The sequence below is a fragment of the Chenopodium album genome, chromosome 10 (assembly GCF_948465745.1).
Source record: "Chenopodium album chromosome 10, dcCheAlbu1.1, whole genome shotgun sequence".
Classification (NCBI taxonomy): domain Eukaryota; kingdom Viridiplantae; phylum Streptophyta; class Magnoliopsida; order Caryophyllales; family Amaranthaceae; genus Chenopodium; species Chenopodium album.
The window spans coordinates 14,948,077-15,092,255 of NC_137843.1; the positions used below are offsets into that span (position 1 = coordinate 14,948,077).

Consider the following 144,179-nt stretch of genomic DNA (forward strand, 5'->3'; position numbering starts at 1 on the left):
TAAAATGAAAATGAAAAGATTTTGTAGGATGATAACTAAAATAAAAATTTTAAAAAAATAAAATAAAATCCATTACCTAACCAAAGGAAGAATTTTTTTTGGGAAAAATAATTTTAATAATCCTAACTTTAGTCAGTTTTCTTTAAATAATCCCAAGTTTTTATTATTCTAGAAAAATCTCAACTTTGGGTTGCAAGTTCTTCAAACAGTCCTAATTAGGGGTGAACAAAAAATCAGGGTACCCTAAACCGAAACCGGAACCTAGTAGGAATCGCAGGTTCCATAACCAAAACCTGTAAAGGAGGTTCTAATTCCAGGTAGCAAAATGGAGAACTTAGTGCAACAGGTTCCAGTTCAAGTTCTCAAATGTTTGGAACTGGAACTTGTATGGTACCATGTAACATTATGAAAGTATCACTTAAGTTCAAATTATACACCAATTCTAAACTTTTTTTAAAAAAAATTATAAATATCAAAATTACGCTTATAAATATGTGTATTAAATTTGCTCAACAATTGCTAATAGTTTGTTTTATTTGCAAGTTATAAACATTGTAAATTAGTGACCATCTAGTTTTTTATTAAAAAATTATGCAAAAAGCTATTAAGTATATTACCAGACAGGGTACCCTGAATCGGACGAAATCTACAGGTTTTGGTTCCGGTTCCAGTTCTCAATTTCCGAAAACCTGTTCAACAGGTTCCGATTCTGATCGGTTCCAGTTCCCAATTTGAGGAACCTGTTCCATTTCGGTTCCAGGAATTTTAACAGGATACCCTGTTATGCTCACCCCTAGTCCTAATGACGATTTATTTTTAATATTTTGGGCATAATTTTAATTTTTAAGACCAATCACAGGTTTGATACATGTTCAGGTAACTTCGTATATATAGTTATTGATCATTTGTTGACCGGTTGAGACTACTAGAAGAAACCACACCCCAAAATTGGGATTATTATAGAATGATCAAAAGTTGGGATTATTTTTAAAAAAATCGGTTAAAATTGACATGCACTATTAAAACCCAATAAAATAATTCATTAATAAAAATTCATAACCTACCTTTACTCCACAAAATTAATTCGTAGAAGTACTTAACAAATTGAATAAAATTTAGGTATCATTCATCAATTGTACGATTATTTGGATGGGACACTTGTCGCATATTATTAATGATGATTTCATATAATTTCATTTTAATTTAGTTAAGTTTAATTAATTTTGATAAGTATATATTAGTTCTTCAAAAAAAAAAGTTCATATCAGTTATGTTCAGCTCATCTTCATGCAGCTCTGTTTGACATAGTTATTAGGTAATACTAGTATCTAATGGTGACAAGATATTAAGGTAGTGCGGAGTAGTAGAGTAGTAGCCTACTTATTTTTCCTTTTTTTTTCCAAGATATTGTTTTTTTTTTTCTTTTTGACCAAATTAATAATTTATGGATTCATAATATATATTTGTATTTAAAAGTATTTACTTTGACAAATAAAAGATAGGTACAACCATAATTTTTTTAACCTAGGCATTAGGCATATAAGAAAAGTTAAATTAAAGTGGGGACATTATCAGTACTCGATAAAAATGTAATTCGTATTATAATATATAAGTTAAAAAACAGAATGATTTTTTTTTAAATAATAAGAAAAAATTAACCATTTATTTTTCAAAAAATAAAATAAAATAATAATAACCAACCATACCCTTCCTTAGTTCCACATCCTTATTAAAATTCCATACTATTGAGTTAAGTCAACCAATTCATTTGATAAATTCCAAAAAAAGTATCCCATATCCCGTATATTTATATTCTGTTACATTCTTTTAACTCATACTACCATCACCTAAAAATCATTTGACCTATAAAAGACTAATAATAAAAAAAAAAAAAAATCATATTAGCACATAGAAATGCAAGAAACAGGTACAAATAAAATATACAAGGAAAAATGGAAACTAATAATCTCATCTTTGCCATTTATACTCAAAACAATCCCACCTTTGAATAATCTTGAAACAATCTCACCTTTAACCCCCATCTTCTCAAAACAAACTTTTTTACCTAATACCTGTTGTACATGTTAAATTATTATTTTTTTTTTAATAATTTTATAGTTATTTTAGAATACAACACCAGAAAAAATAGAAAATTTTGATTATAATACCACAAATTTTCAAAGTTTTATTCTAACACCACTTAAAAAATTAATATTTTGGTTGCATCACAAGATAACAGAATCTGTGACGAAAAATATGGGTGGGGCCCACAAATTAGTTTACCCTCCAAATTTCATCCTCTTCAATTCGATTATCTCTCCTTCCATTCATTGCCCAACTACGTACTCCTCCTTCATTGAATTCTCTCTTTTATTATTCAACAACCAAAATTAGGATCTTTTATGTAGCCCAACTCATAGAGAGTACTGTCAAGAATCAAACCCTTAAGTTCAATTGCGTGGTTAAGAAATTGAATTGCAAAGGGAGGTGTCAGAGTAGGAGTGAAACAACTCAACTGGAAGTCGTCAGCCATTTTCATCAACAAAAAAGCTTGGATCTTTCGTGGATTCTGACAGAAACAACATCAAGATTCCAAAAGAGGTTCTTTTTGAACCCTTTAAAGTAGTTTTCAGCAAGTGTCAAAGTTAATTATGCCATTTTCATGAGGATTGCAGGGTATTTTTGGAAAAAAAGTTGGAACCCTAAAAAAAGTAAAATTGGGTGTGATTGAGAATTACTTTGTGTACTGTGCGAACTTGTAATTAAAGTAGTATGTGATTAATTTATGTACCAATTAGTGTAATTGGTTAACTGTTTACTTTAATTCATTTAGTTTGCTGACCTGTTGACTACTGTGTACATATTATGGGTAAAACATGCTTGCTTTTGTTGATAAAACTATTGCCTTTAACTGTGTAATTGTATTAAGATATGTTGCTTCTGTTGACTTGCATTGCATCTGTTTATTGGATAGATAAATGGCCAACAACTAAGATGGATTAATTGATATAGTACGTATTGAGAGCTAGGGGTGCTTTTGTTCCCCAAAAGTATCCAAAACAAAACGTTTGCTTTGCTAGTGTGGTGGGTTATGTTATTAAAGGAGGGATGTGGTAATGGACAAGTTAGATGTGCATTATTTGAGGGAAGCTGTTGTGCATGGGTTTGTGTATTATAATGTTCATGTCCCTCCAAACTACAGACTTTGGTATAAACAAAGAGGGAGTACCTTTAACACAGGGAGGAGGGAATTAGTAAAGAAGAGGAAGTGAAGGAGCGGTTAGAGACAGTGAATGGGGAAGGGTATGTGGAAATCTTTGTGACTGCAGATGATCGAGACATTAAGGCCCATACATGAGGCCCAATCCACTCCAAAAAGAGGCTGAGGGAAAGGGGAAGAAAAGTACAGGATAGACTTTACCAGTTAGGAAGAGCCTAAGACTTAACAAAACTGATCCTGAGGTGAGTCAAAGGGAAGATTCTCCTAAACCTAGATCTAGACAGAATGAGAGTAAGGGGATAGGAAAGAGTGAAGGGGTTTCTACTAAGAATGAGGGGGTTTCTTGTAGGGGGAAGTTGTTAGATAAGGGGAAAGGTAAAGCTAAGCTAGAAAGGGTTTCTGGAAGTGGGAAGGTGTTGGATAAGGGGAAGGGGAAAAAGAAATATGTAGTTTAGGGATTGGTTTTTTAGGATAATAGTGAGGGTAGTGAATCTGGGAGTGAGGAGGGATATTCTTGTACTGACAGGAGTGACATTTACATAACTTGAGAGCTTGGTGAGGAGGAGTATGATAGTAGGGATGAAAGGTGGTTTATACAGAATTCCGAAGAGATTTTGGAGAAGGTAACAAGAAGTCTTGGGAAGCAGTTTTATGTACATGATTAGGGAGTTATAAAGGATCCTAGGGCAATATTGTATGAGAACTTAGATGTGAGTGAGGTTCAACTGCAGGAAGAACTTGAAGGAGAATCAGATGAACTAAAGAGCTTAGATGGTTCATCAGATGAAGAGGACAACAATCTTTGGTTTAATGATAAAACTGACTTCACTAAGCTTATTCTTCTTGTTAATAGACTTAAGTTCAGCAATGTTTTAGTGTTGAGGAGAGCCTTTAGAGTGCATGCCATAGAGAATAGGTATGAATACTACTTTTTACACAATGATAGTAGTAGGATTACTGTTCAGTGTAGGAATATATATGGCTATAAGTTTGACACAAAGACAAGTAGGATGCCTTTGTGTATATGCAAGGGTGGAGTGAAGTGCAACTTCAAGATTCATGCTAGGAAGTTAGTTAGACAGCAGACTTGGCAAATTAAAAGCATGAGGTTAAAGCATAGATGCGTGAGAAGAAGGGAGAACAAGAAGGTCACTGCAAAGTTAATTGTAGAGAGGTACCTTGAGGAGTTTAGAAGTAACCCAACATGGAAGATTAAGCAGATCAAGGATAGGGAGCTGCAAGACCTGGGGGTTTAAGTGACTTACTTTAGGGTTTGGATGGCTAGATGTAGAACTAAGTTGATTATATTTGGATCAGCAAGAGAGCAGTATGCAAGGGTCTGGGATTATGGCAAGGCTGTAATGAAATACAACCCAGGGTCTAGTTGTAATGTGGTTGTAGATGGGATTGAGCAGCCTTAGCCTCCCTTGTTTTTGAGAAAGCATGTGTGTTTGAGGCCTTTGAAAGATGGTTTCTTGAAGGGTTGTAGGCCTATCATTGGAGTGGATGGCTTCCACTTGAAAGGAGCTTACCCAGGGCAGATTTAGTTGTAGTGTCCAAAGATGGGAACAATAGCATTTACCATTTACCCTATTACTTGGGAAACTTGTGAGGTTGAAAACAAGGAGACATGGGTTTGGTTCTTAGAATCATTGATGGAGAGCCTTAGGAGTGCAGATGGGTTAGGTTTCACCTTCATGTCAGACAGGCAGAAGGAAAAAAATTTCTTGTTTTTTTCTATTCTTTATTGTGTCTTGTTCTTTATTTTGTGAAGTATGATAAATGTATTTGGATGCTGTTAAATAGGGACTGGTTGAAGCTCTAGCTCAAGTTATGCTAAATGTAGAAACAAGGTTCTGTGTTAGGCATATTTGGGCAAATTTCAAGCTGAAATTCACTGGATTAGTTTTCAAGGAGCTTTTTTGGAGTGTTGCAAGAGCAACAACACATGTAAGTCTGTAGCTTAGATTATTTTGAATAAATTAAACTATGAAGTTGAACTGGGTTCAGTGAGCTTAGATTGTTTTCAACTAGAACACTGTTCTTGTTTTGTGTGTAGCTTAGATTGTTATGAACAAATTTAAGAGCTTGATTAGAACACTGTTCTTGTTGTGATTGTAGCTTGAGTATGAAATACCAACGCAGCCGATTAAGGTGCTTGATGAGAAGGCTTATGATTACTTGAACAATATCCCCACTCAACACTGGTGCAGACATGCATTTAGTGACAACTGCAGATCCAACATGTTACTAAACAACATGTGAGAGACTTTCAATCCAGTTATTAGAGACGCAAGAAACAAACCTATCCTCACCCAAATGAAATGGATGAGGAGGTACATGATGAGGAGAAACAATGAGAAGTAGAAGGACTTCAAGGAAATCACAAGCAACTTGACTCCATATGTTCATAAGTTGTTTCAAAGGATGAGCTATGTTTCTAAGAATTGCTTTGTTCAAGCTGCTAGGGATGACACTTATGAAGTGCAACTGAAGGATGACAAGGTACTAGTTAACTTGGGAAATGGGACTTGTTCCTACAATCAATGGCAGTTGATATTATATGAGTGTAGACACCCAAATGTGTCTCCCCAAAACCAAACCCAGTGATGAATACATTTCACGTCATTTGATTATCGAGCGAAGTGAAAGTGTGAAAAGTCTAGTGATGTGGATGTTTTTATTAAAATATCTCTCTTTCTGTTTTTGAAAATATTCCTTTTTATGCTCTGTTTATGAAAATAGCCAGTCCAATTTAGTTTGGTCCATGATAAGGGTCCAATAATAGTGTAATTGGATCGGGTTCGAAAAGAGATTTCCAACGATATATTATAAGTGCAATTCCGATGAATAATGAGGAAGTTATGGATTAAATTAAATTTGGCCCGAAATGAATTTTATAGGCGGCCCAATGATCTAGAGGAGGGCCTATTAATTATTATTCCTAAAGTTATTAGGATTGATTTTAATCTTCTAGAATATTTAGAAGGTTCTTTTTAATTTTAATAGCATTAGGATTAATAATTATATTTTAAAAGAGTTTTATTTGGAATAAAATAAGTGTTTTATGATAAATTTGATCTTAAAACTGTTTAACGCGGATTCTAATTACTTAATTATATTAGGAAAAGGATTCCGCGTACAAAAGCGTTTTATCTTTTAATTAGCGCCAAACGATAGAGTCTGTCGCCTGGCACTAATCCTGTCGCCTGGCGACAGATGCCAGTTTTATTCCGAATGGGACTTGATTTGTTTTCGGACTATTTTTCTATAAATAGGGGTCATATCTCCCCGTTTTCCATCATCAAGGATCAACAATCAACAATCGGCCATCATCTCTCTCTATTCTCTCTCTAAAGCTAGAAGCTTTCTCCCTCTCTATTCTTTTTCTAAACCTTCCCTCTTACAAAATTCCTCATACATTAGTTCTAGACACACCTGGCCAAGTTCGAAGTTGCCTTCGCCCTAGACGTGAAAGGTTGATAATTTCTGAGGGTTTGGTCCCAAATCCCTATTTCAATTATTTGATTTAATTGTTTGATTTATTATTTTCCTTGAAGTTACTAACGTGTGTATTTTGTTATTAGAAAGAGGTACGAGGCATCGAAGTAAGTACTTTAATTGTTCTTTTGATATAGAAATCATGCTTAAATTATTTTGTTGATTCCTAGTATCTTGTTAGGATGTTATATTGCTTCCTGGTATCATGTTTAGGGTAATAACTAAAATTTCTAATATCATGTATATTATTATGATGCTTCCTATTTCTTTCCTAATATCATGTTAGTATCATGTTAGGGCTAAAGATTTGATCTTTATTGTTTAGTGACATGCTAGGGTTTGTTATTAATCTTGTTAGTATCATGCCTAGGATCTTGCTAATATTATTATGCTATGAGATTGAGAATATTATTATTATGATGATGATTGTTATTATGTTGCTTGATATTATATTTATTATTATCGTTATTTCTTGATCACGCCTTTTATGCATGTTTAAAGGGAATTTGTACTTGTAATCACGCTTAATAAGATAATTAATAATCTTTTTTAGGTTAATATGATTATAATTTAAGTGATCACCAATAATAGCTTTGTTTGTGCATTAATATTCAACCAACATAGATTAAACAGGTTTAGGGTTAACCTAATGATTGTATGTTAGTCAGAAAGCGCACATGAATACGAGAAGAATAAAGTAGAGGCCTATTTTTAGGGCAAGTTCAATCTCTTTTAGGTTGGATTTGTACCTTCATCCCCGAACTTCCGGTCATGGTTCCAGACCTATTGGAGTTAACGATCTCCTGGATCGTTAAGGGGTGTAACCTTCACCCTGTGAATGGTTTACAAGTTCCTAAAACTTGTTGGCGACTCTTTTACTCTAGCTTCCTTCCCTTTGGACGCCACCATGCTTAAGTGTATGATCACAGTTGGGCTCAAGTGTGGGATGATTGAAATATTCCCTACAATGAGCCTGCAATTCAACCAATGCCAGGACCAAAGCACTGGGATAAAGTTTACATGAGAGAGCCTCAGCCACCAGCCTTCAGGAAGGCCCAAATTGAAGAAAAGAAAACTGGAGCCTGGTGTGGGAACTTCTACAGTGGGGGCAACAAGGAGGAAAGAAAAGGAAAAATCAATGCAGGAATTGTGGTGGATATGGCCACTATGCCAAGACTTGCAAGCTCCGAACTGCACCTGAACCAACTGAGCAAAGATCTGCAGGGAAAACAACATTGGGAATAAGACTTTTCCCAAGAGAAACAAGGATGTGAACTACTCAACAAGAGGAAAGGTTCAAATAGTCAATAAGCCCAACCAAGGTCCAACTAACATAGCACCCCTTTTCCAGTCAACCCGAACCCAAAAACAGAGAGCCAATGCAATAGACTAGAGTGTAGACAAGGATAGCTAAGCTGCAGACTTTCAAACACGCAAATTTAACTCAATGAACTATCTGTTGTTTCCTTTTTCTGAACTAGACTTTTAGGTTGTTATTTTGAACATTAGCATGCAGTACACTAGAGTTAACACTTAGAGGTTGTTTTTTAAACTCATACTTTTGGTGTTAGGCATTGTAAGCTTATTTTGATCAATTCATACTTTGGTGTTAGGCTTTAAAAGCCTATTTTATTACGCAATGCAAGTAATTTTCTCATTTGGTTTCAATGCAATTTCGGATTACTAAGTAGTTGCTTTAATCCTTCCATCCAAAATATTTGTATACAATTGTAGGGAATATTTCAAGCATCCCACACTTGAGCCCCACTGTGATCATACACTTAAGCATGGTGGCGTCCAAAGGGAAGGAAGCTAGAGCAAAAGAGTCTCCAACAAGTTTTAGGAACTTGTAAACCGTTCACAGGGTGAAGGCTACACCCCTTAATGATCTAGGAGATCCAATAGGTCTGGAACCATGACTGGAAGTTGGGGGATGAAGGTACAAATCCAACCTAAAAGAGATTGAACTTGCCCTAAAAATAGGCTTCTACTTCATTCTTCTCGTATTCATGTGCGCTTTCTGACTAACATGCAATCAATAGGTTAACCCTAAACCTGTTTATCTATGTTGGTTGAATTTAATGCACAAACAAAACTATTATCGGCAATCACTTAAATTATAACCATATTAGCCTAAACAAGATTATTAATTATCTTATTAAGCATGATTACAAGTACAAATTCCCTTTAAACCTGTAAGAGAGGGCGTGATCAAGCAATAACAATAAAAATATATATCAAGCAACATAAAAATCATCATAATTGTAATCATAATCATAATAACAATCATAATTAAAAATAATCATGTTAAAGCATAATATTATTAGCAAGATCCTAGGCATGATACTAACAAGATTAATAACAAATCCTACCATGTCACTAAACATTAAAAATCAAAGCTTTAGCCCTAACATGACACTAACATGATATTAGAAAAGAAATAGGAAGCATCATAATAATTATACATGATATTAGAAATCTTAGTTATTACCCTAAACATGATACTAGGAATCATAAAGACATCCTAACATGACACTAGGAATCAAAATAACAATCTAAGCATGATTTCTTTATCAAAAGAATAATTAAAGTAATTAAAGTACTTACTTGGATGCCTCATATCTCTTTCTAATAACAAAATACACGCGTTAGTAACTTCAAGGAAAATAATAAATCAAACAATTAAATAATTGAAATAGAGATTTGGGACCAAACCCTCAGAAATATCAAACCTTTCACGTCTAGGGTGAAGGCAACTTCGAACTTGGCTAGGTGTGTCTAGAGCTAATGTATGTGGAATTTTGTAAAAGGGAAGGGTTAGAAAAGAATAGAGAGAGAAAGCTTCTAGCTTTTAGAGAGAGAAAGAGAGATGATTGATGATTGTTGATGATGATTGTAGATGATTTTAAAACAAGGAGATACGACCCCTATTTATAAGAAAAATAGCACGGGATCAGAGAAAATCATATTCGGAATAAAACTCCTCCTGTCGCAAACGACAGGAGTCAGCGCCAAACGACGAGCATCGTCGCCAGGCGACGAAGGTCAATGCCAGGCAACGAAGATCAGCGCCTGGCGACGACGCCGTCGTCTCGCGCTGATCCAAAAGTCAACGTGCTTTTCCACGCGTAATTACCTTCAACACCGGTTGCAGGTAATTAAGCGTCCGAGCAGTTTTCGAAATCAGTTTTTATTCTAAATAAAACATCCCTTTTTTTTTAAAATAATAGTTAATAAGCCCTCCTCTAGATCATCAGGCCACCTTTGAAAATCACTGGGCCTAATCTAATTTAATCCATAACTTCCTCATAAGTCATCGGAATTGGGCCTATAATATATCATTGGAAAGCTCTTCTCGAGCCCAATCCAACTACACTATTATTTAACCTTTATCATGGACCAAACCAAATTGGACTGGCTACTTTTCATAAAATAGGAGCAAGAAAAGAAATATTTTTGAAAACAGAAAGAGAAATATTTTAATAAAAACATCCTCATCATTAGAATTTCCACACTTTCACTTCGTTCGATAATCAAATGAGGCGAAAGGTATTCATCACTGGGTTTGGTTTTGGGGAGACACATTTGGGTGTCTACAACAATACATTGCAAAAGTGGTTCAATGCCACTTATAAACCATTACATATGCATTACTAGTACTGTTCATGCCTTAGGACAAATTACATTTTAAGCATTACAAACCCCCAAATAACTACCATCACTAACATGACTAAACTAATCCCAAAATTAACACACAGAACAAAGTGCTCTGATCTTTCATTTCTTCCATGTATCTCTTTGTTCATCTTCTTCCTATCCGAGTTTAAATCCTTGCATTTCCTCTTCAGGCTATCCACTTCATTAAAGAAACACCTCATCTGTCCACCAAGATCATCAACTTCTCTTTTGTAGTCAGTAATTTCTCCCTTCAACAGCTTCTTGTCCAACAACAAATTGTTGATCACCTCTGTTTGCCAGGCTGTCCCATCAGGTTCATCAACCCATTCAAATGCTTTGCAACCCCTACTCTCAGTTACAGGATCATAGAACTTGCATGTTCTAAACTTCCGACCTGGGTTCTCCCTTGTCCAACTGGTGAGCTTCGCAAAGGGTACACCACACTTGCACTTCTTCTCTCTTGAAGTGGAGGAACTTATGAAAGACATCTCCTGCATTAATATGCCATCCACAATAAGCAAAACCATTCCTACTATGAAAAACCAAACAAAGGAACCAAGGAAATTAAACAATCAGCCCTAAAAATCAAAACCCCAATTCAATTTTGCGATGAACCCTAAGATCATTTTTTCGTAAATATGAGGGACAAATAACACACATACTTCATGAAATATGTACGAATTATATGATTACTTACACCTGCGAACTGAATTATGCACTTAATTCAACAACATAGACTGATTTTCATATCATTTAAGAAAGATAAATTAGGGTTTTCTGTAGTGGTATTGACGCAATTACCTGATTTCAAATCTTCCTCCCACAAACAAAGATGCTTAAATCAAACAATTTGGGCAATTTGATTGTTGAATTCGCAAAAGTTGAACCCTAATTTTGTGTAAACAAATCAACAGTTGAATGAGTTTGAAGGATATCGCAACTATATAAAAGACTGAAAAAAATAGTCGTTGCAATGGGCCCAACTAACAGTTCCTCTAACGTCGGAACCATTTAGGTGGTGAAACCAAAATTTTAATTTTTTAAGTGGTGTTATAATAAAACTTTGAAAATTTGTGGTGTTATAATCAAAATTTTGTGTTTTTTCTGGTGTTATCTTCTAAAGTTTCCTAATTTTATTATTTATACTCTCTCTTCCAACTCACCATCTTCTTCTTTGAATAACCCACCATAACCACCACCTACCCTCCATGACCACCACTTGATCACCACCACATTGCAACCCCAAATTCCTAACCCATCTTGCCCCCACTGAACCGAACTGAACCTACATGATGGCTTCTTCCCAAAAACCCCACCCACCGGACGGTCTGACGCCCTCACCCCAAAATCCTACCCACTCTGAACTAGCGGAGACCCACCACCACCATTAAACAAAACCATGCTGAAAACTCTCACTCACAAAGGCATGCACATTAACCACCTCCACTCTCATCCCTTTGCACTAGATTCCCACGTCGCCGAACCAAAACCCCACCCCCACCAGACCCCGAAAACCGGCGCATCGGACCAAAAACTCCACCCTAGTTCGAAACCCACCACACTGGAGTGAATCCCACCCTATTTTCGAAACACTTATTACGCACTGAACCAAACCGAAGTCCACTTCCACCGATTCTATTGTGGGAAAGGGAATGGGAGCTGCTGTCGATTGGGAAGGCGGGGTTGGGGGAAATGGTCTAGCAGATTGTCTAGGTTGGGGAACAAGAAGGAATTTTTTTTTTATTTTTTGGTTTGATTAAAATATTTTTAATTCTGTTTTTTAAATTATTAAAAAGGACTAATTAAAATGAGACACATGGCAAATTACCCATTTCAACTAGATACTGATTTGACAAACCGGTTAAAGGATTGTTTTGAGCAGATGGGGTGTAAAGGTGGGATTTTTTTGAGATTATTCAAAGGTGGGGTTTTTTTGAGCAGAAATGGCATAGGTGGGATTATTAGTTTCCATTTTTCCAAAATACATAGAGCAAACACAATTAACATGTTCGAGTAAACAACAATTTATTGTATCTTATGTTGACCATACCGTAAAACTCTTGGTTATCAATCGAGGAAGAGATAGCATTCTTCTTTTGACAACACCACTTTCGAAAAAAGGAGTTTAGAAGAGTACTCTCCTTTCATGATCCAACCGTTAATTGACATTTAATTTGAATATTTAAAAATGGAAAAATAATAATAATAATATTCTTTTTTTTTATATAAAGATAAGATACAGGTGAGGAGTTTAGGAACGTCTTCTCGCAAGACCGATACCTAAACTATCTTGTAAAAGAAAAAAAAAAGAAAATTTGCTATCTAAAAAGGGATCAATATCTTGGTGTGTCGAACTAGAATAACCCGTAGCAGCAACATAGTCTGCTGCCGTGTTACCTTCTCAAAAAATATGCTAGGACTTGATACTTGAAAAAGAGGCCAAATGTTGTTGATGTCTTCCATAAGGAGAGAAAGCTTCCACGGACAGGCGAAGTTTCCCTGTAAAATATTAAGAACTGTTAGATTATCTCCTTTAATATATATAGGAGAAATGTTATATTCTTTTGCTAGAAGTAGACCATTCCATTAAAGCAATAACTTCTGCCATAAAAGCAGAACAGTTGCCTAAATTGTACACACAACTAGCTATATGATCCCCATTTGCATTACGTAAAACAATTCTAGTTGTAGTAGCCCCTCGAATAGCAGAACCGTAAAAGTTTAGTTTACAGTAGCCTACAGGAGTAGGAGACCACTTCTAGGCGTCATTTCAAATGCGCCTACATTAAGCATGTGTGAATATGCTTGGCACTCATAGGAAGTGGGAATTGACATATACGATTAGAGACAAGAAAAGTAGGGAGCCGTCAACAAGCTTTAAAGGAACTTGTAAACCGTTCACAGATCATTTAAGGCAACCACGATTAAGGGACAACGAAAGGCAACAACGATTGACCCGTGAAGGTTACACCCCATTCATAATCCATGATATTACTAACTCCACATGATTCGGAACCACGAAAGGAGAATCGGGGATGATGGTACGAAGTGAGTCATGGAGTCACATTCGCCCGTATTGGCCTCTACTCGATTCTTATTGTGAAAAGTGATTCCTGCGATCTCAAAGGCATACAAACAAAGATTCAATTTGCTCTAAATTATTATTAAGCTAAATTGGTTGAATATTAATGCAACATATAATTCTAAAATATTGTGATTACTACTTCGATTAAATAACAAGCTTAAAAAGGAACTTAAACCGGTTGTCCAAATTATCTTATTAGTCGTGATTTCCAATTACATATTCCCTTTAACATGAAATATGGTGATCATAAAAACAATAGAATAAAAATTAATATCGGAAGCAATTTAACCATAATATCGTTAGTCAAATCAAATAATAATAAACCTAATAATGATACTTGCAATATTAAAATAAAATAAGTAATTAAATTAATTAATTACTCACATTTCGCGCGCTCCTTTAAATTGCTACATCATAAATAAATTGTTAGTAAGTTCAATAAAAATATAAATCAAATTAAAACAATTAAATTAAAAAGTAGAGTTGATTTGGTCCAAAACCTCAATTAATTCTACCTTTCATGCCTTAGTTAAAGGACATAACCTCTGGTCAAGTATGGACTCCTTGGAGTGCTTAGGGGAAGTATTGTGAGAGAATAGGGAGGCTAGTATTTAGGATAAAGAGGGAGAAGAGAATGATTTTGGTGTAGGGAGAAAGAGAATGATTTTTGGTGCCCCGAAACAGGAGAAATCAGGTTCGTATTTATAGAAAAATGTGTAGGGTGAAGCACGGAACCCTAGAAGTAAAGTGCCACAAAGAAAAAACCCTAGAAAAACACCGTTTCACGGTACAAAATACCGTGACATGGTGCACAGTGCCATGACACGTCAGCAAACCCCGTGGTGTGGCATTTATGCTGTGACGCTGCAAATCCAGTGTTTATGCGTTTTTAAAACTTTGATAACTTTTGATCCATAAATCGGAATAAAGAAATAATATATAATTGGAAATATTATCAAGTCTAATTTCCAACCCAATTAGAATCAGGTCAAAATCTTTTGTAGATTTTAAGATACGGCCGTTTTAGTGAAAGGATGTTGGTTTTTGGCCAAGTTTAGTGTTTTGCTCATATCTTCTTCGTTTTAAACCGGAATTGGGCTTATGATATGTCATTGGAAAGCTTATTGAAAGTCCTATCCAACAAAATAATATTTGGATCAAAATTATAGGGCCATGAAATTAGTTTAGCACGGTTTTGTGATGTAGACACGAAAAGAAGAAAATAAGTTATGGTTTGGAGAAATGGGTTAAGAATTGGGTTGGTTTATGAAATGTATTAAATTGAACATGGATTTAAGAACTCCAAAGATTAAATACTCAACCCGACAAATACTGGCGGTGAAAGGTTGTTCATCATCGGGTTTGGTTTTGGGGAGACATTTTTAGGTGTCTACACTACTAAACAAATAGAGGATGATGCGAAGTATTAGGAGAAGAAGTAGGAGGAGGGTTGTACATATCATTCCATTCCTGATAAATATAAAAGGCACTTATATAAATACTATTAATATTTGGAGTTACATTTTTAAAAATAACAGCATTATGACATTTCCAAATACTCCAAAAAAGCAGAACAAATTTGGAGATGCATTGAGGAGAAGAGACATGGAGTAATAAAAAAAAAGGTCTGGAACAGAAGAGGCAACGGGACCTCCGCCAACCCAACATTTGACCGAATTAGAATCCCAAAGAGAAGTAATTAAGGGGCAGTTAATAAACAGATGAAACTGTGACTTCAGAATCTTGATTACACAAAGGACAAGTACTAGGGATAGGAATGTGACGTGCTATTAGGGTTTTCCTAGTATGGAGACTATAATGTAAGATTTGCCATAAGAAAATTTTTACTTTAGAAGGGATATCTAGATTCCAAATCTAACAAAACGGAAGAAGGGTAATTAACAGCAATATGGGCTAACCAAGTGGCTGACTTTACAGTAAATTGGCTAGACTTAGAGAGACCCCAGCAAGGGGCGTTGACGGGAGGGGAATACCCCTAATTTTGTGAACTAAACCAGGTGGAAGAACATAAAGTAATAGGGGAGTATTCTAGTAATTATCTTAAAGGATGAACATATCTACAGTAATATCAAGGTTAGCTATAGTATTAGGGTCAAGATCTAATAACCCAATAATATTAGTACAAGCACACCAAATATCAACCACAAACAAGATAGAAGAATCATTGCCTACTTTCCAACAAAGACCTCTAATGAGAAGAGGGCGAATATGGAGAATTTGCTTCCAGATCCAGGAGTCCATATGACGGGATTGATAATGTAAAAAGTGAGAATGACTAAGATATTTAGTTGTAACAGACTTAACCCATAAATTATGAGGGTCTGTCAAAATTTTCCAACCTAGTTTAGCAAGAAATGATGAGTTTTACGAAGGCCTAAACCCCCTTGTGCCTTTGGATGACAAATAGTATCCCGGGCTACCATAGATAGACCATGCTTTGCTGGAGATTGACGCAAAAAAAATCACGATTAATTTTATCCAGAGCAGAAGTTATAGATACCGGTAAGCGGGCGGTGGTCATGGCATAAAAAGGAATATATTCCATGTGACTTTGAATAAGAACCACTTTACCAGCTTTTGAGACAAAGTTTGTTGACCAGGAGTTTAATTTAGCATCAGCTTTAGAAATTAGATGGTGGAAATTATCTTTGGAAAACTGAGAAGAGTTGAAAAAAACTCCTAGATAACGGCCAAGAAAGGACTTGGGTGTCATATTAAAGAAACTAGCCATATGAATCTTCCGGGAGTTAGGAACTAATTTAGAGAAAACAATAGAAGATTTATGATAATTAATAAGTTGACCAAAGAGTTTAGAAAAATCTGCTAATGTATCACGAAGGGTAGAACAAGCTATAGTAGTTGCTTTACAAAAAAGTAAACTATTATCTGCAAACAAAATACAGGGAATAATAGGAGCCGATGGTGCAATTTTAACACCAAGACCTAAAGAATGAGTTTTACTTTGAAGGAGGAGATTTTTAGCCAAAACCTCCATATAGATCACAAAAAAGGCGGGTGAAAGAGGATCACCCTGTCTTAATCCCCGACTTGGTTTAATCAACTGGGTAGTAGAATTATTAACCACAGGAGAGTAGAAAATGGTTGTAATACAAGCTTTAATCCAACTAATCCATTGGGTATTAAAACCGAAGGCATGTAATGTGGCCCAAAAGAAATCTCATTCAATACGATCATATATAAGTTTTTTCCATATCTAACTTAAGAGCTAACCAACCCTTTTTGCTTTTAGATTTAGTGAAGAGATTAAGGATTTCATGAACTGATTAAATATTATCTTGAATAACACGATCTGGTGCAAAATCATTTTGGTGGGGACCAATAATGTTCTTTAAAAAGGGTTTAAACGATTAACTAAAATTTTAGAAATAACTTTATAAATAGTGGTACAGAGACTTATTGGACGATATTGATTAGCTTTAGTAGGAAAAGCTACTTTCAAGATTAAAGTGATAATCGTACGATTTAATTCTCTTAGGAGAATACCATTATAAGAAAAAAGCCTTTAATAGCCTTACAAATATCTGTACCTATGATTTTCCAGTAATGTTGTAAAAACTTAGGACATACCCATCTGAGCCCGGAGCTTTATAAGGCGACATATAGAAAAAAGCTAAACAGATTTCATCATCTGTAAAAGGTTGCGTAAGTTCCTGATTATCCACATGGGAAATAACAGGACTAATCCAAAGGAGGGAGATAACTCTTTCTGAGGGATGATCTGATTTAAAACGTTTAGTAAATTCTGAATAAAAAAGGAAGTAATAGAAATTCTTTACTATGTTTTTTCAATTTATTATGGTTGGTCCGATTTAAAATAAGTTATGCTGATTTGTTTACTTTGTATAAAACCTTTCAAACTATTTTGTTAGAGTTGTTTTTAAACTCTTTAGATGGTTTTGTAAAAAATTACCATTAAAATCGTAAATTTGGGTGACAACGCACTTTAATTGAAATAAAATATTTTGAAAATTACCACAAAACAAAAAAATTTGTGCAAAAGCACTTGAAGTCTATATTCAATTTAACAATCTACTGGTATAGAAAACTCTCCTCCTTCTCTCTAGAAATCATAGAGGTTATCTTTCCACCGCCTCAAACTTTCGCTTGCCGGAGAAGGGTGGCTCCACCCTTCGTGGTTGCTCTCTGCTTTTCTCTTTTCTTTGTCTTTTATTCTGTTTTTGGTTAGTTTTGGTAAGGGTTAGCCTTGTTTTTGCAAGAGTAGGTCAGTTTATTTCTTGTTTTGGGTTAGAGTTGGAGTTGCTGGGTTTGACGCCTTTGCAATTTTATCCCAATCGAAGCATCAATCGCCTATCGGCACTGGCGATTTCGGTTTCCTCACAGGAGAACCATCACAACCTCGTTGCCGACATCAAAATCGCGTTATGGACCCTATTGTCAAAGATGGGCGTTTCATTTATTCGTAATGTTTCGGACCTTGTAGGCTTGTTGTTCGCGGCTGTGACAAGGTTGTGGCTACTAGGTGTTTTAAGTAGTTCAGGCGTTTTAGAGGTTGTTAGGTTGTTTGAAGGGGTAACTCCGTTCAAGCCCTCTGGATACTGCTCCGCTATCAGTTTCCTGTTCTTAGTGTGTGGTTTGAGCTCCGTGAGCGGGCTGTTTTCTAGGAGGTTCAGGTTGTGGCTCTGTTGGTATATTTCGGTATCATCATTCCACTTTACCATCCTATTGTTATGCTTTAATTTGTTTTGGATGGGTTGGTGGTTTTTGTGTTGTTTGCTTTGGTATTGTTATGAGTTGGGAGCATGTTATGCTAATACTGTTTGTTGGGGTTTTTATATGCTCTTATCACAACCTTTTTGGGTTGTAATTGCCGTGAATTGGTTGTTTATTATATGCGGAGATATTGAGGGTCTATTTAGTGGTGAAGTCCAAGTTTGGGATTGGGGTTTAGGTTGTAGGATCCAAATTTATGTCTTAGGAATTTGGTTCGTTAGTTGGTGTGTGCCACCGGTGAATTGTGGTGCTAGGTACATTGATTTAGGAATGGTGGAAGAGATTATTTGAGATCCGATTTAGGATTCTCAAGGCAGTTCTCAATTTGTGTTGTCTGCTTTAAATGTGGGATTTCTTTCTTCAGTTATGAGTCCCATGGTGGTGAGTGTTAGGTTGGGATTGAAGTAAACCCTCCTACCTTGTGTTTGATGATGATGGCTAGTCTAGCCATGATCATTATAAATCAAATCTTGATGGAGGCTCCTCTTCTGGATCAGTTGAGGGAAGCAAGTTCCTCCTTGCAGGTCCGACATTCTCTTAATAATAGATGTCCGGTAGTGAGTTTCTAGGGAAAGTAGCTGGTCAAGGATCCCAGTATGTTCGTTGTTGGTCAGGACCTTGGGATAACCTTAATGGAGAGTGTGGATTTTCGTCACATTTCGTGTCTTGGCACTTGAATAGGGAAGAGGTAGTTTTTTGCTCACATCGACTTCCATCGACGCTATGTATCGTTCTCTTTGCTAGGCCCCTATGCAACTCCCATTTTCAGCTTCCTCGCCTTCTTCGCTCTGGTTTGAGTATGTTATGGCGGCGGCAAGATCATGACTTCCAGGTAAGTCTTAACGGGGTTTGTCTTGTAGGTTTCCGTCCAAATATTTGCGGCGGCAGTGCTCTCCTTTGCATAGTTTATATTACCAAAGCATGTAATAGACTTGTAGTATGTGCCTTGTATTTTAGTTCCTTTATTCTAGCCTAGGTTGTAATTTGCTCTTTTGTTTATATAGTTCTCATTGTCAAAAAAAAAATAATAATAATAATAATCTACTGGTATATTCTATTCATTTGAATACTTTTTAATTTAGCATCCTTTATTGTCATTTTTTTTCTCCTTTTGCTTCCTCTAATAAGCTTTGATACGACGAAGACTAGAAATGTACAGTATTTTTTTTTTTTGGTGATTAGAGAGCCACAAGAGCAAGTGTGAGAATCCATCCCAGGATTTCCTAGAACCGGGAGGAAAGCTCTAACCACTTGAGCTATCCCTCACTCTCAATGTACATTATTTTTTTATGGACAGTTTCAACTCCCTTGTAGAAAAGTTCAACTCCCTTCACTTATATAAAATAGAGATAAACACAAATGGTCAAAATTTATTCACACAATTTTGTAGGGTGATGCGAGATTGATGCAAATGTCAAAATATACTAGTTTTGCTATTTTTCATGTTTTAATTTTTATTCCAAAAATGTGATCCTAGTTTTTTGATGTTATTAAATATTTGTGGATGTCTATATACTCCTGTACTCTCTTAAACATTCTAGATCTAGGGTTTACTATTCTCAAAACAAACCCTAACATTATTGTATCTGTATATAATCTCCTACTCTATGCAATAAACATACACAGATTAATTCTCTCTCAATCTCTCATATTTCTCCCTATTTTATAACACGTTATCAGCACCATTAAGTGAAGAAATAAGATAATCAATTGTCATCGAGGTTAGAAATCAATCATCACTGAGGTCGGTACTTAATAAAATCTTGTTAATTAGTATGAAATTAATCACAAAACATCACAATCGTCTTTGTAGAACGTTGTGTTTATTAGTACCGTGTGACTAAACTATATTTTTTTTTTTTTGAAAGAAGTCCCAAAGGACATTAAACTTCATTAAATAAAGCCATACGACATCTACAATTGACAATTAACGATAATGAAAACAGATTTAACAAAATCAAACAAGAATTAATCAGGGAAGGGTTAAGACTCCAAATACATAGATATAACACTTCGGCACATTCTCGATTCGTTGTCTCATACAACTTTTTGAGTGGATCCGTCGCCGCTTCATAGTTTTGTGAGGAAGTTCTTGTGTTGAATTCGTAACCCGAATCCGAGCCATAATCAGTTGAAGCCCCGCACAACTAGAGACCCTATTAAGCGCAAATAAAACAACCTTATCTTTCGAAGGAGTTCGAAAAACCTTGTCTTTCGAAGGAGATCGAAAAAACCTTGTCTTTCGAAGGAGATCGAAAAAACCTTGTCTTTCGAAAGAGATAAACCCTTTCTTTCAAAGGAGACATTATTATAATCTAAAAAACAAAGAAAACGTAAAAGAAATAAAGATTGGGGCTTTCCATTGGTGAAATCCGATGGAAGCCCCTTCAAAGTTAACAATGAAGGCTAAAGTTTAGAAGAGAGAACAGAGAGCGGAGGCTAGGGTTTTTTTGCTACAATGATGCTTTCATTGTCACTTATTACTACGTGACTAAACTATATTTTAGATACGAGTATTTTTTGTTATTTCCTATAATAATGCAGAGTAAATATAGGTGGTATAACCATGTACTTTAAGTCTTTAATTTGTTTGTTGAGATGCCAATTCGCTGCGGACAAACCATGACTGATGCATAATCTATTGTTTTATTGAATTGGTCAAATGGCTTGTTGTACATATAAGTTTATGATTATTATGCTTGAATATTTCTACTGTATTAATTGATGCTTTTTCTCAACGTATTGAGATTCATTAATTATATGTGACTTTAGTATTTAATTATTCTCATATATTTTGATTTAACCTCTATTAAGGAAATTAGTATACCATTGTTAATGATCAATGGTTATCATTGATACTCTTTTATAATAAATCACTATATAAGCTTTATTAGATGATGGTTGATATTATTGTACAAGGGTTTAATGACTATGTTTTTTTTTACTTGGAATACGTAATTTGATGACTTTATACATAATAAAGTTAGCCTCTTGTTTATTAGAGATAAGAATTGATAAAGTTAATTGTATATTTAGTTTGTTATGCAAATTTTTTTATAGAATTATATTGTTAAGATTAAGTAAAGGCTTCTTTTTATGTGAGGCAATACTCCTAAACCTTAGTTTAACCCAAAGCCCAAAATAATGACTAGGAAATCAATTCAAATTTGCATCCTTAATATTGACCAACTATCTATTTTTAATTTTTTACTATGTATTGATTGATGATAAATAGAAAGCTAATTGCTTAGGGCTCGTTTGACATTGTTGTGGCTTTCTGTTTTTTGGTTTTGTAAGTTTCAAAATCATATGATATATGTTGTATAATGAATGAAAAATTAGAAAAACTAATTGAAATCCGAATAATTTAGAAAACTGACAACAAAAAAGTGAAAACTGTTATGAAATATCTAAATGTGGATGACTATTATCCCATGTACAATCTAGAACATTCTAGAGTTGGGTATTTGATCTTATCTGATGTAGGAATCATAGATAATAAAACATGTATATATATCCCATACTAGATTGAATAATATACAGAACGTAAAAATATTTCTCTCATCTCTCTATATTTCTCTTCCATATTTAACACGTTATCAGCACCATCTCTAACCGATTGAGTAGACGAAAAAAAAAATTAATAAAAAGGGAAATCAGTCATCAAGGTTAGTGTTATTATTTTAATGAATTATTTATCATGAATTTCACCAATAAATCGTTACTACCGTTTTTGTATGATGTTGAGTTTTTGTTGGCACTGCATAATACTATGATTGAACTATTTAGATATGTGTGTTATTCTATTAATGCAAAGTAAATATATGGGTTTGCTTGTTGATGTGCTATTTGCCGATCGATGCAAACTTTATTAAATTTGTTGAATCGATAAATAACCTTATTTCGTATAATCCCCTTATATGTTGAATGTAATTGGTATTTCTTACATCTTAGAGGTATCAATTCTCATTGACTTCAGGATTATTATGTCTGACTATATCTACCGTATTATCAATGCTTGTTACTTTTATATAATAGATCATATTTTTAATATTATATGCTTTAATGGATTATTTTTGATGCATATAATAACAGTTCACTGTAAATTGCCAAATTCTTCTTAGTCACATGTTGCATATCCTTTAATTCTGTAGAATAATTAAACCATTATTTGCAGTTGTTTCTAATTCCATCATTATAGGCTGTAAGTATATACTGTGACCTATGCGGACACATGAGGAAGATTTACAGCACTTACTCAGATTTTGCATGCCTGCGCAGGATGCATGGAGGGGTGGTATTTTACATATCCACTCACATGCTAATGCAGACCAATCCTTCGGCGATTGAATTATGTACTATATCCGGCTGTTCCTAAACCAGGATGGTTATGATGGTCACAGGACGACCTTCTTTATCGCAACCCTATGGGGGTTGTGGATCGCACGTAATAATCGAAATTTCACCACGTCGGTTGTTGTCGGTCTGTCAACACCGGCAATTATCTCGGAAGGTCTCCGATAGCAGGGGCTACTTGCCGCCAAGAAGAGAGATGATCTTCGCGCAATGCACCCACCTAAGATGGTTAGTAATATCCCATCGAGGTTCTTGCGCTCTGTGTTACGAGTTCCGGAGTATGGGGATTCACTGGTTCCAACGGTTATTCTGGTTGATGGTTCATGGAATAAACATGCTAATAGAGCATGGGTTGGTGTCCAGAATTTAGGGAATACGGGGAACAAGGGTGGCTCGGAGGGGCTTCCTTTGGCCTTTCCCATTCAGCTCTGCATGCGGAGATGAATGCCTGTCTGGCGGGGCTACAATGGGCGGTCACACGGTCAATTCGTGCGGTTACTATTTATACAGACTCTACTACAGTGGTTCAGTGCCTTTGGGATGCGCAAGTGCTGGATATTTCGGCAGCAGTGGAGAGAGCACACTTTCTTGCTACTACGGCAAACTGTAGTTTGTCCTCCTTTAATTTTGTTTTGTAGGTTGTTCTGTTTAAACTTTTGCGGATTAAGCTTATGTCAAAAAATAAATAAATAAATAATTAAATAAATAAATAAATTATAGTTTGAAACACTTATATGATTGCTTAAAATTTATTATGCCTTGTCTACTATGTATGCGGCTATCACTAGTAGAAAAAAGCATTTGGCCACCGGTTCAAAACCCCCTTATGCCACCGGTTTTGAACCGGTGGTCAGTTGGGGGGTGGCAATAAGCTTTTAAAAAAGCCACCGGTTCAAAACCGGTGGCAAAAACAAGTATTGCCACCGGTTAACCGGTGGCAATAATCTGTCCCGCTTTTTTTTTTTGGTATTAATGAGTATTGCCACCGGTTAACCGGTGGCAATAATGCCCTAAAAAAACAAAAAAAAAAAAAAAAAAAAAAATTTTGCTTTTTTTTCACTTAAAATGTACAGAACACATATATACATACATAATATACATAAAACACATATATATTCATCAATAACTAGTAATTATACACTTTATAAGACTGAAAAAGCTAAATTTATAATTACAAATAAATTAATGATACAAAAATTCCAATTTACAAGAACTAAATTTATCAAATTACACAAACCAAATGTTTAAAGCATCAGCTTAGTCTTCAAAGGATTAGTTCTCTAGAGCATTAGTCTCTGTAAATTCCATTAGATCAGAAAAACTAGATTCTCTGGAGCATTACAAGCAGCATTTCCTGATAAATAAAAGATGTCATGAGTATGGGATTAGGCTAATTGGCCTAATTTCTAAAACTAATTTTGTTTTAAAAAAAAAACAAAAAACAAAAACAAAAAAACCACCGTAAGGTCCCTAACCGACGACCCACCCACAACCGATGACCCACCCACAACCCACCAGAACCCACGACCCACCCACAACCCACAACCCACCAGAACCCACAACCCACCAGAACCCACCAGAACCTACAACCCACAACCCACGACCCACCCACAACCGACGACAACCCACGACCTGGCACACGACCTCTGACCGAACCCACAACCAAACCAAAACCTTACCCGACGCCAAACCCACCAGACAGCAACCCAAAATCAATTTGAAAATAACCCCAAATTAATTTCGAAAATCAATTAACCCCAAAATCAATTCGAAGCAACCCAAAATCAATTCGAAAATAACCCCAAATTAATTTCGAAAATCAATTAACCCCAAAATCAATTCGAAAAAACCCAAAATCAATTCGAAAAAAAAACCAAAATCAATTACCCCATAATCAATTACCCCATAATCAATTCGAAAAACCCCAAAATCAATTCGAAAAAACCCAAAAAAATTCGAAAATCAATTAACCCAGAAACCCTAACCTCGAATAATTAAACCCAACAACATGCACTAACCTCGGACTTGGTGGCGGCGGTGGTTAGTGGCGGTGGCCAGGAACTACGCGCAGAAGACAGAAGAGAGAAGGAGAAGAAAGGGGAAAGGAGAGGAGTGAGAAGAAAGGGGAAAGGAGAGCAGTGAGAAGAAAGGGGAAAGGAGAAGAGTGAGATCGAGTTCGGACTACAGAGGAGGAGAGAGGGGAAAGAGGAAGAGAGGGGAAAGAAGAGGAGTACAGATCGAGAGGAGGAGAGAGAAGAGGAGAGAGAGGCGCCTAAGAGAGAAAAGCTGAGGGTATACTTAGGGTTAGGGTATTTAAAGGAGAGAGCTAAGGAACAAAATGGGCCGGTTTTTTTTTTTTAAGAATGCCACCGGTTTTGAACCGGTGGGATTTATGTTTTTCCCACCGGTTCAGTTTGAACCGGTGGCAATAATCTCCCCTCAAAATCCCGCCCATTTTCCCCCCATTTTTCCCCACCGGTTTTTAAAAACCGGTGGCCTTGAGGCGGTGCCTATCTTCTTTTTTCACCTAGTGTATGTATTGAAATATCTATATATTATGCATAATTGTATCATATAACAAACTAATGATTGTAACGATTAAAATTTATTAGCTAGGTAATACTTCACGTAACGTCACTTTGTCGCGATCAATGAATTTTGGTTTGTGATATAGCAAACTAATTATTTAGGGTTTGTTTGGCATCATTTTTGGTTTTTGGTTTTCAGTTTCCTGTTTTTCTGAAAACCAAAAACAGGAAACAAGAAAAAGATGTTTTTACTTTTTTGTTGTCAGTTTTTAAAATTATCATGATTTTAATAAGTTTAAATAATTTTTTATTCATTATGAGACATAATTCATATACTTTTAAAAACAAAAAACCAAAAAATAGAAAACCACGGTAATGTCAAACGAACCCTTAGTTCTTCTAGTATTAAATGGTTTTTTTTAGTTATAAGTTTAATAATCCATAATTGTATCTTTAAGGGTATGCGATTAAGCGGTTTCTCCATTTTATACGGAGTACTAATCCACATTTTTCTTGTTTCTTGTTTTTGGTTTTTGGTTTTCATAAAAATAGAAAACTGAAAACAAAAAACAATACCAAACAAACTTCCTTGGTTTGTTGTATAGCTGCGTATAGATACATATAGCTTATATTTATCTCTAATATCTAGCACTGACTTTATAAATTATCTTTAGAGTTTGTTATTTTTCCTTAGGTTTTGTTATACTCTTGTGAGCCTATTTAAGGCCACATACTTATTAATAGAATAATTCGTTCTTCTCTACTCTTATACTTTGTTCATCTACAATTTTCATTGCTAATAATCTTTATTGGTTTTATTGAGGAATGAAATTACATGATACCTAATACTAGTCATATGCGTATCTGTATGATTGTATTAATGACTATAAATCTATGATATTTGCAAATCGATGAAATTGGGGAAAACTTGTAATTTTGAGAATAACTAATGGCTACATCAAGATTAATTATGTTTTATTTATGTATGTATGCATATGAAGTTCTAAAGCAATTTTGGCCGACCTTAACATCACATATATATCAAACGGTCTTGGAATACATTGCATTGGGTTATTTTTAATATTGCAAAATACAACTATGTTAGTATATATACGAAAATTCATGTAGGGTAGTCATTAAAATCAAGATTGTTGTATATATCATGAATTTACTCGCCCAGTGTAAGATCAATCCCTTATACCTTGCAGAAAATCTTGCGTGGACCTGGTTCACAATAATATTATTGTGAACCTAAGGTTTATCCACACGTAACTGGCATTATATTGAAGATAGTGACCCTTAATTTTAATATAGTAACCTTATTTTTAACATAGTGACCTTTTTTAAAACTTGTGTGACCATTAATATTATTATGAACTTAAAGTACGAAATTATGTTGAATAGTGACCTAATTTTAATATAGTGATTTTTATTATTCATATTGACCATTATATTTAAAATATCATTAAAAAAAATAACCTCTTATAGCTTTTAATGTCCCACTAACTTTTATTTCAACATAATAACCTTTATTTTAATATAGTGACTTTTTTTTTTATTAATAAAACAATCATATTGTCTCTAATGTTAGTGGTCCACAATAAATTATTGTGAACCAGGTTCATTTAAGAATTTGTATATACCTTGTGCCCATTCACTTGTTTGTTATATATTGTGCATTTGTGAACTAGGATCAATTTAGTCTGTGGCAATATTATATAAGAAGTTGACAATGCATGACTCAGTTTTGTAGTCCAGTGACCTTATTAATTAATTAATGCATGCCTTCAATTTGGCCCTTCTAATTTTGCTTATATGACTCGCATTAAACTAAAACAAACAGACCAAAAAAATGTCAATCATTATGTTTAATTGTGTATTACTAATCTTGTTATGAGTTTTTATTTTTGCAAGCCTTCCTTGTACATGTAACTAACCTTATTCTTTGTTGAATAAGTAACAACTTTTTCAAGATGTCGTAATGGTTTATGATAGAAAAAGAGTATGCTAACTTCACTTATATCTATTTGATAGATCTTTTGTTTTGTATTGTTTATATGTTTGGTTTTATCTTTGATGATCAATATCTAAGTGCTCATATAGTCCTTTGTGAAGGTTCTTCACATTAGTTCGATATTATATGAGATATTAAACTATAGAGTTACATAATTAGACCTAAATGCATAAGAAAAGCTATCACACAAATTATGTTTATCTTTTATCACACCCCAGTAATTGTAACAGGGAAAGGAAAAGAGCATGTGAGGCATGTGATTGGCTTGTATAAACTATCACAAAGTAATAAAAATATAAGTTAAAATTTAAATAGGTTAAAATTGTTGAATCAAACCTAAATATACTCATTCAATTCCCTGAAGTGAATGTGAGATTGGTTGGTGGTAGTGATAAAATTATCTAAGCATGTTATTGTCAAAGGGGAACACTTTTTCTTGATACATGACATTGCCAAATGAATTTATGCCTTACAAGATACAAGAGATTTTAAAGGTTGTTGGATTAATTCCATATGCAAGGATAAGGGGGAGAGGAGAAAGTATTTACTTCATTTTTTATGTAATCCTTGCACGTGAATAATAAGATACATTGATTGTAAGTTAGACACATCTATACATTAGCTTTAGTATCAATGATTTATTTGATAATGGGGGCCACATACTTATTAAATATTTACAATGACACCATCCTGAAAATGAAAATGAATAAATGTGATTGACTATATACCAAATGTAAATGCTCAAATGAATATTAATATTCTAGAAGGACAACATCAGTTGCTAATAACCTAAAGCACGCCTGAAGCGTGGTAGCCTAATAGATTCCAAAGAAAAGAATCTTAAAACAGGAAAGGAGTCATTATTAACAATAACAAATTTGAAGAAGTGATACATTCTGATAGATCATTAGAAGAGATTATGTTTAGTAAAGCTGATATGTACCATGATAATATAAAATACTGCAGAAGAGTGTAAAATGTCCAAAAAGTTTAACATGTATCAAGATTAGAATCTAAACTCCAGCAAAGTATGAGTAAATTGTTGGATAAAATATTAGTTGATTGTCTTGCCAATTGTATAAAGAAACACATGTTGGTGTTCAAATATCACTTCAAATTTATGGTCATGCATAAAGTTTAATAAAGTGATCACTAGTGTTAGCAAACTGACTAGAGTTCAAATTTAGAGAAGTGATTGGATGTGATCATTAAATTAGGTCATCCGGGTTTAATAATTACCTGTTATGGAAATCTGAAGTTTCATTTGATAATGTGCTGAAGCTCTCTTAATGTTAGATATATGAAATGAATTGAATGGAAAGACATAACATTGAGATTGAGCTATATTTGGATTATGATTCATAATAATTTGTATTGATGAAAATTTCAAGAGTTAATAGGTTTTGATTTCTTATATAAAAGAGTAATGGGTGACCAGAAGTTCACCAAAATAACTTATATATTATTGTCAACTATTAGGTGAGTAGAAGCTCACCAAATACACTATTTAAGTCTTTAAAGATCCAAAAGACCACCACCTAGTAGAATTACAAGCAAGTGATTTATGCTTGTATAACAATTCTTTTGATTTGGGCTATTATATGTCAGCACATAAGAAGTTGGAAAAATGTACAACTGCACAACACATGTCTCCCCATTGACATTATTATTCAATAAGAGAACATATTATGAAAAGGGTAATAATATACACGTGCAATGTAAAGTTAATAAAGAAATGATCTTCATTGAAATTGTTCTCCAAAAGAAGTAGAACTTGTTTAATACAAATCTTCTGAGAAATAAATTTTGATTGTGATCCTCCTAATGAAATAAATTTTATTAATGCAAATTTGTCTACTAAGTTGGTATAGAATTAGAAGCCACTATAAATGAGAGATATATTTTACCAACTTAGGGGGAGAAGAATGAAATAGCAAAAGTTGGAAAAAAAATTTAAAAAAATATATAATAATTATTATGATCCCTATAATGGTAGTTTGAAAATTTATATGCCAACTTTTGTCTATATATTATCAAGATATGTTGTACATTTATGATTTGATTTGTATTCAGTTATGACTCATGTTGCATAGAGTTGAACACTACTAAAATTCGGCCAATTTGCGACCGTTTTTCTACGACGGTCATGAAAACGGTCGCAAAATATGAAATTTGCGACCGTTTTTAAAGCGGTCGCAGATTTGCGACCGTTTTTGGGTTATAAAACGGTCGCAAAGGTATTTAAATAATTATCAAAAATAAAATACATGTCAAAAATAATTCAAAATAAAATAAATGTTGTTGCGACCCTTAGTAGCGGTCGCAAAATGCTAGAATTGAGACCGTTTGAGATTCGGTCGCAAAATTACGACCGCCAATACGGTCGCAAAAGATTTTTTTTTTTTAAAAAAAAAGGTAGTATAAAACCGAAGACACCCTAACCCTAACAAGTAACAGCCGCTCCTCTCATTTTCATTTCTCTCTCTTCTCACGCCTCTATCCTCTTTCCCTCTCTCTCTTTCCTCTTCTTCTTTCCCCGACCTATTTCCCCTTCTCTTTCCTCTTCTCCCCGATATCTTTCCTTTATTCTCTTCTGCTCCTCCCTCCGTCTAGGCAATAAAGAATCCTTATTCAACGAGCAACAAACGAATTATGGTGTTAATGGTCAAATTCGACCATAAAAATTCCAGATCTGGAGTTTTGGTGGTCGAATTCGACCATATGAACCATTAGAGGAAAAAATATTGATAAAGGTGGGTTTAATTTATGTTTTTTTCGACTTATGAGGGTTTTATTTCGGTTTTGTTGGATTTTTTGTTCGAATTTGTTGGTTTAATTGTTGTGGGTTTATTTTTTTTGGGTATAATTATTGGGTTGAATTTTTGGGCGATTTTTTTTGTTTGATTTTTGTTAATATTACTAAGTACGTTTGATTTTCGTTTCGAATTTTGGGTTGATTATTGTTAATTTTATTTCGGTTTTATTTTTTTGTTGATTTTGGTTTGATAATTGTTTTATTTTCGATTTGTGGTTTATTACTTTTATTAATTCGAATTACCATGTTTTATTCATTCGAATTTTGTCTCTTTTTTTTCGTTTGAATTTTTGTTTGGATTTTTTGGTTTTTTTTTTTTGGGTTTGATTTTATCTGTGTTTTGGGTTGATTTTTGCTGGTTTGTTTGGTTTTTGTTATTTTTGGGTTTCATTTTCGTTAATTTCAATTTGGTTAATTTAGTTTGATTTTTATGTTTGAATTTTTCGTTACTTTATATATGTGGTGGCTGGGATTGTTGTGGTGGGTGGTTGGGGTTTTCGTGGTGGCTGGTTGGGATTTTCGAGGTGATTGGGTGGTGTTTTCGAGGTGTGCAGTGTGGTGGGTAAAGGTGGTTGGCTGGGAAGGGGCAATGGGTGGAGTTGGCTTGGGTGTGAGAAGCGGAGGGGGGCGTGGTTGTGAAGTGCAGGGATGGGGCGAATTTTCTTTTTTTTGTTTTTTTTTAACTTTTAGCGACGCCAAAAGCGGTCACTAATTTCCAAAATTGCGACCGCTTCTTTTACCGGGCGCAATTGTTTATATTTACGACCGTTTCCGTTGCGGTCATTGAAATTAATAAAAACGGTCGCAATAAATCTGTGACCGTCAAACAGTCGTAATAATTTTTTTTTGCGACCAAGTAAATAACGACCACCCCTTTATGACCGTTGACGGTCGCAATTATAAATTGTGACCGTTTTTGCTATTTTCTGCGACCGTTAGAGGCGGTCGCAAAAACCTTAATTTTTAGTAGTGTGAAGATACATTTTGGTCATATTAATTATGTGTATTGGGATAAAATCTTGTCAATTATACTTGAATCATTACACCTGAAGTGTAGGTTGTATGATCGGTTCCAAAATAAAGATATGTATGTCTAACAGATATGATATATGGCAAGATAGTGCAATTAACACTAATAGAGTAATAGTGTAATAATATATAAATACCATAGTGCATGAAATACCCTAAACGCTATAGATATCTAAATTATTACAATAGATGGCCTATGATGTAAGAAAGTTATGATGGTACCAATAAGAAATGTATTCAGATATCATAGTAAAATAGCATGTGAAATGTACGTTAAAGGAATTTTGTGATACCGGTACACAATGGAACCAATAGATAATATGCATATGCATAATAGAGTGGACTAGTGAATAAGGGATCTAAAATTTGATGTCGACATAATGATAATGATAATAAGTTTATCATAAACCAGAAGTCTAAGGAAATATGGATTTTTAAATCCACACTGTACAGTGTCTTGCATTATTTAGAGCCTTATGTATGTTCATATACATGTGTGAGCCATAGGTTAATGGATTATTCATTGCATATGTTGGAAGTTGTTAGATGTATTACTCATTATAATTTTTGTTTAATATGTTATCATGTTTTCTATATCTCAAATTACATGCATTAGTTTCTATATAATATTTGTGGTATGTGTAAATGTTCATTATATATATAGTAAGATATATTTACAACTTTGATGGAAAATTAAAAAGACATATTTATATTCCAATGGGCTTATAATTATGATGAAATTATATATGACGTTGATCTAATATTATTTATGAATCATGTAAGAAAAGTTCCCGAAAAAGTTATATGCAACGTACTTATACCCTACAAATTTAATATTTTGAATATTGTAATTATTATCAAACTTTTAGTCTATGTGACTACATCATTGACATCTCAATCTGAAGATTGAGCATATGAAAGTAAGTGAAAATTATTATTTGTATTTGCAAGAGAACTATCATGTCAGTTATGAATATTCTAAAGAATATCAACGGAATACTTATACGTGAGACTGTTTTATTATGGTCTAGAAGAACCATGATCAATGTCGTATATAATTACACGTGTTATATTAATTCATACAAGATTGAAGAGCAACATTAATAATATCATGTGTTGCTATTAAGGAATGTTTCATCAAATAATGATCATCAATTTCTATTATTCACGACTTCCAGAAGAAGGCGCAACCACATAAGTTTAACTTTTAAAGTATTTTTATTCAAATAGAGGTTTGGAATGATATAGAAATAAATCCATACATGGTGAAATGAAGACACTTTATATGTTCACGTGAAGACTTGAAGATGCAAATTCAAATTAGGAGGGTTGAAGAGTAAGGAATGATATTCTACTACATATGAGAAGACACTTAGCCATATTGGATTCATTGCAGCACTAGATAATCTCAAGTTATGTATTCATCAGGAGGAGAAGATAGACGTTGTACTCTTTTTCCCTTAGCCATGGTTTTGTCCCACATTGGGTTTTCCTGATAAGGTTTTTAATGAGGCAGCATCCCGAGCGAGTTACAAAAAATGTTTTACTCTTTTATCTTCATTAGGTTTTTATCTCACAGGGTTTTTCCTAGTAAGGTTTTAATGAGACACCGTTTTAGATAATAGACATCCAAGGGGGAGTGTTACGAAATATTTGTGGATATCTATATACTCTTGTACTCTTCGAAACATTCTAGGTCTAGGGTTTATTATTCTCAAAACAAACCCTAGCATTGTATTTGTATACCCTACTCTATGCAATAAACATACACAGATTAATTCTCTCTCAATCTCTCATGTTTCTCCCGATTTTATAACAATTGATAAATTATCTGTTTTTTTTTGGTCAATTTTCCTATTAAGACTTGATTGGACGAGTTATTTAAATTGCTACATACTCGTACATTATCAATATTTGTTTTTAAGGGACATTATGGGAACTACAACAATAATAACAGTAGCTGTTGTCAAAAAAAAAATAAAAAAATAAAAAAAAAATAATAATAACAGTACTTTAGGGCTAGGCTTCTCCATTTGGCACCCATTATCAATAATTCGGTGCATTTTTTTTACAAATCTTAAGGGTATACGATGCATTTGAAAGTTTTTAGGAACACACGGTGCATTTGAAAGTTTTAAAGAGCACACAGTGCATTTGAAAGTTTTTAAGATCACAAGGTGTAGCCACATTAGTATAAGAGTAATTTTCATTTATATGTATGAGTAACCTCATTTTTACATAAGAGTAACCCCATATTGTCCATAAAAGTAACCCAAATTCATTATACGAGTAAAATCAAGTAATTTAGAAATAAGTAACCCTATTTGTTTATTCGAATAACCCCTATTCTTTTGTTTTAAAAATGAAAGATTAATCTACTTATTTAAAAAAGTAACTCCTTTTTCTCATTTAAGTAACTAGTTAAAGTCCTGTGCAATGCACGGATTTTATAAAATTATTTAACAAACTATAACATTACTTTAACAATTATATATAAGCAAAGAATTACAATTATAAACTTAAAAAAAAATATTAGCATGAGATTAGTATAGAAGTAAGGCTTCCCAAATTATAATATTAACATAAGATTATTATAGAAATATTTAGCATGAGAATATTGTAGAAATCTTGGAGAATATTACAAAATTTCTTAAAATAAAATATATACATATAAGAATATTTCATTAGGTGAATATTATAGGCTATAGATAATTTTCATAAAGAATTGACAAAAAAAAAAAAAAAAAAAGGAAAGAAAAAATGGAGGGAAAATTTTTAACCAGTGAATGACATGTGTCATTACTTGTTCACTTTTAGTATTAAGTTATTGATTGATTGCCTTAAACCATCTCCATTGGTGAGACTCGACTTTGAGTATTGAAATACAAAATCAGTTGTTTTTTTACCTTCAAGATAAAACCCAACCCACTTCTCAATTTAGCAACTTATGTGAAATCTAATTTTCCAATGGTGAAACTCTCTAAAATATACTAATCTCACTTTTAATTTATGGCTCACCAAATTCATATTGTAAGTTTTTTAAAAAAAAAAAATTTAAAAAATCTTAAATAAATATCAAAATATATTATAATATTGATAAATGCTCACACTTTTTGTCTAATAAGACTCAAAGTTGAGTATTTAAACTTATTAACTTTCTTTTAGAGTTGTTAAGTTTAGATACTAACTTATTAGTATCCTTTGCAAAAAATTACGTGATTCAACCGTAAAAAAAAAAAAAAATAATAATAATAATAATAATAATAATAATAATTAAAAAAAAAAACTAAAACGCGTGAAGTGACAAAGCAAACCACTGAGTCACTGAATTTTCTTGGACTCCATTACATGAATTCGCAATTTTTTTCTTGGACTCCATTGAAATACAGAGAGATTAAAGAAAAGAGGAGAGAGAGTAGCACGAAGAAGAAGAAAGAGAAAGGGTGTGAGCTGGTAAATGATATTTGATATTTTGAGTGGGGTGTGAGGTGTCAGGAAGGAAGGTGGGGGTAAGGGAAGTGGGTATAGGACAATAGGACATGTGTCTTTTGACCTTTTGACTTTACTACTACTAACTGACTAGTTGTACTATTTTTTACTATCAAACCAATACGGAGTAGTATTTAAAGTTAAAAAAATAATTTTACTATAAGAAAATGAAAAAAATTTAATATCTAAAATTCATGAGTAATTATATTACTATTTCCGTTTCATATTTTTTGGAACTTTGGGGTATTATTTGTGAGATATAAAATATTCAAAAGTTATAAAAAAAAATATGAAAAAGTGGTAGTAATAAATATATAAAATTAATTTGGTCATCAATCATCATATCCGCAATAACCGCATCAATTCCGTTACATAACACCGTAATCATTATTGAGATCGAAATCGAAACTATGTCCAAAACCTGGATCAATAATTAGGGTGACTCACAGACTCGGAAATCTTGAATTCGCCACTACATATAAGAATATATAAATTAAAATCATATTTGTTTTAAAGCTATCCAAAAATAAATAAAATTTATTTAAAATGGCTAAAAGTTACAGTTCAATTGTATACAATAATTTGATGAACAGGAATAATAATAATAATAATAATAATAATAATAAATAATAATAATAATTGTTTTTTTGGTTAAGAATACATAGTTTGGTTATTATATCAACAATAAAGCCTATAAACGCTCGCTGATCATCAAAATAAAAATATTTAAAAATATAAAGAAACAGTACTCCGTATTTCGCTTTTTAAAAAAAAATAAAATAAAATAATTAATTTTAAAAAAAAAATAAAATAAAACAGTAATAACCAAACATCCTATTCTTCTGTACCTGAGGTTTAAAATTCCAACAAAATAGTATGATGATTTAGCTAAGTCAAAAGATTCAGTAAATAAGTTCCTAAAATCACTAAAAATATCCCGTGTATTTATTGTTTTAAGTTGACACTCCCATCACCTAAAAATCATTCTACTCATAAAACACTAAATCAAAAAATGGAAAACACCAAGAGTGAGGACCTTAGCGGTTGGCTTCCAATTACGGCGAATCGTAAAGGGAATTGGTGGTTCGCTGCCATTCATAATGTCACTGGTATGGTTGGTGCTGGTATTCTCGGTTTACCCTATGGTTTGTCTCAACTCGGATGGTATGTTTTATGTACATTATCAATATTTAACAGGTTGTTTCATGTAGTTTAATTCGCATATACGTCGTTAATGAAACAAAATGATACACGAATAATATTGATTTTTAGGTGAACAAATTGTACATTAATGGCATGAAAATGGTGAAATAATAGAGAAATACTTTTTGTCGTTATATTAATCACCATTTTTTTTGGGTGGGATTATGTATTACTCGTAAGTCTCTTTTTTTTTATCACAAAGTTTTTATAATTAGATGTAATTTATTAATTTAGTTAATCAACGAAACACAAGTTGAGAGTATGTATGTATGATCAAGAGTTCAAGGCTAGTTTTGTTACTATGCATTTATTTTGTTCTAAATTGTTAGTTCATCCTACAACTCGCCAGGCGATTTGATCTCAAGTTGTGGATCATCTGGTTTTTCCCGGGGCCGATCTGTAAGTTTAAAAGTATGTGTATGTGTGTCTATTTGGTGCATTATCATTAATCAAGTAGATTTAGTTTCACTATATGTTCATTAAAAGTATTCTATGAAAATTGAATTTGTATAATGTATTCACGTTAAATATAATTAAAATTCATTTTCTCCTTTTGATTCAAATTACAAATAGCTTGTCATAATAAACATTCTAAATCGGTAAATGCGAGAGAAAAGAGTGTATGGTTTGATGTTGCATGCTAATAATAAAAAAATTGACTAATATATGACATTAATGATGGGATGTTGTATAATCTTATATATTTTTGGTATAAATGTGTAAAATTTTATACTGGTTAGGACGGATATTGAAATAACACATTAATGTATTTCAGGGGTCCAGGTGTGACGTTATTATTTCTATCATGGGCTATAACGCTATATACACTATGGCAAATGATTGAAATGCACGAGATTGTGCCTGGAAAGAGGTTTGATAGGTATCACGAATTAGGGCAATATGCATTTGGAGAGAAACTCGGACTATGGGTTATTGTTCCACAACAGCTTATGGTTCAAGTTGGATGTGATATTGTTTTTATGCTCACGGGAGGGAGTTCGCTCATGAAATTCTATAATATTGTTTATCCAAGTGGACCGTCTGTCAAGCTTCCTTACTTTATTATGATGTATGCGTCCGTTCAATTCTTCTTGTCTAATTTACCAGACTTCAACTCCATCGCTGGTGTCTCTTTCGCTGCGGCTGTTATGTCTTTAATGTATGTTTTTACATCCTTTAATATCGTTACGAATTCTTTATTACTTATTATATATATTGTTGGTGTGAATTTGTATGATACATATTACTTTATAAGTCTTCAAATAACTTTTTTTGAATTATGTTTTGAAATTAGGGGAGTTGTGGCTTTAAATACATCAAATCTGTATTAAAATTAACTTTTTTGTGGAATTATGTTTGAAATCAACCCAACACTTTTTAGATTTGCGTTGCTATTAAACCATCCAAAAAGTAACATATTTTTCTTCTATTAAATAGTTTTTGAATTAATTAGAATAATTTGGATAGTAATTTGAAATTTCTTGAAATCTATTAAAAATTCTACCTATGTAACTAATTTTTTTGTTTTGTTTTGTAAATTCAGTTATTCTGCAATCGCTTGGATAGCTTCATTGATAAAAGGAGTACAACCAGACATAAGTTATGGGAATAGGTATAACACTGATGCGGGTCAAATATTTGGTTTTTTAAGTGGATTGGGGACTGTTGCATTTGCCTTTTCTGGGCATAATATAGTGCTAGAGATTCAAGCAACAATGCCTTCCACTACGGAAAAACCATCTAAAATAGACATGTGGAAAGGGTCTCTTATCGCTTATATAGTTGTGGCATTATGTGATTTTCCGGTGGCTATTTTTGGTTATCTAGTGTTTGGAAGGCATGTTGAGGATAATGTTATGATCTCCCTTGAGAAGCCTGGTTGGCTTATTGCTGCTGCCAATTTATTTGTGGTCATACATGTTATTGGGAGCTATCAAGTAAAGATTTTTTATTTTATTTTATTTTTTTACTTTTTTTTGCAATTATTCATATCGCAAGTTTTATATGGATTATAAGAAGTAATAAATTTTCCACTATATTATACTAGGTTTTCGCCATGCCAGTTTTTGACATGCTCGAATCATTTTTGGTGTTGAAAATGAAATGCAAACCCAATAGTGTGCTTCGTGTTGTGACTCGTACTACATATGTCGGTAAGTTGATTTTATAAAATAATGAGTTAATTATATAATTTTGTTTATGTTAAATTATTTACAATATACTTCCTCTGTTTTTTAATATTTGCAACACACTTTTTCATGGTATTTAAGTTTTGAAGTTCACATGGGGTGAGTGGTTATTAGGAGTGTAATTTAGGGGCCCTATGCTTTAAATAAGAGAAATATTATAGTTTTTCCCTAAAATAACTTCCATTTATGATGTGCTGTAAGTATTGTGATATTTCCATTTTATGAAAGTGTTGCAAGTATTAAAAAACGGAGGAAGTATCTAATATGTCTAACGCTCTATATGTAGGAATTACCATGTTTATCGCTATAGCATTTCCATTCTTTGGTTCCCTTTTAGGAGTTTTAGGAGGAGTTGCTTTTGCACCAACCTCATTTTATGTGAGTATCAAATATTTACTCCACATTTCCATTTTATATTAATAATAAAAGAATAAAAATGTATAGTGTTGATAAAATTTTATTTAATTTGCAGATTCCTTGTATAATATGGCTAATAATATGCAAACCAAAGAGATACAGTTTATCCTGGTTTCTCAATTGGGTAAGTATTTAACTTTACAATTTATTTAACCTATTTTGTTTTTTTTTTTTTTTAACAATTTCAAATTCACTATTGAATTTATGATTTTTATATATTGCAGTCTTTCATCATATTTGGCGTGATGTTGACTATTTTAGCTCCTATAGGAGCTACGAGGGACATAATTGTTCAATGTCATACGTATAAATTCTTCTCTTGATCACTAGTTATTAGGGGTGATGGAACGTTCATAGCTTTTTTAATTAGGTTTTCAATTAATTTAAAAGGAGATTCTGTTGAGACTCTAGTGTAATAGACAGACATTATGTATCCTCTTAAACTATGAAGAATGATGTACTAATAGGATTTTCGAGCATAATTAAAGCACCTAATTATTCTATTATATTCTTATTATTCCCAATGTGTGGAGGATATTTGTCATATTGGTGAATCGCTCTCACTTATTGCTTATATTTATTTTAATTTCAAGTAATCTTTAAAATTCATATACGCTATTATTTCGTTTAATATTAGACCTTAAAAATTTAGGACACATCCATATAAAAAGGCAAGTAAATTTTTATTTAGAGACAGAATGAGTAATAAATTGCCGACTTATTTTTAGACTTTACAAAATGGATATCGTCCGCACGCCCCTAGAATGATGAACACCATATGGACTTCTTTTATACTAAAACGCACAATTATAGATAGTTTTTGAGATTATTTATAAGATGAAGTGTTAAAATTTGAGGATTAGGCTTTTGGAACATATCATCACAGTCACTAGTGAAAAAATGCCAAGTGTTGCGTTTTTTTGGCTGGGGGATTGGGGGGCTTTAGGCCCATTTTTTAGCCAGACCACTTAAAGAAGAAGTAATTTGGAATTTTTATTAGGATAATTTTACTTTTACTATTTTACCCCCAAAATTTTGAAAACTTTTATTTTACCATCCAAAAATACCAAAAAGTTGATTTTCACCACATGTCGTCCCTACCCATTAAATCCAACAATTAAAAAAATCTTCAATTTTTGGGCCAAAAACATGCTCTTTAGAGATTTGGGAGTCATTTTAGGTCTTTAATTCCGATTTGAGGTCAGAATTAATAAAAAAAATATATATAAAATGCCTCGTTTTGTATGTGTCACGCAAATCAAGGTTATTTTAGTAAGCAAAACAAAGCATTTGCAATAAATTATTGTCAATTTTAACATCAAATTAGATCCGAAATGGCTCCTAAAACTATTAAAGATCATGCATTCGGCATGAAAAATCTTAATGCTTATTTTAACGGTAGGTGAAAAAATAATTTTAGATCTTTATTTGGTGGTAAAATAAAATTCTCAGAAGTTTTGGTGGTAAAAACAATTTTTTTTTTTTTTTTTTTTTTTTTTTTTTTTTTTTTTTGTGTGTGTGTGGGGGGGTGGTAAAAGTCAAAATAATTACCCTGCGATTCAAATCAAAGCATATAGTGTATATAAAATCATGGTAAGTGGTAGAATTGCAACATATATTTCCTCCGTGTTTTTTTAACACTTTGACTTTTCCACTATCCACATAATGATTTTGACTGAGAAAATACAAGTTTATCTCATTGATAAACACTGGCAAAAATATAAATAAATCAACAAATTTTTGTCATATATGAGTCCCACAATTTTTATTTATTTACTAAAATGTCATAATGACTAGACAAAATGGCAAAAATGTAAATCAATCAACAACTTTTTAATCATATATGGGTCCTACTGATTTTTATTTATTTATCAAAAATATCATGCTTACTAGATAAAATTGTTGATTTAATTACAATTTATCAAGGAGATAAACTGGGACTTTCTCGTTTTGACTTGATTATTTTTATAATTTTAAAAAAGAAATGTTATTGTATAATATATTGTTAGATTCGTCATTATATATACTTTCAAAATATCAAATTTTCTATACTTTACTAACATATAATTAAATAAAAATAATGGTTAAAAACGTGTCTTGACATGCGTGTTTGGTCATATAAAACACATATGGAATAATAGACATTTCATGCTCCGATCCTTCTTCTAAACAACAACTTATAAAGTAAATAATATTTAGTTTTTTTTCTTCATTTTTTAGCATATTTTTTCTCGGGTGGATTTTGGGTGGTTTGGGGGGGGGGGGAAGGGCGGTTTTTTGGTGTGGATGAGTTTTGTTTGGGGTATTTTTACCCTTGACAAGTGGACCAATGAGGAGGTGCCACGCGTTAGGGGCTGGCTGGTCATCCTTGACCCATCTCCAGCTGACACGTGGCCTCTCCAGATACTCTCTTAGAATTGCGGCCTTCAAGGGCCCAATTCCCCAAAAATCCGCTATTTGGCGGCGCAGCCCATCAGTCCTAGGTCAGAATGACCTAGGGAGGGGCACTTTTCCCAATGACCCTGTAAATAGGGAGATATTCCCACAAAATGGGGGACATTCAGAAATTTACTATCATTTATTACATCCTACTTTCTTTCTCATCAGAGAACACCTGAGCTTGAAATCCAAGCAGATCCCCACCTAAATTTCCGCACTTTTTATTCTCCTTCAAGTTACTAACTTAAGCATTGGAGGCGGAGCACCACCCAACCGGTGTCTCCGTTGTTTTTGCAGGTACAGAGTCAGCAGGACCAGTCTTCGAGTTGTAACTCTCCCAAGGGACAAAAACACCCAAACACAAGTTTTTCCTTGGTGGTTGTGTGGTGCCAAGTGTTTGGGCGATGTTTCCGCTCGTGGCTAGGCGGTGGTTGGGAGGTGGTGTAGATGTCTGCCCGTTGTTTTTGGTGGCTGGTTGGTAGTCATTGTCGGAGTTTTGAGTCAATGCTGGAAAGATGAGACAGGTGGCATTTGACAACAAAATTTTAATATTGGTGGTATTAGGCAACATTTTTTTTATAGTGGGTGGTTTTAGACCAAAAAAAAAAAAAAAGTTTCTCTCTCTCTCTCTGTTTTTTTTTTTAGAGAAAAAAAATTGTAATCTAAGAGCATCTTCAATGATAAGCTACAAGGGCTTGTTGCTTACCTTGATACATCAAAATTTTGAGCTAGTATATTATTAAGGTACAAGATGCTCCAATGGTGATAAATAGAATGTTGTAGCTTGAATAAATAAATAAGTTTGAGCAACGTTGTTTGATGTAGCTACATCAATATTGTCACTCCAATAATAAGGTACATGCTTACAATTATATTTAATTTGCAAACATGTTTTTTTTGTAAACCATGGGAGATACTCTAAGACTCTAAGTACTACGTATATGAATATTTACGTAGGATTTTTTTTTTTTTTTTGACTAAACTCTTCCATTACTTTTTTTTTTTTTTTAAATAGATAAACTCTTCCTGTCTTCTATTACTACTCTGTAGCTTAAATTTGACGAAAACCGCCACGCGCGCATCTGCGTCCCTACTGTTTTTCATCGCTTGTCAAACGGAAATCCAAATCCCCAAATTGGAAGCTTTATCCTAAACTCAAAACCCTAATTTTTCACGCAGAAGCAATTCGAAGCAACTGAATATGGTACGCAACACCTTGAATTACTCACTTTTCGATTGAATTTTAGATGAATTATCTGTCTCCTTTTAGCTTGTGTTAGCTTAATTAGGGTTCTGTAAAATTTGCTTAAGATTGAATGTTTGTGGCTTATTATGTGTAGATTTCTTTTTTGAATGATATAAATATTGAATAACTTGTTATTGTGACTAATTGCTGAATGTGTCAAGCTTATCTGTTAATTGTTGGATGAAATCATTGGTGTATACAATTTAGATTAGGTTCGAGAACATTTGATCACGAATATGGTGGTTAATGTTCGAATTACTCAATATCCGATTATCGAATTTCTGAATTGTCATATTTTATAAAGCTGTAGACAATTGGGATCAGGATGTTTCTTGAAAGTGTTCATAGTGGCTGTTTTGATCATTATAGGTGGTATAGAATGCTTTTTTTATTTATTTATTTATTTATTTATTTATTTTTTTTTTTTTTTTTTTTGTTTGATTGCATTGTTATGATTTGGGTAGTATTGTGTCACCAATTTTACCATAAGCTATTACATTCTAAAGATTCGAATTGAACCGCCGGGTTAATATTGTTTCAATAACTTAAGTTTTTAACAACTTTGTATGAATGTATAATATCAAGGAAAACTTTGTTTATAACAAGCTTTATTGATATTTGGTAATATCAAATTTCTGGTTTTACTGTCTTGTGAATAGCGAACAAGTTCTTTATGGCTTGCCAAAAATATGGTTTTTCGGAAGATTAATAGAAAAATATCAACTATTAGAGCTTTCAAATTTGTGCCTTGATTTACCTACAAATGATGACAAATTTGGATTTTTTTGGTTTGATAAAACGGATTGGCCTTGACTTTAAAACTATCTAGGTATGAAATTTTCAAGGCAAATAGATTTATTCAAGTAGTTTTTGAATACAAAATTTTAGGCCAGGTTTTTTGTTGTTAGGTTCTTTTGACATGTCTGCTAGTATGCCATACCGAGTCAAGCACCTGAGCATAATCAATGTTCTACCTGTCAGTAAATAAGTTTACCCAGTATTTTTCCGCATGTAAGAATTGTAGAATGCTTCTAAACTATATGTTTCAGTAGCCGTTCTTTGGTCATATTTTCCCGTATTTGTTTCTCCTGTTCAGAGTACGTACGTTTTGACATATGGCAAAGTAAATGCCATTTTTGTCTACGTTTGGATGGAGTAAGGTTGGCTTGTTGTGTCACTCCTGCCCCCTGTTGCCTCAAATGAAAGATGAAAGAAACGAGAGGAAAGTGAGAAAGTAGGTATGAGATTAAAAATTTGTTGTTGTGAATGGGAAGAATGAAGCATAGAAGCTTTTGGTGATTGGACCACATGACAATGATGTAAAAGAAACAACTTTTATGTAAACAACTTAGGGTCTTGTGGAAAGCAAAACAAGTACTGGTTGAACAATCCATAAGTGAAGCCGACAAAGACTTTTTAGGGAATTGAAAATTTATCGGTTTAATAATTTGGACTTTGTCTCTATCGGTCATGGAGCTGGTAGGCATTTTCCTGTTTGGCTGTAGTTTGTTGACAAATGGTCAATGTGGAAAAGTTAAATTACTATATAATCTACTTCAGCTACCTTGCTATCCATGCTCTGTTTACAGAATTCTAGTGATGACTTCCTTTGATGAGATATGAGCTACTAATAAAACCTCATATACTTTGGTATCTTCTCACCTTGAAAGTATGACCTATATGAGTTAGTGCAACTCACTTAGGCCTTGAATCTTCAAGAGAACAGCATGTTGTTGATTCTTTTACGTGACATTGATTTGATTAAGGGTGAGCATGGCATCAAAAAATGCATGGACTTGCTTTATGGTACTTATTGACTTGGTGGAGAGGTGGAGAGCACGGCATGTTTAGATTGATGGTTTTGTTAATTAGTGACTTTAACTCTTGGAGGGGTGGGGAGCTTAAACGTGTTTAGATTGATGGTTTTGTTGATTAGTGACATTTACTCTTTTTTCACTGGGCTTCTTTTTGTGTCTAAGTAAGTTTGTACCTGTTGGCTTTATCCTAATATGTTCCTTGTTTTGGCTTTTGAACATGTGAAATGTCGGAATTTGTTCAGTGTAGGCTATAGGGGCTCTCTTTGTCCAAATTAGTCTAGGTTTTAGAAGTGACTAAATTCCCTACTTTCTTCTTTGCTCCCTTATGGGATTATTTTGTTTGTTTTTTTACTCATTTGTATGTGTGTTTTTGAAACACTTTTTTTTTTTACTGCCTTCATAATTTTCTTTCTCTGATTTCCTTTTTTGAATTTTTTTGTTGCTCTCTTAAAAGTGACATCTTGTATAGCCTCGACTGATTAGGGAAAAAGGCTTTGTAATTAACCTTGCCCGCTAATTGGAGAGATTAATTCTATCTTAGTTACTGTGTTTGAGTAGTGGAGCTGAAAGGCAATTTTTTATTTATTGTATCGTTTTTGACGTCTGAATAAGTTGCCTGAGCTTCTCATGATTAGATTGCACTAATTCTGGTATTTTCTTGGTATACTATACTCTTTTTAACTTCTGCCTGCTTGCTTCTGTTACAGTCTTCTCTTGCAGCAGCTCGAGCTGATAATTTCTACTATCCTCCTGAATGGGACCCAAGTCAGGTAACTTGCATTTTCCATGTGAAGATGTGCTTACATGTGATGATTTAATGAATTGAAATTTTTTTCTTAATTGTTCGGCATCCATTTTTACAAGCAAATTCTTTTAAACAGGGTGGTCTCAACAAGTTTAATGGTCAGCATGCTTTAAGAGAGAGGGCAAGAAAAATAGATCAAGGCATCCTAATTATAAGGTATGTAGTTCTTTCCAACTGGAAGTTAGTCTGTGCTTCCAGTGTGTTGTTTGCAGATGAAATATGGCATGGAGTTTGAATTTTTTGATAAGTAACAATGGTATACTGTATTGAATTTTAATGCAGAACAGCTTCTGAGATTTTTTTTTTTTCCTTTTTTTCCGGGATTAATAACTGTTTAAGTGTATGGCTCCCCCTTCAAGCATTATTTACAGCTCATCATGGTCTTCTCCTTGTGTACCAATTACTAATCCTTCGTACCTTGGTAAAATTTGGGCATGAGGTCTTAGAGAAGTTTTCAAAAGTGACTAGCTGTCTGCTTGCATCTCTATGGCTCTCTAGGGTTAGCAGAGCATTTGTTGAAGTTAGTTCTTTCTTCGTTTTTTCCCATTTCAAGTTTTTATGACCCACTATTCCAAATCTTGGTTAAGTAGAGGGCTTTTCTTTTTCCCAGTTGGCTTGGTTAAGATTGCTTGAAATAGGGGTATTATCACTTCAAGCATATAATTCCTTTTTTGAGGATCGTGTATTGTTGGAAGCTTGGACTAGTGCTTCGGCATGAGGATTAGTTATCATTCTTTGATTTTTGTAGATAAGATAATGACTTTGCAAATTGAAAATTTGTGTATATGTCTATAATTTTTTCAGTATGAGAGACTTGTGAGGGTTTAGCTATTGTTCCTTGATTTTGTAGATAAGATGATGATTGACTTTTTAGGTTGAAAACTTGTGTTAGTTGTGTATATGTCTATACTTTATTTGGTATGAGAGACTTGTTAATTTAGGGGGCATGGCTTTTGGCCACATTTGAAAATGGTTGACATGCCTTCTGTTTCTTTTCTTTTTCTTTTTTTTTTTAAAAACACGCCTCTGTATATCAAAAAGGAAAGACAAATATCTGATCAGTGATTTGTTTCTCAACTGAACAGGTTTGAAATGCCTTTCAATATATGGTGTGAGGGATGTGAATCTATGATAGCTAAGGGTGTAAGGTTCAATGCAGAGAAAAAACAAGTTGGAAACTACTACTCCACAAAGGTATCTCTTTGATGCATGCCATTAATTAAAACAATTCTATACTTCGTTTGTTTTTTCATATTTACTGTGACTCTTCATAAGTATAATGGTTTTTGTAATTTTGCAATGAAAAACTCATGCCTATGTCTATATTATTACCTTCAATTGCCGTTTGGTCTTCATTTCTTCTCGTTACCAACTCGAGAGTTGGTAAAGAAAGTGTTGAGGAGGGAAACTGCATATTTAAGAGTGGAAATATATTATATCAAGGGAATTGTCGAGGGACATTTATTATTATTATTTTTTAACTTTATACCCACACTCATTATTGCTGCCTTTATTCATACAATCATACCTTGTACTGAAAGAGTAATTACTAATTTCATATGTTGGACACTTGACGTGGACCTGACATATATACCCGACTATTTTCATTTCTTCATCTCAGTTTTCTCGAATTACATATTGGTAGAAGAGAAGTGGAAATGAGGAAAAGGGAAGAGATAACTTTGTTATACAACCTAACTATTGGACATTATGGTTTAAAGTAAGATTCAGAGTACTAATCATTGTAAAATGCATCTGTACGTACATGTAATTTGTAACGTGAAAGGCACTTGGAAAAGTCTTTAAGAAACAAGATAACTGGTTTTGTTGTACTTTGCAATTGTCCATTATTTAAAAATATACTTCCTTCGTTTCTTTTAGTTAGCACATCTCTTTAGGTACATTTGCCAATGCATGATTTCAAATGTTAATATCTTCAATTATTTAAATGAAAAAAACACAAAAGTTTATAATTAAAAATATACATTGAGACCAATTTAACAAGACCCCACTTGGCTAGGGATGAAAGTTCAGTGCACACTAAAATAATTCAGTTTTGGATTTTCCAAACCGAATTAGAATTTGGTACAATCCAAACCGAAGCGAATTTCGAATAAATTCCTAAGTAAACAATAAAATGGATGAAATGGACTTTAACTCCATTCCAAAAGATCCAACCCAATGACCCCTAAAATTAAGCTTGTAAATTAGATGTTACAGATGGAAGTTATTGTTTTCTTTCCATATTTGTAAGATCATTTCGCATTTGGCACTCTCTTGATTTCATTGTGACTTGGTTGGGTTTGTTGATAATTGCTTCGTCCTCTTTATAAGTGTTTGAATAGTAATGTGTTTTGTATCTAGGTAATGAAGCACTGGCTAAGTTGTTTTTTCATGATGACTAGTCTTTATCATTGATTACTTCATTCTTGTTTCAGATATGGAGCTTCACCATGAAGTCAGCTTGCTGCAAGCATGAGATTGAGATTCATACAGATCCTAAAAATTGTGAGTATGTGATCGTAAGGGGTGCCCGACGAAAAATCGAAGAGTATGACGCAGAGGATGCAGAGATATTGGAACTTCCTACGGAAGAAGGTTGGTAAATATTTTTTCCCATGCCCATCAGTCCATCGCAAATCTTTAGAGCTACTTTAGACTTTAGTTATATGCCTGTCTAAGTAGCATCTTAGATAATCTTTGGAGGCATGCCTCATAACCTACACTAACCGTATACTGAAGTGTCTTGGATTCTTCTCAAACCCCTATAATTGTTTTAATAGAACTTTGTTGGATTTGTATGCTTAATTGCTTACTTATGCCTAATATCAAACAAACATTTCAAAGATATTGTTTGGTGATTAAATATGGAAAATAAAGTTTTTTGTGAGATCTTGTGTGTTTTGATCAGTTTTATGTATGTAAATATTTTGCCTCTGTATCAAAATTTGTTTGTGTTATTATATTTTGTATTTTACTTGCGCGTGCTTGTATTTTAACTGTGTATCTATATATCTCTATAATGTGATGTAGTAGAGACTGTTTTAGCCAAAAAGATCTTGAAAGGTTTGAATTGGTTTTACTTGTTACGTAAGGTTCTATCTTGCACTCAAGTCAGGGGCTAGACTTACCGACTTTAATGACCCCCTCCCCAGACCCACCCCTGGAAAACCCAAGAAGTTACTGGATTTTTGTTTAGAAGTCCAATTACTTTGGTTAAGGATGCCCTGACACCCTTCCCCCTCCCCTTTTCTTTGTTAGCTTTGCTTTTAACTCATTGTTTTCTTCCGGTTCAGAAAGAGGTAAACTTGTGGACCCATTTTACCGTCTTGAGCATCAAGAGGAGGACTTGAAGAAGAAAAAGGAAGAAGAGCCGATACTTGTACGTCTTCAGCGTGCGTCTGATGCAAGGCATTTTGATGACTATTCCATTAATAAAGCCTTACGGGCCCGGTTGAGGGTATGCTTACGTAAACTCAGCTTACTCTTGTCTCATGCTTATTCCTTGTACAGTCTGACTTGATATGAGGGTTTTTAAGGGAAGGGGAGAGTAGAGCTCGGGGTATATCTGCCCTTGGATAATACTAATCTTGGAAGAATGCAAAGGCAAATTGCTTTTGTTATTCAAGAGTAGCTTGTCTTCCTCGGTGTCCCTCTGACCCTTCCACCCCCCTCCCCCCACCCACGTTCCTCTGTTTCACTCCAAAATTGTTTTGAAAGACTGAACTTTTGTATTAATTGCATGCACAACCTTACAGGGTCAAAAGAAGAGAGTCGCTGAAGAAGAAGTTGCATCTAGGAAAAGGGGTCTTAGTATACGATTGCTGCCAGGATCCAGTGAAGATGCTGCCATTGCTTCCCGTGTGAAGTTTTCGACAAAGTTTGATGAAAATAGGAAACTAAAACGAGCATTGATTTCGACCTCCTCGATTTTTGGTGGATCATCTGGATCTTCCTCAACGGATAATAGGCGCTTGGAGCTTGAGTCCAAAAGAAGAAAGATCAAAGCGGGTAAAGTTTCAAATCTGCTGGCTGGAGGATACAAGCCCTCCTCATGGACAAAGAGTGGTGTTTCCTCAGGCAGACACAGGGCCTGAGAGACCAGGTGACTGAAGCGAGTAGAAACATGAATGGTGAAATGCAAATACATACTTCGTGAAGTTTAACAGAGCAAAAACTTGGTCACGCCAGTCTTCTTGAGTACTTACTTTCCAAATGAAGTAACAAATTGGCCTCTCTTTGTATGCATGTTATAACTCTGATATGGAATGGCAAATTTGTTACAAAAAATTGGTTTTAACTTTGCCTTCGAAATTCTACATGTATATATTATTATAGGTCTTGTAAGTTTGTGTAATTTTTTATGAGTTTTTGATACGATAAGTTGATAAGTTGATATGTTGATGGGGAATCCCTTTGTGCACCAAGTGACAGCAAGAAGGGTAATCCAAAAGTGATTTCAAAAGTGATTTCAATATTGAGGGCTTTTATGCAATTTTATCACAAATGTCGTGTTCCATATTTGTTTACTCTAAATCATTAGTATAAAGTATTATCTAGTATGCTTAACTAAGGGGTTGTTTGGTTAGTTTAGGAAGTGAAAATTCCCATGAACTTCTAATATATGGGAATTAAATTCCATAATCAAATTCATGGGAATTTTTTAAAGTTGTTTGGTTGGTAATGAGGGAAGTTAATTTCCATAGGAATTTCAACTTACCTAGGGGGTACTAGGTAAGTAAATTCCTACATTTTGTGGGAATTGGAAATTCCTAGGAAGTTCTACTTCCCCCATTTCACCAAATTTTATTCAACCAAACAACTTACTAATTTTGCAATTCCTAGGAATTTCCAATTCCCATAATTTTGTATGTAAACCAAACAACACCTAAATTAGTCGATACTTAAGTTTATGGAGTACTCGCATAATGCTCTTCCCATATCAATGTTACCCACATATAGGGCTTGTTCTCTTCAGCTTATTTTCAGTTCAACTCAGTTCAGTTCTTATCTTAATTTCCTTCTCTTATGAAATATTCAGTTTAGTTCAACTCCAATAAGTTCAGTTCAGCTCACCTCAGTTCAGTTAATCAGAAGAGGCCCATAGTGTATGAAATTTAAGATTATGCTCATTACATGTTATTTTAAATATCCTTAGCTCACTTATCGAACGTAGCATATACATAACATAATTTGTAGCCCTGACTCGAGCAAGGAATTATCAGTAGATTCTCGTCGATTCACACACGGACACAGTGACACCTTGGTAAGCCTCGCTTCTCGAGTTGATCTCTTGTATGGTTGTATTCAACTTGATTGATTCTGAACTTCAAATTCATGAATGCCTTGAAGAACGACATGTAGTACATAAGCAGAAAAGAAAATTAAGATAAACTTGTATGTAATGTAATAGTTTAGTAGGTGGGAAAATCAAAATATTTAATAACAGAGTTGTTACGTAATACTCTGATCAAACAGTAAAGAGTGTGCGCTAAATGCATAAAAATAACAGGGACAAAGAGGTACAGTTTTACGGCTCCGATTTTTAAGATGGCCTTGTTTGGAAGCAAAAAGGTATGCAACAGAATCCCCATATTTTCTATTTCCTGTTTTACATTTTTAGTTTTTTATACTCATTTTCCCTTTTTTTTTTTTTTTTTTTTTTTACATTGCATACTCATTTTCCATTCTCTTCCGTTTCTTTTCCCTACATCTATACTATTCCTAATTTCCTATAGTAGTAGAATACTTGAAAATATATAAATTAAAAAAATAATTCTTACATATTTTAATGTGTTGTCCCAATGTCTACCCCAATAACACTCTTTTTCTCTTTAATTGGAATTGGTACACTTGTACGAATTAGCACATAAATAATACCCTCGTTGTATATAGGCTTTTGCTTGCAGTGTTTGGCCGGACCATTTCCTAAATTCCTAGGGTCGATTGTGAGATATTAGGAAAAGTGTATCCCTTTTAGGAAATGGAGAAAGGGGGAAGGAATGAAAGTTAAATTAACAAATGAAGAAGATAATTGAAGAGTCTTATTTTGTTTAGCACTTAAGCCTATATATCTTGCTAGCTCCTTTGTTGTTATCCATCGAATTCGAAATAAGAATTTCATCTAGTAAATATTTTTTTTTTGAGGCAATCATCTAGTAAATATATAAGCTAGGGTAATTTGCATGATATGGGTTGATGTATGTAGCTATGTGCAAATGTATTGTATTTTTTGTTCAATTTCTGTAATTATTATCATTTGTTGAAGCCAAGTCTCTCAAATTATAAATGTTAAAATTGATGTTAAATCTTATGTTAAGAAATTTTATTATATTCTACTCATGTTTATAAGACTACATCTAGTATACTTCGTATTTAATATACGACCATATGAACAAGCAGCAACTTTTTGGTGCAAGCTTGGTTCGTGGAGGCGGATGCACGATCCGCATGGTGCATGCGCTCCAAAATACAAAAAGGCGGAATGAACATGCAGGTATATACTAATGTACATGGGCATATAAAAGAACATAGTGTTCATTTATAATGTACATGGACATATACATAAAAAGAACATATTATTCATTTATAATGTACATCAGATTTTTGTGCAACAATTTTGTATATTATTTTTGTATAATAATATAATTATTTTTTTGTATAATGAAATAGATAAATAGTACTATAATAATTTTTTTTACCATTCATTAATTACAAATCATTTTAATTTTTTTTACCAAAAGTTCACTTTCTCTCTCCAAACAAAACTTCAAACCCATTTAAATTCCTCAAATCTCAAGCAAAATTTCAAGAAATTCAAAATTTTGAGTCCAAAATTGTTCAAGATGACAAATAAAAACGAAAGGTAAGACCAAATTCGACATTCATACTTGTTTATGTGACATTCATACTTGTTTATTTTGAGTTTGAGTGTTTGTTTTTTATAAATTTGATTGAAAATTGTAATATTTGATTTTATTGGGAATTAATTGCGATTTTGATGTTATTTTGTTGTTGCAATGAGAAATAAAATGAAATTCTTGAAGAAGATCGACTGATTAATATATTTTGGAAGAAAAAAGCAAGCAAATAGACAATTTTAGAAAAAGTTGTAGATTCAAATAATACAATGTACATTAAAATACAGTAAAATGTTCTTTTTTCATTTACTTACATGATGCAAATAATACAATGTACATTAAACATGTAACCAACATTATAACATGTATGTTCATTAGAATATAATACAATGTACATTATAATACAGTAAAATGTACTTTTTTATATACATACATGATCATTTATACCAAATGTACATTTACTATATGAATAATGTTCTTTAATATTATCATGTTCTTTACTAATATTACAAATGTTCTTTAGATTTACCAAAAAAAAACATATAAAACTAGATGTTCTTTATAAAATAGCTATATGTTCTTTACAAAACAACTATATGTTCTTTACTGAACAACTAAATGTTCATTCCGCCTTTTTTTAAAGAAAACCGGATGCACCAAGCATGGTGCATCTGACTCCACAGAAAAAAATTCACAAGAGGTCACACCATGCAGCAGGGGTTATCCGAGTTTTTTTGTTAGGGGTTACCTGATTTTTTCAGTCAGGGTTACTTGAGTTTTTTTAGTCATGGATTACTTGAGTTACTCGGTCAGGGTTACTTCACTTACTCGGTCAGGGGTTACTTGAGGGGTTCATATTCGAACAGGGGTTACTCGAGAGGTTCACTCGATTAAGGGTTACTTAGTCAGGGGTTACTCGAGTTTCTCAGTCAGGGGTTACTCGAGTTTCTCGGTCAGGGGTTACTCGAGTTTCTCGGTCGGGCCGCATACAAAAAATTGTGACTCGAGTAACCCCTGACCAAGAAACTCGAGTAACCCCTGATCGAAAAACCCGAGTAACACCTGACCGAGAAACTCAAGTAACCTTGGAAACTCGAGTAACCCCTGACCGAGAAACTCAAGTAACCCTGGAAACTCGAGTAATCCCTGACCAAGAAACTCAAGTAACCTCGGAAAACTTGAGTAGCCTCTGATCGAGAAACTCAAGTAACCCCTGATTGAGAAACTCAAGTAACCTCTGCCGCACGATACAACAGACCGCATATAAAAATTTGTGATGGACAAGTGTATGTTCTCTATTGCACTTTCTCTTTTATAAATAGGTCATATTCTTAAAATTTTTTAAAACAAAAATGTCTAACCGTACATTAAAAATCAATAAATTTTTACTTAGAAGATGTAAAAGCTAAATAATTTAAATATGAAAAAAATGTCTAAAGTTTAAAAGTTTGTTACTAAGATACTCAAAAATTTAGAGATACTTTGTAACTTTGTAAGGATTAGAAGTTGATTCGTCGATCCAAACATTTGGTCTAAAATTTTAAATAACTACATTGTATTCATATTAATGCACTATGTTATTCGCGAAAGAAAACATGCAAAGTATTATGGAGTCCCTTGCTTAAAAATAAAATAAAATTGGGAAGTTAGTGGCAATGAGATAAATAGTTATTGATAGGTTTTTCTTTTAAGGAAAAATAGTGAAATGCACAGTTATTAGTACTCTATACGTACTGGGATTTTGAAGAATTATGGTTAATTGTTGTCATATGACTGTAGAATTAATGAGTTACACAAATCCTCCAAAAAAGCGGGTGTACGTTAATTTATTGTAAGCTAAGACGGGTTAAAAATTTTTAAAATTATTTTGAAGATACCCTTTATACAACAAAAGTTATTATTTTTTTAATAATAACTTTTATCTTACGAAAAACTTATAAATTATTAAATTAATCATATTAGTTTTTATATTATGCAATCATGAATTTATAAGAAATTACATATTAAAATAAAATTCAAACTAACAACAAATTAAAAGTTATCCTTTAAATGCTTAAAATTACCATAAAAGTAGTTAAAGTTACCTTCAAACTAACCATCTTACAATAAAATTAACGTCCAACGGCCTTATACAAGACTTTTTGTAATGAATTATAACGGAATATCTAGAAATGTCCTCCCAACATTTTGGATTTTGTACCTTTCTCGTTGATTTTGTTCAGGAGGCCAGATATTATATACCATCAATTTTGACTTGACCGCGCCTTAATAATGTTTTGACCAGTTTGTAATCACGTTGCAAGAAGAATCAATAGTCATGCCTAAAGGCTAAAGCATAGCGTATACTACTACATGTCAATTTTACTTCCAAAAAAATAAAAAGTAAACAGACATGTTATAAAAAGAAGGGTAATGATATATATAAACCTTTATATATAAACATTAAATATACTTTTTAAAATGGAATTAAGTTGGAAATTTATGACAAAATTACGCACAAATCGGTGTGATTAATGTAAATTTATTATTAATATTTCCTTTTTTAGCTCCTTATACATAGCTCTAAGGGCTATATTTATCATTTTCCTAAAAAGAATTATAATTTATTATTTTTGTAGAAATTCAATTTTTTTTTTACTGAATTGGAATTAATTTTATTGAAGTGAAACTATTTTAATTGATTCTCTATTATATTTTTTCTCTTTAGAGTTACTTATTTTTATTAAACTAAAATTAATTTTAACGAACTAAAATTAATTTCACTAAACTGAACTGTATTAAACTTATTTTTATTAAAATGAATTATTTATACTAAATATTTTTTTAAGGCGAACTGAATAGGGTAGTTGGTTATAATTTCAGAGATGGTATATGCAAAATGTGATCAAATCATGCTCAAATTATTTACCCTTCGTGGCTCTATCGACACTAAAAAAATCAACGTTGTGTTACTTTTACTCTAATCATTAAATTTCATAAGTACTCCATAGCATTTACTCCAATTATTTAATTATTTAAATTTTTTCAGTTGAGAGTTGGGAAGATGCTCATTCTAAATATATCATGCAATAGAGATGGTAAACCATTGAACTTTGATATAATGTGAAGAGAGGTTGGAGGAATGCAATTTACGGGAACCACTTACGCAAATGAACATGAATCCATGCTGTGAAAATACAATAAATTTTTAGTCCAAAGATAGATTAGACTGATTCAGAACGAAAAAGAGTCCAAAACGGCAAATCATATTATTTCAAGTGAAAACTGAGAGTCACATAACCTATACATGCACCTTTCAAAATTCAATTTATCCTTAAATTATTTGTTCAACCAGTAGACTTTCCTTTTTATGCTATGGAGTTAAATAAAAATGAATAAGGGTCATTTTCCAAGTTCAATTTATAACTCAGATGTATTTAATTCAACTTATTTTGTCCAAACTTATATTACAACACATTTCTATGCAGCTGATTACATTGTGTGACAGCTTGAAGAAAACTAATAAAAAAAATAATTCCTATAACACTGACAAAGTAACCTATATTATACTGACAAAGTAATCCCTTATTATACTTATTAATTAACCTTTAAATAACAAAATAACCCCTAAAACACTAATAGAGTAACTCCTATATTATTAACATAGAGTAATCTCTTATATGAAGGTATATCATAACCTTTTTTTTTTTTTTTTTTAAAAAAAAGATGTATCATAACTTATTATCATTATGTAATAATAAATCAGAGTTTAGTATTTCTATCCGCCCCCCACCCCCACCCCCCCCCCCCCCCCAAAAAAAAAATAAAATAAAATAAAAAAAAAAAAAATAAATAAAAAAAATTGCATTCTAGTTCTAATCATAGTAGTTATGAATTTTTGTAGGCACTTTGCATCTGTGTTAGATTAATAATACACTTGTCAATTCACACATTTGATATAAATACTCCATATTTTTAGAATTTTAGTTATGCATTTCTAAAAATTATCAAAATTGATAAATTGAAAAATATAGAAGAGCATAATAAGATACTAAGGGCCTGTTCTGATTGGCTGAACTGAGCTGAAGTGAACTGAACTGACTAATTATTTTATAAGAGAAGAAAATTAAGAATTGAACTGAAAATAAGCCGAAGAAAACAGACCCTAACACTTGTTTTTACATGCTAGTAAAAATTTATAATCAAATGGGAGACATATATATCCCTACCTTTTAAAAAGTATGAGAAAACGCTTATAAATAGTGTGAGGACTATTATATCCTTAAAATGTTTGTTTATCTATATGCCCCTATTGATTTGATGTTGATTGTTTCTAAACGTTTCCTTGTGTGATTTAATAATTTAACTCTTATGCATAGTGTTTCGACAATTATACCCCATAAAATATTTATTTACTAATTTTTCCTTAAAAGATATCAAGTTGTTTACCATTTGAACCAACTCTTATTGGTATAAATATTTATTATTATGATGTAAATAAAAAATCAAAAATTTCCTGTTTTTAAGGGATATGATCCTACTGTCACAATATTTTTTTTAACATAGTTTGGTGGCTACAATGTTTAGATTTCCAAGATGTTACACAGTTTAGTTCGTGCGTAGATTTAATCATCGACGTGCTCACATTGATGTTATTTGGGATTTTATGTGTTGAAAAAAATTGCTACGACCCAATCACATTTTATGTCACTCATAATAAAATTTATGTGAGGTGACAATTATCTAGCTTGATCGATGTGATAGGCTTTGAAATTGTAGCACATCACTTCTCCTATTCCACTCTTTCTGTGCTGAAAAATTTCTCTTTTTTTTTTTTTTTTTTTTTTTTTTGTCTATTTTTATGATTTATAATTCATAATTTATTTTTATTATTTTATTATTAGAAGGAATTATTTAAGTATTTAAATGGAATATAAGGTTTTTCCTAGAAAGAAGATATCCAGTGCAAAAGACTGTAAAATAAAGCTCACTCCCCCATAAAATTAGGGTTTTGAATTTTATAGCTTAAGTCAGCATTACCCCTTTAGGTCATGCATTGAAATGGTACGGAATTGCAGAAAAGATTCAGTAATTTCACTGCAAATTACCCCTTTTGGCTGAAAATAATATTCTTGTAATCCATTTTGGAATGTCTAAAAACAGAATAATAATTGTAAGAATGATAGATTATTTTAAGTTATTAAGGTTATGATTGGTTCAACTTTTTTAAAAAAAAAAAAATTTATTTTAGCAAACATAATTTCTTACGAAGTACTCCATATAATATTACTCCGCAGTATACTTTAATTCGATTATCTTATTATTTTAATACGAGTACTTCATACTTCGTATAATGTTAGTTCAAATTAACTACAATCTTAATGTCTGATAAAATAGTATAAGGGTCTGTTCACATTTACTTAATTTCAGTTCAGTTCAGTTCAGTTCAGCTCTAATCCGTTCAGTTCAATTCAGCTCCTAATTTCCCTCTCTCATAAAATATTCATTTCAGCTCAGTCAGTTCAGTTTAGCTCCAATTAGTTCAGTTTAGCTCCAATCAGTTCAGTTCACTTCAATTCAGTAAATGTGAACATACCTTAAGTTCGAAAAGCTGATACGCGGTATAAATTTAGCTGTATACAATTGAATCTTTTGATTTATTATTAATTTAAGAGTCAAGACATTGCCAGGTTCTACATTATACGTCTAATAATGTATAATATATTCTGTACTTATTATTTCTATTGCCCCTTGGAGTCTTTATATGACATCTACTTGATACATTATTGGAGTTCAAGTAAAATCTTACAAGTTACAACCATATATAACGCATAATAATATGCCTGATAAATATACAACCATATATAATGCATAATCTTCCTAAGACACTTTCCGCTCCAATCTTATAAATCTTACTCTCTTCTAAGTCCTAACCAAACTACTTTGTAAAACTCTTATTAAGTCGCTTTACGATATTCTTAAATGCTATTCCATGTGTACCAAATCTACCTTTGTAACAGTCGCAATTTGTAATGAAATACATACACTGAAAATGATTTATGAGTACCTTTTTATCTATCTACTTAAATTTTTACGACTCCGTTATTGTATATGTGTAATTGTTGGTGTGGAATTTTTAGGTGTCTATAATAATGTGTACAAACCCTATGAATTAATCAACTCACAATGACAAATTTAAACCCAATAAAATATAAGATTCCTTATTCAAGTACTCAGTACAATATATAAATGCAGACTTCCTTACTCAAGTGTCAAGTACAACAAAAATATATACTACTATAAAGGACTTTATTATACGTATATGCTCTACATGTTCAAATCAGAAAATTCGTAAGAATTGATATAAAATCCATATTTTCTATTATAAAAATTAGCAAATCCATATCTCAACGCTTAATTTCAAATTTCCTTCGTTTTTTTGTCCTGTATTTGATAGTTTTTCGTAGCTAGACCCTGTTTTCAACCATGTAAAGAATATAAAATGTCAAGTATACGTTCAATAGTTGTGTTTTTCTGCTTGAGCATAGTACAGTAATCCACAACAACTCTGTGTCAATTTAACAATTTTTTTTTTAAAAATTTTAAATAATGTGCTACTCATATTATCAGTACATTTAGTAGTAGTGGTATTACTCATTAGTTTGGACATAAATATGTAGCATGAGTTCACTCATTTAAGTACCAAAACAATTCTAAAACACACAATAATTAGCAAACATTATTTTGCACATGGACAGCAAACAACCAGCACCTGAAAATTCCAAATACTATGGTACGAAGTATTCCCTCCGCCCCTTATGATTTAATTTGCACCATTTGACTCAAAAAGCTCTCATAAAAAGTGAACTCATTATACAAATAAAAGGGAATGAGGGAGTATTGATTTTGTAAACAACTTGTACTAAAATGAGTAAAATCTAACTAAACATTATCAGTGCAATAGCTAATACCAAAGTGGCATAGTGGTTATGTTTCTTTACATTATTTCATGAATTAATTATAGGAAATTTTGATATTAACCACTTCTAAAAATCCACTTACTTGCTTTTACCACCTCCATAAAAAAAAGTTTTATTTTACCATCACATAAAAAAATGAAAATTGGGTTTTACCACCAATCACCGCCAACTAACGGATTTCGTCCATAAATCCGTTAGTGGGACCTACCATGTCCACGTGTCACCATATTATTGGGTAAAAAAAATTTAAAAAAAAACAAAACCAATAAAATGGTGACAAGTAGACATAGTAGGCCCCACTAACGGATTTATGGACGGAATCTGTTAGTTGGCGTTGATTGGTAATAAAAGCCAACTTTTATTTTTTTTATATGGTGGTAAAATAAAACTTTTATTTATGGAGGTGGTAAAAGCAAATTTTTCATTTTTTGGAAGTGGTAAAAGTCAAAATAACCTTAATTATATCTTTTATAATAAAACTAGTTTTGTGCCCCGTACGATGCCCGACTTGTTTATGGACTTTTAAGATAAAATTATATTATAATTCAATTTGATTGAAAATAGATTCTAAAGTACTCCTTAACTTTTTTTGCTACAAAATCTATCAATATCAATCCAACGTGGTTCGACACTTGGCGAAAAGTTAAAACGCTAAATGATGTTGTCTTGTGGCCTAATTATAAGTTTATTATTTGGTATTTTATCGAAAATAAAACTTTAAACTAACACTCTTATTCTAAAAATCTATTCTAATTTGATTGAAAATGAAATTCTTAACTAACTTTTTTTTTTTTTAATCTTATGAAGTTTATCTAAATCTATCCAAGGTGGCGCGATACAATAACGATTTTTATCTTATGAAATCTATTTAAATCTATCCAAGGTGGCGTGACACTTGGCGAAAAATTGGAATGTCAAGTGTCGCTGTCTCGTGACCTGACTAAAAATTTAGCTTTATATATTAGTTATATGATTAGCTAAGATTAAATCGATTCAAAATGATTTAGACTAGATCATGTACCCCGGCCCATTTAATAAAATTGTTTTTATGTCTGTGTTGATGTAAATTTGCATACGAGCGCATTTTCTTCCTTTAATTTATTTGACTTATTGAAGATTAAAGTTATAAGAACTTATTAGAATTGATTGTAATTGAATAAAAAAAACTTTTTACTCCGTAGAACTTATAAGTACTGCTTGAAACTTAACTAAACATATCTAAAATTATTGAACAGAAAACTTAAATTTATAAAGTTAAGAGAGCGAACGCACCCAAAGTTCATTCAAACCAGATCAAACTGGACTAATGAAGTTCAAATTAGACCAATCTTCACAAAATTCAAACCATAACACCTTATTTCAAGTAAAGATAACATAACTTTCATAATATAAGCTAATGTAATTTAATGTCAGATTGTTAAACAAGGCTAAATCATCTATTTAAAGCTTTATACCAACAGAAAAATCATGTTTTGTTCGTATTCATGGAGCGCAAGTTTTGATGTATTCTCCACCAGGCCAATTAGGGTTGTTACTTGTTAGGGATCGCTGATCTATGAGAATGTTTGTACATTTAATGTTAATAGAGTAATAGATGCATGACCCAACAAACTTAACTATTTTATTTTAGTTCTTTTTTTTTTTGGGTGCAACTCTTTATTTCTTTTTTGCTAAATTAAATATAATTAATAGGGCTTTAGATGGCCCACTAATGCCACTGGTAAAGAATTATTGAACTAATAAGGCTTTACTCTTTCTTTCATTTGATTTATGTTATATTAAACGTTAAAAGAAAATTTGATGCACACTTTTTGTTATAAGCAGATACATCCAACTGTCTAAGACCTATATATTTCCTTATGATTTGATTTTTCTCGTTTTGAATGCACTCATTATAGGAGTACATGCTTGATTTTGGCTTGGCTTACACCCTTTTAGATCTTCTACATTTTCATTCAAATGGAAAATGCTATACATGCTTGCTCCTAACATTAAAAAGTTAGTTTAATAAATACTCTGTATAAAAATAACTAACGAGAACAGAGTCATATTAGAACTTATAAGTGACCGAAAATAAAGTAAGGATAATAGAGTTATATTACAACTTATGGTAAAGTAAGGATACTAGATAAGAAGGGATACAAACTGAGGTTTTTTTTTTTTTTTTTTTTTTAAAATTCTCCGTACTACTTTTCAATTATTTTAATATTCACTTGAAATTTAGTATAAACAAAACAATGAAAGTGATTGATTAAAGTTTCGTTGATTGATGTACAACTACACCATTTATATTGTTTATTGTAAAATTTAATTGTAAATTTGTAATTAAGTGATGGGAAGACCCTAAAATGTAATAAAATGATAAGAGGATTTTAATCAAAAAATAAGAATTGAGTTCACTCCAAGACTTCATAGAACTTCAATCTCATCCATTAATTTAGAAAACAAGCAGTATAAACAATTAATCATATCCTTACACTCGGATAATAACCAATAAAACACACATGAAACCACACGCTCTTAATTAGAGTCATTAATCATTCCATCCCATCCGATTCAAATGAACCCTAAAATTAATGAATAATCAACAAAAGATTTATACATAGAGTTTAGGAAAATACTAAACCATACATACCTTAATCAATATATCCTTGGTTGTATGTCCTGTCCATGAATGCACAATTATGGCCTTGGACTTGATTGTACTCGGAATTCACAACCATTGTAGTAGATATCGCCCCAAATTGCCCTAAATCCATGGAAAATGCCCTAGCAAGAGCTTCATCTTGAGAATCATCAATCGACGAAGAGGCCGTGGTGGCCAAGAATTTCTCAATGATACCCACAGAAGCCATATGATCTTCTAATGGTTGTTGCTGGTTAACTTCATCAACCCTCATAACATTATCAAGAGAATTAGGGTTTTCCTCCATTTCTAAAGGGTATTCTTTATTATTATTCTTGATTAATAACTTCTCTTTTGTCCTCTCTCTTGCCCTAGCTCTTGCTTCCTTCCTTTTCTCATTAATTTTAAGTATTATTCCTCCCTTCTTATTATTGTTGTTATTATTACTATTATTTTCTCCCATTTTCTTATTCATTATTTCTTCAGACAATAATTTCTCTTTGTTATTACTACAATCACCTTTAATCATTTCTTCTAAAGGAGATGAAGGTAAGATACTAGTGCAACTCTTGTCAGAAAGATCCTTAATAGCCGCCTTAGATTTGTTAAACAACCACTCAATCGTCTTGCTCGCCTTGTCGAATCCCAACATATCTTGTAGATCAAAGAACTTCCTTGCTATTTGGAGAGACAACCTCATCCTCCGGTCCCTCGGCCCGTGAGCGGTATGTATCTTGCTATGCCTATCTTTCTTCCCTGCCCTTCTTTTTGATGATCCTCCTACACGGTCTTGCTTCTTTTTGATCCCTTTCTTTGGTGCCGCCTTCTCACCGGGATTGTTACTCCCTCCAATGTGTTGATCTACGTTGGTACTTTCATCGATCGTAGTCGATACTAGTGATGGTGGCGGTGGCGGTGGCGGTGGTGGGGGAGTGTTGTAGGGCAAAATGGTGTCTAAAAAAAGCTCATCATCATCAAGCAAGTGACTAGGAAAGTTATTAAAGAGATGATCATCAAAAGGGTGGTGATGGGTATTGTTTTGATAAATAGGAAGAATACTATTTGCATTGTAATTTGAATCAAACATGGTTACATTTATTTGTCTTTTGATGTTGAAACTATGATAATAATTAATTACTACTCCTAGTAGTGTAAAAAAAAATAAAAAATTAGGGTTCTTAGGGAGAGAGGGAGAAAAATCTAGATGTTTGTTGAATATAGCTGTTGATAATGGGTAGCACATAACTATTAAAAGAGTTTTTTAATTTACCTTTTAACATGTACGATAACCATTATGATAAGGTGGGGCAAAAGAAAGTAACACTTTCCCTGTCTCAGTTTACTTATCCTATTTTCCATTTCTATATTGATTTACTTGCTTGCTACATTCATAATTTAAGAACTTTGTTCTCTTAACTTTTTCTTAAGATGTTATCAAACTTTTTCTTAAGATGGTTATTCATACTTGCTCATTCAATTTTTCACACTACAATTTCAATTACATACAATCATGTTCAAATAATAAATTATAAAATAACTACGGATGATAATACCAGATCAAGAATGTAATAGCTAGGATTGAGGAAAGATTAGCAAGTTTTGAAATCCAAAAGCAATAGTTGGAATCTTAGTATGTAATTGGTTTTATAGTGTATTAGTAACGTAATAATAATCTGCACGCATCAAGATATTTTGTTGATAACGTCTTTCACAGTAAGTAAATAAATTGAGACAGGCAGAATACTAATAATGTTATTTTCAAATTTTCTTAAAATAAAAAGAAAGGAAAGGAAATTAAACTTATAAGAATGCATGAATTGAATCAGCCCAAATTTAGGGCAAAAGATGAAGAACAACACAGGAGCATGGACCAAAGCAGGAAACAGCAGTAGGTAATGTGACATTTCACGTGGTACTAGATTGATTGAAGTAACCCTTCTCTCAGAAGAGAGAGAAAATGCATACGTACAATACATGGTTAATAAGAAATGAAGTTAGTGAGTGATATAATAAATGCCAAGAAGACTAATCTGAGCTAAAAAAATAGGGATGTTCACGTTTGTTGTTAAAGATAAAGCATAAATGGAGCATATTGAATATAGCATAGTAGAATACCTAGGGATAAAACTATAGAAGGGAAAAGATATAGTGAAGGACAATTATTTCAGCTGGCTTTTAGGGGGTTAAATTAATTTTTTTAGCATCGATTTTAAAACCCTACTTTTATGACCATTGGTACAAAAGGAATGGCTGTTCTTGACCATGGGGAGACAACTTTGTCCATTTCCTTTTTTTATTATTGCAATGCAATTGATGTTTCCCTCACTCTTTCTTTTTCTTGCTTTTTATTGATTATGACTTGTGTATATATGCAGATGTTGGAATTTAAGGTGATTAGGGATAAACATTGATTAGTTGAGTTTCGCAATTAATTTTGAATTTTTTTGTCCGATCTTATTAGAATTTAATTATTCGGTACAATATTATAAAGAATATTGAATTTATTTTGTCTCTATTTATGAATATAACTGAATCTATTAGACAAAAAAAATTATAATATCAAATTTTCATAATTTAATTTTGTTTATATGTAAGCCTTGTTCAGTTCACCTTAATTATTTTGCGATTAGTTTTGTATTTAATTAAGTTGAGTTTTATATTGCGATTAATTTTAAATTTATCTGTTGACTAATCTTATTAGAACTTAATAATTTTGTATTATACAGAGTATTGATTTTATTTTGTCTATATCTATTACTCTATATTAAAGTGAAATTTTTTCTGGAAGGAATTTTCCCTTCTAAACTCTACTTTTTCCATTTTTTTTTTTGAAGCAATAATTTTTCTTGGAAATTGATTGTATTTATTTATTATCATGTATTTTTTGAATTCATCTATCTATAAGTCTATACTAAATGAGAGTTTTTTCCCTCCCAAACGCCTTACAAATTCTGCCTAAAATTCACAAGTGACTTATAATATTTTTTTTCTTGGAAACATTTTTTTCTTTTATGCTTAATATTGTGCATAATAACTCTTATCACCCTTGAAAAATGATAAAAAAGTAGTATGATGATAAAAATAATTCAAAAGTCTTATTAATTACTTCATATATGAAGTATTATAAAGATGATTCTAGGTGATGTACTTGTCCATAGAACAACTAATGGTCATGAGGGATATATGCATATAATATTGGGCTAAGAATTGCAATATGAAGACTTAGGTAATTAAATCATTGTTTCTTACTACCTACCATTTATGTTAACTTTGATCTTCCTTTTCTAAGTATATGAATATTATGACATGACAACATCTCCAAACTAACTAAAAATTAATCAAATAAAAACCATGGCAACATCTCCAAACCAACGTCTTGAAAACCATGTCAAATGAAATGGTTAGACACTGGATGACTGGAAATCTGGAATGCATGAAGGAAACTTTCTTAAACTTATTTTGCCAATTTTATCTTATTTCAACTTATCTGAACCATTTTTTTTCTAAATTAAATCAAAATAAGTTGAGAATCAGACAACACACCCTTATAAATCTAAGGATTGACAGTTCTTGCTTGTAGGAGAATGATCAAGAAAAAGGTGGGAATTAGATGCTATAAGTTTATGATAGTTTCTCTCTTTTATTACTTGTTCATCATTTTTTCTGAGGGTTGACAATCTTGAATCTTATGTGTTATTAGTCCGACACTAGCCAAGCAACGAACATAGCCATTATCAAAGCACTTAGATTTAATTGCATGCCCACTTTTAAAGTTTTAAACCCGTTTGATTGACAAGACAAACCACCAATATGAGAACACTTTTCAAGTAATCGATCAGCAAGGCTTTATAATACTTGTAACTACTGGAAGAAGAAAGTTGAGTAACTACTGAATAGGGTCTTCCAATAATACTTGTATTAATTAGAGAATGTTTACTCCCACTCCATTACAAAAAAAAAAAAAAAAAAAAAAAAAAAAAAAAAAAAAAAAAAATAGAAGTAATTCTTTATTATTTAACTACATAAATTAATAGTGATCAGAAAAGGAAAAGGGGATGAAAAACCTTGATTCCCTTTTTTGTTGTTTGTAATGTCAATTCAATCATTCTCTTTACCCTCTTCTTACCTCAAACTCCTCTACTTTGATTCCTTATCACCCATGAATATGTGCATGGGGCAAGCAATCAGATAAATAGGACTCATTTGGGCTGGTTTTGGTGTCTAATCGGACTGTGTCGGGTCGTTCAAGTCAATTTTGGCTCTATTGTCAAGATGCATTATAAATAAAATAGTCATTATTAGAAACATTTATAGATCTTGTTTACTTCACCTTAAAAAAAAATTAATATTTAGTAAAAATAGTCTAAGTTCAATAAAAAATAATTTCAATTCAGTAAAAATAAGTTCAGTTCAGTTCAGCAAAAACAATTTCAGTTGAATCAGTTCAGTAAAAATAATTTCAGTTCAGCAAAAATAATTTCAGTTAAGTAAAATTAATTTCAGTTCAGTAAAAATAATTTAAGTTCAGCAAAAATAATTTCAGTTTAGTAAAAATAATTTCAGTTCAGCAAAAATAAGGTGAAGTGAACGGGGCCTTATTGCCTTATCGGGTTTGTTCGGTTCGATTCGATTCAGATAGGGTCAAATTGTGTCAAGTGATTTCAAGTAGAGTTTGAGTTTGAATCTGGTATTTCAAGTTGGATAATTGGATATGAGTTTTTTTTTTTTTTTAATTTTTATTTTTAAAGAGCCACAAAGGGCGAGTGATGAGAATCAATCCCATGATCACCTGGAACCGGGAGGAAGCTCTAACTAATTGAGCTATCCCTCACTCTCAGTTAAATTATTAGTTTTAATAGATCTACTTATTACATATGTTGGGTTTTAAGGTGATTAGAGATAATTGTTTTAACATTGTTTTCGATAAATTTATCTGTTGGATGGCTATATCAAAACACATTTAAATTTAGGTCTTGTGCTCACCTAATATACTCTTCTTATAAGAAGGATTTTTTTTTTTATATTATTTTTTTTGTAAAAAACTACCTTATAAAGAAATTTTGTAAGAAACTACCTTATTAAATATTTAATGTTGCTACCCCATGCTAGATTTAATGATGAGAGCAGGGTTATAAGGGAGCTATATATTTGGAAACTGGGCTAGAAAAAGGGGCAAGAAGAGTGGGAATTGGATCAGTAAACGTCCCTTATTTAATGCAAGAATCCGGCACAAGGTAGCTTTTTACTACATATAATGGTATAAGGTAGTTTCTCACAATATTTTTTTATAAGGTATTTTCTCACAATTTTTTTTTATAAGGTAGTTTCTCACAATATATTATATAAGGTAGTTTTTCATCCAAAAGATTGTTTTAAGAATAATGAGTTCTCATAAGGAAAAAAAAAAAAGAAAAAAAAGTTCTAAATTATTAGCTCTTATAAGGGTTAATATGTGCTACTCATCTTTAATTTACAACTAAAATATAATAAGGTCTAGTTGGTTCTAAAAATTGTTAAGTTTAGATTAATAAATATTATGTGAATTGAACACACTCTTTTTTTACTCCGTGTAAACCATAAAAATTCAAACCTGCAATATATAATTAAAGAAGTAGAAAAATATACGGGAACAATTATTTCATTGATAATTTATGGGTTATCAATGAAATAATTGTTCCATCTAAGCCTAATTTAACCCTAGAAACGATTCCCTTTATATAAAGTGCCACAGAGTAGTAAACAAGATAGCTATCAAATATTTTACGAGATCTTAAAGACAATATCTTATATTTTTTTTTATATTATCTCCTAATTTACATAAATCTGACACCTAATAATTAACAAAATTTCGGTGCCAAAAAAGCCCTCTCGAGACCTGTTGTGGAGATTTGATATTGGATGCAACTTGGTCTAGAAATTTTCTTGTAGAATTTAAAAGCAAATTTGGCATGCCTCCATTGATCCCACGGATTTTGAAACTTGGAGAGCGGAGATGAAGAGCAAAAATTGCCCCACCGAGCGTGCCAAAATTTATTTACGTCTAAATAAATAAATACGGGAAATAAAGTAACAAATGAATTTATATTAATATTTGAATTTTGGGTAAAATCTCTGTATAACAGTTTATAATAAAATAAACTAAGTTTTCTGATTTTGTTCCGTAGCTTGATGAGGACACGTGTGTCACACCTGTTGGATGACAATTGATGACGTCAACTTGGGTTTGAATGCAGGATGATGTTTGATGATGTCAACCTGTATTCAAGGGTTTTGTTTGAATACACCTGAACGAGGGCTTATGAAGCTTAATCCCGTTCAAATGTGTTTGAGTGTATCTAAACAAGTCGGCACGAATTTGATGCGGTTGTTGACTTCCTTCAGAGAAAATTCTGTTTGAGTTTTATGAGTTATTAAAATAATGATTTCTGGATGCCCTCAATTGATGGAGGAATGATGTATTTATAAGAGATGAGAACCCTTGAGTGGACTTAGTAGGTTTGGGCCCGTCCCATTTTATGACTTAAAAGTCTTTTAACTTGGTCCACTTGATTTACTTTACAACCCGAATAATATTTGATTAATTCGGACTATTTATTTGGGTGGGCCAAAAATAATTTAGATGGATCATTAACATGATTTAAACCAAATTAATTTATTTAATTTAATGTACGACGCTCATGAAATTTCCGTGTCTACACTCCGTTTCAACTTAGTTGCAGCACTTCTACTTTCACCGCATGTCAATCCATAATTTTAATCATTAATATCTCTATTTATCAACTTGTATAAAATATAAAAAGTCAATATTAAAAATATGCAATAAGACAAACTTAACAAGATCTCAGGTTAATATATTTTCCCTTAGACATAAATCACCGTTCGTGAATAGTGTAAAATATACTTCGTATATACATGCGTTGCAACTAAATATAAACAAACTTAACATAGCATTTATAAGATACTCGTTTATAGGTTTTGGAGGACGTAAAATATACCGTATAGTACTGTCTAAGCTTTTAATCATAACTTGATTTACTCCGTGCTTACTGTAAACTCTTTAATTTTGTCGATCTAAACTTATTATTTCTGAATTAATTCAAAATAAGTTGAGGATAATAATTCTCACTCATTGGAGAAAGATCAAGAGAAGATGCAATAGTTTTACGATGATGCTTTCTTATTGCTCATTATCTCCTAAACTCTGTATCTCATGAAGGTTGACAACCTTGTGTAGTCCCACACTGGCCAAGCAACATAGCCATTATCAATGCAGCCAAAATATATTGCTTCTAATTGGCCACTTTAAAGGTTAAAACTTACGGAGTATTTCACAAGACTAACCACCAATATGAGAATTTTTTTTCTAAGTAATCAATGAGACTTGTAGACTATAATAAACTCAACGAACATAGGAAGAAAGAAGTCAATTTAGTAATTGGCCTTTCAATAATATTAAGTATCTGAACTAATATATGATGTGCTATCTGAACTTATCTACTTAATCCTAATTAGATCTAATTTCTCCTTATTCTCATGTTATTTGTACATCTGATTTACTGATTACACTTATTTAGTCCTGATTGAACATAACACATACACCCTAAACTACTTTAAAAAGAGTGAAATTATGTATGCTCCTTATCAATTAAGAGTTGATTGAAAGTTGGAATCATTCCTTCTAATTTTCACTTGGTAATGGTTAGTTTATACAAAGAAGTATTCCCTCCGTCTCTAAATTAGAAGTCTAATTCTCTTTATTATGTGAGTAATAAATATTAGAAATAGGCTTCTAATAATTAAAGGGACGGAGGGAGTATTATATTCACATATAACCAAATAGTATATTACTCCACATTTTTTTTACCACTATATTATGTATTTGAAATGTTCTAAAAATAGTCACATTCAATCAGGGTTGGCATTATTTAAATTAAGAATTCACTTACAATGAATATAATGGAGTTTTGAGGTATTCTTACCTATTGGAATGAAATTCATTTTAATTGTCTAAACCTATTGGTCACTACTTGCATATACAAAACACTAATAAACATTGCATTATAAACTATGAATAAATAATTTTCATAGGTTTATATATATGTATCTTGAGATATTTTAAAATAACAAAATATTGCATTATAAACTATGAACAAATCTAATCTAATAATAATATACATAAATAAAGAACACATTTTTTGGGAGCATTATTTCAACCAATAAAAAAGAGATTTGTATGTTATTTTAGAATTAAAAAATTCAATTGACATGTAAGCAAAACTAACGAATGAAATTTAAGTTTATTTTAATGTAAAAAAAGCAAATAGTGATTTAAGATTTAAATTATTATTATAAAATATAATTTTTTTTCACATTTAAGCTTTTATCCTAATATGTCACCAACGAGATAACACATTTAAAATTTATTTATATTGACTTAATTCAATTGCCACTGACAACAATGAATTAGGTCGCATTATTATAAATAATAAAACACAAATTCTTATACGTGGCTGGCCACATTGTGTGGCCAGCCACCATGGGGATTACTGACATTAGAGTTATAGGGGTTACCCGGTAAGTGTTCAGGGGTTACTTGATCGGTATTATAAGGATTAATTGATAACAGTTTTAAGTGTTACTTTGTTTTTTTTATAAGCAGCCACACGGTTAGCCACACACAAGATGCGCTGAAAATAAAATTATACTTTTTAAATATGCAATAGAAGTTTAATTATTAAATTATTATTTGGTTTTCTATGTTGGAAACTATGGAATATTAAATAGTAAAATGAATCAAATAATTAAAAAACTAAAAAACTTAGAATCTAACTAGTATGAAGTAGACATTTTTCGGAAGCATTTGACGTGGCACATAAAAACACATTATTTCAACCAATGAGAAAAGAGATTTATATTTTAATTTAGAATTAAAAAAAAAATCAATCATCACGTAAGCAAAATTAACAAATGAGATTTGAGATTTTAATTTTATATGCCATTAAAAAAACTAATTCAGTATTTAAATTATTTAAAAAAAAATTATCTTTTCACATTAAAAATTTTATCCTAATTAAAATCCATTAGATCAAATAACATATTGACCAATGAAAAAAAGATTTAAATATTTAGTTTTGTATTAAAAAAATCAATCGTCATATAAACAATATTAACGAATAAATTTTAAAGTGGAACTAAAGTGCCAGGTAAAAAATTACTCCATGTGATTTAGGATTTAAATTATTTCAAAAAGCAATTAAAAATATATTTTAACATTAAATATTTTATTCAAATATTCGAAAAATAATGTATAATATTTCTAATTTATTTATTGATTATAACTATCCTTTCAAGAAATTTATGTATGAAAAATTGTGCAACTCACGGGCTTTCATCTAGTATATATAAATAAATGAGGTAATTTTTTGAAAGCATCCGACACATAAACGAAAGTATTATTTCGACCAATGAAAAATAGATTTATAACTTATTTTAGAATTGAAAAATTCATTCGCTACCTAAACAAAATTAACAAATGAGATTTAAGAATGTATATTCAATTGCCACTTAGCTAAATAACGATGAGTAGTGAGTGAGGATTCAAATTTTTTTTTTTAAAAAAAAAATTATCTTTTGATACTAGAGACTTTATTAGATATATGATAAATATAATGTAGAAACTATAAATTTAATAATTAAAAATATCTTCATTTCCTAGTTATTTGTTTAAAAATTAGAATAGGAAAATAATTTATAGAGAACAATAGATTAAAAAAATAAATAAATAAAGGCCTTTTATTCACCACTGAAAAAAGAGGTGCGCATTTTATTTTGGAATTAAAAAAATCAATTGCTACATAAAAAAATTAACGAATGAGATTTGAGAGAATTTTATGTTCGTAGGTAAAATAACTCTATAAGTAGTAAAAAAAAATCACATTTTTATTTTAGAATGAAAAAGGAAAATTAACTAATGAGATTTGAGAGTTTAATTTTATGTGCCACATAAGTTTTAAAAAAAATCACAAATCGTGATTTAGGATTTAAATCATAAAAAAAACATTAAATTTTTATTTTTAACATATAAAAAAAATGACCAATGAAAAAAATTACATTTTATTTTAGAATTAAAAAAAAAGCCACATAAGGATTAATGAATGAAATTTGAGAGTCAATTAACTAATAAAGATTCACATTTTATTTTTTAGAATTATAAATAAATAGGATCGATGATATTTATGTGTAAAAGAACCGTACATCACACATGCTTTTATCTAATAAAAAATAAAATCAAGGAAACACTAATAATTAAATTAATATAAAAATATATAAATAAATAATCAAATGGATTAATAAATAAATGCATAAATAAGTATAGAGTAAGTAAATAAATATATACATAAACATAGTATAGAGTTATATTAACTTGACTTGATATAGAATTGACTTAACTTGACAAGGTTTATGAGTAAGAAAAATTGAGTATGAGTTGATTTTGAAAATCATTTTGAATAAAAGCTGATACATATGCAGGAAGAGTCTATGATGTTTTATTTGAATTCAGTCAAATCAAGGTGTAGCTTAGAGCTATGAAATTTATTCTTTGAATAGTATAAACTCTCACCCATCTCAAGCAAAGATTGCATGATGACTTGAATTTGAATTGAACTTATATGGAATATAATATGCATGAATTAAGTCTTTTAATTTGAAAGAGTACATGTTGGAGAGTCTATTAGGGTTGGACAGATTGGCTTGGATCAAGAAAATAAAATTTCAAATTAGTGAATAGGGGTTAGATAACAATGATGAGGGACTGATGTGTTTGACTTATCTAGACTGCATTTGCATTAAAATTCTAGAAAAATTAACCATTGAATGATGAGAGACCTTGTCACTTGAGTCCCATGCCTAGATGAGGCTACCTACGTCTCCTAGCTCTTCATAATCAAATTGTTTTAGCTCTTATTTTATTAACATAATTATACATGCTTATAAGATCTCTTGATGTAACATGGTGAAGTTGACGATTGCCAAGGAAGAATAAAAGTTTGTTTTTGACGTACTTTTGAAGTTTATTCTAAACTTGACTTTGATTGGATTCTTTCCATTTTGAAGTTGTTTTGCACTTGAACTTTATTCCTTGATTTTAATATATAAGTTGATACTTGAAACTTGGTATTTGATTTGAAATAAAACTTAGCTTCGATCTCTTTCTTTAACTTGAATTATTTTATACTTTTTTTTTTTTTTTATTTGAGATAACACTACCTTTTTTTTTTAACCCTACATCACATCATTCCATCCCAACTTTGTGTTGACGTGCATTGAAAAAAAAGTTAATCAATTGACGAGAATTAAAGTGGCTAGCTAGCTAGTATAATTGATGTTGAAGGATCAAAGAGAAATAATAAGGGAGTCAAGAGTGGTGCCTTTATTTTGTCCTCAGCATGTTTATCAATGTTGTAATACCATGTATTATTATACACTTTATAAATTAATATAAGTATTTTTGGAGTATTTTAATTAAATAAAATATAAATGTAATATATATATATATATATATATATATATATATATATATATATATATATGTATATGAGATCCAATGAGAAGTCTTAAAATGAGAAGAATGAGAAGGAATCTTGACCATGTATTTAATCCAACGATCAAATTTCGTCTTTGTAAAATTATGCACATTTAGTCTAAAAAATCTGCACAGTTAGTTCGAAAATTATGCACATTTCATTTTTCAGTTTTTATATGATTTTTTTTAACTGTTTCTTCTCCACATCGACATCTCTCTTCTATTGATTCATACACATTCTTTGTCTCTCTTTCTCTCTCCTAAAATTATGCACATTTGACTTAAAATTTATGAACGTTTGACTCAAAATTTATGCACATTCATTTTATCATTGTTTTTCCTCCTCTTTGTGTTGGATTCTTTCTCTCTTACATCAATGCTTATTCATAGTTCTAGTTGTACTTATAATTTTAGAAATGAGAAAGTAATAGTGGTCATGAATAACTTGTAAACCTAATAATAATAAGAATTAATCGACCGACGATGTCATTTAGAGAATGTTCAGCTAGCAATATGCACATATAATTGGAAAAATTTGCACGTTTAGAACAAAAAATTTGCATATTCAGCTCAATAAATATGCGCAAATTAGTTTAAGAACGTGCACAAATTTTACAAGAATAATGTCGATTTAGTTTTAAAATTAAGCATATACAATGTTTACTTTTACTTGATTCCAATTGGTTATCATTTTAAACCATCTTCTAAACTCAAAGAGGAAAAAAAAATAAAATGGGGAAGATATATGAACAAGGAAGAGGAAGAAGTAGAGAATGGGGAAAAACAAAAGAGAAGTAGAAAAAAAGGATATTTACATTTTTTTCCATTAATGAAGGATGTAATGAGAGCCATTAAATCTTTTTATTTGAATGTATGAGATTCCTTCTTATTCTTCTCATGATAAGGTCCTTCTCATTTGACACTATATATATATATATATATATATATATATATATATATATATATATATATATAAAGACTTTTAAGTCAAGTCAAATTTCTTATTTTAATTTTAAAGTCAATTATTTCTAGTTTGAATGGAAGAGGAAAGCTCTTCTAATTTACTTTCATTAATTAAGGATAAAATTGGGAGGTTATATTTAGAGGGTTTTAGAGGAATACCTTTCCTAATTTAATTTCATTAAGAGTCAATTCGAGTCGACTTAGTAGCCTTGAAAAAGCTTGAAATGTTTAATAAGGGTCGGGAGACCAAATCCAGTAGAACTGGGAAGGTTCGCTTGAATGTTGATCGTAATAATAAGAGGGATTGTAAATGTTCCAATTTCATCATGTTTATCTCTCAACATTTCTATGATTATAATATGGAATCTTCTTAGATTTTTTTTTTGCTTTGTTTTGTTTTTGTTGATTATACTACACGAAATAAGTCAATATAAAATTATTTTTTGAAGTAATAAACTTTCAAGATAGTTATCATAATACTAAAAAAATATAGTCAAATATGATTTATCAAAATATAAGTAGAAAAATAATGGGGATAGAAAGAGAGATGCAGTAGTATACTTTATACAATTAAGGAGTGAATTGCATAATACGTTTAAAAACTTTTAAATCTAAGTTAGGGGGCGTTTGGTTCAAACAATGGTATAAGTTTGGAATGAGGAATGAAACCTGAGTGCTATGAGGTTGGAACTTGATACTTGATTTCATGTGTTTGGTTTTTATCTAGGAATGATAGTTTTCCTTTTAATTTTAAACTAAAGGTATGGGTATGAGCCATACCCACCTCCCCCCTTGGGTTTCAAAAACCCATACCTTGGGGGTTTGAGGTATGGGTTTGAAAAATGAAATTTCTATAAACAAACACAAGGTATGTGTTTTGGTCATTCCAAACCCATACCTTATACCTAATATGCTTGAACCAAACACCCCCTTAATGATAAGTTACAACTCATAAATGGTAATTAAGTGATAGCGTAACATTAATTGTGGAATAAAAAAACAAATACAATAGAGTAAAAAGGAATTTATTTACAGGGAATCGATGTGGTTGTCCACCTGATACCACAACAATGGTTATAAAAGTTAGAAATTCAAAGATTATAACATACTTTCTCCGTTTTTTTAGTTGACACCGTTTGATTTTTACACCATTCACACAACACGCTTTGACTCGCTTTTATGGTTTATAGATACGATAAAACATATTCATGTGGGATCTTGTTTGAATCGTTTCAATGTATATTTTATTAATATCCACTTTTTATATTTTACAATGTTGATAATTAGAGATATTAATCGTTAAAAACATGCGTTGGCAAGCGTGATAATAGAAAGGTGTCCACGAAAAAAAACAGAGGAGGTATGAGAGATTAAATGTGATCCAAATATTCAAAAATTTTTGTATACATCCGGTTTACACTAATATTAGTGCATATCGAGCAGTATAAGAGTAACATTAAGCCAATTTAGGGTAACTTTTTGCCCTTTTTGGATAATTTTGAACATAATATAATTTTTTTTATAAATAGAATAAGAAAAGTTTTATAAGGGTAATAAAATTACTTTCAATCACTAATAATTGAATTTTAGTCATTTAAAATGTGATTCTTTACCAATAAAGCGTAAATTATTTTATTTGAATTGGGTTACTTTTATACATACTCAAGTAACATTTATTTATTTCAAGGGTAACTTTTGATCATTTTGAGAGATTTTTATAATGAATGTACAATAATTATTGTACACCCGATTTTTTAAAAAGTTTGTATGTGACATCATGTCATCATCCATGCGGTGGCGTATAATAAATCTCATTATAACATAGAGTGACATATATATGTCGTCAACATCTTATCTACATGAGATTTTATAATATTCCATATAATCATATACTCCAATATATTTATTTTATGATAAAATTTGTTTTTAGTAGTTACGGAGTAATAAAAATGGTTAATTTTGTGAAAAAAATGTCGAACATGTCAATTTTGTGAGATGAAAAGTATATATTTTTTTCTTTATCTAAATTACAAACATTAATTCAATTGAATAATGCAAAAAGTGCTAATAAAACACTCTTGTATTAAACATGGAGGGAGTAACGGTGGAGGGAAAGTTCTTAAATTTGAAGCCAAATTATTTCCCCAAAATCTAGGGTTTCTTGATTTCAGGCAACCGAGGAGGAAGGCTACACCCAGCTCCACTCTGCAATTGAAGGTAACAAATTCCCTGAATTTTCCTGAATTGAGTTCCCTGAGTGACTGTTGGATGAATGACATGAGTATTAATGGGTTTCATTTTTGTATGATTATATCTAATTGAAGTCAAATGCATGAATGATGAAAGTAGTAGGATTTGTGGGTTAATTGAATACAAGTGTATTTGGAAATGAAAGGGCCTATTCTTCAATTACAACTGCAATTTTATAAATGGAATATTTGAATCACAATATAATTCTATTATAACTTTGAATTATAGAGGCATAATTGGTGAGAGTGAATTTTCATTTACTGGAAGATCTTGAATTGTCTGTGAAGTTGAGATGTGTTCTTAATCTCTGTGACTTTGTTGTTTTGGCAGCGGGGTGACCGTGATTTCAATGAATTTTGGGAACAATTATGGTAAGCATCAGTTCACATATGCTTATGTTGTGGTTGTTGATTGATTTAATTGCAATGATTATCCAATGTAATACAGTAGAAGTTACTGTCTGGAATTTCTGGGGTGGGTGGAATCAAATTAAGGAGGTAGGCTTGATTAGTTGATGATGAGTTCCGCTTTCTGCCTCATTTATTAGTCGATGATGACTAAATGCTCCTTCTGATCTTGGCTTTGCCGGATTGATGGTGTTGTGGAAGATGAGCTGATTTGATTTCTAAACAATGAATTTCCTTCAGTTATCAGGTAGGCTTATTTAGGTGATGGTGACTGAATGTAAGTATTGATGTGTATAGACTGTGATAATCCAGGTCTGTTATTTGATTTTTATTTATTTATTTTTTCAAATATGTATGCTTATTAGATGTGTATTGAAGAAGACTGCGAGTAGAGTAGAAACTTCAGACGATGCTAGTTTGTAGAATAAACCATATTGCTGAATATATGCTAGTTTGCTGATGGATTTGTTGAATTGTTTACAGAGGCAGACAGTTGGTGTGAATTTAACTTGGAAGACAGCTCTGGTGATGCTGAGGCACCAGAAGTTACTAGTTTCCTTGCCCTTGCCGAGAATGACAGGCAGACAGGAGCAGTTATGGTGTGTGTGTGTTGGGGGGAGGGGGGGGGGGGGGATACAGCAGCAGGTGAGGAGGTGGGGTGTGATGATCAAGAAGAGGTTGTGCAATTTGAGTCAATTAATATAGAGCTGCCCAAAGTTGGGGGTGGTTTCCGTTTCTTGGGAAGAAGCTCATCTATTCTACAATGTGTACGCAAAGAAGCAAGGGTTTGGGGTGGTGCTTGCTCAGAGTGCTTACAAGACGGTTGGTGGTGTGAAGTTAAAAGGTCGAGCATGTGGAGATGTGAATGTGCAGGGATGCCTGATACAATGCGTAGAGTTGGAGTGAAAAGAGTTGCGAAAGAGTTAAAAGGAGAATCAATTGGTAGTAGAAAGTCGAAAAAATGCTTGTGCCCTGCAATGATGTATGTTGGTTTACTACCGAATGGGAGTTTGGAGGTTAAGAAAGTTTGTTCTGACACATGATAACCACAACCTAATTCCTTCAAAGGAAAAGTACGTAGAGAGCTTACTTTGTGTTAGACGACGCTTAGCCTATAATTCTACGGTGGGTATGCCAGTCAATGATTCATAGATGCTTGGCTAGTGAGAGAAATGGAGTTGAAAATATGCCTGTAATCACTGAGGATTTGCAAATCTTAGCAAGGAAGGAGAAGAAGCTGAAATTGGAAGGTGGAGATAGCAATGCTATAATGAACTTCGTCAAGCAAATGCAAAAAAACAACAAGAACTTCTATCATGTGCATCATTTAGATGCGGATGGTGTGCTGCAAGATGTGTTGTGGGTAGACGCCAGAAGTAGAGCTGCCCATGAGGATTTTGGTGATGTGTGCTTTGACACAAGATTCCTAACAAATCATTATCACTTGTCTTTTGCTTATTATGTTGGGGTCAATCATCATGGGCAGACAATCCTACTTGGGTGTGCCTTGATCTCTCATGAGGATACAAATACCTTTGAGTGAATATTTTTGACGTGGTTAGAAGCTATCGGAGGCCTATTGGAATTCTGACCGACCAAGATGCTGCTATGCACAAAGCTCTACAAAATGTCATGCCGCAAAGCCAGTACAGGTGGTGTTTGTGGCATATAACTGAAAATTTTGGGTTGAAGTTGGGAAAGTGCCCTGGATACACAGAGTTCAAGGATGAGCTGAAGAATGTTATCTATGATAGTTTGGACATGGTGGGGTTTGAACTACGGTGGAATAAGTGTATTATGAATTATGAACTCCAAAGTAATCATTGGTTGGCTATACTTTATGCTAAACGAGAAATGTAGGTTCCTGCAGCAATGAAGGATTTGTTTTGGGCAGGCATGAATACTACCCGAGAGAGCATCCATAGCTTCTTTGATTATAATCTGGGGCCAAACACTGGTCTATGTGAATTTTCTGAGAAGTATTTTGCTGCCATGGAACAAAGAATATCAAGTGAGAAGTTCGCTGATGCTAGTTTGGCTATGAGTTTAAGGGGCTGGTGACTGATTTTGATTTCGAAAAGGTATTCCAGCAAATTTACACTGATGGGAAGTTTGTTGAAGTACAACGGGAGTGCAAGCTGTTGATGTACTGTAATGGTACGATTCATAGAAGAGTAAATGTTAATGTAATTGAGCCTCTGGTTGAAGATCAGGTCTATGTTTACTGCAATAATGAGAAGAAAGATAGACCAATTGATAAAAGGCGATTGTATAGTGTTTTTTTATAACTCGGGGACCATGGAGGTTGAGTGTGAATGTAAGCTGTTTGAATGCCATGGTATACTGTGCAAGCATTGCTTAAAGGTGTTTGATTTGCAACAAGTTAGAGGTGCCACAGAGCTATATATTGGACGTTGGCGCAAAGACTTGTTCCGCAAACACACAAGGATCCAAGTGGCATACCATGACATATTAAAGACGAAAGAGGTGCTCAGGTTTGACAAAGTGATGGTTGCCTTTGAATCAGTTTGTGGCCTGGCTAGTGATACAGAGGAGACGACCAATATTGTCATTCAGGCATTACATGAATTAGATTTGAAAATGAAACAAAATATTGGTTCACCTTTTAAGAGCAGCATGGGGGAGTGTAGTGCTGACCTGGGAAGCACCCTTTTCAATGTCAATAGACATACTGGTTCATCCTCAGGTGGTAATAACGTAAGTGCTCCCAGATTATGATAGGAATAGTGTATACAGGTATGGTTCAGCTGACGAGTTTGGCCTAAAAATTTTGTTGTTCTGATCTTTCAAACACTCCCGTCAACTATTGAAGTTACTTCATTTTGGGTTATTCTCATGACTTTAATGTCTTATCAATGCAGGATGTGTATACTTCTCAGGGTTCCAAATTCTTGTATTTGAGTGGCAAAAGATGGAGAATCCTGACTTTCGCATGGCAATGGGAGTGAAATCTGATCAAAATGGTATACTTGTTACACAAGTAGAAGCTACCGCTCCTGAATTCGAGGTTTTGAAGTCATCAGACATCATCCTTAGTTTTGATGGGGTTGATATTGGAAATGACGAAACAGGTAAATAATTTTTATAAATTCTATCCTCCCCTTGACCCTTTCTAGTTTCATTTCAACATTGAGAAAATTCCTGGTACAGTTCTGCTGGCAATTGGTCAAAACAATATTATTTAACTAGATACATGTGACATTTCACAGACGTGTATTGCTGGTATGTTAATTGGCCAAGTTAAGCTATTCCATGTCAGTTTCATTAGTTTACTTCTTCCCCTCTACTTCCTCACTGTCTTAGAATGTTGAGACTGCATTTGATGTAAATCTTTTTTTCTGTACTCTGAAATGCAGTATATTTTCCAGAATAATGTTCCTGCGAGATTCTGCACAACCTCCATTGTTTGATGGCGCAGTAAAAGGATGATGATCTTCTTGTTATATCTCAGGTTTAGTATTTTCTTCCTGGACATCACCCTGAAGAAAATTAAACACGACTGTATGAATATGTATCTAATTTGTTTATATTAGAAGCAATTGACTTGAAATCCTTGGATTATGGCTTGCATAGAAGTGTTTGAAGGTATTTAGAAAGGAAGCAGAATATCTATATATAGAGGAAATTAATGAGAATTATAATATGCAAGTAATTGTTTTTATTTTAGCTTTTGTTCCGTTGTTGCTTAGTAAGGGATTGTATGCACTGTTGTTGATGACTCTATTGCATCAACTCTACAGTTATCATTTTTTAGTTTATTGTTGAGAATTTCCATCTTTTAGTCCGACCTTCATCTTCATGTATCTATTCTACTCCCTCTGTCCCAATTGCAACGTTTGGTGTTGGCATACTTTTTTGTGTGAATAAAAAGTAGAGAAAAATGTAGCTTGGTTAGAGTGGGTTCCAACTTTAGAGATATAGAAGAGACAAACTTTTACCAAGTATGCTTTGTTGTTCCTAATTTGAGTTACCCCTAAAAGAAATTTGTAGTAACTAATTTGGGAGGGAGTATTACAGTATATCAACTGTTGTAAATCGGAAAATTAGAATTAGAGAATTGAGGAAGAAGAGAATTTGGATGATTGACTGTAATATGATGCCATTAAATCATAAATTGGGCATTCAATTTCAGACCTTTGCGTGTCTGGACACTCCCAACAACAATTTGCAAAGTAAAGTTCTGTAAACAATGTTCTCATTATTTTTACTCTCACTTATCCCCTTTGTATAAAGATTTTCAGCTTTCCTTTCTCCCTAAACTAGTCTATTACATATGTGTTGGCTGAGGCAGGCAGATATACTCCCAACTAGCCAATGCACATATTTACCTGCTATTGGTACCATTTCTTAACCCTGGTTTTTTACTTCAGCTAATATTGTCTTTTCTCATTGTTAGCTGCAACATCTCTCATGAAAAACTGTGTGTTGTTGCAAATTTCATTTGTATATGTGGTTGTGAATTTTATATGTATATATGCAGTATACATTATCTTCTATTCTTCGTTTGTATAGGTTCTTATGGGATTAAGGCTTTGATTGATTGATTGTATTGGTTCTTACATAGCCGACCCCACTTATGGGATTAAGGCTTTGATTGATTGATGGTATAGGGTCTTATATAGCCAACCCCACTTATGGGATTAAGGCTTTGATTGATTAAATGATTGATTGTACAGGTTCTTGTTACTGACATCAACATCAGATATGAAGTTCTTGCTAATGTCCAGGTATGTATTAGCTTCACATTATAATTTCCTAAGAAACCATTTGTTTCTGGGGTGGTCTGTAATAGTTCATGTGAGGTTCCTCTGATTTCATTTCTCTCTGAAAGGTAGCTTATGTATTCATTTTTTTTTTAGGTTCTCGCTGTCAATGGTAATTGCCCCGTGAAGAATTTAAAAAGCTTGGCAAGTATCCTGGAGTCCTGCAACGATGAATTCATGAATTTTTGAAGTTCTATCTAATGTTCAATATGGTCTCTTTTTCTCTCTTTTAAAATCGCGCATGCATTACGCATTTGGGAGCCATCACAACTGAAAGTAGTTTTCAATTGATAATTGTGTTTCTTATGGCAGGTAGTCATTTTTCAGACAGAGAATGCTAAAGCTGCTACTGCATATTTTCTGGCAATACGCAGCATTTCGTCTGCAATGTCTGATGATCTTAAAACATAAGCGGAAGTCTGAAGCTCGCTTTTCATACATGGGTGATTACTAGTGGTATAATTTTTCACCTGCTTACCATGAACAAATTTACACCCTATCAAATCCCTGGTATACTGTAGTCTGCAAGAATTCGGTTTACAAGCCTCCATCATGAGTCATCACTCATCACAAATGTGTGCTCCATTGTTACTACTGCTTGGTGTGCAGCCAAATTAAATATATAGTAATCAAATATGTATTTGCTATTTTTATTGTCCTGAAGTTGATTAATTCACCTTATTTGAGAGTGAAAATGCTTGGATTTGTCATCCTTAAAATGTTTCTCTTTTCTTTTACATGCATCAATTTTTTGCTGACTCATATTGCTAATTAAGCCCCTCCCCCCCCCCCCCCCCCCACCCTCTTTTTAATATATATATATTATTTGAATAAGGTGAAGAGAACATGGCCTAAAACAATTGTTATTTGTTCACATGATTTGGACTTAATTTGACATCTGCATAACATAACTGATTTAGACTTAATTTGACTGGAGCAACCACCAGCTACAATTTTCTACCCATGACCTTTGTCACTGCCTGTACAATACTCTTGTACACTCTACATATTAAAGTGGTAGTCTAGAAGATTCATGGAGTTGAACATATTCTCAAACTGCTGTTGGCGAGGAAGTTTGATTTGGATTATGGAACTTTGTTATCTTCTCCCCTAGCCCCTTCAATCATTAAATGACCATACAGCTTCCATGTTTCATCTCATCATCTGACTGATCATGTCATTCATGTGCTACTGGTGATGCTTCGTCACTTGTTCAAGTATGCCGCCTTTGTCCAGGACATGATAGCCCCCCCTCTTTTCCTAACTCAAACACAATGTTCTTAGTTCCGACCACCATTATCATATTAAGTAGGGAGAGAAATGATCTCCACATGCTCTTTCTGGTGTTGGTCTGAAGTTATATAGTCACTTGGGAGTTGGGAGGAGAGGTACATTGTAGAGAGAGTGTTTAGGGGTATTGAGAGCTTTGGGTTGACATCATGGGTGACACACACGTCGAGTTTAGGTAAGGCTGTAGGAACTACCACTTTGTTTAATGTATTATAGGAGATGTTTTTCTTGTTGTCCAAGAAACAAATCTTGGATCTTGACAAGCTTTCCATATTTATTTGATTTAGGAGCTCAAACTTTTGTGCCTACATTACTGTCATTAGCTGAGATGGAATGCGAGAGTTACTTGTATAGTCACTTGATAGCTAAAACTCGGCACACACTTTGAACTTTAGAAGCGAATGCAAATTTTTGTGACGTGCCTTATGTTGCTGCACCATTTGCTTTTTTATGATCTCCAATGCACTTGGTCGTGCATGTTTAAACTCCACCTCCTTTTGCAGCGTGTATGAAGTGTTGCCTGAATTACCCACCTTCAAAAATCTCAGAGAACTGAAGTTGATGCTTATAGGATTTGGTGTGCGGAGCGCTGTTGACTGTTGTACTTCCTTGCTGAAGAAATGTCCAATCTTGAGAAGATTTTCATTGAATGTGAGTTCTTAGCTTAATTAAAATATTTCAAATGTTGCATTCTTTTTGAGGAAAACAATTACATTTCAATATTGGTATAATGGTCAATTCAATGGCTGTCATTTAACCAAGAAAATTCTGGTTAGGCGGCGGCTTGTAGTGTTCATCCAAAGTTGCTTACCCAGTTTGGTACCTCTAAACTTGGAACTTAATGCAGTGTGAGAAGCTTCAGTGATGTTCGAACACTATAAAATTATCATCCTGCTTCTGTCTCAGATTCTCATCAGCGGTTGCAACCAGCAGACGGATTCCTACCTGCTTTTCCTTCCTTCCCACCTTAGTCTTCTCACACATTTTCTTTCAGCACTTTTATATATAGCAAGGACAATCTGTAAAGAAGAGAGATTCGTATGAAATCTTTCTTATTCTGAAAAGAAATAGAAAGCAGATCAGCAACAAGAGATTTAAACGGTTAAGAGGAAGGTTTCAATAAACTTTGGGACAAATAGCATTGTCTGAAGCAGGAGTGAGCAGTAGGAAATCGAATGTATAGAGGTTGGACCACCCCATATCCTTTTCAAGTTACCTCGTTCCTGTATTTCAGAAAACCTCAAGGCCTAGTTTAGTTGTTCAGTAGGACAAAAACTTAAACCTGGGATAACACAATCTTTGTATGCTATAGTATATTGAAATATGTACCCTCTATATGCTATTCTAGTTTTGATATATAAGACTTGGCAGTCTGTCTTTGTTACTATTTTGTTCTCTCTTCTGTAATTATCTTCTGGCTTGCCTCCTTTTACTGAAACTAGGTCTATCCAAAAAAAAGTTGCTGGTAGCTACGGACATACTGGATGAGAATCAAAAGAAATTCAAATTGTCTTCACAGTTTCGTAAATGTGCTGGAACTTGAGGGCTTCAATGGATCTGAAGATGTAGCTAAGAGTAATTATCTGATAATCAGTTATCTCCCTTTTGTAATCCTCGTGTGACTGTTCAACTCAAATAAAATAGCTAATCTATCGAAGCATATGAAAATGATTAATTGACTATGCCTCCAAAAGCCGAGCTCATTGTACTGCCTTGGGGAGTTCTCTCTTCTGCACATTATATTGTGTAATTGAATTGTCATTATGCAGCATTATACAGAATTTATGTAGTACTGTAGTAGATTAAGTTATCAGTACATAAGCTATGTAGTAGAGTATAATCATTAATAAAGTCATGCAGTGTTATACAGTATTTCTGTTGTTTTGTTTTCTATAGTTTTACAGTTTTTCTTCAAAAGATTCATAGGCTAATGAGATTACAAATTGAATAAGGATACCTTTGATGTTTTTTTTTTTTTTTTTTTTTTTAAAAAACGATAAAGTTAATAAAGTATTAATTATGTAGATGAGATTTGATCTCAAGTTCTCAACTCTTAATTTTTTAAGGAGTAGACCATTTGTCAAACACAAGATTGCAAAAATTAAGAATTCACTTAGTAAAAGTCGAGCAATGGTGAATTGTTAGTCACTATTAAATTGAAAACTTTATAAAATTTCAAATAAGTGAATCAAAATGAAATTGGAGTAAATTTTAATTGATTAAAAAAAAAAAAAACCTTTAAACTTATTTTTTTAATATTGGATTGTTGCAAATCTTTTTCATCCAAACTATGAGATACTAATCAAGTCATTTACTCCTACTAACAAATTAACAATGCTTGATATTTTTTGATAGAACAAATGTAATAATCGTAGTGTCTATTTCCTTATAATTAGATGAATGTAAAATAAATTCTACTTGTACCAATCTACAAAGATCTCAGTAGTTTAATCCATTCCAATTTCCAAGAATTAAATCAAAAAAATTAAAAACGAATACTCCAAATTCATCCTCCGATTAAACCCAAGAAATTCTTTGGATTATTTTGGCAAATTGTCACCAACCACCGACCCCCCCAAACACACCTTTGTTCAATGTTCTTACAAGTATTCCATTCCCCCTTTCCCATCATCTCCCATTCAAACACTTCCCTTCCCATTCTTTCTCATCATTACACACTAAAACATGCACCCTTTTCCTACATTCATCCTCCTCCTCGTCCTCGTCCTCATCCTACTCCACACCACCGTCGCCACCACTACCTCAAACGCTACCACTTCCCAACATGACTACTTCAAACTCCAACTCATCCACATTAAACCCTTTAAAACCCCTTCCGACATCCTCCTCTTCGACACCCACCGCATTCACTCCCTCCACCACCGCCACCGCCACCACCACCTCCACAAAAACCACCGTCATCCTCTCAAAACCCCCCTCATCTCCGGCGCATCAATCGGCTCCGGTCAATACTTTGCCGGAATCTCCATCGGAACCCCCCCTCAAAACCTCCTCCTAGTCGCCGACACCGGCAGCGACCTCACTTGGCTCAAATGCTCCGCTTGCCGCACCACCAGCTGCACCGCCAACCACCCCCCTAACTCCGCTTTTTTCCCTCGCCTCTCCCTCTCCTTCCGCCCCATTCACTGCTACCACCCATCATGTCAGCTCGTCCCTCACTCGTCAACTCACTGCCCTCGCCCTCACCATCCACACCATTCATCCTGTTTATTCCACTACTCTTACATTGACGGGTCAACCACCTCGGGCATCTTTTCCAAAGAAACGACGTCGTTTAACTCCACCTCCGGCAAAACTATCCACGTCCCGAACCTCAGCTTCGGGTGTGGGTTCCAAACCTCAGGTCCAGCTGTCTCCGACACAGGCTTCGAAGGCGCGAGTGGGGTCATGGGCTTGGGCCGTGGGCCCATCTCATTCACGGCCCAATTAGGCAGACGTTTCGGGAACAAATTCTCTTACTGCTTACAAGACTACACATACTCTCCCCCTCCAACTAGCTACCTCGTGATCGGTGACGGACACGACGTCGTCCCCACCGATCACAATGCTGTTCAATCGACCCCACTTATACAAAACACACTCTCGCCCACGTTCTACTACGTTGGTATTCAATCCGTAACAATCGACGGTGTGAAATTACCAATAAGCCCCTCGGTGTGGGCCCTCGACGAGTTCGGTGATGGCGGCACTGTCATCGACTCAGGAACGACATTGACGTTCGTTCCTGAGCCAGCGTACCGTCAAATCCTAACGGTAATGGGGGAACGAGTGAAGCTACCTAAACTCAGTGAGTTAACTCAGCAGTTTGATCTTTGTTTCAATGTGTCTGGAGTTTATCATACGAGGTTTCCTAGGATGAGTTTCGAACTCGTTGGTGACTCGGTGTTTGACCCGCCGCCTAGGAATTACTTCATTGATGTGGCGGAGGATGTTAAGTGTCTTGCTATACAGCAGGTTATCTCGACGTCTGGGTTTGCCGTTATTGGTAATCTTATGCAGCAAGGTTACCTGTTTCAGTTTGATAATGACAGCTCACGACTCCTATTTTCACGTAACGGTTGTGGTGGTGGTCCACGCTCGTGATGTCTCACCTCCACTAAGTCGAGTCGGGTGAGATTAAAGGTGTTAATTCGGATACTCAATCAGGTCTATTTCTAAGTTGAATTATGCTAAATTATTCTGTTCACACGAATTGAAATCTGAATTGGGTATTTTTTGAGTCAGGTTGGTAGTATTTGTTTTTAATGCCTCAACGTTGGACGTGGAAGGGTAAATGTTATTATGTTTGTTTGGTTAAGGGTTTAAGGCTACCCATTTTATTGTAATCGGGTGGGTCGTGGGTGGGTATAATGTTGGTTTGATTAAGGCTTTCTATTTATTGTAGACGGGTTGGATTGAGTCCGAATGTTGTACATGTATCATTTATTTATTTATTTTTCTATAAAATGATTAGATTGATTTTGGTTAAGTATATTTGTGTTTATGGGATACCTTAATTCAATCATGTATGATTAGAAGTATGAAAAGAAAGAAGTGAAAAAGTTGGGGAGGTTGATGTTGGAGGTTTTTGGAGGGTTTAAGCAGAAGTGATGTCGGATTCACATGAAAATACATGTGGCATGTCTTTGTCAGCGGATATGTTGGGGAAAGATTGAAATCGCAAAATTAATTTTGCATTTATTTGCCTACTTTCGTTATTAATGTTGGTGTGATCTATGGCAAAATTGTCACTACATTTCGATTTTTTTTTTTTTTTTTTTTTTTTGACGAATACATTTTGATGTTAATATTGTGTTTTTTGATTCATGAAATATCTGTAATACTGTATTGTGAAGTTTTATCACTGTTATTCTCATGGCTTAACATAGTACTTTCTCATTAAATTAGAGGGCATATAATTAAGTAAGCTATAACTCATATGTTAAGGTTTCGTTTTAATCTTTGTGATGTACAGTATTTGTCCATTTTGTACTCCGTGTTCTACAATGTAATTACTTATATTGTTACTTACAATATTTGTACTGCGTAAATGTTTTGCATCAGTTTAAATTAAAGGCTGTAAAGTGTAAAATGAGCTAGACTTTCACTATAGTCCGGGTTTAGACTATAAGCCAATGTTATAATGTTCATTTTCATCATTGTACCAACATAGAGTCTTGCACTGGTGTATAGTACAGTAATAGCCATTGGCAGAAGACTAAGGGTGATCACTAAGCTTTAAATTGAAGAAGTTGCATATTTTTTTTAGTGTTCCACCCGGTTCACCCTTTGGGATGGGTGGTTAGGTTCCAGTCCCCTCCCAATTATTGTTGCGGGGGATCGAATACACGTCCTCCCTACCAAGTGCAGTCTCAATCACCACTGCACCAACAACCAATTGGTGAAGAAGTTGCATATTAAGAAGGTGGTTTACAGGTTTGTGGACTAATGTATCTCATTTATATCAGCTATATGGTGTATCGCAATCTTAATAGTACTTTATGACCAATCAAATTTGTGGTCACTAGTTGATACACATTGAAAAATCCTTTGCATTACTACCTCAACTTAAAAGCAGTTCAAATCACAGTATAAAAAATATGACAATTAATTTCGGACAAAGAAAGTATCCTATATTATATCTAGAGGACGTGTTTCTTTGGCTCTATCCTCAACTTAATCGACTATAATCACTCCGAATCGGGCAAGAGCATACCCTCACCACATGTGTAGGTTTTGATATTCAATAAATGGCCAAGATAGTTAAAAATGTGAGAAGATCTAGAGGCTTAAAATGGAAGCTTCCTTGTAAGTTCATAATAAATAGTTGGCCATGAATTAGAGGCAGCTTAAGAATTGGAAAAGAATTGGAAAACACAGACAGAAAAAAGGTGGTCTCCATGTTACTTTAAATACTACAACATTGAGGTGTTGGGTACCAAATACCAATGTACCATCCACCAAACATCCATTACTAATTACTATCCAGCTTTTTCTTGTAAGAGTATCTGTAAGTGGGCCCTTTTCTCATGCCCTTATCTTTACTTTACCTTGCCCTTCGTTTAAGGACATTCAAGATTAGTGATGCCTATTGTTAGGCTTAGGCCACTTCAATTTATCTGGGCCGGTCCATTAGGCTTATTGTTTTATGTATCTTTGGGTCAATGATTTAGCTTAGTAGAATGGGTATAGCCTGCTGGGTAATCTTATGGGCTTTGTCAGTAGGCCTAAACCACCTCCATTGGCTTTATAAAGTGTTGCATAGTACGAGAGCCTGTTCTATACACCTGAATGTATCGTACAACTAGTTGTATATAACAAATTCTAGCAAAGTGCTACGTGAATAATAATGGGATTGCTTAATTAGTATTGTTTTGTTTCCTACATACAATCATGTGCTCTTTTTTTCTTTAATATTTGATACGTTATTTTTTTTTACTCACCTTTGGGATAGAACAAGTTAGATAAATAATATCTTTGATTATCAATATTTAAAAACTATAAAGAGTCCATATTTTGAAAAACTATGTTTTATCATAACTATAAATCATAAAACTTGGTTAAATTAGAGTCTGTGAATATTAAAAGTCAAAATGTGTCAACTTAAAAAGAACTAATGTAGTACTTTTTCCGTACTAAATTAGATGACACGGTTTGACTTTTTGTACTATTCATAAAATTTGTTTTGACTTCATTTTGTGATGAGAAAAAACATAGCCATGTGGGATATTGTTAGATTCATTCGTATCAACATCTGTTGGTAAATATCAAATTTTAAAATGTTTTCTAATATGTAATCAAGTATATTTGCATTATAAAGTATGCACTGGCAGACGTGCCTATATAAAACGTGTCATCTAATATGAAACGAATGAAGTATAATTTAACGAGAATACTTATAGAATAGAATTGCAAAGTTGACTTTTGTTAAGAAAATTTTTAAAATCGATTTATATTGTAGAAGATTGACTAATTTAAAGTTCATTATACGTACAATTTATATCATATGACTTAAAACCAAAAACTATAAATTTAATATGAACAAGATTTAAACTAAGGATTAGGGTGACTTAAGGTTGTAAATGGAGAATGTAGTACAGTATTTCTTATAAATAATTCATAGAATTTTTATTTTTTATTTTTTTTTTACAAAATTTTTTAAATAAATTTTTTTGTAGAAATAATTTTGAAAAGACAATTTTATTCTATTTAAATTTTTTACTATTTTATCTTTCCTTCAAAAAAAAAAAAAAAAAAAAAAAAAAACTTACGTACTATTTTATGAAAAACATAGTTTCAAGAAATAATCTTTTATATATTCTATGTCACTACAACTCTAACTTTTTTTCAGTAAAACAATCATTATCTAATTAAATAGTTGTGCCCAATTAATTCCCCAAATAAACAAAATAAATCTGAGGGTATAATCGTCTTTTCAAGTATCAATGGAGGGGAACATGCGTCTTTTCATATACTAGTTGAGGGTGTAATTTTCTCACCAAACATTAAATGCAAGTTGCAAACAGTAATTGGACAGTTCATCAAAAGTACTGAATAAATGACCATGCTTTTTCAATATATTTATATAAATGCCACCAGATTAACAAAAATTCATTTATCTGACAGATAAACTTGCATTTGCCGTTATCGAAACCAGAAAAACTTTAAGATACAAATAAATGATAAATTATACTTCGTACGAGTTTTATATATATTAGCCCTCAGAATGCTACGTATACATGGTAAATTGACCTAAGTTACCAAATTCATACCTTCTTGTGAGTTAGCTGTAATCAAGCTTAGACAACTTCATTTCACCTTAATTTCATATTTATTAGAGCTAAAACAAAATTAAAATTTGACTACTTTTGATTTTTACTTGTATAAGGATATGAGTTGCAGCTATCATCATAACATAAAATCAATTTTACAAGGCCAAAAGAGATTTCATTGCAAAACTATTTGGTAATAGGAGGAGTATGTAACCATAAACCTTATAAAGTATTTAACTATTCTTTTCTTTTGTCGTCTACGGGAAAGTGGTGGAACATTCAAATGTGTTGTTGGGGTAGGATACAAATTAATCATCAACATACACTGATGCGACTCGATCCAATCAAATTGCCTGAAGTCAAACCGAAACTAACGAGTGGCTAGCTCATCTCACAAACAAGCCCCCAAACAAACAAAAAAGTCTCTCTCTAACATAAAAAATATAGGAAAGAACTCACGTGGGATAACCAAACATAGAGTAGTAACTAGTAAGAATGATAAAAGGTGTAAAGATACAGAATTAAGTAGCAATTGTGGCATGCAAGAAACAAAAGCAAAGAAAGAGCAATAGAAAAATAAAAAGGAAAAAGGGGGGGCCGGGACTCCGCTCTAGGAGAAGGAGAAGGACGGACGACACATTTGGGTTTGGTAGACACACGCATGGATGTTTTGGTCCCAACCTTTAGCCTTTCTATTACCTTTTCTTTTAACCTTTTCGCTTATTACCCATTTTTCTAAACACCCTTGTTCAAACATTTTATCATAACCTCACTACTACCACTACCACTACCATTTCACTTCACTCCTTTTCTGCGTGGATTTTTCATGACATCACCCCCACTCTGTCATGACGTTTTTTTTTTCAATTCTTGTTGATTGGTGCAAATTATAGTTTGGACAAGTATACATATTAGGAGTCTTGACTGAGAGACTCAATCATAAGTTAAGGGGTGCTCAACTTAACTCATTTAGAAAACTTTTTACTTGTGCTCGTTACTTGTTAAATTTCGAGACAATATGAATTGGGCATGGGCAACCCGAACAAGGAGGAGGAGAGTTAGGCCCACAAACAAGGCTTTGGAGCTTCCATACTAAAACCAATTGGCAATAATAGGAGTTACTCCTCTACCTTATAAAGTGGAACCACCTCTCCTCTTTCTCCAATGTGGGACACTCACAAGTGATACACATTGGGTTCTAACACTCCCCCTCACTTGTGAGTGTCTTTAAAATTAGAGCACACCAGAAGGTACAATATAAATCATCTTTGGGAATGAACATCCAATAGAGGCCCCTTAACCAGTGGCTTGACAAATACCCAGTTATAAACGGCCCAACAAAACTGGGCTTTGATACCATGTTAAATTTCGAAACAATATGAAATGGGCCTGGGCAACCCGAATAAGGAGGAGGGGAGTTAGGTCCACAAACAAGGCTTTGGAGCTTCCATACTAAAACCAATTGGCAATAGTAGGAGGTACTCCTCTACCTTATAAAGTGAAACACTCTCTCCTCTTTCTTCAATGTGGAACACTCATAAGTGGGCTACAATGGGATTCAACACTCCCCCTCACTTATGAGTGTCCTTAGAACTTCAGAGCTAACTGGATAAGGCCAGATCAATAATCCTCTTAGGGGCTGGACATCCTGTCGAGGTAAATCCTTATCCAGTAGCGATTAAATACCCAGTTTAGAAGAGACCCGCAACCAGGGCTCTGATACCATGTTAAATTTCGAGACAATATGAATTGGGCCTGGGCAACCCGAATAAGGAGGAGGAGAGTTAGGCCCACAAACAAGGCTTTGGAGCTTCCATACTAAAACCAATTGGCAATAATAGAAGTTACTCCTCTACCTTATAAAGTGGAACCACCTCTCCTCTTTCTCCAATGTGGGACACTCACAAGTGATACACATTGGGTTCCAACATTACTTGTTAAACTTGATAGATAATACCTTAATCGAGCGAGTTGAATTTTGACCGAGGCAAGTTCGTTTGCTTGGGGCAATTTATTCAACTTGATTAGCATTTTGCATCTTGCATACGTATTCCTTAATGAGTATGTAATTGGCAAATTTTGAGTAATAGCATGAGACTAGTGTACATGTTAATTGTGAAAGCGTTGCAACTTGCAACTATTAAGTAATAAAAGAGGGTGTATAATAATATGAGTAGCAATAACCCGCCCCCCCCCCCCCCCCCCCAAAAAAAAAAAAAAAAAAATAAAATAAAATGTGAAACGATCATGAGATAATTTGAATTGTCAAACCGATACGTAAAATACGGCCAATAACCTTGATGGTTGTAATTAAAGAGTGTTAATATTGAAATAAGAATCATTTATAAGCATAATCAATAACTAATAGCAAGATTAGCAATGGTCAATATGTGATATTGTTATGCACTAGAAAGTACATACATAGCTAACATTATGAAACATGGTGGTAATTGTTAAGCACAAACTATTGGGTGCTGCAGTCCGCACCCAATATTTCGTGCGATAGCCCATTTTCCCTTCAAATACAACTACTGTTTCATTTCAATTCTTAAAGAAAACTAGGATTTTAGGGCTCACAATTCACAAAACATCATTATGCTTGAATCAACCAACCAAATCAGAGAAAATGATGCATTTTCTAATTGAATCGAAAACCCCTCAAAACAAAGATGACGGTGACGAAGGTCAAGCAGTGCGGTGGAGTTCGCTGCTGGTGATGTGTTGTGGACGGTGGTTGGTGATGCGGTGTGATGAGAATGGTGGTTGTTGGGATCGATGGTGGCGTGAGGATTTGCGATGCAGTGGTTGGTGATGCTGTGCGATTTGCGGCTGGTGATGCAATGGTTGGTGGGATCGGTGGTAGCGTGAGGATTTGTGGACGGTTGCTGCTAGCTGGTGGATTGAGGATTTGTGGACGGTGGCGTGAGGATTTGTGGACGATGGGATCAGTGATGGCGCGAGGATTTTTGGGCAGTGGCTGCTGGGATCAACGCTGGCGTGGAGATTTTTTTTGTTCGTTGTTAATGGGAAACCCCATTCTCATTTGAAAGAAAGAGAGGGAAAGAGGAGAGAGAAGGAAATAAAAATACTTTGTATGTTGTTAATCATATTAGCTAACAAATGACACATATTAGCCAATAAAAGAAATTAAACATATTAGCCTATTGATGTAATCCAACAAAAGATACATACAACCAATAGAAGGAACATGTCAACCAATAAATGAAGCATATCAGCCATCAGCAAACAAAAGCAACAGGTAAGCCAACAAAATAAACACATTAACCAATAAAAGAAACATATAAGCCAACAATTAAAATATACATATCATCCAACAAAATATAGATATCATCCAACTGAAGAAACATATCAGTCAACTGATGTCTGATAGCAGCCAACAAAAGAAATATATTAAACTTTAAAAAAAACATATCAGCCAACAAAGGGAATATATCAGCTAACACATAAAACACATCAGCCAACAAGTAAAATATATCAACCAACAAACTATGTGTATGGCAGTCCGCACATAATACCTTCTCATTGTAAAGCCAATGAATTTTGTGCTTTGATAAAGTGAGCCAAAAGACACAACCAAAGGATTGTAAGAAAGTTTTTTTGGTACGTAGAGAGCCGCAAGGATGAGTGATCTACAACCACGAGGGAAGTTTTAACCACTTGATCTATCCCTAACTCTTAGGATTATAAGAAAGCTCCATTGAGGCCTATACGCATTTTGTTTATTTAAATGTGAATGTATTTCATTTTGATTCGTTTGTAGTCCTCTCATATTATCATGTTTTTAAAATTGATAGACTTTAATTGCATAGCTTAAACAAGGTTTACATATACAAATTACATGGGTCGACTCTTGCTAACCAGCACAACCAACTAAAAAACAATGTGACACAAACTTAATTGCATAAGTTAAACAAGGTTTGTACATAAAAACTTGATTGAACATATAATGCATGTAAAAAGTTATTTTAACTTAACTCAATCTTTACAACCATTAGTTTAGTTAATTGAAGTTATTACTAAAAATCTTAGGTTAACCCAATCAACCATCTTTAAATTCTAATCTTTGATTTTAAAATATTTATGGGGAATATAATAAATATTTAAGATTTTACCCAATAACCATCTTTATATTTAAGATTTTAATAAGACAAATAATAATGTATTGATGTAAATGGATCATAATCATCATTCAAAAATTCAAATTATTTACATGCTTTTGTGAGTATCACTAAAGCGAATTTTCTAATTTTGTATAAATTCAATTCTTCAATACCCTTCAAACAAAACTAATTAAGAAAAATGAAAGTTTAACCAAATCAACCAAATGATAGATGATTATACTGCGACACAGTCGGACACAAATAAAAATCACAAACTAATATAGTGACAATAAAAATCTAATTCCTTTCGCTCCATTGGTTCACCACCAATTGTTGGGATTGCATTAAATTTTAACCACTTATGTTATAAAATTATTGTGTAAAATTTATAGCTACTAAATCATAATTTTTAACTATTCCTTTCGTGATAGTTAAATGCTTAATCTCATTTTTTTTTATTTAAATGTTTATTTCTATTTTTTAATTTGAAAAAAAAAATTTGTTAACATCATTTTATTACTTTTTCTCTATTTATTTACCCACTTGCACTCCTTTTCTAATATTTTATTCTTTCCCAAACTCTACGATGACAATTTGAATAAAAATATATCAAAGACAAGAATAATTATATAAAAAATACATAGTTTAACATGAAAAAATATCCTCAAATAGAAAAAAAAAAAAAAAAAAAAAAATCCTTAAATTATTAGGGTAAACATTAGGGATTATGTATAGGAAAAATTTTGCGTAAGAGAAACACTTCAGAAGTATTATGTAAGAGGATAAAATCTCGATCATATTGGTGGGTCATGAACTAATCCCAAAATGTATGCCAAAATACCAATATATATATATATATATATATATATATATATATATATATATATATATATATATATATATATATATAGCCAATATAGGTGGTAAGTGTATATTCTTGAAATCGACAGAATTGTGTAGATAATTTTGTCGTAAGATGTCTTTGAAGTTAGGCAAAATCATATTTCCAGAAGAATTGCGAATTTTGCCATTAAGGACATAACTAAGCTAGATTTGTCTAGAGAATCAACCATCGACATTAAAAGTGTGGACTTGTGGATTTTGGGTCACTATCTAAACCTAACATTTACCATAGAAGATAACATAAATTACATAATACGAGTATATTAGGGCTACAATGAAATAAATTTGTAACCAAGCTTAGAAAACTTCATTTTACCTTAATTTCAATTTTATTAGGGCTACAATGAAATAAATTTGACTAGCTACTATGAATATCTACATGTTAAAAAAGGATATGGGCCACTACAAATTCTTAAATTAATGGACCTAGTACACACTAAGTTGTTATTGTGCACCATTGACATTAGAGACACTATGGTTGTTATTAATAAAATAAATAAGGTCACTATATTAAAATAAAGATTAATATGTTGAAATAAAAGTTGATATTATAAAATTTAATAAGAAGTTATTTTTTTTAATGAAATTATTTATATACTGGTCAATTAATATAAATAATAAAGGTTGTTATGTTAAAATTAAGGTCACTATGTATAACATAACGTCGTACTTCAGATTCACAACAATATTAAATGTCACACAACTTTTAATAAGGTTACTATGTTAAAATTGGGGTCAATATATTCCATATAACGTCAGTTGCATGCGTATAAACCTCGGGTCCACATACAATAATATTATTGTGTACCAGGTTCACGCGAGTTTTTTTTGTGAGCCACACCGTACCTTTCATCAAAAAAGATAAAATCCGCTTTATAAGATCAAAAGAGATTTCATCTCAAAACTAAATGGTAATATGAAAAGTGGTACGTAGCCATTATAATTTGTTAAGTGTATTTTGCTCATTTTAAAATCTAAAATGAGCATATTTATATAAAATTATGAGCAAAAAAAAGAAACACTTTTGGGTGCACTTACCTCTATGTGCACCGGGTGTATATAAAAGGTTCTCCGTAGCCATAAGTCTTATAAAGTGTTTAGCAATTCTTTTCTTTTGTCGTTTATGGAGAAGTGATTGTTCTTTTCTTTTCTTTGGGGAAATTTTGACAATTACTACCTACTATTGTTTCCATTTTAGCAATTACCATCTACTATTATTTTTTTTTGAAAATTACCATCAACTTTTTTCTTAAACACCAAAAGTTCCCACCTAATTGGCTCTCAACCACTTTATGACGTCATGTAGGCCCCACATAAAACCTTCCCTCCCTTTTTCCCTCCCATTTCTTATTTCTCACTCGATAGTTCATTCCCAGGTTCAATTTTTCGCTGAAAGAAATCGAAAACATTGCAATTCACTTCTCCAAACCAAATAATTGATTGAATATTATTTGTCTTTTCGATTTTATTCGGCGAAAAATTGAACTTGGGAGTGAAGTATCGAGTGAGAAATAAGAAATGGGAGGGAAAAAGGGAAGGAAGGTATTATGTGGGGCCCACATGACGTTATAAGATTGTTGAGAGCCAACTAGGTGGGAACTTTTGGTGTTTAAAAAAAAAGTTGGTGGTAATTTTCAAAAAAAATAATAGTAGGTGGTAATTGCTAAAATGGAAATAATAGTAGGTGGTAATTGTCAAAATTTCCTTTCTTTGGTAAATTCTATAATACCATAAGAATATTGTACATGTTAAGCGTTGCAACATGCAACTATTAAGGGTCTGTTCTGATTTATTGAATTGAGTTGAATTGAATTGAACTGATTGGAGCTGAACTTAACTTAACTTAACTGAATTGAGTTGAACTGAATTGTTTATGAGAGAAAGAAATTAGAAATTGAATTGAATTGAACTGATTGCAGCTGAACTGAACTGAACATAACTGAACTGAAATTAAGCTGGAGAGAACAAAGTAATAATAGAGGGTGTATAATAATATAAGAAGTAGCAAAGCACCAAAAAAAAAAAACACAAATGAAATTTAAATGATCATGACATAATTTGAATAGCCAAACTAATATATACAATAAGGCCAATGACCCTAATGGTTGTAATTAAAGAGTGTTAAAATTGAAGCTCTTAAAGTTATCTTGCTCTTCTCTCTTTTCTCTCTTCTCTCTCCTTTCTCTTTAGGGTTTTATTTTTCTTGGCTGTCTAGGCCGGAAATAGTCTAGTTTCTTCGGAAATTAGACTATTTCTGACCCTTTTTCTTTGATTTAATTCGTTCATTTGTTATTTGATTTGTTTTGCTTTGTTTTGTTCTCTCCGTTTGTGAGAGTGTCCCAATTTTTTTGGGTTTTTCCCAATTTTCTTGGATTTTGATTATCATCTATGGATGAGAATTTTATTTGTAGGGTTTTAATAATAATTGAGAAGGTGATTTGGATTCATATGGGTTTAGAGTTCGTCATCAACTCTACGATCAAAACATCAACGCAGATTACAACGGTCTCTACTTGGAATGATGAAAAGACATCGAAAATCACAGCTCGCGTCAAGTTTGAAGCGATGGAGTGTAAGTTATGCCTGATATGCAAAATAGTAATGATTTTGATTGTAAAAGTTTTGTTTATTTTTCTAGATCTGTGGTTTACAAATCTTTATTATTATTGTAGATGCCACATGACTATTTATTAATGATAATATTCTTCTTAGTGTTAAAATTGAAATACATGCAAATCATATATAAGCATAATTAATCACAAATAGCAAGATTAGCAATGGTCAATAATATCTGATACTGTCATGCGTATATTAGAAAGTACATTACCAATGCAACATTATGAAACATGGTGGTAATTTAGCCACTATTTATTTTGCTTAGATAAAGCGAGCCAAAAGACCCAACCAAAGGATTATAAAAAAGTTTTTTTTTGGTGTTTAGAGAGCCACAGGGACGAGTAATAAAAATCGATCCCAATATCACCTGGAACTAGCTTAGGAGCTGACGAAAACTTTAACCACTTGAGCTATATATCCATAACTTTCAGGATTATATGAAAGTTCTGCTGACTCTTATATGCATTTTGTTTATTTATATGTAAACGTATATCATTTTGATTCGTTCATAGTTTTGCTCATATTTTTATTTTATTTTATTATTTATTATTATTATTATTATTATTATTATTATTATTATTATTATTAATATAGGCTTAAATTGCATAGCTTAAACAAGGCTTACATATTACAAACTAAATGGGTCATCAACGACTCTTACAAACAATTCAAACCAACTAAAACACAAGGTTGACACAAGCTTAATTGCATAACTTGAACAAGGTTTGTACATAAGATCTTGATTGAACATAATGCATGTACAGAGTATAATGTTATTTTAACATAATGCTAAGTCTTCAAAAACCTTCAAACAAATCTACTATAAAAAAAATGAAAGTTTAACTAAATCAACTAAAGGATAGAGGATGATATAAAAAAGCACCATAAGATGCTGATGTGGCATGTTATGGAACTTATAATTAGTCAATTTTTCCTTTATTTTTAAAAGACCAAAATGTACTATATATATATATATATATATATATATATATATATATATATATATATATATATATATATATATATATATATATATATATATATATATATATGTATATAATTGTAAATACATACAATTTTTTAAAGAATACATAAATATAGTATTTGAAAATCTATTTTTTGAAAATTAAAGTATAATTAAATTTAGAAAATCAAATATTGATCATTCTTCATTCATGATCTTAATTAAACATTTCCAGAATCTTGTATAATCTAATCAAAACTCATAACAGAATTCTGACCAACAATTTGTCCAAAGATCGAATTTTTACTATTTTTGTCCTTAGGATTGGTAATTTTAATTTATGTAAAAATCAAGTTGTTTATTAGGATTTGAGGATGAAAATAGCATGGACAGCGTGTATTATGATGATCTGAAACACTGATCTTTCAATTTTATTTAAAGATCAATGGGTAACGAGGTTGTAGAAGAATATCGAAGTCACAAATTTTTTTGTTTCTCAAACTGTTTTTTGATCCGAAATAAAGATGTGCGATTTTTGTATTTTGTTTGTGGTTATGACATTTGCTAGTATTTAATTTGGTCATTACCTAAAAAATGTAAGGTAATGACCAGAGTAAACATATGTAAATGCTTTAAATATAACCAAATTAAAAAAAAAATCACAAATCTCTTTTTCAGATCAAATAGGGATTGTGAACAAAAAATAACTGCAACCTCTGTATCTTCTACAACCTCGATCGATACCTCTTGTTCTTTGACAAAATTGAACAATATGAGTTTTAGGACACCATAATATACGTTACCATGTTTTCGAAATCACAACTAACAGAAAAATATCAAAAAAAAAAAAAAGATTCCCACATAAATCAGATTTTCAAACCTTAGGGCTTAGGGTATATTGCATACAAAATGATGACCAAAAACACAACTCATTTACAAATTTTTATTGGGAATTTAGGTCAGATTTGAGAATACATTAACAATGTATGACATGAATGAAGAGTATAGATGAACAATGAACAAATTTAATTTTGTGATTTTTAATTATAAGTATAATTACAAAAATTAATTAATGTTATAAAAATAGATTTTTATATTAGATGAACTTTGTGCGATGCACAGTTTGTTTGAATTTTTAAAAATAATTATATATATATATAATTATTTTATATATATATGCTAAAATTTGTCATATATTTAGATGAAATTCCTGATATCAAAAGATAATATTTTATATTTAATTAATTTAAACCGGGAAATCTCATTCGCCAATTTTGCTTACGTGTCAAATCTAAAAGAAATTAATAATCTCGTATTTAATTGGTTACCACTAAAATTTATTATCCTACATGGCGCGTTGAAAAAATTAAATCCTATGTGGCTCTCTAAAAACTCGGGAAAAAACTCCCCTTTATATATATACTAGTTTTGTGCCCTGTGCGATGCCCGGGTTGTTTATTGAATTTTAATAAGATAAATTTATAATCTATGCTTTTCTCACAATTTGCTATCTAGTAGGCATGTAATGACTAATAATAATATTGGTGAAAATGTTCGATTTAATACATTAAAAAAATAAAATTAGCAAAAAATAAACTAAATGTTCAAAACACGTTGGATTGACCCGAACCCAAAACTTTGGGCAAGGGTTGAACATTTTATGACTCATAACCTAAAGTGACCCAATCCGAGATGACTCATGACCCAACCCTAATTGACAGGTCTCCATTCCATTAGATTGTGAAGTATATAATTTTAACCGATTAGTATATATTAGAAATGGATGTTTTACGCTTTGAACTACTTCCTTCGCTCCAAAAAAAATTATGATATAAAAAATAAATTTATATGATAATTTTTTAGAATTATAATCTAATAATTTTTTGAATAAAATTATAATTCAATTTGTACATATTGGTATTTTATCGATAATAAAACTCTAAACTAACAATTTTATCCTAAAATTCTATCCAAATAGAATTCTTAATTAACTTTTTATCTTATGAAGTCTATTTAAATCTATCCAACGTGACGCGACACTTGGTGGAAAGTTAGAACGCCAAGTATCACAATCTCGTGACCTGGCTAAAAGTTTAGCTTTATATATTAGTTATATGATATATATATTTTTTTTGAAAAAACAAATCATCATAATTTATAATTATCTATCTTATATACTAAAGTAATCCCCGGATTGGACACTTGGCAAAATTTTGTGAAAAGATTTCCCTCCAAAATGCTACTTATAATTATTTTTTAAATTAAATTCTTTTAATAAATTTTTTATATATATGTAACACATAAAAATTTTATGAGAAAATATTAAATAAATTCATAATTCAAAATAAAAAATAAAAAAAATTGATGTTTCAATTGACTATTATTATTATTATTATTATTATTATTATTATTATTATTAATAAATTTAATTATTATAAATCTGTGCATTGCACGGGGCCAAAATTAGTGTATTTCTAAAAAAAACACATCTATTTAAAAAATACATAATATAAATACAATTTTAATATATTATGAGTCTAAAATTAATTCAAAATAAAAATCAAAATACTAAATATTAACCAATAAGATTTTTCCACGTCATCACATTGTTACGTTTTTTTTTTGGAATGACCTTACAATTTTGAAAACGGTAAATGATGTTAATACAACGATCGGACTTGAATAAAAATTACAAAATCGAGCGATATAGTGATTACAAAAATCCAATTTCTTTCGATCCATTGGTTAACTACCAATTTTTGAAATTGTATTAAATTTTAAACATTTATATATGTTATAAAATTAAAGTGTGAAATTTATAACTACTAAATCATAATTTTCTGTTATTCTTTTCGTGTTTTGTTAATCGTTTAATCTCAATTTATTTTTTCATTTATTTAATGTCGATTTTTATGTTTTTAATTTGAAAAGAAAAAAAAAATTATTACTTTTTCTCCATTTATTTACCCACTCAACTCCTTTAGTATGAATGTAGGAGGATAAAATCTCGGTCATATTGAATTGGTGGGTCGTGAATCTCGTGATAGACTATTCCGATTCCAAAATGTTGCCAAAACACCCATATATATAGATAGATATGTAGATGGCCTGGTATGTGTATATTCTTGAAATTGACGGATCAATTGTGAGGATAATTTTGTCTTATGTCTCTGAAATTTGCCAAAAACATAATTCCGGAAGAATTGTGAATTTTGCCATCAAAGACATAACTAAGCTAGATTTGTCTAGAAAATGGCAAATCTGATCTTATGAATACTTCATATATGTAACAATCAACATTAAAAGTGTGATTTTCTAGATTTTGGGTCACACTAAACCGAACAACATTTACCATAGGTGATAACATAATACGAGTATTATATACATACATAAGACATGTCTATATAAGCAATCTTAAATTATTGTTTTTTGGGCTTATTAGTATGAGAAAAATGTTATATTACCCCCAAACAATAACTATGAGTCTATGACTTAAACTTTTGTTACTGACTCTCGACAACTGATGTTATTTAATTAGAACCAATACTTCAATTATTTTTATATTCCTTAAAAGAAGGGAGAGGGGGGGGGGGGTGTTGGAGGGGGTTCAACAACACATAATGTATCCTATTCGTATAGTCGTATATCATACAAGTCGTATATCATACTTTGTCTATTATAACTAGATTAGGCAAATAGGCAAGACAGATGACACTAATATAATGAATATAAGAGTAAAGTTGTGACTCATTCTCATGACAAAGTAAATAAATAAATAAATAATCGCTATAAGGAGGACATTAAGTGAAATATGGGCACATCGGCATACAATAAGAGATCAATGGAAATAGAGATGTCAAAACCTCAACCTATTTGACCAAAAAAACACAATTTGAAATTTGATGTATATGTATGGCCATAATTATTATTAGTATGACTCTACTTCAAATTAGACTCGAGTCGACCTAACATAATCAAACCTGACCCAATCACCCAAATTGAAACCTCTAGATGGTAGTAATAACATGTTGCACGTAAATAAATCAGCAAAAGTGTTCGTAAAAATGTATTCACACAAAAACTACCCCAATAAGGCGATACCTTACCTAGAATGTAGAGATAAATATAAACAAGTGAAGAAGTAGCTAGGTTATTTTAGTTGGTTGCAATAGCCAATGGGCACGGTAACCCATAATAAGCTAGCGGGGGCGTCCGTTAATATTCGTAGGTCACAGATAATAGCGCCTTCAGCTTGGATTCCTACTAAAACTGACACTATTGTTGGTTGGTTTGCTCCTAATTTGGGTTCCTATATTAACCTATTCTTTTTATTTGTACTTGGGTTATATATACTTGTAGTGTAGTTGGAATAAATGACATTAATATAAACTACTCCTGAGATTAAGAAACAGCAAAAAGTAAGCATAAAAACTTGCAAAGAAATGTGGCAGCAATCTCTGGGTGATTAGTCATTACATAGCCACAGCTTGGCTGGTAAAAGTTGATACATAAATCATCAATCCTACTTACCTTTAATCACACCCTTTTTTTTTTTTACTTAACTTTGCTAATTATTCCTCTTTTGGGGTGAAATTTGAGGCCACTTTTGTCTTTCTTTCTTCTTTGTGTTTTTTGTACGTGCATGGAGATAGATTCTTGTTTACAATTTAATTTTAATTCATGATGATGATGGAATTGAATAATCTGTTTCATGGAAAATAATTAATACCATAGATATAGATATAGATTTCTATACACATATTTTTCTTAACGGTTGTAATACTGCCTTGGTAATATCTCGGCCTCTAGCTCATAAAATCATGTACACTCGATTTTTCTACAAAAATGTTGTACGGGATGCTAAATAGTAAACTAGGTTCAATGAGGTCATCACAATGCTCTTTAAAATAATTTTTTCCCTTCATCATGGTGTTTTCAACGATGAAATAGCATAATCAATTTTAAAATTTTGTATTAGACATACACCTTGTGTCTAGTCTAGTAATCACATGACTATAGACTAATTATTAATGCATGGCTTTAATTTTTTAAGAGAGGGATGTATATAACAAATAATGGGGTAAACTCTATCTTCCTTCCACTCTTATTAATTATGTAGGCTCTCAGCCCTCTCTTAACTCTAAAACAATTTGAAGAAGCTATGAATAATAATGCAATACAATTATGCAAATGAAGATTATTTTATGCCTCGTCCAAGAGATACCAAGTCTTCTTTTAACAATACACACTTTTTTATTATATAGAAAGAATAAAACAATAATTGAGATAGTAATTTTTATTTGGTGAGACGATTGGATAATAAGACACTATAGTGACTTATAAGGATATGATAGAGAATGAGATCAATGTATTTTATAATTAAACTAGGATGGTTTAGGAGTTTCGAAGTATGATACTAGTATGGATTTTCCTCTCTTTAGTAGTAAATGAATTCAACTTTTTAATCATTTTTAGGCAAACTTTTTTAAACAAAATCACTCTTGAATGTTTAACACTTTTCTTCACTTTTAGGGAACCTTGCTTAAACCAACGCAATGCAAAAATGACTTTTTCTTCTTTGCCTTTCGAAGATAAGAATAGTGCACAACTTTAATTTCACATCAAAAACATTCTACCCAAGTTGAAAGAGTCAAATGGACTTACAACTTCAATCATTTCCACTTACAATATCAAGATCATGAAAATATTTGGTACCCTCTAGTGTTCTTGCCAGACAATATAAAGTTAATGGGAATGATAACAATGCTTTTATCATTGTATAGCAAAATGTGCATTCAAAATATAGATTAGTACTTGATATAACAAATGGGGGAGACACAAGAGAGAAGTTCATCTTATAGACCTCACATTGACTCACTGAGATACCATCCTGAAATTAATTGACAATTAAAGGAATAGTCTATATACTTAATTGAGTTTATATTTAAGAAAAGCTATTAAGAGTTTTAACTTTATGTGTATAACAAAGGGTGTGAACAACTCAGTTGAACCTAGCTCAGATACCAGTTTGTTATATTGGTTGGAGGTAATACTAGGGAAAAAGCTCTCTAACACAACCCGCAATGAAGTTTCATCCTAAAACTAATGCCAATAGAATCGGAGTAGCCCACTAAGGTTATGTAGTGAAAATTCGTTACTTTATCTTTCAATGTAAAATACGTAATAATAACACTTAATAATACTACATATCATCAACTTGACATTGGAGGGCAAACCTTCTACTTGTACTAGCTTAGGAAGAACAACAGGCCAACAAGGACAAAAAAGTCTTAACAAGCCAAAGAAACTATAACTAACACATAATACATATATTTTGATATCAATTACTTGTATTATACAAACAGAAAAACCTCACATTAGTCACATATGACTATCAATCATACTCCCGTACGTTAATGCATTAAGAATCACCTCATTATAGTTTTGAACCCTACTAATATGAAAGCTTGTTTAATTTGATGAGTATATCTATCAATGCATGATCAATTTATATCCTTTATTTTTATGTATTGTAATCTCATTTGTACACGTAGTCAGTCACACCATCGATTAATGTTATGATGTACAATATTATTGTTGTCGACTTGTATATTATAATATATTGTGAATCTTCTAAGAGAGTCTCTATCTACTCTGAAAATTAAGAGCAAGTTTAGGAAGTTTTGCAAAATGAGGAATAACTCTCAAACACACTTCATGATGAAAGTCATAATTTGCAATGGGAATATAATAATTCCTGCTAATAATGGTTCCTTCTTTGTTACAGCTATTGCAATTTGCAAACAAGGATTACAAGTGTGATTTTGTGGCTTTTTTACTTGCTCTAAGGTGGGTGTAATTGTTCACTGTGATGCTCTTTATGTTTTATACTTGGAATGTAGATTTGTTATGTCTATTTTTTCATGTATTTTGGAGGGTGCATGTGATTTTTTTTTTTTTTTGTTGCTTTTCGCTTTTTATGCTCTTTCTATGACAGACTATCAATAGTAAAGAAAGACCTACTTAATTTGCAAGTCTAGGCTCGATTAAATCCATCATTTTTTTTAAGGTAAGGAGAAAGACCCTGACCGTACCTCAATCCTCACGGTTTTTTTGATCAGGTATTTGCGAGTCAGACACCTTGAGAGTGATGGGGAAAGGGTAAGGGATCCCCACCCTCAAAGTGTCCTAGTGAGGATTAAACCCCCAACCTCAAGATTGAAAGGTAACAATCTTACCACTAGACCAAGCTTAACTTGGTTTAAATCCATCATATTGATGTAGGTGAATATATTATATATAATGTAAAAAAGATACGGAGTAGCATGTAAAATTGTAAATGAAGGTAGTATCATGACTATCATCCAATGCAAGTCTACATGAGCACTGGTTTCCTTCACCTTATTTTTGCGAAACTAAAATTATTTTTATAAAAGTAAAATTATTTTTTCTGAATTTAAATGATTTTTATCGAACTAAAATATTTTACAATTAAAACTTATTTTCATTGATTTCGTAACATATATATTTGTTCTTTAAATGTTACTTCCTCCGTTTTTAAATATTTACTCCATTTCTCCATGCACGGAGTTTTAGGAGAAATTGGAGAAAGTATTAAAATAAGGAGATAGTGGGGTTGGTAAAAGGTAAATTGGAGGAGAGAGAATCAAAAGGTAATAAAATACAATTATATTGGGTCCCACTAGTTGAGAGAAATGAATTAAATATTATAAAAACTTTCCAAATAAGGAAATAGACCAAGTATTTAAAAACGACCGAAAATGAAAAGTGGAGCAAGTATTTGAAAACGGAGGGAGTACTTATTTTTTTTACTGAACTAAAAAAAATTTGCTAAACTAAACTTAAATAGAATTGAAATTACTTATACTAAACTGAAATTATTTTTACAGAATATTATTATGTTTTTTTTAACAAAGGATAAAACAGACTATAAATTAATACTAAAGCAAATAAAATAACCTCCACTTCTCCAGCAATTTGATGAGCACGATGAACACGCTGATGATCTCCCTTATGAACACGACAATACATAAAGGTTGAGCCAAGCCGTTTAATCTTGCTGATGAGCTAGAGGTAATCAATGTTACCTTGAACATCCCTCGAAGAAGGATACACAAGATTATAGGAATCAGTAAAGACTGTGAGGGACTGAAACCCACGATCCAAAGCCCATTGTAACCCATACAAGCATGTCATTGCCTCCGCATGTAAGGCTGAAATACAAACGCCGAAGTTACTTCCGCCTACAATCCAATTATCCAACGGGTCCACATATCCAAGCACCACCCCATCTGAGCTTGGTGAGAATCTTTGAACCAAGAACCATCTATTTGTAGTGACTTTAAAGCATTCCCTTGGTTGAGCAATCCAAGCTGAGTTGTGTAAAAACTAAGCGGAGGCGAGGTACCAGCTTGACCCCCAGCAACAACAGAAGGGGAGTTACCAGAAGCGTCTTGGTCGAGAAAGATTGTATGAGAATCCATTACCTCCGCAAACTGAGAAGCAAATGACCAAATAGCATTAGATTCGCTAAAGATTCTGGAATTTCGACATAACTAAAGACTCCAAAGAGTACCAACGAAAGTACCCAAGCGAGTACTAAAAGAGCCATCCTGAGGATATAATTTGGATCCAATCTGAGAGAGAAAGGTTAGAATTAAATTCCAAGTGAATACCGAGGCATCAACCCCTCTAAACTATTATTGCATTACAAGACATCCTAAAGAGATGTTGTAAATCCTCCTGTTGTGTACTACAAAGATCATAAAACACATCTTGAACTGGAACCCCTCTCTAATGAAGCTCCACCTTAACTGCGAGAGCACGACGAAGCAATTTCCATAAAAAAAGAAAAAAAGAAAAAATAAATAAATAAAAAACTTCCATTTGGGTTCGTTTAAAGTGAAGAAAACAAGGTTCATAGTACATTTGTATAAACCTAGGTTTTCCTTATTTAATTAGCTCCATTCTTAGCTTGCAATGCAAATCTAGAAGTTGAAGGATGGTATTTAGGACTTAGGAGTCGACTTGAGAAGTAAGTTGACTTCTTAAAGTAGTTTTAACACATAATTAATTTCATTAATATAGCCTTATTAATGACAAAATATGCATTACTTATAGTAAATAACATTATTTCAAACAAGAAAGATGACAAATAAGAATAATAACAACTTTTAGGGTTTCAAGTCTTAGTGATGAAACCCCCTTAATTAATAAAACAAAGAAAAAAAAATCTTGAATAGTATGAATGACATTAACATTTGTAGAAGTCAACTGATGCCAATAAGCAAAGATGATTAATAAATTTGAATAACTTTTGACAAGTTTTACAAAGATAAAATTGTGTATGTATGCAAAGCTATTGGTCAGTCCACTTATGTCGACTTAATTAGTTTTCCAACTTAATTAGTAAGGTCAAGTAGGAAAAATCACTTTCTAGAAGGTACTATACATACTAAAATATGTTTCAATTTGCCCTCAATATATAGTCAATACCATGTATTATGATCTCTCTTTTTGGTGATAATTATAAATTACCCTACCTAATAATGGTCAAACAAAGGTAAGGAGTGAGTAAGATGAACAATTAAAAATCCAAATGATAAATAATTTATTGTATAAAACATATTTGAGCATAATACTTACGTACTACCTCTATTTTCCTGAATGAAACCTAGTTATTTTTTCATTTTAATCTCTTTATTAATGTCTTATGCTCTTTAACTTTGCTTAATTTTTTCTTATGATATATTTTTTTTTTATCATGTACTACAATACGGTATCTTTAATTTTGAAACCACGTATATTATATAGAGTACTTGATAACAATACTTATAGTAATTTCCATCTTTCAAGTTCTTTTTGGTTTATGTTGCTAACGTGTAACTTTGAAAAAACAAATCGAGATGATTAAATTATCAACATTATTTTTTTTTTTTTTTTTTTTTTTGACAGGTTCCTTTCCATTAATTTTCCCCTCAAATGAAACAACATTACATTGGGAAATAACATACAGTATATATACTCCCAAAATTATTGTGTCCCTTCAATTGCTTAATTATTCTAAAATAAAGGGTCTTACTCTTAAATGGGTACAAAACTTTTATGTTACTCTGTACATTACAAACAAATTCCCGAAGTATAACTCCAGCAGCTTGCTATATACCATCACACATTCACACCTCTAACATAAAAGTTGTTACCACCTAGCCCTACTTTGCCACCACCACCAACACTGCCGTCATGGAAAAACATACTCTATTCCTAGTTTTAAACTACATGTATTTCATATCATTATTCACATTGCATAAATTATTTATATGTACAGATTGATCAATCTCGGATATAAACATATCTATATAATATAATATCAAAAGGAATAAGAAATGGTGATGATCATAGTAATAAGTAGTAACAGTAAAAACAATAGAGTTGTAAGTGATTAGCGTAACTGAAACCGAGGTTGCCGTGAAAATAAAAGAGAGAGAAGAAGAGTGTGTTCCAAGACACAATCATTACATGGCCCTCTTGGGGAAGCAGAAAGGATGGCGTTGGCGTGGAATAACAAAGTTATTATTATATTTCGTTTTTATTTATTTATATATTATATATGTAGGTTTTGTAATTAGTAGTCATAGAAGTAAATTGCAAGCATAGATTATAGATAGGCTATTTTAATTTTATATGTGATTAAATAAAAAGGTATATATATAGAAAAAATAAAAAACATATTGTCTAGCTTTTATCATGACGAAACTGAGGCTTATTACTTTATGAAATTGCAGGCTTCTTCAATTCCTATCTATTATCAACATTTTTTGCCTTTTAGCTTTTTAGGTCTTTTGGTCGGTCCACACATTCTTGTTTCTGTTATTGTCTTCTCATTATATTCTTCTCCTCTTCATTTTTATTGTATTACCAACTATTCAATCATGCTTTTTCTAACTTATTTCATACAACACCAGTATTTTAATTCGTCCTTAATTCATATGGTTGATCAAAACTTATGTTTCAAACATTGGCTTGTAAATTCGGAGTAGTATACTTGAATTTATTATTCATTTCAAAAATTATATGATTACATACTCGAAAGAATTTTTCATAATACACGAACTTTCCTTAATAATTTTAAATTATAATAATGAGTGAGTGTAAAATATTATTTACATTACGTATTTGTCATTATGTTTATTGAACTGAGGTGAACTGAATTGAACTGATTGGAGCTGAACTGAACTGAACTGATTGGAGCTGAACTGAATTGAACTGAATATTTTATGAGAGAATGAAATTAGGAAGTGAAGTGAACTGAAATTAAGCTGAAGAGAACAAGCCCTTACTTATTTTCTCATTACAATTAAAATAAATTTTGATAAAAACAATTAAGTTCAATAACATTCATATGACTAATTCATTAATTAATTAAAGGTAATAAGTTCAGATAGTTTAATTAAATTCATGTAAGAGAAAATCAAGTATTTTTTTTTTTGAAACAGAGAAAATCAAGTAATTAAATACACTGTCCCTAGCTTACTTTAAATTTAGTTGTAATCAAGCTATATATTTAAAAACATTTATCTTTCTATTAATCTTATTTTTTCTAATATATGGAGTAAGTAATTAGTGAAAGTAAATTAAACAAAAAGTAGAAAAAAAATAACATTTATATTAGTCATAACATATAACTTGTGTACCATTCATAATAATTAATTGTTATAAAGGTAAATTTCGACTAAGATAATTGTTATTAAATTCACTAATTGTTGATGAACCACTAATCTCTTAAAATATTCTCACCATCCGTGTATTTATAAAATTTAAATTCATTTTCACCAAAAAAAAAAAAAAAAAAAAATTAAATTCATTTCATTTTTTGCCAAAAAAGTCACTAGCTAGTGTATACAATATACATTACCTACAGATTTAAGAACTCAATATTTTAGACTTTCATAGACTATCTTATGTTTTGCCCTACCGCAAAATTGATGCACTTATAACCGTATACGTAGAGGATAAGAAAGAAGGTGAAAGTATAGAGTTTGGACCAATCACTAGGAAACAAACTGTATATTCTTTTGCATATAATGGATTAAAAGAAACCCTCCACTGTTTGATAGCAACTCAAGGGTCATAAAAGAGAGACATAAATTTGCCTTAAAAAGAAAGGAAACCCGAATCCTAGCTAGTGCTCCATGCTCTAACAATATACTTATAGTGAGGGGCTGAGGGCTACCCATAATCATCACACTTATAAGAAAGAGAAAGAGGGAGAGATCGGATCGAGAATGCGAAATATACGATAATTTATGTATATTCGAGTATATTTAAAATAGTTATAAAATTCAGATAATTAAAATTTATGCTCTAAAAAGTTTGTTTAGGCTCTATTTGATTTAAATCTATTTTGTATGAAATTATTATGTCCGAGTTTATCTAAATTTAAAGGAAGCATAAAAATTATTTCATCTGATCATTTCAGAATAATTGATATAGTTTGACTTTTTTCACCTATTCATAAACTAACTTTGACTATAGTTTTTACTTTATTGGAATGTTATTATGTACATAAAATATTGATTTGTATGAGTACATAAAATATTGCTAAATAAGTACTCCGTATTAATCTAACTTTTCATAATATTTATTTTCTGTATAATTTTTACTAGGCAATATTTACTTATATTTTATTATTATTAAACTAGTGCATTGACAAATGTGCTAAATGTGACCGAAGCTATATATATATTCTGGAACAGACAATACTTTTATTGTCTAAACTTATTTCCTCTTATTTACATTACCATATTATATTTCTGTGTTAATTTTCTTTGAAAATACCTTCTTTTTTTTTTTTTCTAAATGGACATGAAGTAATAATAAGTTAAAATAAAGTGAAAAAATAATCGAAAGTCTATTAGTTTAGTGAGTTTACAACATAATGTTCATCTTATACCATTGAAAATATAACATTGTTGACTTTGATTCTCCTAATATGTATCTAAGTACATCCGAGTATAACATAGACATGTTACGGTGAGAAAGTAAAAAAGCATAAGGAATAAACAAATATACCTACAATGGCTAGAAAGCACAACCGAAAAGGTGCTAATAGTTTAGATTAGATATATACTTCATTCTAATTAAAAGTCATCACTCCCCAAATAACCTTCCATGTTCCAACTGATGGAAGGAGAGAGAATTAAACAAAGTAAAGAGATAATTAATTAATTAAAGAAGCTAATTTAAGCGCACTTAGATTTAAAAAGAGAGAATTATACTAAAGTGTGTGTATTAGAAAGGTTTGATTACATATATAAACAAGACACCCTTTCTTCAAAAGAGACGATACCCCAGGCCAACACCCTCTCATCAACTTAAAATGTGTTTCCCTTTCTCTCCCTTTTCTTCTCCCTTCATTCTTTCCTCTTTTACCCTATAAAAAAATAAATAAATAAATAAAATCTCTCTTTTTCATAAAATTATTCTCTCTTTTTCAAATGAATGAATAATATTGAAGAATTACAACAACATCAAAATCAACAAGAAATTGAAGAAGGAGAAGAATTACAAGTAGACAATTACCAAAACTGCCCTCAACAAAATAACATCAACTTAGAAATAATGCAACAATATCACCAAGCAACAACATCTCATTCTGATCCATTTGGAAGTAATTTTGTAGGTGGTGGTGGAAGGGCAGGAATGGTATTTCCAGATCTTACCCCTCCGCCGCCGATACCGTCACAACAACAACACCTCTTACCATGGGAGCTTCCTCAAGTAGTCCATTCATTCCAACCCAATAATCACAATAATCCTCTTGATCCCTACTTCTTTCCGTCATCGTCTTCGTACGGAGGATTGTTTACTACTCGAAGATCATCGTCATCTACTCATCATACAAATTCACTTCAGTTTGCTTATGAGGGTTCATCCTCGGATCATCATCATCTAAGGCTTCTTTCCGATGCCCTCGGCCCGATGGTTCATCAACCGGGTTCGGCTCCTTTTGGTCTTCAAGCTGAGCTTAATAAGATGACTGCTCAAGAGATCATGGATGCTAAAGCTCTTGCTGCTTCTAAGAGTCATAGTGAAGCCGAACGTCGTCGCCGCGAAAGGATTAATAATCATCTTGCTAAGTTGAGAAGCTTGTTACCTAGCACCACTAAAGTAAGTCCTTCATCTAACTTCATCTAAATAAATCTAATCTTTCAATCAAAAAAAAAAAAAAAAAAAAGTGAAAACCCTTTTGAGAAATCTTCTTCATAAAAAATATGTGTTTTTTGTTACCTAGCTACAAATTTATTCTTTGTTTAATAATAATTATTTGAATAATATATGTTAAAACTAATAGCACGCCTAGCAAGAGATTTCATATAATAATGACACGAAAACTTTGGGCTAAAAATTAGTTTGAAGATTTGGTATGAATTTTACAAAAGACTAACCATTTGGAATTATATGATCAAAGATATTCATAGATTTTGTACTTATATGGGATTTATCATTTATATATGTATGTAGTATATTCCAACTTCATTCCAAACATATTTATTGGTCATGTAATAATAATATCCTTTGTTTTCTTTCTTTTATTTTTTGGATTTTTTAGTGGTAAAACCAAGAAAATAAAAAGTAACAAAAATAGATTAGATAGATACCGTTAATGTCGCTTGGTTGATATGATAAAGAGGAACCAATTACAGGTGAAAAAGCTTACATGGAAAATTCTTGCCGGTCTAGCGCCAAAGTGCTAATTTTATGAGTCAAACTTATAAATCATACACCACATTATTCTTAATAAAACCACTAATTAACACATAAAATCATAAAATTAAAATTCTTCTAAACTTTATTTTGTTTTGATTGTTGTTGCTTGTGCTCTTATATATTGTTAGACGGACAAGGCGTCGTTGCTAGCGGAAGTGATCCAACACGTGAAGGAGCTAAGGAGGCAGACGTCGTTAATAGCTGAGACGAGTGTAGTCCCTACAGAGAGCGACGAGCTCACGGTGGATCCAGCATCGGATGAACAAGATGGGAAGTTCATTATTAAGGCATCGTTGTGTTGTGATGATCGCACTGATTTATTACCGGATTTAATCAAGGCCTTAAAAACGCTTAGGTTAAGGACCTTAAAGGCGGAGATTACTACCCTAGGTGGAAGGGTAAAGAACGTACTATTTGTCACACATGAGCCTAATATAAGTGACCATGACAATAATGACAACAACCAAGATGACCATGACGAGGATGGACCGCCTGGCCAATGCTCGATAAGCTCGATACAAGAGGCGTTGAAGGCGGTTATGGAGAAGTCCGGTGGTGGTGATGAGTCTACTTCGGGGAATCCTAAGAGGCAAAGGACTGCAAACATTACTATCTCTTAACTTAAATGATATAGTACGTACTATAACTATTGTTAGTACAATTATATTTAACAACGGGTCTCTTTGAAATATTTTATACTAACAAAGATGGCCTTAATTAAATTACCTTGCATGGGTGTTAAATTAGTTTTTTTTTTTTTTTTTGGGTTATTTTGGTTTGCATGGGTGTGGTTAATTAATTAGCGTGTTCTTCTGATCTTCTACTTCTTCTCGTTATTACAATCAATGTACCAAGATTTTGGATTTTCTCTGATGACAAGAGATATATGATCTTATGGCTTGAATTGGGTTTTTCTTATGAGTGTTACATTATATTCATCATATAATACTTTCCATGCATATATATATATCAGAATTTGAAGACAATTTAGAATGATGACATTTTGTAGTTTACATTATGCTTTGTTCAGTAGGAAAAAAAGTACTAGTTCAGTATGAGAGCGAGGTTGTTAGCAGAACCAAAAAAAAAAATTTTAAAAAAAAAAAGGAAGGAAATCTTTTTCGTGAAGAGGGGTACCTTACATAAATTCCTTAAATAGAAATAAATTGAATAATATTTGCAATGTTATTTATTCAGGCAGCTTGGAAATATATATACAATATATATATAGCAAAAAAAAAAAAAAAAAAAAAAAAAAGTTGGAAGTAAAAATGGTTGTAATGTAGTGGGGTTTGTTGAAAGAGAATGGGATTAGACATCATCATCATCATATATGTAATGGTGATGTAGGTGAATTTGTTCATAAAAAATGTGTCATATATTTAATATATTTTGTAACACTCATAATATATACAGTAGTATTTATTCAAATAAAAACATTATGATATGTATGGTTTTTGTAAGATGCTTATGTAAGCTACCAAATTGTCTCACTAAGGTTGTGTTATATCAGAAGAAACTAGTGTGCTGAAATGGATAGAGGCAGATGTCATTTTATAACTAGTACTGTGGTAGTTTTCTTGGTGGTCTCCCCACCCCCCCTTCTTCTATCTTTCTCAATATATCTTTCTCTCTTTTGTTCCTTTGATTTGTTTTATGTCTTTGATTTTGTCTTTGGTTGTGTTTGGATCTTACTTTTGGAATGTAGTTGTGGATGATTAGTAGAATATATATGTATATAATATACTTCTATTTGGATGATAGGAGGTGGTTAGGGCTATGGATGCATACTTTACTTCTTAATATTTAACAATTAATTAAACCCGGCCTTATTTTATTCGCTTTTAAAGATAATAACTTGTAAATATACTACTCCATAATTTTGTTCATAAATTTAAGTTTACATCAATAGAAATAAGTTATTTGCAATCAACAAAAATATGGTGTTAAAAGTTGTAATAATCAATGAATAAGTATTAATATGTGAAATCGGTTTTATTAAGTAAAAATAATATTAATATATGTAAAAAATAAAAAAAAAATAAAAACAAAAAAAGGGTTTTTCTAATCTATGCCCCCCAAGTTCTTCAGTTTCCAAGCTATACCCATGATTTTTCAAAGTTATAAGATGTGTCCTCCACCTCATGATATTTTATCAACAATACTCTTTGACAGCCATATCCGTTAACGAAAGTTAAGTTATTTTATCAATAATGGTGTCGTGGCATTATTAATTTGACACGTGTCGCGTTCTAATTGGTTTAACACTTTAAAAAAAATTCAAAATCAAAAAATAAAATAATAAAAAAAAAAGTTATTGTTAATGTCAAAGGTTATTACTAATAAAAATTAGTGAGGTTGAGGGCACAGCTTAGATGTTTGAAAAGGCATGGGCACAGCTTAGAAACCGAAAAAGTTTGGGGGCATAATTTAGAAAAACCCAAAAAAAATCAACAAATAATTAGTGATGAGATCAACATTGAAATTGGAAAAAAAAAAAAAAATGATTATTACTAAAGAAAATGTGGTAAGCGACAATCCATCATCAACGTCTTAGGTTTAACACAAGCATTATGATGAGTCGAAGATCGTGCGAGGGTTGCATTTTAAGAAATTAAATTGCAAATGGTACAGAGACAACATGCTCATATGTTTATCATAAATATTTTAAATGATTAAATCAATCAGAGGCTCGATGTCATGGAGCATGGTTGGATCAGTTGGGTCATGCTAAGGTCCAGCGTCCAGCCTACCAAATTGCCTATTGGTCCAACCCGAGCATTATGACCTTAAACTAGTCAACATGTTGATGGAAGACAAATTCAATAAAGATTTTACATTTATCATGATTTTTATTTATACCTTATCCACCTATACTATCGAATGAAGTTTCATTCCATAACCAATGTTTTTGCATAATGTTTTTATTCAAAAATCAGTTTGTGGAGTTACACACAGAAAGCCATTTTGAAGTTAAATCAGTTTATAATCGTATTTTCATCTGACTCATAGCGGTCCACGTGTTGCTTAATTAGGCCTAGGTTTAAATATCTCAAGTTGAAAGTAAATTGAATAGTGATACAACCACATTATGTTGTACATTTGATAAAGAGGTCATCATAGCTACAGAAAGTGATCGGTAAATGGTTGACCAAGTGATTATAACATGTCTCATGTCTCTAATGAATCGTGAAATGTGGAGGCCAACATCAACAACTTATAATTATTATTGCCAAAGTTGCTATTAAGTTTTTAAGTGGTCGTTGATTTTTGGCCACCAATGCTGACGTCAGTGTTCAACCATTTCAGTTTTTACTCTTTAAATATATACCTCGGTAGTTAAATATGATTACAGTTCAGGCCCATTACTTAGCCCAAGTAGCTTGATATGGGCTTTTTTAAGTCAGTCCATGAACACACCCTTGTGATCTTGGGCTTTTCTTACTTGCTCCTCTTTTTTACCAGAAAGTGCAGAATGCTGAAATGGCATATTCTTAGATGCATATTTGTGCACCTAAAATAGATATAACACCCGTTAAACGCAACTTCTAGTGTATGAAACACAATTTACCTCTTTCTTCTTTAGTTAATTGTTCACACTGTAATTCTTCTTTTCTTTTTAATTTTTTTTCCTTTTTTTTCAAATTCTCTCTCTTCTTTTTTTATTCCTATAATAATTTTGATCAAAATTTCTCTGATTTCTATACTTTCACTTTTATAAACTTTCTCTCTCCTCTGTTTTTTTCTATTTTTATCTTTCATTGATTAAACTTTCTCTCTCCTCAATTTTTTCTATTTTTATCTTCCATTGATTTCGTGAAATTGAAATGATGAATTTGATTGTTATATTCCCGAAGAGATCAATGCAAGTTAGTTTCTATGAATTTGCTATGATAGATATCAATTAGATTGATGAATATGAGATTAATTTGGGATGAATTTGATTATTAATTCAATTGTTGAATCTATGATGAATGTCATTTGAGTATGTGAATATTAGGTTTAATTTGTAATCGATATTGCAGAAATTATGATCGATGAATTTGTGATGAATTATTGAATTGCTGCATCTTAAATTTGTTTGTTATTATGATTTTTGATTTTTTTAATTAAGTTGCTAATATTTGTGTATAATTTTTGGAAAAAAAAAATAAACAAGATGTACTCTAAAAGTGAACATTTAGTACACTAAATGATCATTTAGTACACTAAAAATGAACATTTAGTACATAAAAAATTAAAACATACATGTTATAAGTTAAAAATATGAACATATGCATTACAATTGTGAATATATGTATTTTAGAAAATGAACATACGTATTCAAAATATGAACAAATACATTGGTTCCCTAAAAGTGAACACATGCATTAAAAAATATATGAACATATGCATTTAAGAAAGCAAACATAAGCATTCAAAATAAGAACATATGCATTGTCCATGAAAGTGAACATATGCATTTCAAAAAGTGACACATATCACATATGCATAAAAAAAATATGAACATATACATTTCAAAAAGTGAACATAAACATTCAAAATATGAACATATTTTATAAACATTACTTCATAATACTTAAAAATATTTATCATATGAACAACAAAATTTATATTGTGAATATTTCAAAACATTCTATGAACATGTGGTATCCAAATAATGAACATGCACTAACATAGGCTAAACTATGGCTTGCCCCTCGTCTCCACCGGAAGAAAAAAAAAACCCTATATAGGCTAAACGATATTTTTTTTTTAAATATGGTGGTTGAGAAGTGACGGTTTTTCTGTAAAATTTCAAAATATTTTATGAACATAAGGTATTTAAATTACTTAGAGGAGAGAGAATGAACTTTGTTAGAGAGATAAAATCACATGGAAAAGAAATTGAATTTAGAAATTTAATTTTGAAATGATTAAGCAATTTTTTTTTTCAAAAAAAAATTATTTTAAAAAAATTATGGCAGCTGGAAAGGGTGAAGGTTTTTTGTGTAAAATTTGTGTGGGTGGGCTGCATTTTTGTTTGGGACACGTTTGCAATTGGGCTTCTCTAATGGGTTGGTGTTGCATCTATTGTAGCTGCACAAGGGTGCAGCTTAGACCAATTTGTATTGGAATGTGTGTTAATTCATTAAATGGCCCACCTAAAGGGCTGTGATTTAACATTTCTTAAGCTCATTCACGCAATCAGTCTAATTACTTTTCACTATTGCTCATTTGCTCAATCATCAAGTGATGAGGGTAAGAATATTTTTAGGTGTCTACAACCAGTAGTAATACCAACAATAGTATTTGTAATAAAACGTGATATCAATAGCATAAGAATTGGTAATAGCAATTTTATTTTTTTATTTTTTTTTCTAAAAAGAGAAAAAGATATAGCTATATTTTGGCCCTATTCTTTTGACAACAATATTTTTTTTGGTGTTTTGAAAAAAAAGTATGATATAGCTAGACTTTGGCCCTATTCTTTTGAGTTGTTGTAGTTGCTCTGCTTTGTTGAGTATTAATAATCTGTTCTCCTCTGCTGACACCTGCTCTGCTCTACTCTGTAACACTTGCTCTGCACTGCTGAAATCTGATCTGCTTAGAAACTCAAAAGAACATGGCCTTATTATGAAAGTTCAACTGATAGACAATTCTTGTATTAAGCTTGTTTGAACAACTCATTGTCTCTAGAGTCATTGCGTCACTCCATAATGATGAGCTACTTGTTAATTCGCCCACAAATGTGGTTATTGTTTTGTCATATTTAATTATTACACGTCCTGCTATTACTATCATAGAAGATTATAGAAAATAGGAAATGAGAAAGTAGAGAGAAGATCTTATTTTCTGTAAAATGTAGAAATGATTCTTACAACTCTAATAATGAGAGGAGAACACTATTTATACATGAGTTAGTTACAACAACAAACTAAGTTAATAAAATAATAAATCTAATACCCCCCCTTCAAGCTCGACAATGATCTAATAGTCCAAGCATGGAACTCAGTAAGTTGTGCTGAGCTGAACACAAAGATTTTGTGAGAAGAAACATGAGCAGTTTGCAAGAAGCCTTCTTCAACTTTGTTTTCTAACATAATGCATATCCCTCTTCAAATCTTTTGGGATTTTGAGCAAGATTTTCTGCTCAGGTATTATCACAATAAAGTGTAATAGGCAACAGAACTTGAACTTTCAAATCTTCAAGTAACCCATGAATCCATATATATACCAATTCACTTGCTATCATAGACATGCTTCTATACTCTGCTTCTGCTCATGGTTTGCTTACAGAACGTTACTTCTTTGTCTTCCAAGATACTAAATTAGATCCAATAAAAACAAAATACGCACTTAGTGTCTTGCTAAATCTGCATCACTGTAAGCTTGTACTGTCAAGTCTGAGTCTGCAAAGTACCATAAACCTGAGTTCATAGGTACTTTATCACATGTAAAGCAACCCTAAGATGTGGAATTCTTGGAGCATGCATCAATTGGCTCAAATGTTGTACTGCATAAGAGAGATCATGTCTTGTAATTCCCAAGTATAACAGTCTCCCAACCGATCGTCTGTATGTGTGGCTCACCATCTTCAGTTGATAACTTGAGACCTATTGACATAAGAGTAGAAACAGGAATACACTCTTCTATAATGAATATTGTTTGGACAATTTATATCATGTATAATGTTTATTTACTTATTTACCCTCATTAATGTTGGTTGCCTCTTTTTTTTATTTTTATTTTTATTTTTTTAAATTCTTAAAAATAATATGCTAAACACCTAATTTTTTTTCTAACATATTTTCCCTTATTAATGTTGGCAACAACTATATAGGTGACATAAGGTCAAATCGAATGTGCTCTTCGCACATGGCTAGCTATAGCACACGTGATGTGCGCGTTAACTGCCCTATTAATTCCTAAAAGTTCAACTCACTTCTTGTTTTGAGATGTTTTAAAAAAACCGGCTCATTTTTACTTTATTTTAGTTTTTGCAAACCTCTTTGTCACATTACTCTTTTGATCCAACTATATTTATGATCTCTCTCATTGTTTAATGCACACATCAGGTGCATATAAAGCTACGTATATATGTAAGGAGAAGCCAAAAAGTCGCTTTATAGGACCAAAACCCATCATGGGTCAACTTAACTCGATTATATTGAAAAATCTCTCTAAAAATAAAAGATAAGATAAAGAAATCTCCATCTCCAATCTGACTCTATTCAACTCCGTACCACTAGGCACTAGTTATCAGTCTTATAATCTTATCACATGTCCACTGCTCAAGTCCAACATATAAAGGCACGTTTTCAAAATTCAAAACACACGGAAATGACATTGATGAGTACAGTATTATGGAAACAATAATTAGCCATTAAAAACCCAAATAAAAAGTACAATAATAATAGTGTGAATGAAAAACCTACTCCGTAGTAGAATCACGCTAGAAATCCACCACATTTGAATTAGCTTTTCAAGTACAAAAGACATTGAAGCGCATTCATCATCATCTTCATCGCTCAACTCTTTCATCATCATGTCTGGGTAATCTTTCTCTCTCTTTTCTGGGTGTTAAATTTAAAGACTTTATTTTTATTTTCTCATAATCATAGTACTATTTATTCCCATTTATTGTTGTAATTTATCTTGTATGCTTGATTTTTTGCTAACTGTTCATTTTTTTGGCCCTATTTGGTGGATGCATCATTGTTTAAATCTGCCAAGTCCAATTGAATAGAAATAGAAGCAGGCATTAAGATTATTAAATGGGTTTTTATGCTGTTGATCATGTTATAAATTTGAAAATTTTCTAATTTAAGTACTTTTATTTGGGCTTTTTTTTAAATAAATTATTTATTCGTTTGGGAGGGGGCGAGATGATGCCAGTAGCTTGCCAGATAATTTCCAATTGGTGCTTAGTTGTGAAATTTTTTTTTTATTAATGCTCAATTTCAAGCAGGAAGCAGCCAATACTATGATAATCTTTGTATTGGTTGACTTGAAGTGGGTTAGGAGAAGTTTGCTGTTTAAAATTCTGATATTGGTTACTTGTTTGATCGGTGACATTGATTTGTGGTTATGATGATGAATTTGTATGTGATACTGTGAAGAAATCATGATGCATGTATCCATAGCACTTGTTGGGTTGACACCAAATATCATGGGAAGTTAAATTCCTTGGAAGTGGTAGTTTGGTAAAGGGTGGAGTTAGTCGGTTGCCAAAATCATGGGAAGTTACACTTTAAAGGAAGTTCTACTTTCCACTAAGGGTTCGTTCTTCACTTGATTGTTTCTTATTTGATCTTATTTTAACTTACCCAAATTATTTAACCTTATTTTAATTGTATATTGAACTTGGATAGCCCTTATTAATAGTTATCAGAACTTATTTCTTAAACTTATCTAATGTGAACTTATTTTTCGAAGGAAGTACAAACCTAGATCCCCTAGATTAGTGAAACTTCCCATGGGAAGTGTGTATATATATATATATATATATATATATTTTCTTAACCAAACATTCAAACAACAATTAGCAATTTCTATAAAATGAAAATACATGGAAGCTACATGTTCAGTCAAACAAGCACATTAAATTTTTTGCCCATCCTCAATTACATTTGGAGATGTTTTGTTTTGACATGGAAAGAAAACCAGACAAACTCAACTAATACCTATAACATGGCATTACAGGAGGAAACTGATAAAACATGGGAGGTTGTTGTGGCCAAGATTCACCATGAAATCAAATGCTTGGTTAGCCTTTTTAAAGCAATGTGCTTTCAGATAGGTATTAAAACAATGGTAGATTTTTGGTGACATTAGATGGATTTGCTAACACATATCTAGAACTTCAGTGGTTATGTAGTTGATCATGAGGAGAAGGGCCCCTTTAATACCTTTCTGACCAACTGACCAAGGTTTCAACTTCAAGGGTGTTAGGGTCCCAAGCTTTATTCAAGGACCCTAGGCAGTAATGGGACCGAGCTATCACAAATTCACAATTGAGTTTGAAATCTTCTAGTGAATGTATGTGTGAGTTGGGTTGGGGGGGGGGGGGGGGGATGGGGGGGAGAGGAAGTAATCCATTTAATCTTGAATAATATCTTTGGGAGCCTAATGGGAATTTAGAAATAATATGCAAAGAGCATGGATTGTCTATATCCAAATGTTTGTCTCTTAGCAAGAGCTACTGCTCTTAGAGCAGAAAGTAACACTATATTTGAATCCTTACTGATCTTTGTGCTTCTGAATTAATCTACTCCCATACCCAACAACAAACCCCCCCCCCCAGGTTCCCCGTAAGATAGAATAAAGTAACATGCTTTATATCTCTCTTTTTCTTTCTATGTGTCACCCATTGTCGCTTTTGCTGAATTGGGATCTGATTTTATCTCTTTACTGCTTCCATGATCTGTGGTTTTGTAAATCATAACTGGTTCTGAAGTACATCTTATTACATTTCCTGGGTAGTATATCATTACAGTTGTATTTCCTTTTGGACTTTTGGTCTACTTGTTTCCATGTGGGTAATTATTAACACATGCAACTATGTTAGTCCTGCCTGAGATTGGGTAGAACTTTACTAGCTATGATACTGTGCTAAGGACAAGGGGTGGGGGAACCTATATCTGTTGCTTCTAAAATTCCTTTGTGTGTTTTGATATGGTTGAAGGAATCTGCAATCAGAATAGAATGGAATCGAATCATAGGGAAAGGATAATGATAACCATTACTTTTATGGATTGTTTGGTATTGCAATGGACTCAAATGAGAGAGAAAGCTGGGTAAATGTTACCATTCCCTTCAAACTAAACATCCTATAACGAAAATGCTTTAGTGATTCTGTTATTATCCAAACACGTTCTTACTGTAACAGATGAATGTCACATTCCAGAGACAGGCTAAAATCATTTTTTTTTTTTTTTTTAATTTTATTTGTGACATTTAGTACACTGGTATTGTCAATTGGTAGATCTGGATTATATTCTCTATTCTGTGATATTTAGTAGATTGATGGTTGAGTACATTTTTTTCTATGGTTAAATTGTGTGCTTCATCAGAGCTCACTTTATAGTGTCTAACAACAAAGGATGGTAGAAGGACCGATTTAGAACAATTAGTCTTCTAGTTAGCCCAAAAGGTTGCAAATTTTGACAGCCTGTTTGGTTGCCGGTAATAAATTGCGATAATGGATTGAATTTTAAGTGTACTTTAGTATGGAAAGCAACCTATAATCTCCATGGGAACACAATCTCATCCCCCAAACTTGTGCTTTCTTCATGTTTTTTCATTACCACTTGGGAGGTGGTATTAGATGGAAATGGAAATTCATGAAGGGACATACAATTAAGGGGTTATCTTGAATGATCTTGGGAATGAACATTCATTTTCTTTTCACATTTAAATGCAAATTAATTCCCATTACTGCATTGCCATTGTTTATAACTGGTTACCAAATGAACTGAGAATGGTTTGAAAATTGTGTATGACTCACCAAGGCTTATTATGGTTTTACTAGTAATATTTCATTGATTTGAAACCTTGTGTCATACATTGGTGTAATTGTGTATGGTATTATCTGGCTATGTTGGTCTTTCATAAACATCAAATAAAAGCTGTATTGTTGTATGCATATTGGATGCTTTGCCATCCCTGGATGATGTTATGGTGGAAAGAATCAGCTTGAGGTTCCTTACTGTAAAATCCTCATGAAGTGGGCATGCGTTGTAATCCTGGCTTTACAAGTTCTAATTATTTGAACATTGCAGACGTTCATGGCTGGTAGACGGCAACAGATTTGCAACCAAAATAAAGTGTGCATCTGGAAGCTGTGATGTAGAAAATATTAAGTGGAAAAGTAACCCAACTAGATCGTGCCCCAGATGCGAGCATACTATTGACAACAAGGATGTACTACATTCTACCTTTACATTTTTTGTTTTAAATTGCTTTCATGGCATTACTGCTAGATATGAAATCACTATTTTAAAATACATATCCTGTAATACTTTTGGTGGGCGAAGATGCATACTACATTCTCAGTTATATCTAATTTTTTTGTTTGAGCTTTTTCCACCATTTACCATAAACTATGGGGCTAGCTACATGTATGAGGCTTTGCATATCTGCTTGGCATGAAAGATCTTTTGTTTCTGCCTCTTTCTGTAGTTTCATATGCTTTAGTTTTGTGTTGCATTCTCATGCTGACAAGTGTTTGTGAAATTTTGTATTCGTTAAGAAATGAGAATTTTTATTTGTTCCTTTATTATTTTGGTATGTAGCTTTACATGTATGAATTGCAAGTTAAAAAATTACATATGAGATTGAACTTGGGTTCTGCAGAAAATCTTTGTAGGATATGGCCCTTGTATCCCCAATTGAGTTTGCTTTTATGTTTCATTTCATTAGTATATACTCCCTCAGTCCCTTAATTTTTGCTCCACTTTCCTTTTTGTGGTTTTCCTATTATTTTGCTCCATTCTATTCATAGCTATAGGGACCACTATTTTCCTCTCACAAACAATGTTTTGGACCCACCATTATTCTCTCTCATCAACTTTACCCAACCAAAAATTAATAAAGTGAATATGCACCTATGGGGCAAAAATAAGGGGACGGAGGGAGTAGTATGTAAGACATGTAGTTCGTGCAAGTTTTCAGAGTGAATTTTGATTTATGCCACACTCAAAAGTGTGTTTCATGGCAACTCTTGTGGGTTGTGTAACACTTGGTTTGTACTTTGTGCCCCTGTAACTTAAACATTGCTACAAGTTATGGTGTCAACTTATATTGAAGTGTCCCTCCTCCCACCTTTCCATCACTCCTAAACAGTGGCTCAACCATTGCCCTCTCTCATTTGTGCTTTGGCAGTCATAAAGTCCTCGTCATATGAGTAAAATGTTGTGTGAAGAGGGCATAAGCTTTGAGTCTCACAACACAGCTCTAAAAAGACATATTTTCTTTCATCTCCCTGCCTGGTTCGCTCTTCACCCAGTCTTACAACATGTATCTTGAAAGAAACCCATGTTTTTCTTTGTTTCACCCCCCTGGCTTTCTAGCCCTTCACCCAGTCTCCAGTGAGAAGAACAGATTCTGAAAAGAAAATGGATGATGTATCTCATTTTCAGATAAATTGAGGTAATATCTGGAGGGCCTCATTTGGTAGGCCTCCTTTCATTCTGTCTCCTCAATGTGATTTCTGCTTGAGTATACTGAAATATGAGAAAGAGGCTTTTTTTACTCAACATTGCAGTATCTCTTGCTTGCTATCATAGTACATATGTGTCTTCTTCAAATAATTGCAAACCTTTGAAATCCCGTGATATTCATCTAAATTTCTGCTCAGATCTTTTCACTTCAAAAGATCGTATGGGTTCTATCTTTACTCAGTGACTGGGATTTCTCTCTCAGTTTTTTTATTTTTATTTTTATTTTTATTTTTTTACTCACACCTTTACACCCTTTAATGCTTCCATTTAAACTAGTTTAGTTGTATATCAGAATAATCTAGAATGTTTGAGGAATTATTGTGACAGTTTGGGGTAAAATTGTGTTTAAAGAAGAGTGTGATAATTTGGCATTAACTCTTCCTTTATTTGATGGGGAAACAGGTAGATAAGTTTGGTTTTGCTAGTCTATCTATGTACAATTTGAAGGCAGAGAGGGGATCATACTAGGAAGGTGGTTGTTACTAGTAAGTGGTGGTGGGGGCATTTAGGGAATTGGATTAATGAAGGAGAATAAGTTGTGCAAATGAAGAGGTGGGGAGGTGGCTATTCGTATAGGGTGACTGAAGCATTGCTGCCATATCAGAGCATTATAATGGGCTAGACAATAGAAGGTTCCGTGCTTATACTCTTTAGTATTTTGGAGAATGACAGAAAACCATAGGTTTTTTTTTTTTTTTTTTTTTTTAATGAAGCTTTCCTAGATTAGATTCAAGTGTTCTAAAGAAATGTAAATCTTTATGTATTGGTGAAAAGGATCATTCCTTGGTTTATCAGCACCTCTCGTCCTCTCAGACTCTGTTCTCTTGCCATTGCCTCTGAGCCCCTCTTAGCGAGGTCTGATCTGTGCCTAATATCATGAAGAATAGATGTTATAACTCCATAACTTTTGGCCATCTGCAACCTTTGCAGTTAGCACCAACATGACACATCTATTTAGATAATATACTACAGCCTGAAGTATAAAGACTGTTATGTTATATATTCTCCATCCAACCTCGGTTTGATGACCTGTGTTTTATCTCTTCCCATCCCAGTGAAGCTTTTAGTTTACACTATGCTAGTTTTGTCAACTGATGATCAAAGACCATGCTTTGTTAATTCTACTTTGTTTTGTCCTCCATAAATCAGATATTACTAGTAGCCCACATGAACAGAAACACATTGAACTGAACAAATTATATGAAGCTAAGAATTAAAAATGTTGAACATTCACAAAATTCAATGTCTATTTGAACTAGGATCAAAGGTTCATTGTTCCTTATTTATTGAGTAGTAATGTATTAAATTGCAATAGCTCATTAAACTGCCTGCATATTTTGCTTGTCAGTGACTTAACTTGTAACTTGTTATCCCCCCTTTTGAAATTTTGTGTATAGATAAGCCTGTAACCTCATGATGATTTGTGTAATTTAGTCTGTTCTTGGACTTTATTCTACTTTTTATATTAGCTTTTTACAGATTGAACATGCCTTTTCATTTTTCTTGATCTCAGGTTGTTCAGGAGTGGCCAGGATTACCAAGAGGTGTAAAATTTGATCCCACTGACCAGGAGATAATCCAGCATTTAATTGCAAAATCTGGCATTGGAAACGAGAAACCACATCCTTTTATTGATGAGTTCATCCCTACTGTTGATGAAGAGGATGGGATATGTTACACTCATCCTAAGAATCTCCCAGGTTAGTTGCAACTTATAAATTGTAATACCTTCTTGGATTCTGCAAGTTAATTTACTATAGATAATAATTGATAATGAAGGTGTAAAGCAAGACGGAAATGCAACTCACTTCTTTCATAGAGCTATCAAGGCTTACAGTACGGGTACACGAAAGCGTCGAAAAATTCATGGTGATGATTTAGGTGATGTTCGTTGGCATAAGACTGGCCGGACAAAGCCAGTTAATGTTAATGGGGAGCAAAAGGGATGCAAGAAAATCATGGTTTTGTATGTCACTGCAAAAGGTGGCAAGGCAGAGAAAACAAGTTGGGTCATGCATCAATATCACCTAGGTACAGAGGAGGATGAGAAAGATGGAGCATATGTGATTTCAAAAGTCTTCTATCAGCAGCAACAGCAGCAGCAGGTGAAACAAAGTGACAAGACTGTAGGGTATATCTCTGATGTGGTAGATGACATAGTTCCAAAAGTAGATCCTGTTACTCCTGAGCCTCCTCGAAATGAAATGCGACTTCACTCAAAAAATCAGACCTTAGCCATTTGCGGCAATTCTAGTGCCCAGGTAGTGTTTAATATCTTCCTTTCTGGCAATCTATGCCATCTTATGCAATCTTGTCAATGTTGTACATCTGATAATATTTTACTTGTGCGATAGATGCTTTTCTGATATTGCAGGTCATCATAATTTACAAGTAAACTGCCACATTTTGTAGTATCTACGTCTATTAGCTCTTACATTGTCATTTTTTCTATATTTTCATAACACCATTGGTACTGTGATGGTATAGCTGTGGATCTAGCTCCCTCAGCTTTATATATTAAACACTCAGAGAATGCTGAGTCAAGAAGTTACAATTTCTAAGCTAAAATTTTTTTGAAGCAGTCTTGTGCAAAATTGAGCAGTTACTGTAAGCAGCACAATATAATTGACACGATTCTATATTATATATTCTGGAAGTGTAAGACATATATTGCTACTGAGATGTGTCACCAACTGTTTTATGTGATTTGTATAGTTATACAGTGATCGCTTAGTTGGCTGCTTACAGCTTTGCCATACCATGATTCAGCTCCAAATTTGCTTTTCTGTTGTGTATTTATTATCATGCTTCAAAGAAGACTGCATTGATAATTTGATATTATCATCACTTTGCAGGAATGTGACATGGGATTTGTTGATGAAATGCAACAACATGAAATAACCATATCATCAAGTCTTAATGATACCACCAAAGAAGATTGCGCTGATATCTCTTCAGAGGATCCAGTTGGCGAACACGATGACAACCAGGTTGGGGAAGAAAAGTGGTGGGACAGCGAGTCACAGTATCTGCTGAACTCCCAGCAACTTGTGGAAGGGCTCTCTCTCTGTGATGAGCTTCTTCAAAGCCAGTCTCCGAACAGAGATGAAAGTGCAGATGATGTAAGGAAGAGATCTGTTCTTTCTTCAGAGTATGCTCGTTTGGGACCTGAAGATCTAAAGAAGGATCTGGAGGAGTGCCAGAATTTGGAACTTGATCCTGCAAACATAGATTTAGATACACCACCTGATTTCAGATTAAGCCAGCTGGTAATTTTGGGCCATGATCTTTTTCCTGTTTGATTCTAACATTAGTTTATATGATAATATTAGTCTCTTATAATATCTTTTGGTTTGACTTTATAGGAATTTGGTTCACAAGATAGCTTTAGTGCTTGGGGATTAGGCAAGATGACTGACTAAAGATGGAGGTGCCATTATGTTCGAGCAACCTTTTGATTTATCTCTATGACGGGCATGGTTTTATAAATTTCTAGGTAACATCTGATGCAGCTTTTATTTTGTAAACCTTTGATTAAGCTGCTTATTTTAGCTGACCAAATGTATAGTTGTCCTCTTTCTTTAATCTTTGTGATTAGCTGACATTCACTTCCTTACCTATTGATAACAAGGGTGGATTAACAGCACCTTATCGTGTGCTTCATCCTGTTTTTGTGAATGTGATGATATTATGTAAGGAACTGAGATTGCTTCCATGATTTAAACACAAATTTATGGTAATTTTCTATTTTGCCAAAAACATTCAAATGTGAGCGTGCTAATCTATGTTACTCGGACACTTTCATTTACCTCACGTGTCCGTGTCGACACGACACGTGTCGGACACCGACACCGACACTTGGACACTTCATTTTTAACTAAAAACACAACTTTTTTCAAGAAAATGGGCGAGTCCGATGCTTGGACACCCATGTCTAATTTGACACTTCATCCAAGTCCAAGTAACATAGGTGCTAATGTTACCTGACAAAGGACTATAGTGTCAGCCATGGCCATGGGTTATCCAGCTGTCTTATTCTGTTTTATTTTTTTATTTATTTTTTTAATGATGTCTATCCAAGATTAAATGTCAAAGAGTGTTGAGGATTCGACACAGGTACTAGAAATGAAGGGTGCTAGCATATAGTGTGCACGAATCTCTCAAAAGGGTTTGGTGATAATATCTGTACAAGGTTTTCCTTTTTCTTTGTATTGCAGCTGATGAAGTATATGGTATAACATGATTGGTTTTAGTAGTTTGTAAATGTAGCCTTTCTTTTACATACGATTTACATCAGATTTCCGAGGCAGACCCCTCAGAAATTGCTGGCTAAGCCTATCTTTCCGTGATATGATATTATTGGAAGTAGAGGTCGGATCTTGGTGAGGCAGGTGGGTCATAACTCGGAACAGTAGTAGTTGTACTGTTCTGAGTTGCAGAAACATTGAGGAACTTAGGATGTTGTAACAAAGTAACTCTCTTTTAATGGCATGAATGCTTTGTTTTTGGAGGATGTTGTGGTCACCTATCCACGTTGCTTGTGGAACGACAGGAAATCCGTTTCTATTTGGCAATTGGAAAGACAACTCGGATTTTGTCAGAATTAGATTTGCACAGCATTTTCCTGTCTCAGAATGATTGGTCCTGTCACATTTAGTGCTTGTCATTTTAATTATTAGTAGGGATTATTTAGGTTGTGTTCTTTTCATCCTTTAGAAATTTAATTAAGACTCGTGTCAAACAAAATAAAATCGTGTCACAGTTGATACCTCTAGTCTTTTTATTTAGAATTAATAGTCTTTTGCCCTTCGTAGCAATTAACTTGTATGAACTTATTAAACTTTTTATTTAAGGTGAATAGACCACACTGTTACTGCAACTAGCAAAGTATTTTTTTTGACTTCATGACACTGCTTTCCTGGTTACTCGCTAGTACTCTAGTGTCCCACTTCCTCGTAATTACTTAATCTATCTCTTCTACCTTCTTCGCTCACCTCTAACAAAACTTAATGGTGGTGGTTTGACTAGAAACTCATGTCGTAGTCTCAGCTTTAAACCGTTAATTGAATATTAGATCGAGTCAATATTGGTTGTGCTTATTGACTCGAGTCAGCATTTGAATCATCAGGTCTAATGTAGTAATTCAAGTTAAGTTGGGCACAAGTCATATAAGACTGGATTTAGTAACTCCATCAATGCATGTGAAAACAAAATTTATCCATATTTTTTTCTATAGAGTATCCACATTTTTTTTCTATAGAGCGACAAAAGACGAGAGTGAAAACAAAATTTACAATCATAAGTTTCACTAAAATAGTTTTCCAAAAAATATCAATGTTTTATGTATCCAATATTATTGAAAGAGGTAAAATGTACAAGGAAAATATGTGGAAGGAACAGCATTGGGCTCTTGAATATTGTGGTATTAATATAAAGTTGTAAACCCATAAGCCACATCACAAGGCCCACACTCATTTCTCAGGTTTTAATTTTTAAAACATTTTTCAAGGTTCTATACTTCTATTATACAATTTTTTTAAAAAAAAAATAAAAAAGAAATTAAAGTAATTTTTTTCGGAGGTGTTTGTTTGAGAGATGTTTGACTAGTGACTAGTTTAAACATCTAAGAGTATCTTCAATGATAAGATACAAGACATTTCATCTTGTTTTGCTCGTAAAATAATTTTCGAATTTTAATGCTCTCAAGGCATAAAATTTACAATGATCGGTTACAATACCTTGTAACTTGCATGCAACATATAATAAATTCTTTATTTTAAATTTAAATTTTAATTAATGCTAGCTATGTATCTTATTTGAGCGGGTTCCTTTTTACATCTAAATGTATTTTTCCCGCAAATTTTAAGATGCATCATGGTGCACATAGAAATAGGTGCACTACGCTTATACTTTTGAACATTTAGTAAAAAAATCTAAACAATTGCAAATTTTAAACATGTAGTAAAAACATCTGAACATCGAAAATTTTGAACATTTAGTTAAAAAATCTGAACAATCGCAATGCATCACGCCTATACTTTTGAACATTTAGTTAAAAAATCTGAATAATCGCGAATTTTGAACATTTAGTAAAAATATTTGAACATCGCAAATTTTGAACGTTTAGTAAAAAAAATTTGAACAATCGCAATGCACCACGCCTATATTTTTGAACATTTAGTTAAAAAATATGAACAATAACAAATTTGAACATTTAGTAAAAAAAATCTGAACAATTGCAAATTTTGAATTATTACGAGTCAGACAAATTTTGAAAGAAGTTTGTCTGACTCGTATAAACTGAACATTTACTGTATACAACATGAACATTTTTTTATAAAATATGAACATAAAAATAGCATGTTTATGTTCAGTTTTTGTGACGTGTTCATATTTTTTTTACTAAATATTTATTTTACAATTTTTTGTAAAATGTTCAATTTTTTTTATTAAATGTTCAAAAGTATAGACGTGGTGCACCTACTTTTAGGTGCACCATAGTGCACATAAATACTAATTGGTATTTTTCCCACCCAATTGGTAAGTTACTTGCTAGAAATTTGTAAATAAAGCATGCAAATCTTTTACTAGTATTTATATATACCACTAAAGATGCTCTAAGAGCTTGATATTTACTCATATGATCCTGATAATCACATTAACTTGACCCATTCATAATTGACCCAAAAATACTATGGATTTGGATTAACCAAACCTAAATAGATCTAAGTTAAATCGACTCGAATCAAAGTTGAATTGAAAATATTAACTAATGGCCTGTTCACATTTACTAAACTGAGCTGAACTGAACTGAGCTGAAATGATTGGAGCTGAACTGAACTGAATTGAACTGAATAGAGCTAAAACGAATATTTTATAAGCAGAGCCGAGCCGAGCAGAGCAGAGCAGAGCAGAGCAGATTTCAACATTATTATTATTATTATTATTATTATTATTATTATTATTATTATTATTATTATTATTATTATTAAGTGCATATACCATTGATTTAGGTGAGTGAAAACATAAATAAATGTGTACCATATTTAACATATGTTAATAGTAGAAAGATAAAAGACAACAGTTTACTTATATTCATTTCACAAAAATTTAAATAAAATTATTAATGAGTAATAATGATTTTACTTATAAATATGTCTTAATCATATATTTTTAACCCTCAAAATAATAATACACAAAGTACTACTTGAAAACAACCTCTTTTTTTTTTTTAATTCATAAATTGTATGGAAAGATTTAAAAATAATTCAACTCAATGAACTAACAATCAATACCCACATTAAATTTTTTTATATATTGTGATTCTAATATCAAATGTTTATAAAAAAAAAATTGTTATTATTATTATTTATTTATTTGAAAGAATTGTTATAATTATTAGAAATTATTAATTAATAATATTATTAAATATTTAAATATCAATTCTTAATAGTTTGAATTATTAAATACTAGATGAAGCCCGTGCGATGCACGGTTTTTTGAATTTTTAAAAATATTTTTTTTTATTTTTTTTATGTATGTGCTAAAATTTGTTATATATTTAGATAAAATTCATAATATCAAAAGATAATATTTTATATTTAATTAATTTAAACTTAAAAATCTCATTCGACAATTTTGCTTACATGGCATTTGAGTTATTTAATTTTAAAAGAAATTAATAATCTCTTATTTTATTGGCTACAATTAAAATTTATAATCCTACGTGGCGCGTTAAGAAAAATAAATCCTATATGACTCTCTAAAAACTCGGGAAAAAACTCTCCTTTATATATATATATTAGATTATTATTGATAATTATTATTATTAATTATTATTATGATTAATAAATATTAATTATTATTAATATTAATAATTATTATAATTATTTTTAATATTAATAATTATAATAATTATTTTTAATATTAATAATTATTATCATCAATACAATATTAATTATTATTGTTATTATTAATTATTATTTAAAAATAGAGCAGAGCAGATTTCTTTTGAGCAGAGCAGAACAGGGCAGATTTGATCTGAATAGAGCAGAGCAGAACAGGACATGGCTCAGTAAAACAGAGCAAAAACTCTAAAGAACGAGGCCTAATAGTCACAAAAAATGTAAACATCAAGGGTCCATGTTATTGTAGCACAAGGAAGTGCCGAAGTGGCAATGATAGAGTGAATGGTAGAAAGATACACAAATTGCACGTGGGATGGATAAGCCTGCCTGTCACGTACTTGTCTACTTGAGGTGGCATTGGACACTATGTTCTCTTATAGGACTACTACCAGTAGTACTTGTACATATCATACGGTAATGTTCACTTTGCTAATGTAATGCTCATGTGGTCAATCCAATTTTTTGGTCCACTTCTAGGCTTGTACGTCTTTCATCGCGTTGGGGTCGGATAATATAAATCGTTTGTGTCCTTACATAATGTGGTGGTAGGAAATAAGGTACGAGTAACTCGTTATTGGTCCTTTGTCCGATTTAGGGAGGAAAGAGGAATGTGTAAAGCGTATCAACCTTATTACTGGTAGATTAGAGTGGTTGTTTAGCTAGACGTAAGAAGTTACACTTTTTGGGGTTTTTCATGTACTGCGTAGTACGTACATAACTTATTATATTTTTGGATAACACAGAAATTTTCACAAGTGGAACTTTCAATTTGCTAGGGGAGCACTAAAGCCAAAAGTCGGTGAATGATTTTATATTAAAAAATTTACTAATTGTCCTTGGTCAGATAAATTAGCTAGGCCAAAGCCCAGTAATGGGAGCCCAGCACTAATTCTTACAATAGTCAAGGGAAATTTAAGGATGACTAATGTCACCCCCCCCCCCCCCCCCCGGGTATTTTCTTAAGGATGAAAAGGAAATGAATACAAATTATAAAATCTAATTAAATGTAGTTAGTTTGGATATAATTTGAAATAAACAATGTTAGTGTATATGTTTCTAAATATTACAACAGTTTGATTGATACACGTATTAATACATGATTGACTATAAATATATGTATGCTTTAATAAAAACTACTTATAGGAAGTATTAAAAAGGAATTGTTATTTGAAAATTATATGCTGAGACAAATCCAACAACAATTTACTTGTTGAAAACATATGTCGATAATCCAACAATAATTCACAATCCTCTACTGTTAAGAATATAACATACTCGTTTCACTAGCCCTATAAGACTTACTCTTCATTTTCATGAAAGAATGAAAAGGATAATTGTCGCAATATTATGGAATGAAGAGAGTACAATTATACATTGTGTATATTTATACTTAAATATGTATATATTGTCAAGTTATCAATTCATTGCATATATTTAGGAATAAATTAAGGGTGTATATAGTAGAGGTGATCATTTGCGGGCTTGGGCGGGTAGCGGGCCAGGCTTATGCTTATTTTTTTGTCCAACGGGCTTCATGTATCAAGCCCGAGCCCTTTTATGCGGGCTTGATACTTTGTCCATTTCCGCTTACTAAACGGGCCGGGCTTGCCCGCGGGCTAACGGGCCTTAAATTTTTTATTTTTATTTTATAACACTAATTAATCTATTTATTATTTACATGTGCTAAAATTATTTTGGTAGAGTTGTCTTAAATTATTTTATCCACAAATAATGATAAAATAAATTAAAAACACGCAAAGTATGTCATAATATACAATTAAAATAAATAATTGTAACAAATAAAAGCTTATAGTTCATTATAGTCTCTTTGTATTTATTATTTTATTTTCTTAAATACACAAAGTATTATTTTTATTATTAAATATAACACTAACTAAATAAAATTATTAAAATATTATTATTATTATAAACGGGCCGGACGGGCTAGCCCACGACACATATTTTCTTGTCCATACCCGCCCATTTATATTAACGGGCCGGGCCTAGCCCGCCCAAAAATCCAATTTTTTTTAAAAGGTTGTCCAAGCTGCCTTTTTTACGGGCCGGGTTGGCGCGGGCTTAGCGGGCCGTCCCGCCCATGAACAGCTCTAGTATATAGGAGGGCTATCTGGTAAATCGCAATACACTGAATAATTTTTTTTTTAATTTTTTTTATAGTTACAGTGGTTTTTTTAATATACTACTCTGTATTATACATGTATTTCATACTATTAGAGTATAGGTTGTTTAGTATAGTATTTATAAGTAACAGTGATACAATATTTGATGTAAAATTTTAAATTTATATACTTATTGTACCACTAGAAAAACATTTATAGTAATAAAGCATTTAATGTTCATATTTACAACTCATCCATCACTCTTTTGTCTCATTTATGCTATTTAATTACAAGGAATTACAAGGCAAGTAAATAACAAATATGCGCCAAGAGTTCTCCTAACAACACTAAATAAATTCTCGCTTCTCTCTCCAAACCTAACCACCACAATAACTTTAGTGTTGCATGCCGTCGATAAATATGCCAATGTTAAGCCCTATTTTTTCCCCCAATTATATAGTCAATATAGATCATCGCAGTATCATGATCATAGTAAGTCCTTCAGCTAGGGTTTGATCGCTTCCCTCATGGTAATCGTGGTGGGATCATTAGTTTAGTTTATTTGTTTGTACAAGGTTATAAGTTTGCTAGGTTTGACATGCCAATTTGATAGGGTTGCAAATTCAGAACGTGAAATAAAGATTCTTCTTCCAATATTTGCCGATCTTGAGTACAAATTAAGTTTTATCATTTTTCTGCCTATGAACAATGAGATTCCGTCTACAATGATGTATAGATTTATAAATTATCTAGAAGCATATAAACAGTGATGCCATTATTTTAAAACAAGGGGGTATTATTCTTGTATTGAGAATATAGATCTCGTAATGGATAATCATAAATGAGTCAAATGACTTTTATTCAATCAAATTAAATCATCCACCTCCTATTCCATCAAAGGGAGTGTGATTAATTAGGGGTGAGTACCTACACTCAATCAAAATTCTAAGAACTAAGGGCTTGTTTGGCATTGTTTTTGTTTTTAGTTTCCAATTATTTTAAAAACAAAAAATCAAAAACAGGAAATAAGAAAAAGATGTTTCTACTTTTTTGTTGTCAGTTTTCAAAATCATCATGATTTTATTAAGTTTGACTAATTTTTTATTCATTATATGAAATATATCATAAGATTTTAAAAATCAAAAAACCGAAAAACAAAAAATCACAGTGATCAAACGGAACCCTTAACTAGACAAATTGGTTCCTAAAATTTTTTGATTCGGAATTGGAATCGCTTGGTATCAATCATAGAGTACCTAATTTTAGATATGGCTGTTAAGAAGAATACAAAAATGGAGGAACAATATATTTAAGTAAATAAAATGATCAAAGTAGAGAGAATAAAGTGCATTAAAAATGTATATCATATTTAGCAAACCTAATTATAAAAAAACATACATCATAGCTAGTTATTAAAAAGACTAGAAATCATTGGAAATAAGATTTGGAAGCTTAATTAGAGCATTAGGGCCGCAAATGGACAAAAAAAAAAAAGAAAAAAAAAATCAAAAAGAAGTTTTAATCATCATCCCTTAAATTTACAATAAATTCGATCCTCTCGCATTCTTTTTCACCATCATTCTTCGCATTGTGCCACTCATTATTTAATTACATTGTTATGCTTCCATAACAAAAAGCATGCGGAGAAAGATGGACGAAAAGGATTATGACTTATGGTCAAAATTACTTTTATAAAATAAATTACGATGTAAACAACAATTATTTGGTGCAGCAGGCCACATCATGTGGCAGGGGTTATCCCAATTATTTTGTTAGGGGTTACCCGAGTTATTCAGTCGAGGTTACTTGAGGGGTTTGGACATGGGTTACTCAAGGGGTTTACTCGGTCAAGGGGTTACTCGGTCAAGGGTTACTCAAAGGGTTATTCGGTCATGGGTTACTCGAGTTACTCGGTCATGGGTTACTCGAGTAATTCAGTCAGGGGTTACTTAAGGAGTCCAATCACGAGTTACTCGGTCAGAGGTTACTTGAGGGTTCAGTCAGGGGTTACTCAGGGCCTGTTTGGTAATTAGCTGATAGCTGATTGATATAGCTTATTGTATTAGCTAGTTTGACTAGCTGGTTATATTAGCTGGTTGGACTAGCTAATTATGATTAGCTGATTGTGTAACAATGTTTGGTAAATAGCTGTTAATTGTTAGCTGTTTTAGTGTTTTTAAGAGACAAAAAGCTAATTTTACAATAAGCTTATTTTAAAAAGCTCTTATAATGAGCTTTTTCTAAAAGAGCTTTTTGAGCCCAAAAAGCTTTTCTAATAAGCTATTTACCAAACATCCAAATTAGCTTTTTTAATTGGTCAAACATCTAATTGGACAAAATAAGCTAAGCTCTTTAAAAAGCTCTTTACCAAACACACCCTCAGTCAGGGATTACTTGAGAGTTCAGTCATGGGTTACCCAGTCAGGGGTTACTTGAGGGGTTATTCGAGGGGTTCGGTCATGGATTACTCGAGGGGTTACTCGGTCAGGGGTTACTTGAGGAGTTACTCAGTCAGGAGTAACGAACTCAAGTAACCCCTGACCGAGTAACTCGAGTAATCCCTGCTGTATGGTATAACAGACCGCATACAAAAAATTGTGCCAGGTAAAAATAGGTTTAATTTGTAATCAAGAGTTTGACTTTTTTTTTTTAATACAATCACTGTTCAAACAAGAACTGCTAATTTTAGGCACTAATTTATACATGCCTGGACTTTACACGTAGCTAATCCATTTCTATCTATAGTCACAAGCTAGGGCCATAGCTCAAAGTTATGAGAGAGCGAGGAACTACTCGGGTGATTAGAGTTTTAGAGTTTTCTTTCCGATTTCAGGGATCCTTAATTTATTCTCATCACTAGCTCTCATGATTATCTAAACAACGGGGGGAGAGGCAAAATTATAGATTGAAATTCTAACTAGTGATAAGATTATATATCAACTAGCTAGCTTAATTTTATCCGTTCCATAATTAATTAAGTGTTGTGGGATGATATTCAACTTTTGAGATCCAATCAATCTACAATTCTACATACCCGACTTTTCCTTATAACTATTTATGAACCAAAATTAAAAATCCGTAGGGATTTGGGAGCCCACAATTGATTTTTGATAGGAATAATCATCTTTAAAGCACACCTAAAAATGCACACTTAAATCACTATGTAGCTCTAATCATAACCTATTTTATAGTTGATTAGTCTTTGTTGACTTGAATTAGATAGTACTAATGAATTCTAAATGTGTATTAATAAAGGATTAACTGTTTTAATCACGCCCAATGTCCTTTAATAGATCTTCTACATGATTATTGGACCTACACGATCATAATACATGATTGATTGAGTAAATTGGATCGGGAAATTAAGGAAACTAAAAGCAACTTTAATCAACTTTAGGGCATTTTATAGTAGTAATTCACTAATTTTACACCTTTTAATCTACACTTTGAACTGTAAAATAACTGTTTATTTCTTTTAAATATAATAATAATAGTGAGGAGTGAATGTAAATAGGAGCTTGGGCTATTTTCAACGAGAAAACCAATCAATTGAGAAAGTGATTGATTATAATGGAAAAAGACCTCTAATTGACTAATTCTAATAATCCACTATTAGGGAATGTAGATATAAGAATTAGGATCTCAAGTGAAACGTTTTAGGAATTATACATGATGTCTCGTAAACTCATAATAATGCAAGTATAATCTTATGGTACAAGGTACATAGAGTTTTGTAAACGAGCTAAGGATCGGACTATCTTATTCATTATGCTAGTTAAACTCAAGACCGGGCTTGCGTTGGTCAATACGTTGACATTGCTCGAGCTCAAATTACTGATCAAGCTTGAATTGTTAGACAATGTATGTAGAATTAGGGTTTGGGCTGAGGTCGAGATTTGTTCACAAACATTCTTTGTCATGAATTATGTTACAAAATATAAAAGAAGTTACGAAATGTATTCTAATTCAATTGACTTATTATATAAAGTATAAATGATTGAATCAATATATGAGCTTTGATCGAGCTTGATTTTGATTTCTTTAATGAATGTTTCAACTCAGCTCTTTTATACCTCTAAGATTTCATGGTTAATAGCGTAGCTAACAATTTTTGACAAAATGTAAGTAAAATTTTAAATGTATGTTTAAGAAAAAGAAATATGGAGTACTTGATATTAATATTCATACCAATTGGCTGTTGGTGTAATGGTAATTGAGACTACACTCGGTAAGGAAAACCCGTGTTCGATCCCCGTAACAACAATTGGGAGGGGACTGTAACCTAATCACCCAGAACTAATCCCCGAATTCGGATTAGCCCAAAGGATGAAACGGGTGGAACACACACACAAACACACACAAAAAAAAAAAAAAAAAAAAAAAAAATCCATTCCTCAATAGATCATAAAGAAGAATTAAAGGAAACGTTTTTTTTTTTTTTTTTTTTTTTTTTTTTTTTTTTTTTTTTTTTTTTTTTTTTATAGGAAACCTATTTAAGTATTAAACGTAAGTATTAATTATTAAGAGATAACCAAAGACAACTTTGTCAGGCAGTTATCGGTTAAAATTAACTGATTGAATTGATTATTCCTAAAGATCACAAGCAGTTTGTTGCAGTAAATATTATTATCTTATAGAAAATCGAAATAATGCTACTCTATGTTATACGAAATATTGTAATAATAAAAACATATCTTATATTATAAAAACCATACAGAACTCAGTAATTAAGTATTAATTGAATATATTGATTTGTAGGAAACATAAGTATCTTCTTATACGATTGTTAATGGCGAACTGCCCAACAAGAAAATCTCAAAATAAGGGTTTTGGTACAACAACTAATATGCTTGACAGTATTGAAATAAGGAACATTATATTGTTCTCTTCTGAAACCGAAGAGGTAAAAATTGTTCATTAACGTATTATTTAAGGGGTCAAAATGATAAAATGAGGGCCATTCTTGAAGTTTACAAAGCTTATAAATTATTTGTGGACCGTTAAATGCATCAAATATGTGACGATTATGATATAATCAACCTTAAAAACAAATTGTATATACTCATGAAATATAATTTATAATAGGAAAAAAATATATGCAGTCCTTATGCATATAAGAAGCTAAAAGTGAAAAGAATCAACAATAAATAAACATTTATTACACCAATTTACTCGTGAATTATAGATTAATTCCCAACTTAATACCAAAAAAAAAAAAAAAAGATATTAAATGCTTACATGCAGCTGCATATAGCATTACTCTTTATAATATGGTATTGTGTGAAATTTAGTAATGCATAAAAAAAAAATTTACAAGTTGGTCGATTTTATTTAATGTATTATTTATACTTAATAGTCTCTTTTACAGTATTATTAAGAGTTGCGCACAAAATTGTTTAACATCAAACAATATTGTTATATAAATGATTTTTTTGTTAATTATTTTGATTCTCTTAAGGTATATCAATCCAAAACTAATATTCTTATTCACCAAATAAGCATTGCATGCATATATATGGATTAGGGGGCTACTACCAACATTAATAAATTATGACAACTAATTAGGACATATATTAAATAACTTCGTATAATTTAAATTATACTCTATTTATTTTTAATTTTAGTTATTTAAATAAGAACTTAGCTTATATGGACTTATTGTAGTTGTAAATTGAACTTGATTAAGGAGCCCTTATTAATCTTTATCTGAACCTATTTTAATTTATTTTTTCCTTAATAGATATTATTTAAACCTATCAAAACTCATCAACCCTTATTTGAAATTATTTTTTTAAAATTAAGTATAAATTTTTTTTTAGAGAAAAATTAAGTGTAAATAAAGTGAACAAAATAATGTATTATAGTGGAGCAATGACATTACTATTTATTATATTTATCAAACTTTTACACTCTAATTCATATTCATATACGAAGTATTTTTTTATTTTTTTTAAAGATTCATATATCCCTTTGTTAAATTCTTAAAAGTTTGCCCTTTTTTTCTTGGAATGTATCTATCTAGGAAAAAAAAATAAAAACATTTTGGTTTATATGATTATAATAATCTCCTTTAATTTTACTATATCTTCAAACCCTTATTGCAAAGACAAAACTATCAACCCACTTCCATAAAACACTTGAAAAAGTAAAATTAGTGAAATAGACAATTTTAGCAACAATAGAGCGTACCATAAAACCCCTCCTTTTTTGTCAAAAAAAAAAAAAAAAAAAAAAAAAAAAAAAAAAAAAAAAAACCTCCTTTGACCGCATGCACTCTCCTTAGATTTCCCCAAACAATTAAAAATATAAACACATCACATATACGAGTATATTCTGATTTCTTTTTTTTTTTTTTTTTTCATGACAAAATTGACACTCGTCCCCACAAGAATCAAATTATATATTTGCAATAGCAAAAGGATAATGAGATGTACTCCGTATATTAAATTAAAATTGATGTATATTAAATTAAAATTAACCACCTTAATTAATTGATTATAAATCTATGTTTAATTAGTTGGTTACAACTAATTAAAAAAATAATAAAAATAATAGGAAACATATTGTCGTTCGGCCCCAAATAATTTTGATGTACCTTATCATCAAACACATAGTGAAGGAGCATTTGCTACATAGCACCAAAAATAAATAAGTGTGGGAGCATACCACAATTTTGTATAACTCTTTGTTACCTTATTTGATATAGTGGCCGACCCAATATGTTGGTGGGTGATACCTACACTTAAATTAAATAAACTTTCTTCCTTCTTAGAAAATGACAAATACCCAATAATCCATATACACTATAAACTATAGCTTAATTGTATATGTAATCCTCTTATGAATATTCATTTTAATTAATCACTTACTTCTTTTTCAACGCTTTTGGTGTATTAGGATATAGGAAGGATTGTGTAGTTAGTATTTCGGTTATGGTGACCCATAACATGAACCTAGTTGTTACTAGTTTAATTTATTCACCAAATTTAAGCATCTATTTTAAGGATGATTATTGTGGAGAAGAGCGTGGTATATATGTATAGTAGCTCCTTTCATCATCCATTCTATTACGTGGCCATCACCGACTAGTCAAAAAGAGTGTATTTCTCATAGTACAAGTTAGGGTGCGAATTATTCATACACAACATAGAATTCTATTAAACTAAAATAAATCTTACTCGACTTGAACTTACATTCACTGTCTCATAAGCATATTACATGTTTCACACTATAATATACAAGATCACTATTTTTAGATAGTCAACTCGACGAAAAAAGTGTAATTCTCATAAAATTAAACAAGTTAGAGTGAAAATTATTCATAAACAGATGTATTAATTTGATATTAGTCGGACATCAACTTGCATACATATACCACTTGTCCACTTCCATAATCATACATCCTACAATAATATTAGGGCCTATTCTGATTTATCGTACTAAGCAGAGTTGAGCCGAGCTGAACTGAACTGCACTTATTGGAGTTGAAATAAACTGAACTGAATGGAGTTGAATTGAAATGAACTGAACTGAATTATTTATAAGAAAAGGAAATTAGAAACTAAAGTGAACTGAACTAATTGAAATTGAATTGAACTGAAATTAAATTGAAGAGAATAGACCCTTATTTCCGACTAGTGTCATACCAACACCAAATTTACAAATTAATGTATGTGGACTATAAAAATGTAGCATGATAAAATGATAATAATTATTGATGATCTAATAGTCTTCTCATCTAGTCATCATAGAAAAAGAAAGTATAAAGTGGCCTTATGAAATGGGACCCAAGTGTTATTGTCTAGTTGTTATGAGGGCAATGCACGCCCTTTCATGCCCCATCCTTGAATCTTTTTAGTCAAGACCAAATAGTAACCTCCTTGGACCACACTTTCCTTCCTATAAAATACCCTCCAAATCTTCATTTCCACATATCTCATTTCTTGCATTTTCATCCACTAAACTCTTACACAACATTTCTCCAAATTAATCACAAATTCCTCTCTTCTAATTATTATCATTAATTACTCTAATCAAACTCAAGAAAACTAAAGATGAAGTTGAGCAGTCCAAGTATGGGAGGAAGCAAGAGGAAGTTTGTTAATCGTGGATTAAGTGGCATGGTTAGAGAACAAAGAGCAAGGCTTTATATCATTAGAAGATGTGTTGTTATGCTCCTTTGTTGGCATGAATGAACTTCATTTCTTCTTCTTTTTATTTATTTTTTCTTTATTTTTAGAGAATGGGAAGATTAACAAAGATAAAAGTCTTCCTTTTTCTGTTTTTTTTGGGCAGATTTTATTTTATTGATTAATTCATATTGTAAATAGCTAGTAGGGTATTAGATTAATTAATTAAGGTTAGAGTAATTGAGAGAGTTTTGACACAATTTTGCTCTCTTTTTCAATTTTGCCATCATGTACATGGGCATAGCTTGAATGAAAAATCATCATCAC

The 144,179-nt window shown here is 32.2% G+C and overlaps 7 protein-coding genes and 1 long non-coding RNA gene across 9 annotated transcripts; 7 read left to right on the forward strand and 1 right to left on the reverse strand.

Annotated features, from left to right (window-relative positions):
* The first annotated feature begins 35,497 nt into the window (after positions 1-35,497).
* On the forward strand, positions 35,498-38,620 carry LOC145563665 (lysine histidine transporter 2-like). The gene is made up of 7 exons (XM_081624099.1): positions 35,498-35,652; positions 36,467-36,850; positions 37,235-37,628; positions 37,739-37,844; positions 38,167-38,258; positions 38,353-38,421; positions 38,522-38,620. The coding sequence occupies exons 1-7, from the start codon at positions 35,501-35,503 to the stop codon at positions 38,618-38,620; spliced, it is 1,296 nt and encodes a 431-aa protein (XP_081480225.1). The 5' UTR covers positions 35,498-35,500.
* A 3,145-nt stretch (positions 38,621-41,765) lies between these two features.
* LOC145563666 (uncharacterized) lies at positions 41,766-49,031 on the forward strand. Its single transcript, XM_081624100.1, has 7 exons — positions 41,766-41,940; positions 44,507-44,569; positions 44,681-44,760; positions 45,690-45,798; positions 47,043-47,202; positions 47,901-48,064; positions 48,363-49,031. Exons 1-7 carry the CDS (start codon positions 41,938-41,940, stop codon positions 48,699-48,701), a joined length of 918 nt encoding a protein of 305 aa, XP_081480226.1. The 5' UTR covers positions 41,766-41,937; the 3' UTR covers positions 48,702-49,031.
* Positions 49,032-61,059: 12,028 nt separating this feature from the next.
* Positions 61,060-62,396, reverse strand: LOC145564917 (uncharacterized). The gene has a single exon (XM_081625074.1). The coding sequence runs from the start codon at positions 62,290-62,292 to the stop codon at positions 61,060-61,062; it is 1,233 nt and encodes a 410-aa protein (XP_081481200.1). The 5' UTR covers positions 62,293-62,396.
* A 13,189-nt stretch (positions 62,397-75,585) lies between these two features.
* Positions 75,586-76,868, forward strand: LOC145563667 (uncharacterized). The gene is made up of 3 exons (XR_014094575.1): positions 75,586-75,813; positions 76,177-76,217; positions 76,737-76,868. It is a non-coding gene; the product is annotated as an uncharacterized LOC145563667 (long non-coding RNA).
* Positions 76,869-76,906: 38 nt separating this feature from the next.
* On the forward strand, positions 76,907-84,192 carry LOC145562284 (protease Do-like 9). Of its 2 annotated transcripts, none has more exons than XR_014094312.1 (8): positions 76,907-79,010; positions 79,136-79,345; positions 79,631-79,725; positions 80,951-81,001; positions 81,134-81,249; positions 81,350-81,493; positions 82,831-82,978; positions 83,104-84,192. XR_014094312.1 is itself a non-coding variant. In XM_081622507.1 (8 exons), the coding sequence occupies exons 1-3, from the start codon at positions 78,989-78,991 to the stop codon at positions 79,645-79,647; spliced, it is 249 nt and encodes an 82-aa protein (XP_081478633.1). In that variant the 5' UTR covers positions 76,907-78,988; the 3' UTR covers positions 79,648-79,725; positions 80,951-81,001; positions 81,134-81,249; positions 81,350-81,493; positions 82,831-82,978; positions 83,175-84,192. The 2 variants fall into 2 exon arrangements, 1 of the variants encoding a protein (XP_081478633.1); XM_081622507.1 differs by having other exon boundaries at positions 83,175-84,192.
* Positions 84,193-84,684: 492 nt separating this feature from the next.
* Positions 84,685-86,654, forward strand: LOC145562283 (aspartic proteinase nepenthesin-2-like). Its single transcript, XM_081622506.1, has one exon. The coding sequence runs from the start codon at positions 85,013-85,015 to the stop codon at positions 86,429-86,431; it is 1,419 nt and encodes a 472-aa protein (XP_081478632.1). The 5' UTR covers positions 84,685-85,012; the 3' UTR covers positions 86,432-86,654.
* Positions 86,655-112,084: 25,430 nt separating this feature from the next.
* Positions 112,085-114,236, forward strand: LOC145563668 (transcription factor bHLH30-like). Its single transcript, XM_081624101.1, has 2 exons — positions 112,085-112,893; positions 113,622-114,236. Exons 1-2 carry the CDS (start codon positions 112,225-112,227, stop codon positions 114,111-114,113), a joined length of 1,161 nt encoding a protein of 386 aa, XP_081480227.1. The 5' UTR covers positions 112,085-112,224; the 3' UTR covers positions 114,114-114,236.
* A 6,628-nt stretch (positions 114,237-120,864) lies between these two features.
* On the forward strand, positions 120,865-129,426 carry LOC145563669 (SUPPRESSOR OF GAMMA RESPONSE 1-like). The gene is made up of 6 exons (XM_081624102.1): positions 120,865-121,029; positions 124,257-124,398; positions 127,210-127,396; positions 127,476-127,957; positions 128,552-128,965; positions 129,062-129,426. Exons 1-6 carry the CDS (start codon positions 121,022-121,024, stop codon positions 129,116-129,118), a joined length of 1,290 nt encoding a protein of 429 aa, XP_081480228.1. The 5' UTR covers positions 120,865-121,021; the 3' UTR covers positions 129,119-129,426.
* The last annotated feature ends 14,753 nt before the right edge of the window (positions 129,427-144,179 follow it).

Excerpts from the sequence above, each read along its gene's own strand:
- LOC145562283 (XM_081622506.1), top strand. The coding sequence starts at position 85,013 with ATGCACCCTTTTCCTACATTCATCCTCCTCCTCGTCCTCGTCCTCATC.
- LOC145563669 (XM_081624102.1), top strand. Across the intron at positions 127,397-127,475 it reads TCATCCTAAGAATCTCCCAG|GTGTAAAGCAAGACGGAAAT; the intron begins GTTAGTTGCAAC and ends TTGATAATGAAG. Across the intron at positions 127,958-128,551 it reads GCGGCAATTCTAGTGCCCAG|GAATGTGACATGGGATTTGT; the intron begins GTAGTGTTTAAT and ends ATCACTTTGCAG.
- LOC145563666 (XM_081624100.1), top strand. Across the intron at positions 45,799-47,042 it reads GAAACTACTACTCCACAAAG|ATATGGAGCTTCACCATGAA; the intron begins GTATCTCTTTGA and ends TTCTTGTTTCAG. Across the intron at positions 47,203-47,900 it reads GGAACTTCCTACGGAAGAAG|AAAGAGGTAAACTTGTGGAC; the intron begins GTTGGTAAATAT and ends CTTCCGGTTCAG.
- LOC145563668 (XM_081624101.1), top strand. The coding sequence starts at position 112,225 with ATGAATAATATTGAAGAATTACAACAACATCAAAATCAACAAGAAATT. Across the intron at positions 112,894-113,621 it reads TGTTACCTAGCACCACTAAA|ACGGACAAGGCGTCGTTGCT; the intron begins GTAAGTCCTTCA and ends ATATATTGTTAG.
- LOC145563665 (XM_081624099.1), top strand. The coding sequence starts at position 35,501 with ATGGAAAACACCAAGAGTGAGGACCTTAGCGGTTGGCTTCCAATTACG. Across the intron at positions 37,845-38,166 it reads GACTCGTACTACATATGTCG|GAATTACCATGTTTATCGCT; the intron begins GTAAGTTGATTT and ends CTCTATATGTAG. Across the intron at positions 38,422-38,521 it reads TATCCTGGTTTCTCAATTGG|TCTTTCATCATATTTGGCGT; the intron begins GTAAGTATTTAA and ends TATATATTGCAG.
- LOC145562284 (XM_081622507.1), top strand. The coding sequence starts at position 78,989 with ATGATAGGAATAGTGTATACAG. Across the intron at positions 79,011-79,135 it reads GATAGGAATAGTGTATACAG|GATGTGTATACTTCTCAGGG; the intron begins GTATGGTTCAGC and ends TTATCAATGCAG.
- LOC145564917 (XM_081625074.1), bottom strand. The coding sequence starts at position 62,292 with ATGTGCTACCCATTATCAACAGCTATATTCAACAAACATCTAGATTTT.